Source organism: Rhinolophus hipposideros, assembly GCF_964194185.1.
Source record: "Rhinolophus hipposideros genome assembly, chromosome: 1".
Lineage (NCBI taxonomy): Eukaryota > Metazoa > Chordata > Mammalia > Chiroptera > Rhinolophidae > Rhinolophus > Rhinolophus hipposideros.
This window is the reverse complement of record NC_138047.1, coordinates 39,067,830-39,212,008: the sequence shown is the minus strand read 5'-3', so window position 1 is coordinate 39,212,008 and position 144,179 is coordinate 39,067,830. Positions and strand designations below refer to the sequence as shown.

The following is a 144,179-nucleotide window of genomic DNA, read 5'->3' as shown; positions in this document are numbered from 1 at the left end:
GCTCTCTTCCTCATGTTTTACAAGAAGCCCATAACTACCTGCTGTCTCTTCCTACTTCACTGTCTTTCTAAATTGTCAAGTGGCTCAGAGTGTCAGAGGCTTTTCATTGCTTACAGGATAAACCCTGTTAGCCTTGTGTAGCCTAGCTTCCTTCTTTCCATTGCTCATATCCTATTTACTCGGCACCCTGTGTACTCCTCCCCAAACACATCAAGTCTTCCCCCCACTCTGTATCTCCTACAGAGCAGGAACAATTTCCCCACCATCATTTTCTTTCCTATCACAGAAATAAACAATCACATCAATACTTACTGGGTAGTAAGTGCCAGAGACTGTGTTAAACACTTTACATGCATTTATATCCATAAAACAATCCTGTGAGGTATGTACTATGATTATTAATTCTGTTTTACAGAAGAGGAAACTGACCCTCAAAGATATCAAATAACTTGTCCAAGTTACACAGTTAGAAGCGATTCCAAAGCACCTGCTCTCTGCAGAGGCCAAACTCCCCCCATACACAGTAATTTGCTCATATTAGGGTCTCAATGAATTCCCATTAAACAATTGAAGTTTTGTTCTCTTATATCTGCATCTTTTGTTAAAACCTGCCAATAACATTTAGGAAGTGGATAAGGTTTACATAAATTCATTTAATTAATTTAATTACCAGGGATATCTTAGCACACTCTCTTTAGATCTCAAAATTACAATTCATGCAAGGTTGGTGTAAAGTTTTCTTTTCTTCTCTCTGTCTGTGGTTTTCTTAACTTTAGAGGATGCCTTGGAAGGTTGCAAAGGTCAGAAGTCAGAAAGAATAGAGATAAAAAGGGTAGAGGGCATCTCGGAGAGGTAAGATGATCCCATCTGAGGCCCCAAGAAAAACTGTATTCTTGCCTCACAGCCCACATTAATTTTTTAACCCTTGTATTGGCTTCTCTCCTCTTTCTAGTCTGGCTGGGGAGACAGTAACTATGGGCAAAGGAGACAAGGAAAAAATAAGAGCTCCTCCTGTCGTAGTTCTGGAAGCCTAGGTCCCACTGTTAATTCAGAAAGGCCCTCTGGGAAAGTAGACTTTCCAGGTCATAGATTTTCTGTGGTAATCTCAAATCTAAATATTTTGTTCTGTTTTTACTCACTGTAACCCAGGATTTTATTCAAACATTATGAAGTTTTCCATGGCCCCAGGAGCTAGTCGGAAGGCAAAGAGTTACCCTTTACCATTTCCTATGTGAGGGTTGATGGCAGTATGGGACAGAAAGGCTTGGGGTCAGGGTGGCTTCCAGTCCAAAACCCAAGCTAGATGCAGTCATTGGATTGTGTGTGTCCACACAGCTGGGACAGGGATGAGGGGCCACAGACCAAGGAGTGACTGTGACACAATCATTAGATACTGTGGCAGTTCCTGTGCTAATGCAAGGGTAAGGATGAGGGGACCAGTGTCTATTTCTCCCTCTTGGTCTAAACAATGTCCATGAACTAGGATGGAGCCTAAGAGAGGGGTCCCCCTCACTGTCCTCTGCTCCTGCGGGCTGGAAGCGAGGCTGCACCAATATGGAGGCACTGGCCCTAAGGGAGTGGCTTTATCCCTGCCTGCCGTCAGGAAGGAGAGGGAGGTACAGTCAGCCCTGGCCTGTGAACCAGGGGTCAGAGTGTCAGCCAGGCGGTGGGGTGATTGGTGTGAACTCTGATCGGTAGCACGCTTGAGCCACTCTGGAAACTGAAATTTGCATAAGTGACCTTACCAAGGACTCTGAGATACATTCCTTCTTTTCCTAAAATAGTCAGCCCCCAACATGGAAGGAATAAAATACTCACCCTACCTCACTAGCCCTCAGCCGCCCCCAACTCATTCCTACCCTGGCCAAGCCCACTCCCCCTGCTTGAAGAAGGAAAGGGGTGCCTTTTGGTTTTAGGGGAGAGTGTACAACAAAGGTGGTGGTAGTAAGGGCGCATGGAGGAATCATTCCCTCCAGGGGAACCTGGGAGTGTGCCCTAAGGCATACCACGCCTCCTTCCTTCCTATAGCCTCCTAGAGCAGCCGGTCCAGCCTTTCTGCGATTACACATAGGCCCCAATGGGTGCGAGTGTTTTCAGTCCAGGAACACTGGCCCCCAGAGCAGTGGATCTAAACCCAAAATCTACCCCACAGACATCTTTACTTCACAGAGGAGGAGAGCCAGGAGGTGTTAGAGAGGCAGCGAGCAGCCCTGAAAGACCCAGAAGAGGAGGTGGTGGGGACTGGAACAGAAATGTGTCAGCTCCACAGCTCTAGAAGGCAAGTGGGTCTCGGTGATCTCGAAAGGTAAGCAAAGTCCTTATTCTGTATTTTACAAACCTCATTTCATTCTTATGATGTTACCCTCATTTCATAGATTAGGGAATTGAGGCTATTTGAAGTTCAGTACTAATGTTTGACAAACCCTTGCAACCTTCCAGGCCCCAATTTCTTCTCCTGTCACTAAATAGGTCTCTAGTATGTTCAAGCTTTCAAATTCCATGAGGCCGAGATTTTCACAGGAACCACGTCATGCCATGGTGATTTGCACAATCCTGCAAATGTTGTGGGTTAAGTCATGCCACCTGCCTCTGCCAGTGACAGATGGGCCCCACAGTAGGTTTCCCAGAACCTCTTCTCAAGGTGGGTGTGTTCGGAGGTCAAGAAGGTCACCTCCATAAGGGAAGTTACCAACTCACTCAATGTCATTTATCACTTTACAAGACCTCTCTTAGGCCCAGGGACAAAAATTCAAACTGGCTTTAACGAAAGAGACAAACAGAGAAGGAAAGAGAGAAAGCCGGGTGATTGTGACAACAGGAGACATGGAAGGCAACTAATTAATGTCTGATTTTGAAGAAATGATGCAGGTGTGCCTGGGTAAAATAAATATCAGGGCTGTTAATGCTTAGATTTTGCAAGACCTGTTTTGGGCTGAGGTGGTGGGTGAAAAGCGTGTTCACAGAACAGTAAAAATGTTTGCTGTTTTTCTGATGATTCTTCGGTTTCCAAAGGATTGTTATATACAGCGTACGGTTTTAGGTACTCCTTGACTTTATTAAATAATGAGCTGATTGGGACACTCTTGTTACCCTGACATTCATGGGAGCCTCAGGTCAGGGTCGTCTTAGGTCCTGAGAGAATCAGACTCAACATTACATTTTTTCACTTCCATCTTTTTATGGACATCATGATGCTGATTTTTAATATAGATCTTTTTAGGATGAGTTTGAGGGTGGCAGAGTGACTTTTATGAAACCAAACCTGGTTACTATGTATGTAATTCATTGGGGCGTTTAAGATGTAGAAATATGATTGTCTGTCTAGTGTGGGACTTTTTTTATTTCACATCCAAGTTCGCTTATTAAATTCTCCAGCACCCAGTAATATTGCTATATGGTAAGACAGGGAGTGTTTATGTGACCTTGTGGTGATGGTGGTTGGGGTTTTAGGGTCGCTTCTCTGAGAGTTGGTGTGAAGATAAAATACAAGTGACCCTTAAGCAATACATGTTTGAACTGCATGGGTTTACTAATGCATGGATTTTTAAAAAATAAATACCTGTAGTATTTTCTGTCCATGGTTGAGAGTCACGGATGTGGAGAGCCAATTGTATTCATTGATCTACAGCATTTTAGATAAAGGACTTGAGCATCTGTGGAATTTGGTATCTGCAGGGTGTCCTGGAACCAATCCCCCATGATACTGAGGGACAATGTAAGTTTTTAGGGAGTCAAAAGTGTATATAAGGGTAAACAGTCTCCGTTCATTCACTACCACGATCCACAAATTCAAAAGCATGGTGGCCTACAAGATCCCTGTCAGTGACTGAAGGTGACGAGAGGACAGTGATGTGCTTCTTCAGTGTGCTTTCCTGAAACCAAGTCAACTGTAGTCCATGTCTTATTTCATTGGTTAATTTTTAGATGGGGAACTTCATACAGCTGTCCCGTTTTTTGGTACGTTTGACTTTGCATAGGGTAGACATAATTTTTTGTACACTATTCAAAAGGGAACCAGGAGATGACATCAGCACTGGAATGTCAGTTCCTTTGAAGGTGGTAACTGTAGATAGAAAACCTTTTCCTACAATGCTAAATGCTGTCCTAAATCAACTTGCTTGACTCAGAATGTAGGTAGGAAGATACTTAAATATGAAGCAGTAAAAGCAGTCTGAATATTCAGTCTTTGTTTAAGTGCTAACGTAACTGGTAATCCACAAATAAAACATTGCTAGGAGGTCAAAAAAAAAAGGGTAAAGAGGATCAAATATACGGTGATGGAAGGAGAACTGACTCTGGGTGGTGAGCACACAATGTGATATATAGATGATGTATTACAGAATTGTACACCTGGAATCTATGTAACTTTACTAACCACTTGTCACCCCATAATATTTAATTTAAAAAACCAAGTTATATGCAGATTTCACCTGTGCAGGAAGGTCAGTGCCCCTAACCTCCACATTGTTTAAGGGTCAACTGCATATTAATATATGTAAGGTGTCTCAGATAGGCCTTGATTTGAAATGGCTGGTGCTTCACAAATATTAGTTCACATTCTTGCAAAGAGCCTTCACTGTCCTGTAGACAAATTTGTCCCCAGAAACTACAATATCTTTCCCACCTCCCTTCTTTTCTGACTACCGCTCGTCTACACAAAGCCCCTCTTCTAGCGAAGCTCTACTTGGACGTTTCACTTTCCTTCCTAAAAGCCTTTGCACATGCTGTTTCCCGTGCCATCTCTTTTCTCCGCCAACCAAAACTTACCCCTGCTCAGGGTAATGGGAGACTGCTTCCTCCACGTTCCTGGACTTCTCTCCCAAGAGAGCTTTCTTTTTCTCCTCAGATGCTATAGAACCGGTTCGAATCCCTCATTTAGGCACTCGCAGCTACATATTTGAATTGTGATTTTTCCCCGGTATCTCTGTGTTATCACAAGCACCTTGAGGGCAGGGGCCCAGCTTCCACATGTTTCTCTGTTTCCCACACTGCCTTCCCTATCTTCTTGCACTGAATCGTGCCAATAACTGTGGTTGAAAGGCCCAAATCATGTGTGAGATGGACCCCATAGAGTGTGAGCATGTCCAGGTCTGCCTCCCTCCCCCTTTACTATGCTGGATCTGCCTATGGCTCCCCAGGTTCCAAACTTCCCCAAGGGTAAGCCCACGTCTGCTGCTTGCTTAGACCATCACACAGATAGGTGTTGAAATAAATGATGGGTTGATGATGACAGCCTTCACTAGACCTTAAAAAATGATAAGCTATCGCTACCCTGGTTGTCATCTCTCAAATAACATCTTTACAGTCTCTGCCAGACCCCTGGTAATGAATTTCTTCAGTGTCCAAAACAGTGCTGTAGGAATTAATCACTCTGCTCGTCCTGTAGGCTCAGTGGAATGCTGCTGGAAGCTCAGACGTAGTATCTGTTTTATTCTGCCTTTTGCTATCCCTTATCTCTCTTGTCATATTGTAGGTCACCTGAGGACAAAGGTCATAGTTTATGTATCATCTTATCTTCTACCAGGGCTAGCACAGTTATTTGCCTACAGTTGGTACCCTGTGCTTGTCCACTTAGTCACATACGGCCTTCCTGAAATTGCACTAGAATTCTCCCCTATCCTGGAATTGCACTGCCAGCTCCCTTGGGCATGGGTGGGGAAGGTGAGCGGTGTGCTCTGTGAGTGGCGGGCATAGTGATGAGTGCCACTTCCAGGCTGAAGCACTTATTTGATGATTCACATCCCAGGTGGAATGGAGTGGGACAGTGAGAGATTTCATCACACTATTCAGAATAGTGCAAAATTTAAAACATGAATTGTTTCTTTCTAAAGTTTTCCAATTAATATTTTCAGACCATGGTTGACCCTGAAACCACAGGTAACTGACACTGGGGAAAGTGAAGCTGCGGATAAGGGGCACTACTATAATAAAATAAGAATTGTCCTGTATTGAATGCTTACTATATACCAGGCACTGCACTAAAGGCTTTGCGTAATTGTCCCATTTAATTCTCACTATGATTTAGTAAGGCACTTATTTGAGCAACCAGCTCTCATTCTGCAGGTGATAAGATTAAGATAGGGAGAAACTAGGTAACTTGCTCAAGAACCCACAGGTAGTAAGTGACAGGACCCTGAGCTGAGTATTCACCAGAGATTATCTCCAGTCCTACTAAAACTGCCCAGAATTTCCCTCTGGCTATGTCTGAAGAACATCAAGTTGAGTAATGAGATTGATGCAAGGTAGAGAGCTTATCTGAATAATTCACCTCTAAATATAATGTCAATATGTTCATCTAGACGAACAATCTACTGTGAATCCCAACATCATTTCATTCCAAGAGCTCTGATTTCTATATGTGTGGGCTCCCCAGACAGAATTCTAAGCTAAGAATTTAAGGACAAATAAGTGTTAACCTTGGAACAGAATGAGACAAAAGGCAGAGTGGGATGGAGGGTAGGGTTCCAAGTGGAAGATATACAAGGAAGGCAGCAGAGTACACACAGCTGTTTATAGGCTGGTTTGTGTTTGAGGCACTCTGAGTGGGAGTTTAGAGCAAAAGCCCAATGTGAATTTCTCAGTTTTAAAATGAACTATAACTAACATGTGTTGAGCATGTAGATGCCAGGCATAATTCTAAGTGCTTCACATGTATTAATTTATTTATCTTTGCAAGAACCCTATGAGGTAGGCACTATTATTTATCTCCATTTTACAGATGAGGAAACTGAGACACAGAAAGGTTAAATAACTTCCCAAGGTCACACAGCTAGTAAGTGATGAAGCTAGGAACTGAATGTAGAGCCCACCTTAACCACTATGTTCTTAGTTCTAAAATATATGTTCCATGAAGCCAGGAATGTTTTTCTATTTTTACTTGCTGCTGATTCCCAGTGTCTAGAACACTGTAGCAGGCCTTAAATAAGCGATTGTTGAATTAATGAATAATACAAGTAAGATTCGACAGTTCATTTCTTCTTCAGAAATGAAGAAATGCTCCAACTGTGTCTTACCAGTCACATATTGATTTGGTATTTCATCTCTTCTTTAAAGGGTAATTCCATTTCATTCAATCTAGCAAATGTTCATTGAGCCCCTACTATGTGCCAGGATTTCAAAGAAGAACATGCTAAGATATTAAGACTGGAGCTCAAGGTCCAGCAAAGGAGCAGATGTGTGAACAAATAATAACAATCCCATCTGATAACGTTATAATAAAGGAATTGATAAAGACCTTTGGAACACAGATATGCAAGCACTAATTCTCCTGCCATGGGAGTTTCTCCTGGAGAGAGCTGGACACGAAGGATGAGTTGGAGGACACCAAGCACAGGATTGGTGGAATGGCCTCTCAGCAAATGAACAGCCCCAGCAAAGACACGCGGTGTTACGATGTATTAGAGTCCCCAGTAGTCAAATGGAATCCAAGCACAAATGAACAGCAAGGAGACCAGGAGAGTACGACGGCATCAGTTTGCAAGAGACTTGCATGCTAAGAAATGTGTGCTTTTTCCTGTGAGCCCAGGAACCATCAGATTTTAAGCAGTGATGATGATATGATCAGATCTGACTTCTTCAGCAGAAATGTATGTAGAAATAAAGATATTAAAAATGACTATTTCTATTCAACTACCCTTGTCTAATCTCCTCGCGAGTCCAAAAGGGACTGATAAGCACTGTCAGAAGATCTGAATGGGATAGGCCCGGTCCAATTACAGGACTTCCGGCCATTTCTGATAGTTTCTTAATCTTACAGGAAATCTGAACAGCCTTTGTCTCTGATATTGACCATATTTTCTAATCCCTACTTTGGTGCCTGATTCAGTGCCTCCGTTTAATCTTTTGAAAGATTTACGGTCCCAGCACTTCTGCATGTGATGAGCTCATCCAATGTCAGTTACCGTGTAAGGAGGCTGGTGGAGAGATAGTTGGTTACAGTTGGGGACGTGTGACCTGTCTGATTGAAATGTATTATGTGAGGGAAGCATTTCTCTGGGGAAATAGCTTGGTATTTCAGCTTCATACAAGGGCCCATTGGGGAGAAGAGAGCGTGAGATGCCAATTTGCTAATGGGAATCTACAACTTTGAGCCCCCTCTCCGCAGAGAGCTCCTATGCACATTGGCAAGGATTGTCTGCATTTAGTTACATCGCAGAGGCTTTGGTGGAAATACAGTCTCTAAATATTGAAGGCAACGCTGGAGACACAAAAATCGCTTTGCTTTTCTTCATCCCAAACCACATACACTCAAACAGATGAAATATGTATGAAGCAAGAACCATCTGTATAGCCTGCAGAGTGAGTCCCACTGAAGCATTTAAGGCCTCATTCTGAGGTTTGGAGACCTAGGTGACTGACGATGGAGGTGGAGAGAGTGACAACGGTACCTTTGATTTGGCTTTATCTGTTTCACATGCAATTTCTTCCCATGCAGTCTTAAAATTGCACTTTAAAAATGTACCTGCCCATGTTTTAATCTTGGCCCTCTCTGTCCACAGAATTCTCTGAGTATCTCTTTTGGACAAGGGACTCACAAAGTTAAAAATACTGACCCAGCTGGGAAGGATAGGGGGACAGGAAAAAGTGGTGATGAAGGTTGTTTACAGCGTGGCTGTAGAATGACTAGAGAACAGGTGTCTTTATCTATTTTGCACGAGGCACCTTATGGCTTAGCACTAGGTCTGGGGCTTTCACACTTTGTGGGGCATTTATATTTTCTGTTACTGTTTCTGCCAGTCTGGGATCAGAAGGTGAAGGCAGAACTGGTTATGGCTAATGGCTGGTACATTGTGTATGTGGGGGTGGGAGGGCACTGAGGCAGAGGGGTAACATGGCCGAGGACTTGTCAAATCTGGGTGGTGTTGCCCTCTGTCAGAACAGCTTCCCTCACCCCACCCCCAGTCCTCAGCACCCGACACACAGAAGCCCATCTTCTGTGTTGCTCTGTGGAACTCTCCAATCTCTCATGATTCCCCAACGTTCTCAGGCAGGTTTCTATGCTGTTTCTCAGCATCTACTACTGGCTCCAGAGAGACGGGAATGCCAGGTCCCCTTCTGGGCATTTATTGCTCTACACGAGTTCCCTACAGAGATGAGAATTACCTCTCAGGGCTCACCTCCCTGCCTCAGACCTACCTCAGAACATCTCCAGCGTCCTACCCATCAAATCCCTAACTGGTGTATGCCCCTCAGAGACAGCTGTATGGTGTCAGGGGCAGTGAGGAAGAGTGACAGGAAAAAAAAAAAGAAAACCAGCTTGCCCCTTTACAGCTCTGCCTGAGGACCAGGCATTGGAAAACCTGCCCACATGTATCTCCATGTCTTGCCCTGCCCTCAGGCCTCTGGGACCAAGCACTTCCCTGCAAAGTCACAGGTAAGATGGATAAGGGGAAAGGTGTTGGTCCCTCGACCCATCCACTCCACAAACTGTTTTTGGGCCTCAGCTAGGTACCAGGCACAGAGAACAAAAATACATAGTTTCTACCCTCGTGAGCTTACCCTCGTGAACTCTCTCTTTCTCTCTCTCTCTCTCTCTCTCTCTCTCTCTCTCTCTCTCTCTCTCTCAATCTCTCCCCCCCCCCCTTATCTACTGGAACACCTATCCATTCTTTAGCACTTGGTTTTAACACCACTTCCTTTAAGACACCCTCTGCTTCTGCCTGCACACGAGTTCCCTCCCATGTCTGTATTGCCCTGTAGTGTTGCCCATCTCACAGAATGAAGTTCTTTGCCTCCCAGAGTCTGAGTGTCAAGACCCTTCAGCATAGAGCACTCTGCTGAATCCCTGTTTGTTTCATGCTCAATGGCTAGAACTTGGCTCAAATCTTATTTGGAGGCCAGTGTTTCTGTCCCTCCAACAATTACATGCATATGGATATACATTTGGATTTTTTATTGGGATCTATTAATTTTTTTGTAGATGTGAGATGGTAACACGATTTTTCCTCATAAAGGGAACATAGATAACGTGAAATGTACTAAAATTGAAAAGGTGCAACCTACATTTCTCCTTCTCTGTGAAGTTTTGCCAGAGAGACTGCCACCGTGTCTCTGTCTGCTTGGGCTGCCAGAACAAAATACCAAAGACCAAGTGGCTTAAACAACAGACATTTACTTCCTACAGTTCTGGAGGCTGGGAAGTCCAAGATCAAGGTGCCTGCCAATTCAGTTTCTAGCTCTCTGGCTTGTAGTTGGCCATGTTTTTGACAGTGAGAACAAGCTCTCTCGTGTCTGCTCTTATGGGAACACTAATCCTATCAGATCAGGAATCCACCCTTGCGACCTCACTTAACCTTAATTCCGTCCTTACTCCAAATACCTCCACACTGGAGGTTAGGGTTTCAACATATGAATTTGTGGGGACACAATTCAGTCCCTAGCACCCTCCTTCCTTTGTATTCCTTCGAAGCCCCATCCGACTCCCTTTCCAAACAGGAAGGCCGGCCTCGCACGCCTGGTGACGTGTTTATGACTCTGACACTCACCTACCCTCAATTGTATTTTTAGGGAACTCTTAAAGAAATGACTCTCCCAAACTTGGAAAGTATTAAATGTAGCCCCCCCCCAAATCAAAAGTCATTAAGAAATCCAGTAACCCAGATGTAACATTTTGATATCCATCTTTCCAACTGATCTACATAACTATCTACTTGTCTATATTTGTAATAAAAACTATATCGTCCTGTAGAGGCAATCTTATAGCTGCAGAGCACTCATATGCTGATTACAATTCAGTCTGGGTTGACCAGAACCAAGTGACACACCCAAGGGTCTAATAAACCAAACACTGTCCTTAAAATTAGAATCTCAAAGAATTTTGGAGGTTCACTTTTTATCATGACACCTGTTACTAGAGGGTTGATGTGGATGTGAACACACACACACACACACACACACACACACACACCCCACACGCACGCACACCACGCTCCTTGCTTTAGGATAAAGACCAGGTATTTACCACGGCCTGGATGTCCTCGCTGGCTCTGTGTACCTTCCAGCTTCATCACACCAGCCTGCACCTCATCTCTCAGTCTTTCTTGTGTGCTGTGCTCCCTCTGAACTCACAGCGTTAGACGTATATGCCGGACCTGCTGTCTAGAACACTCATTCTTCGTGCCTTTGCTTGGTTAACTCCTACATACTTGTCTTCCAGATCACAGCATGAAGGGTCAGAAGCCTTCCCGGAAGCCCAGATGAGAGAAAATCTCCCTGTGATTCCATTATATAACACCAGGGATCTCCTTTCTTAGCATTTATCTAGGTTGTGATTTATCATTTATGCCTGTTTGCCCAGATGGGGAGCTCCATCTTCTTCACTATGTCCCCAGCACCCAGCACCCTGTCCCTGTCACACAGTAGGCACTCAATATTTGACAAAGGAATGACTGAAGAAGAATGCATACTTGATTTTTTTTTTAATTTGTGTTTTCTGATGAGATCTGCAAAACTGGGGCCCTGAGTTTATTTTCCCTCTGAGATCACACAGTCAATTAGACATAAAAGGGGTTGAGACCAGGGCCTACGGCACTTCCAGCTGTTGATTTGCCGTAGGATGAGGCTTTCTTTCATAAATCAATGACTCTGGGAGAGCTGAGTGGCAGGTTTCCCAAATCAAACTTTTTAAGCAAGGTCAGGAAATTGGGGGTTATTTTTCTGGGGAAATGTGGAAACTGCAACATTGTGATCAGGATAAAAAGTTATGATTCAGGTTTGAAGGAAATTGCTTTTCTCTATAGAAAATTACTGCATGCTTTCCATCACTAAACACAATTCCTTCTCTGATTATGAAATCATATTCTTTTCCGTATACCACTTTTTCCTTTGCGTCTCTCTACGATATTTTAAATAAAAGATATTTTATTTAAATAAATAGATATTTTATTTAAATAAAAGATACTTTACTTTTAAAAAAGAAGAAGAAGAAAAGAAATAAATAGATAAGGTGACCAAGCAAATGATTTCCCAGGGTTCACCATCTGTTCCTTTCAAAAATGCAATAGGCTTTTTTTCATATAACATTTACCAATATCCATTCTGGTTGTATTGAACAGAAAAACTCTGCAGGGGAGAAAAAAAGGCAGCAGTGGGTGATAAACATGTCCTAGAAAACATAACTGCTGGCGTGATCAATATCTGGCTTGTTGACAACCTGGGTAAAAAGAGAGGTAGAGACAATTCTGGGTGGGGAATGTCAGTCACAGGTGCAGTGGACATAAATCTTGGTTCACAGGCTTAAGTATACAAGAAATACATGCTTTTTACTATCTCTCACAATTTTTAATGGTAAACCTCATTTCCTTGTGAGGTAAGCACTATCCACAGTGTTTATGTGTCCGGTGTTTATGTCACTGTCCTAAATCTCCAGGGTGCCAACGCACATGGGGGTGTATGAAGAAGACACCTCATTCCACACAGATTGGTGTTAAGGTGGCACCGTTGACATGGTCACTTAGATCTTGTATGGCCTACAGCCTTTTCAACTGGATAACCCATCATATAGGTCTTATTTGCCATCTTTTCCACAATGCCAGGAAGCTGGTAAGTATGGGGGTGGAGTGCTGTAGAAAGTTCAGTGTTATAGGTCAAATTGTGTCCCCCCCAAAAAAGATATGTGGAAGTTCTAATACCAAGTACCTCAGAATGTCACCTAATTTGGAAATAGAATCCCGATAGAAGTGATCAAGTTAAAATGAGGTCACTAGGGTGGGTCTTAATCCAAAATGACTGATGTTCTTATAAAAAGGGGAAATTTTGGACAAAGAGATAGACAAGCACAAAGGGAACACCATGAGAAGACACATCGGGAGAAGACAGCCATGTGACTAGAATGACGCATCTAGAAGCTAAGGAATGCCAAGGAGCACCAGCAAACATGGAACCTGGAAGAGGCAGGGAGGATTTTCCCCGAGAGCCATCAGAAACAACATAGCCTAGCCAACACCTCGATTTTGGATTTCTAGCCTCCAGATTTGTCAGACAATAGGTTTCTGCTGTTTTAAGCCACTTGGGTTTTGGGACTTTGTTCTGGCAGCCCTAGGAAACTAACACATCGAGTTTTTCCCCTTCTTCTGGCCAAGACACTTTGTCTCTTCAGACCAATCCACTTCCCTCCATGGTATAGACTTTTGGAAACAAAGACAGAAAGACATGTTGGCTACCTGTTCTCCCACTAGAACACACTTGCCCTCTAGGGCAGTGAACGCAGGGCCTGCTACCTGCTTGACTAGAGAGAAAGATAAAGGAGACAGTAGAGTGAGAAACACCATCCCATGGATTAGTATCTCAGAATGTTACCCAAACCACGTAATAATAGTAACCGCACAGGGCGTCAAAGTTCAAAGTCTTGAGTGGCCCTAACACACACACATTATAGTGTTTTAGCTGCATGACCTATGGGGATATTTGAACAGTCAGCATAAATGTGGCTCTTATACCTCCATTTCCTAATCCAGCGCCTCTGGAGGCATTCCTAAATTATCACAGCACTCTTTTCCCTGCAGTCTGGTCTTGCTCTCCAAATGCTCAAAGCAAAGTTCTACCGTGTTCCCCCGAAAATAAGACCTAGCTGGACCATCAGCTCTAATGTATCTTTTGGAGCAAAAAGTAATATAGGACCCGGTCTTATTTTCCTATAACATAAGACCGGGTCTTATATGATATAATACAGACTGGGTCTTATATTAATTTTTGCTCCTAAAGACACATTAGAGCTGATGGTCCAGCTAGGTCTTATTTTCGGGGAAACACGATAGGCATCTACCACTGAAGCAGCAGAGGTGGTGATTAAAGTGAGTGAACCTAGTTACACAAGCATACAGCAAGTCGCTTGTTCACCCTCTCGGAGCCTATACAGGGTAGTTTGGGCTGTGCTGGAGAAAATTAAATGACTTCATGGATTTGGAACTTTACAAATTTATGGTCGTTGGTTTTAGCCAGGCCCTTGATGCTGCATATGTCTCTTTAGTCACTGTGTCTTTTTTTTTTTTTGTCACTGTGTCTTTTCAGTCAGCCTCTTATCCCACACCCAGCAAGAACTCTAAATTCTGCCATTCTCAAACTTTCCGCCCCACATTTCTCCCCTCTATGCAACAGACAGTTTCACCACCTACTTTACAAAAGAGAGCAGAGGCACCACCTGCTTCCTGCTCTTGTACAGACAAAGTTATCTGCATCCCTAGCCATCATTTCCTTCTTCCCTTCTGCCTCAATGAACTTGGAATTCCTACTCTTGTACAAGCCGCATATTTCCCCCATGTCCTCTGCCATCCACTACCCCACCTCTGTGACCTTGAGCTGCTAGCATGTAGGTGCTTCAAGGCCCTGTCTGCTGTATTCACTTAGTAAGTGCTCAATAATCATTTATAAATAAATATATCAATCATTCTGTTTCTCTTGCATCCTCAAACTCTACACAAATGTTAATCCCTCAGCACAAAAATATGCTGAAAGGGAATAAAAAAGGTTTTGTTTTCAACTTATGAATACCCTCATGGCCCCCATCTCTTTCCTTCCTTTGACAACCAAATTTCTTCGAGGAGCTGTTCACATTCACTTTTGCCACTATCGCACCCCGAGACCCCCCCCACACACTTGTTTATTCCTCAACTCATGACAATCTCATCCCCCAAATGGCTCAACCTTCTACTCTCCTTGAAAAAGGTTTCTCTCTCCAAGGTCACCAGTGGTCCTGTGACAGCCGCCGAAACTCTTCCACCCTTACCTGGTTTGCTCTCTTGCTGGTCTTGATACTTCTTAACATCACCTCCCCACTAACACCTCTATTTCTTGTTTTTACTCCTCCCTCTGGCCATTCCTTCTCAGTCTCATCTAATTTTTTCTCATTCTTCTCATTCTTGTTCTTCTCCCTCCTACTCCTCCCCTCCCTCTTCATTCTGGACAGTTTCACCAGTATCCAGAGTTACCCTACAGCCTAGACTGCTTTCCTCAACTGCTGCCCTGTATGTCACACTGGATTCCTTCTCAGAAAAAGTTCCAAAGCCCTCCTAAATTTACATGTGCAAAACTGAGTCCATCTTATTCACCTTTCAAACCTACCCTCCATCTGTGTCTTCTGTCCCTACAATAGACAGCACTGGTCATTCAGTCACCTCGGCAAGACACCTGGGAGTCACCCTCAAGTTAATGCTCAAGCCCACCTTTGAGCACAAATTGGTCACCAAAACCTGTCAACTTTACCTTCCAAAAAGTGCCATTGAATCTGGTCATTTCCCCATGGCTATACCCTTAGTCCAAGCATCATCATTTCTCATGGAGAATCCTGCACTGGCCTTCTAGTTTAATATCTCCCAAACCACATCCTCCTGCAGTCAGTTATTTTTTTAAAATCTGAATCGGGAGTTAGAATCGCTCTCATCAACAAGACCAATAATAACAAGTGGTGGAGAGACTGTGGAGAAAAAGGAACCCTAATACACTGTTGATGGGAATGCAGACTGGTGCAGCTGCTATGGAAGGCAGTGTGGAGGTTCCTTAAAAAATTACGAATAGAATTACCATATGACCCAGCAATCCTTCTCCTGGTGTATACCCCCAAATTCTGAAAACATTTATCCATAAAGACATGTGTGCTCTGATGTTCACTGCAGTTTTATTTACAGTGGCTAAGACATAGAAACTACCAAAGTGTCCTTCGATAGATGAATGGATAAAGAAGTTGTGGTATATATACACAATGGAATACTATTCGGCAGTAAGAAAAGATGATATAGGAACATTTGTGACAACATGGATGGATCTTGAGAGTATAATGCTAAGCGAAATAAGTCAGACAGAAAAAGTTGAGAACCATATGATTTCACTGATATGTGGTATATAAAACTGAAAACAACAAAGGAACAAGACAAACAAATGAAGAAACAAAAACTCATAGACACAGACAATAGTTTAGTGGTTACCCGAGGGGAAGAAGTGAAGGGGGTGGTAGATGAGGGTAAAAGGGATCAAATATATGGTGATGGAAGGAGAACTGACTCTGGGTGGTGAACACACAATGTGATATATAGATGATGTAATACAGAATTGTACACCTGAAATCTATGTAGCTTTACTAACAATGGTCATCCCAATAAACTTTAATTTTTAAAAAAATCTGACTCTGATCATCTCATTTCCCTGCTTAAATTACTTTAACACTCCGCCACCCTGGAGCTCTCATGCTGTGGCATGAAAGACCTTCTGTGACCTCGCTCTTGCTGCTCCTCTAGCCCCACACTCAGCCATTCTGAGTGTTCCATGCCTCTGCACTCTCAGAATGTGCTTTCCCTCCTTCCTTTATTGGCTGACTCCTACTTGTTTCTCAATACTATATTGATCAGGACTCCTTCGGTTGTAAGTGATAAAAGCCCATCTCAAAATAGCTTAGGATAAAACAGGAATTTATCATCAGGACAATCTGTTGTCTTCCAAGAACATGAATGTGCTTGGACTTTAGAAGTACTTGGATCAAGGACTGTATTCGTGTTCTAGGACTGCCATAGCAAAGTACCACTGATTTGGTGGCTTAAACAATAGAAATCTGTTTTCTTACAGTTCTAGAGGTTGGAAGTCTAAAATCAGGGTGGCAGCAGCATTAGTTTCTTCTGAGGGCCTTTTTGTTTGTTTTGTAGATGCCATCTTCTTTGTGTCTTCACATGGTCTTCCCTCTCTGTGTGCTGTGTCCTAATCTCTTCTTATAAAGACACCAGTCATATAGGATTAGTGCCACTCTAATGACCTCATTTAACATTAATTCATTTTCAAAGACCCTATCTCCAAAGACAGTCACATTCTGAGGCAGTGGGGATTAGGACTTCAACATATGAATTTGGAGGGGACCAAAGTCAGCCCATCCTGACCCTCCATCTCTAACCTCTGCTTCTCTATTCAATTCTATCCATTTGTAGACTAGCAGACAACATGGCAGCCAACCTCCCTGACTTTTCCATCTTATGGCTTTAGTAACTAGAGAGCCTGTCCCAGTTTTCTCATCCCCAAACCAGAAAGTGCTAGAGAAGAGACCCTTTGGCCCTTGTGATGACAGAGTTATCATGGTGGCATCCCCAGACTCTGAGTTTCCAGGGAAACACCATGGAATGGATCCCATTTCCACCCCCCAATTTTGCACAAAATACACGTGGAAAAAAACTGAATTCCTCATTTTCTAATTGTCTTACTAAGTCCACTTTTTGTGCCAATCTCAATTCTCCCTTTCAGCAAAATTGATTGAGAGAACATTCATTTCTTGGGTAGGCTGTCTTGCAGAATGTGTGTTCCCTCCGGCGCGGTTATTTTAATTTTGACTAAACTGAGATTGGAATCGGGGGAGGAGGGAGACATGCCTCCAGGTTCTCACTCCAAATAATTGTTCCTCACTTGTAAAGCTGGTAGAAAGTATGGTCTCTCCCCCAACATAGATACATGCGGCTCAGACCCTTCCTCCAATTCAGTCTCAGGGTCAGTGGGACATTTCAGTCAGGTCCTGAGAAAATGCCCTTTGTCGCATGTGCCACAGCACACTGTATGCTGTTTCTGTCTTGCTCTGTCAGAGGGTGATTGAGAAAGAAAAGCATTCCTGGACCCAGTATGTCCGGATGACTCACCGGTACTAGATCATTGCTACAGCTCAACTGTGTCCCCCAAAATTGATATGCTGGTGCCCTAATCCCCAAAGTGCTGATATTAGGAAACAGGGCCTTTGGGAGCTAATTAGGTTCTAATGAGGTTATGACGGTGAGCCCCCATGACGGGATCAGTGTCCCTATAAGAAGAAGAAACACCAGAGTTTTTTTGTCTTGTGTCGTCTCCAAGCCAGGAAGAGAGCTCTCACCAGAAACTGACTATGCTGGCACTCTGATCTCCAACCGCCAGCCTCCAGAACCGCAAAAAAGTATATTTTTATTGTTTAAGCTGCTCGATCTGTGGTATTAGTCTGAGCAGACTAATACAGTTGTTTTTCTCTCCCCATGCCCTTCTTTTTTAAAGGATTAAAGAGTTCTTTGCGGGATGGGAGAAAATGAATGTAATACTGAATGGACTTCAAGGTAGGCTGTGAGAATTCTTATTGTAACTGGTTTAGTTCTATTATAGATTTTGCGAAAGAAAAAAAATTTTAAAAGTAAAAGAACGCAAGTCTCAGGGGAAGGACATACCCTGTTTCCCTGAAAATAAGACCTAGCCAGACAATCAGCTCTAATGCATCTTTTGCAGCAAAAATTAATATAAGACCCAGTATTATATTATATTATATTATATTATATTATATTATATTATATTATATTATATTATATTAAAGACCGGGTCTTATATTAATTTTTGCTCCAAAAGACACATTAGAGCTGATTGTCCGGCTAGGTCTTATTTTCAGGGAAACACGGTAGCCTTTCCCAGAGGGCTCAATTTATGTTTTCTCCTTTCTTTAAAACAGGGATCAACTCTTAGGTGAGTCACCTGTGACCAGAGTATTATAGCTGAGAAACAGAAAACAGTGTTTGGCACTTGAGCCAGACTGCCTGAGTTTAAATCCTGACCTGGCCCCATACTGTATGACCTTGAGCAAGTCGCTTTCACACTGTGCCTCATTTTTTTTTTATCTGTACAGAAATATCATTAGTGGTATTTTAGGTGCCCCTTACATGTCGTGAGGAAAATGGTTTCCCAGGAGAAGAGAAGGGTAGTGGATCAGTTGTCCTTAGTTTTTCTCTATAAAGACTCAGGGCACCTATTGCCCACTCCAGGAAGCCTTCTAGGGTGCAGAGGAGAGCCTTGATAGCCAGACCATAAAAGCTCCACAAGGGTAGTTATCCAAAGATATAGATAAATTGTATGCATGTCTTCTGTTAGTTTAAACATGTGTAAATCACGCTTCTCAAAGGGTGTTCCAAAGACTGGCATCATCAGCGTCACCTGAAAGCTTGCCAGAAACGCCAAATCTCACATTCACTGGAATCAGAACCTGTCTTTTAACAAGTCCCCAGGTCATTTGCACATTAAAGTTTGAGTAACGCTGGTTTAGATGTTGCCTCTTAAGTTGAAGAGAGCCACTGGTACCACCACTCCTGGAAGGAAGGGCTTCGTGGAGGGAAACTGAAGGGGGCTTCTCAGCACAGGGAGCTGATGAGCGCTCCTGAGCTCTGCAATCACTGACCACTCTGTGTCTGAGAGAGACCAGGGAGGCCCCGGGAGCTGCTCTAAGAACATCTCCTCCGTGCAGGCTTTTGTCATATCTTAAGCAAATTCAACTATACGATATTGGGTCCTGAACATGGCGGTAAGCAGGAAATTGTGACATATGTGCAAATTGAATATGCAGGTGAAGCTTGATCATTGGCATACAATTTGACTAACTGGACCAGCTAGGGTCCATTACGTCCCCCCTGAATCTGATGAACACAGATTACAATCTCCATCCTACCACTTATTATCTAGTCTCTAATCCTTTTTTCTGCCTCTTTTCCTGGACCAAGCTCACTGACAATAAGACTTGTGACTTCCATTTCAGCACATCCAAGCTGACTTCCATTTCAGCATGGTACCAGAGACACTGAAATGTACACCGTCAGCATTCAAATAAATGTTTGTTGAAATGAAAGGCTTTCCACATTTTCACTTATAGAAATAGACTATTAGGAGACTATACCACACTTCATTAAAGGTGGCATATGTAGAACTATAAGAAAATTAATCTAGGCGTTGTCTATGTTTAATTCATAGCTCTATTAGGAATTTTAAAATGATACTTAGGGAGATTTATCAGGAAGAAAAATAACAGAGATGTATAATGGAGCTGGGACAGTCAAAGAAGAAATTCTGAATGAAAAGTTTGGAGAGGAGAATACAGTAGGAAATGAAAGAAAAGGGAATCACTCCCCAGCCTGCAGTGAGGCAGAGAGGAAAGTATACGCACATACGAGTACATGGATCATCCATACTATTCTGAGGTCAGGGAGCAAGAGTGGGCATGGGGAACCCTTCAGTGTTTCTCAGCTTCCCTGTGATGCATGTCTTATGCTTACAGGTTCATGGAATGACAGTCTTGGATTTCTTGTAGTCTTTAGGGTCATCTCTACTGCCACCAAGAACGGCTGAGCACTGCTCTGGCTACAACCTTGGGAAGGTCTCCCTTAATCTAATCTCCATGTTTCTCCCTTTATGATGAGCCAGAGCCAAACACACGAAGGTCGGTCCCACTACGATTTTTCTGTAGAAAAGAAAACTAAACGATAAACGCAAGTCAGACGTACAAAGTTTACTGATCAAAAGCTATGTTGGAGGGGCGGCCCGGTTAGCTCAGTTGGTTAGAGCGTGATGCTCTTAACACCAGGGTGGCCGGATCCCCGCATGGGCCACTGTGAGCTGCGCCCTCCACAACTGGATTGAAACAACTACTTGACTTGGAGCTGGTGGGTCCCAGAAAAACACACTTAAATAAATAAAAGGTTTTTTTTTTAAAAGCCATGTTGGAGAATGTGACCCCAGTGTCTGGCCAAATGAGCCTGCTAATTCTGCTCCTTAGAATCCACGAACCATAGGTAGTGCTAAGCCACTAGCAGTAGGTAGTGCTGGACCACACGGTGCCCCATGCCCTGTTACACTTAGTTTGTGGCTGGGTGTCCATTCCAGAATATGTCTTCTCTGCAGGCAGGCAGAGCCCAAGAGAGAGCACCTGGAGGTTGCTGAGCCTCCTTGCAAATTCACCACTCGGAGGGCAGAGAGGAGACAGGACTGTCACTCCAGTGGAAGTTCCCAATACAGATACATGGGAGGAGAAATGCAGCATCCTGCATTGTAGGAAGTCCTGTTTCCACTTCCACGAGGCCTCCCCGCAAACCAACCACCACTGCTCCTTTATAGGTAGACGTGTAGATTAAGTCACCACATGGGTCACAGATGAATCTAACCAGTACGTAAACCAAGAGTCAAATAGTGCATTAATCCAAGGCTGAAAATTCACTCTCTCTCCTATTTCCCATACCAAAATGTCCTCTCATCTGAAATTAGATGTATTGACGACATAAAGATATTCCAACGATACAAATAATTCTTTATCAAATTCTTGGGGAGAAATTTAAGTCCAAGGACTGAATCCTCTTGAATATTAAAGTCCAAAAGAACCAAACTTCTAAAGCAAAACTCTTATGAGTCCAAAGTCTAAAATTCTTAAATTGAAATCAGAGAGATCTTGTTGCAAAAAAGGGGGGGTATGGGAAGGACTTGGGCTCTTATTGCAGCTATTCCCTATCTTCCTCTCATTGGGACGTATATAATTTCTTCAGTTTTCAAAAATTGTGCAAATGCCATCTTTTTTGAGAATTTAAAGATTTAGTATGACACATGTAAGTGTTATCGTACAAGCTTCATATGTACCACATTTAAGAAACAAAAGCACTCTGGGCTATTGCAGGAAAAGTTAGGTTTCTAGAATTCATATGTGACGTTGCCAAACACCATAGCAGAGACTTGGTATCTGAGGAAAAACACAGAAAATGATGGAATCGGTCTTCCCAGGAGCTTCCCAGATACCTAGAGCTGGGATTTCAGTTCAGCTAGGAGACTCTTCCATGAAGGCTTAATTGTGACACAATTTATTCACCATGTCTAGGGGGCAAAGACCTCTGCCCTGAAAGAGGTCTTCTTAGAAATTGCAGTGGTGGTAATTTCAGGTGCTGGGTCTCATTGTTCATAACAATTGGACCTACTTCTGGGGCTGATCACCTTTCCTCTCCCCTGCAAAGACCTAACACAGTTGCAGGATTTAAGTGTCCTCCTTTCTTCCTTTTTCTCTCATGTAGCCCCTGCTCTATTTTCTACGATATTCCTCACATGTGATCTTCCACAGTGGGACAGACATAAAGTCTGTAAGTTGTAAGACTGACAAAAACAACGATTGTTCACATGTTGTCCACTGTCACTTCCTGAGTAGGATGATCCCCCCAGGAGACGTCTCCCATCAGACCGACATCTACCCAGGCCTGCCTGCCTCCCTTTGGTAGGTCGCATCTTGGCTAGGTCTTCTTTTAGTGTTGTCACTTATAAATTTATTGGTCAGGAATCCCCAGGTAACAGGCAAAACCTGCATGCTTCCTTGTGTACCCATTGGTGCACACCAATAACACTGCCACATCTTCTGTTGATCTTTCTAATGAGTCCATCTCAAGTCTACCCCCATATCATGTAATGACTTTGGACAGTTGTTTCAATCTGCAAGGGTGGCTCCCTGAGAGGTCTTACTGTGAACTCTATTAACATCTCTAACAGGCTGCTCCTCCCTGCTTTTCTGGGTGTTAGCTACTTTGGGGAAAGCCATGCTGGTTACTTCTCTTGCTTCTTTTCATCTGTAGATCCCATTGCTCCCAACCCAGGTTTTCAGATCTCATGACAACTAAACATCTCGCCTTTTCCTAACTCCCTTGTTAAGAGTCATTATACCTGTATGCACCTCCTTTTCCCATTTCTCTATCTTAGGGTTCTAAGTTTTCTTCCTATCTATATATAAAAGATATCAACCTTTTTCCCAAGGAAAACTTTCGTTTCTTCCAGTTTTATCAGCCTGCTGTCCTACATTTCACTTTCATTCTTTCCTGTCCTGATGGTAAGAATGAAGCATCTTTGTCATGCCATTCCAGTTCTTCCTTGATTTTCAGAGCAATATGATTTCTAGAGACAGAAATTTATAGGCATTGGCCCTTGTAATTGATCTCTTGGACTTTGAGTATACAATAGTGTTAATTATTTCTCTGTCTCATCTCAAGAAGATGACACATTCTCTTTATAACTTTATAATAAGGATTCTTATTCTTTTTTTGGAGGGGGGTCTGTTTATCAACAAAACCCACCACCCTTGTGTGGGTGAAGTCATGTAAAGCCATGGTCAGAGCTTATGTAATCAACAAATCCAGTCAATATAAAACCACATATTAGGAGCCAATAGATGAACCAGAGAATTGTGGGTAACATCTTCAGTACCATATATGAAATTTAGTTTTTCTATTTCTCTCTTTCTTTTCTTTTTTTTTTTTTCAGTTTGAAGTCTCTGCCTGCGGACACAGCTGAAAAACACAATAAAGACAGCAAATATTGTTCTGCCTACTCATGTCTAAAATGATCTAATCTCTGACACAGCCTCACCCATAAACCAGTGCTTATGCCAAGCAGTGCCTGTGAGGTTTCAAGTCAAGTGGCAGCACTCAGCACGTGTTCTGAGACTGAAGAGCATGTGTTCACTAAGACCCATTCCCAACACTCCCTGTGAACAGTTTCCATAGGACTGATGCCCCACCCAGATAGAAATCCCACATGCCCCATGCTTACTGAGCCTAAGGCTTACAACTACCCAAAAGCAAGATTACTTTAGAAGCCTCGCTTTCTCCCCATTATTTTGTTCTCCAAATGCTCCTCCTTGTCAGTATCTCATGGTTCTGGGTCCCTGTAACAGACAACAAGGGTTTAGGAAGCCCCTGAAATAACACCCATACTTTCCATCCATCTTCAAATGGAGATCCAAATATCATTCTTATCTACAATAAAGCTGTTTGAGAATGTGGCCTGGGTTTACAGACAAGTGGGCTCCTGATAAGTCACCCCGACGTCCAACACTTACTTGTGTGAACATGGGCTGACTTGGACAACCAGTGCGTCCCCTGCCCCGAGGATAGAGAACAACCAGAGTTGGGTCCTAGACCTAGGATTCCTGCCCCTGACACTTCTGGGACATGTTACCTCCAGACCTCAGGTTTAACCAGAAGATCTCTGAGAGGTCTTCAAGAACCAATGATTCTGTAGCTGCTGATCTTTCTGTTTTGCTCTCCAGGCCTGAATTAGTTCCACTCTCAACTTCTTACCAGGCAGGTCCCAAGCTCTGAAAGGCCCCTCTTACTGGCCTCCGTTCACAAAGCATCCCATTTTCACCTCTGACTCCTGGGGCACGTCATCCCATCCTACGCTAGCCTCATTCACCGTTTGCTGACTCCGCCTGCCTTTCTTCTCCTTGACTCCCCCAGACTCTCCGGATCCCTGGACCTGGTCCCCCCTTACACATCAGTCTCATCAATCTCTCAGTTCCTGCTGCCCCACTCCAGGAGCCCCTAACTCTTCCCTACCCCTCTTCAAATCCATGCAAACATCAGAGTATCCCAGGCCTCTGGACAGAAAAAGGGATTAACCAAAACAAACTTATCACATACACCACTCGTAGAAAGCCATTTCTCTTTACTCCATGAGCCTGACTAAGAGCGCTTTGTCCCTTCTCTGATTGTTTGCCCTGAGGATTAAAGTGTCTAGCTTCTCCAGTGGAGGCAGTTACACTTTCAAGACCCTCTCATCTGCCATGTCATTAGGACCCTGGGGGAAGCCATTATTATTTCACTCATATCAGGAGCCTTCAATCCATGATGCTTCCCACTGATCTCAGTCTCACTAGTTTCATGCTCTGTACATCCCCTGCTGGCTTTTCTGTATGGTGTCACTGCTATGTGAATGTTGATAAATGCTATATAAAAGTCTATTCAATTAATCTAATGGCTGCCGTGCTGGTACCCTAATGACATGGCAGATACGAGGGTCTTTAAAGTTGAAGGGCTTCCAGGCAAGCAGGGATTTATTCCTCTCAGTGAATGGTGCTTTAAATAAATAAATATAATAACCTTTAGCTATTAAGGGGATTTTCTCATAGCCTAAATGTTCTCTGCCCAAACTAGAGGCTCCATGTGGGGAATCACTTTGCTTGGGCTCTTAGAGACAAACTTTCAAAGAATTCAGATTTATTACTTTCATTTGCTCTTCTATGGTTTCTCATCTCTGTTTCCTGTAATTTTCTCTCCTGTTGTCATTTTCTTTTTTAGATTCTACATGTAAGTGAGAACATCTAGTACTTGTCTTTCTCTATCTGACTTATTTCAGAATTTGGCAGGACTTCCTTCGTTTTTATAGCTGAATAGTTATATATATATACATATATATATATATATATATCTCACATTTTCCTTATCCATTTATCCATCAATAAACACTTAGGTTGTTTCCATGTCTGGGCTATTATAAATAATGCGACAATGAACAATGGGATAAAGAGGTCTTTTTCAGATAGAGATTTCATTTCCTTAGGATATGTACCCAGAAATGGGATTGCTGGATGATATAGTAGTTCTATTTTTAATTTTTTTGAGGAGCCTCCATAATATTTTCCATAGTGGTTGGACCAATGTATCCACCTGCCAACACTACACAAGGGTTCCCTTTTCTCAACAACCTGGCCAACACTTGTTTTCACTTATCATTTTGATGATAGCTATTCTAACATGTGTGAGGTGATAGCTTATGGTAGTTGTGATTTGCATTTCCTTTATGAGTACTGATGTTGAGCACCTTTTCATATACTTGTGGCCCATTTATGTATCTTTGGAAAAATGTCTATTCAAGTTATCTGCCTATTTTGTAATTAGATTATTTGGAGAAGGGATTTAAAAGTACAAATTGGTAGTTACAAAATAGTCATAGAGATGTAAAGTACAGCATAAGGAATATAGTCACTAATATTATAATAACTACGGTGTCAGATGGGTACTAGATTCATCAGGGTGATCACTTTGTATGTTATATAAATGTCTAACAACTATGTTATACACCTGACATTAATGTAATATTAAAAAATTAATTAAAATTAATTAAATAAAATTAATTAAATAAAATTTAAAAAGTAAAATTAAAAATTAAACTGTAAAATTAAAAAATAAAACAATTATTTTTAAAAATCTACTATCTTAGAAACTTTTACTATATATAATACATATTATTAACTACAGTCACCATGAGAGGTTTTCACATGAAATGATGTCGAATTTTGCAAATACTTTTTCGGCATCTATTGAGATAATCATATGATTTTTATAATTCATTCTATTGATGTGGTGTTTCACATTTATTGATTTGCTCATGTTGAACCATCTTTGCATCCCGATGTGCTGAAACTTCTCCTCTGGACTCCTAGACTTCCACAAAAGCTCTCCTGCCTGTGATTGTTTAAATTAGTGTTCTTTGGGGAAACGATGGTAAAAAACTCTTATTTCACAATGGTAATAAAATAGCCCTATTTTATTTATCCATTCATCAGTTGATGGACACTTGGGTTATTACCACTTTTGGCTGTTGTGAATAATGTATTTATGAACATTTGTGTACAACTTTCTGTGTGGACATATGTTTTCATTTCTCTTAAGTACACACCTAGGAGTGATATTTCTGGGTGATATTGTAACTGTATATTAAACCTTTTGAGAAACTGCCAGACTGCTTTCCAAAGGCTGTGCCATTTTTACATTCTCATCACCAGTGTATGAGACTTCCAATTTCTTCATATGATTGTGAACACTTTTATTATCTCTCTGTTTTATTTTAGCATAGTGGTTGTGAAGTGGTATCTCATTGTAGTTTTGATTTGCATATCCTTGATGGCTAATAATGTTCAGAACTTTTGGGGTGTTTTAATGGCTATTTGCATATTTTCTTTGAAGAAAATTCTATTCAGATTATTTGACCATTTTCCAATTGAGTTGCCTTACTTTTTAGTGGAACTCTTATATCTATCTACTTCTCTCCATCTCCCTAATCCAAGACACCATCATATTTCACCTGGACCACTACATAAACATTCCAACTGATCTTCCAGTGTCTACTTTTGCTCCCTTTCTATCTCTTCTTCATACAGAAGCCAGAATAATATTTTCAAATTGTAAATCTGACCTCACTTCTTTATTTAATTACCTTCAATATTTTCCCATTGTTCTTAGGACAGATTCCCCAAATCCTTTACGTAGCCCACAGAGTCCAGAATGGCTTCCACATCCCGATTTTGAACCTCTCCATCTCTCACTCTATGCTCTACGGCACCAGCCTCCTTTCAGATTCTCAAGTGCTGCAAATTCTTTCTCATTTCTGAGCTTCTACACCTGTTATACCTCCACTAGGTTTTTACGGAATACCTGCTATGTGCCAGGCACTGGGCTGGACACTGAATTTGCTACAGTGGCCAAGACCAATACAACTCCCAAACTCCTGCAACAGACAGTCTAGATAGGGAGACAGACTTGTAAACAAGTAATTAAATAAAGGGCTACATAATGCCAGTTGTAAAAAAGGGGCCAGGAAGAAAGAGTACAGTACATTGTTTCCTTTGCTTAAAAAACATTTTTCTCCAACTTGGCCTGAACAACTAATCAACTAGCATGTCAACTCCTCAGAGAATCCTTCCATGATTCCCAGATTAGGTTAAATTCCTCTATAATGCACCTTGTAACTTTCATTCAGGGCTTACATCAAAAGTTTAAATCAATAATTTTATGTCCTTGTAATTATTTGTTCAACATATATCTCCACCAATCCATCCTAAGTCTTCTTCCCTGCTTGTCTCATGTCACTGGCATATGAAAGAATGAATAAATGAATGTACGACTAGAATGAATGAATGATGACTAAAACCTCAGGTGCCCAGCAAACCTTCAACAAGACATCTGTTGTCTTAGTTCTCCCTCCTCTTTCATCACCAATGTTCAAGTACTGGCTAGTGTCTTCTTTCACTTAGTCACAGGAACCCAGGTCTTTTTTTTTCATTCCCTCATTCTATAAATATTTGCCGAAGGCAGAACAGTTCCCTCATCCTCTTCAGAGATGACTCATCAGAAACGTCACACTCACATAGCCATTGGAATATAAGGAACAAGGACAGCACTAGAAGTCCTGAGGCACGGACTATATATACAGCTAATCACAGTTGGAGCCCACAGTACATTCCAGGGGCAATCACGAACATGACTCAGGCTTCCTTCTGGCTGGGTGGCCAACAAGTTTTTAGCCTTTATTTTATTTCCTGGCTATTCTGGGTCTACTGGAACACTCTCTTGGCAACTATATATGCAAAAGAGTCAAGGACCTTCCTGGCACATTTTCCAAGCATAAATCCGAGGCCAAGACAAGCTGTAACCCAGGCAGTCATGCCTCCCATCAGATCCTGCAATCTTCACACTCTGAAGCATTCCTGAACCTTTGGCCCTCTTCTCTTGCCTTCTCCATCCTCACTCATTGAAAATGACCACATCATACCTGTTGCTGGAGCCTCCGTTTCCTTGTCCCTCCCTGACTAACCCCCAGTTCCTTAGTTTCCATTTCTTTGTTTCTTCATGGCTTTTCTCACTCCACACACTTAGGAGCCCAAAGTCATTCATCTTTAATTTAGTTTTCTTAATAAATCTCACTGGGCTACTTTTGATGAATATTTTTATGAATATTCAACATGAAAAATAAGATTTAGCAAAAATGGATATGTATGAAATGGATATAGTTGGGGAAAAGAACCATATCTGCACACTCGTTGGGCCCTAAATGGTCTTTCTGTTCTTCCTACATCCTGGTACTGTCATTTCAACCTTTGTTAGTTCTTTGAGGGCAGAAGCATGTCTTTAATCTCTACACCTGGTACCAAGCACACAGCCTGCAATGTGGTAGGTACTCAGCACATGTTCAAGGAAGGAAGGTAGGATGTAAGTATGGAAGAAATGGACAGGAAGAGGGAAGGGATGGTCTTAAGTTTATACAGAATTCTATTTCCTTAGTACCTATGTCTAGAAGCTAAGTTGTCTGATCAGGTAACCACTAACCACATGTGGCTATTAAAATTAAAATTAATTGAAATTTAAAGGTCAGTTCATCGGCACTAGTCATATTTCAAATGCTCCAAAGCACATATGGCTAGTGGCTGCCATGTTGGACAAAGCAGATATACAACATTTCCATCATTGCAGAAAGTTCTGTTGGACAGATTCTAGAAGGCTCCTTAATGACCATAAACATTTTGTTTGTGAGGAATAGGAAAACATTTTGTAGTGGTTGTGCTGAGGATGTGGTGAGAAAGTGAAGACCCCAGCCTTTGACCATGAATATAATGTAGGCAATTCAACTTGTGTTTCTATGAGATGATCAGCTGAAAAAACAAAAACAGAGAGATGTTTAGTTTATCTGAATTTAAGAAGGTAAAATAATCTTATGATTTCATGGACATATAGTGTAAATCTGAAAAAAATAACAAAGTAATCCCTTTATGATTTTTTATTATTCTTAACCATAACTTAGGTTTAAACATCACCATCCTACCACAAAAATCACACCAGTCAGGCCAGAGGGCAAGTCCTATAATACCAAGGGAACATCATCATCTTTGCTTGTAACCCAATAACACAGACTTTGCGAAATTGCATTTTTTTAAACGTACCAGTTCAGTCAATGGAAATTCTTAAGGAAAGTCTTTTTCAGGTTCTTTTTATTAAGTACTTTAGCAATCATATGCACACATTATATATTTTTTACACTTGTTAACATACTTGTACATTCCAGCAGAACTTCTGCTTAAAGAATTTCTATTAACTTAGTTCTTGTTATTGTATTTACTTAAAAGAAATAGGTAAAAACAAACTTCTTTAGCTCAGAATTTTCATTAACTTAGAGTCAGAGCTTCTCCTGACCCATCTACGCTGTGACCTCCACTCTGAAACAGAGATTTTACCATCTTCCCAGACATTGCAAGCTCTACTCACTCAATTAGAAAACGGTGCCATTTTCTTTTAGGCAATTCCTTCAACAGTAAAATAAGAGGACCTTTTGCTAGAAGTTTAGGAAGAGAGGAGCAGCGGAAACCACACACCAATAGAAAGCAACACATCTCCTGCAGAATGGCAAGAAAATCTGTGACGAGGAAATCAAGAGAATGATCTTAGCAACACATTCCAAACTTCCTGAGGTTGTTTATATCTTCAGACAGATGAGGAGTTTCTATATATAGCTATGCTTTCACAAAATACTTTTCTGCTCAGGTTATAGCCAAGAGTTATAGGTAAAGCACAATAGAATTTTTACAACTGGAAAGAATTTCTTTTCAGTTTGATATATGAGATATGCAAGGTATTCAGGTGCCAGGTTATTCTCCAAACCATACCATCTCTTTGATAGGATAAAACCAAGCAGTAAATAATTAAAGTCAATCTACATTAATAAATAGTTTAATATTGAATCAAGGCTGTGGATCATAGGTTTAGTGCTAGCCCATTGCTTTGGTTCTCAAAGCCTGGAGATATCCTGGTGACCTCACCAAACAGAAAGAATCCAAAGCAACCACTAACCCTCATTCAGATAAGATGTATGTGACCCTAAATCTCAAATTGGGAACACATGACCTCCTAAAATAAATATGACCTCAAGTTCCTCAGATCCCTTGGCAATGCTTCCTTTCCTTATGGTCATTGTAACACCATTAATACCTCACTAATCTTAACCATTAAATCTTTTCTACCTCTTCTAAAATTATATAGCCAACTAGTAATACATATACTTCACTTCGGTCCAGACCTCTCATGTGAACTCCAGACAGCCCTGCCCTAAAACTTGTTTTACCAATGTTCTTCCCAAATTGTCAATGGCATTTCCATCCTTCCCATTGCTTAAATCAAACACCTTGGAGTCATAATGGGACTATATCAAACTAAAAAGTTCTTGCACGGTGAAGGAAACCATTAACAAAACAAAAAGACAACCTACTGAATGAGAGAAGATATTCACAAATGATACATTTGATAAGGGGTTAATATGCAAGGAAATAATATGCAAGGAAATAATACAAATATATGTATTTGTATTATGCATATGTAATATGCAAGGAAATAATACAACTTAACACTAAAACAAACAAACAAACAATCCAATTAAAAAAATGGGCAGAGGACTTGAATAGCATTACTACAGAGAACGTACAGATGGCCAACAGACATGGCAGAAGCTCAATGTCACTAATCATCAGGGAAATGTAAATCAAAATCACAATAAGCTATTACCTCATGCCTGTCAGAATGGCTAATTCTCAAAAAATCAACAAATAACAACTGCTGGCAAGGATATGGAGAAAAGGGAACCCTGTATACTATTGATGGGATTGCAAATTGGTACAACCACTGTGGAAAACAGTATGGAGACTCCTCAAAAAATGAAAAATAGAATTGACATTCGAAACAGGAATTCTACTTCTGGGTATTTATCTGAAGAAAACAAAAACACTAATTTGAAAAAATATATGCACCCCTATGTTCCCTGCAGCACTATTTACAATAACCAAGATGTGGAAGCAATTGTAGGAGACTGGCAGGAGTTCATAAGCTAAACAACTTACATTTGAGGCTTATCTTTTGTGCCAACTGAAAGATGAGTAGAGCTCCACACCTGCCCTCGAGAATCTTAAAAGTTTATGTGGAGAAAAAGGAACCCTCATACACTGTTCGCGGGAATGCAGACTGGTGCAGCTGCTATGAAAAACAGTATGGAGGTTCCTCAAAAAATTAAGAATATAATTACCATATGACGCAGCAATTTCTCTCCTGGGTATCTACCAAAAAAATCTGAAAACATTTATCCATAAAGACATATGTATTCCAGTGTCCATTGCAGCATTATTTATGGTGACCAAGACATGGAAACAACCTTCAATAGACATGGAAAGTGTCCTTCAATAGCTGATTGGATAAAGAAGATGTGGTGTATATACACAATGGAATACTACTCTACCGTAAAAAAAGATGAAATAGTGCCATTTGCGACAACATTGGTGGATCTATTATGCTAAGCAATATAAGTTGGACAGAAAAAGTCAAGAACCATATGACTTCACTGATATGAGGGATATAAAACCGAAAGCAACAAAGGAACAAGACAAACAAAGAAACAAAAACTCATAGACACTGACAACAGTTTAGTGGTTACCAGAGAGTAAAGGGGAAAGGGGGTAGAAAAAGAGGGTAAAGGGGGTCAAATATATGATGATGGAAGGAAAACTGACTCTGGGTGGTGAACACGTAATGCAATAGATAGATGATGTATTACAGAATTGTACACTTGAAACCTATGTAGTTTTGTTGACCATTGTCACCCCAATAAATATTAATTTTTTAAAAAGTTTATGTGGAGGCCTTAACCAAATTCAGTCACATATTTAGTCCAGATGGTCTCAACAACACCTTGCTCTCTCAAGGCTTTGTCCTTGAAAATGACTCCAACTGTGGGAACCAACAATGTGCAGAATATACATTCCAAGAGCAGGGGAGGAGTTGGAGAGCTAACGATTGCCCAGATCCAGCTCGGGGTCAATCAGGGGTCACGTCCTCTCAATGACCTCCAACAACTCTCTCCCCACTTCTCTGCATGGTCAACTCTTTCACTTCTTTCAAGTGTTTGCTCAAATATTACATTCTCAATGAGGCCAACACTGACCCACTCTATTTGAAATCACAATCACAACTCCCTTCCCTATGTCCCCTCCCTGCTTTATTTTTCCCATTGCACTTACAACATTCTAACTTGCTAGATATTTTATTTATTTGGTTAATTGCCTGCCTCCGCTCCATTAGTATATAAGTGTCATGAGAGCAAGGATTTCTGTTTGTTTTGTTCCCACTCTATTTCCAGGGCTAGAAAAGTACCTGGAATGCAGAAAGCTTTCCATAAATATCTGTTGAATAAATGAAGAAAAGAAAGAGGAAAAGAGAGGAAGGAAGAAAGGAAGGAAGAAAGGAAGAAAATAAAGAAGGAAGGAAGGAAGGAGGGAGGGAGGGAGGGAGGGAGGGAGGGAAGAAGGGAGGGAGGGAAGGAGGGAGGGAGGGAGGGAGAGAAGGAACGAAAGAAGAAAGGAATGAAGAAAGGAAGGAAGGGAGAGAATACCTATTCAGTGAAGATAAATTAGAATATACAAATAGACAAAAATAAGAAAACTCGGTCCGGCCCAATGTCTCAGTTGTTAGAGCTCCATGCTCCTAACTCCGAAGGCTGCCGGTTTGACTCCCACATGGGCCAGTGGGCTCTCAACCACAAGGTTGCCAGTTCAACTCCTCAACTCCCACAAGGGATGGTAGGCTGCGCCCTCTGCAACTAGCAATGGCAACTGGACTTGGAGCTGAGCTGCGCCCTCCACAACTAAGACTGAAAGGACAACAACTTGAAGCGGAACAGCACCCTCCACAAATAAGACTGAAAGGACAACAGCTTGACTTGGAAAAAAGTCCTGGAACTACACACTGTTCCCCAAAAAAGTCCTGTTCCCCTTCCCCAATAAAATCTTTTTAAAAAAAATAAGAAAACTAAAATCATCCGTGATCCCATCATCCTGAAGTAACCACCATAGCGTTATGTATCTTTTCAGATGTCCCTCTTGTCTCTTTGAGCATGTGAGCTTTTAAAGCAAAAAAAAAAAAAAAACAAAAAAAAACAGACTGTGGGAATCAGAGCTTGAATCCCAGGTTTGCATGTGACTTTGAGCAAGCAACTTAGTCCATTCAGACTGTTATAACAGAATACCACAAACTGGGTGGTTTGAACAACAGACATTTATTTCTCACAGTTTTTGAGGCTGGGAAGTCCAAGATCAAGGCTCAGACAGACTCAGTGTCTGGTGAGAGCCCCCTTCCTTGTTCATAGATGTCTTTTTGCTATGTCTTCACACGTTGGAAAGGACAAGAGAGTTCTCTGGGGCCTCTTACAAGGGCATTACAGACTTTTTTGTAAGGGTTCTGCCCTCATAATGTAATCGCCTCCCAAAGGCCCCGTCTCTAAATACCATCACACCGAGGATTAGGTTTCAACGTGTGAAATTTGGGGGACACAAACATTCAGTCTGTAGCAGCAACTAATTTAATTTCCTCAAGTTAAATTAGTTTGCTAATCTTGAAAATGAGAAATATGCCTCCTGCCTCATTAGAGTATTGTAAGGATTATTTAGGATAATGCTGGAAAAGCACACAGCACATTGCCTGGCACACAGTAAGCATTTGATAAATGGTGGCTTTTATTATCATATTATTCATGCTCTTTTGCATCTTGCTTTCTTTCACTTAGCATTTCTGAACAGATTTTTGTGTTCATGAATATAATCCCATGACTTTTTTTTTTTTTAATGGTGGGAAGAGCTCACAGTGGCCCATGTGGGGATCGAACCAGCAATCTTGGTGCTACCAGCACCATACTCTAACCAACTGAGCTGACCAGCCACTCCAATCCCATGACATTTTTAATGGCTTCACAATATTCCATCATATGGATACATCATAACTTATTTAACCAATCCCCTACTGATGGTTAACTAGGTTGACCCTGACTTTTTTCTGTATCAATGCTGAGATAAATAACTTAGTCATAATCTATTCCTACATCCTTGCTTATGTCCTTGAGGTAGAAAACTGGGTCAAATATTTAAGGCTTTTGCTACTCACTTAAGAAATTTTTTTTACAGCAAAGGAAACCATCAATAAAAGAAAAAGACATTCTACTGAATGGGAGAAGATATTTGTCAATGATATATCTGATGAGGGGTTAATATCCAAAATTTATTAAAAAAAACTCATTCAACTCAACACCAAAAAAACAAACAACCCAATTAAAAAATGGGCAGAGTACATGAGACATTTTTCTAAAGAAGACATACAGATGGCAAACAGACATAAGAAAAAATGCTCAACCTCACTAATCACTAGAGAAATGCAAATAAAAAACACAATGAGATACCACGTCACCCCAGTTAAAATGGCTATCATCAATAACTCACCAAACAGCAAGTGTTGGCATGAATGTGGAGAAAAGGGATCCCTTGTACACTGTTGGTGGGATTGCAGATTGGTGCAGCCGCAATGGAAATCAGTACAGAGGTATCTCAAAAAACTGGAAATGGAACTACTTTATGATCCAGCAGTTCCACTCCTAAGCATCTATCCAGAGAAATCCAAAACACTAATTCAAAAAAATGTATGCACCTCTGTGTTTATTGCAGCACTATTCGCAATAGCCAAGACATGGAAACAACCGAAATGCCCATCAGTAGATCAAGAAACGTGGTACATTTATACAATGGAGTATTACGCAGCCATAAAGAAGAAGGAAATCTTACCATCTGCAACCATATGGAGGGACCTAGAGAACATTATGCTAAGTGAAGTAAGTCAGACAGAGAAAGACAAATACCATACGATCTCACTTATATGTAGAATCTAAAAATTAGAATAAATCAGACACAGTCTCAGAGATATAGAGGGTTGCTAGATGGGAGGCAGCTGGGGATGAGGGAGAAGGTGAGGGGATTGGAAAGCACAATCAGTAACCACAAAATTACTACAGGGATACAAAAGACAGTTTGGGGAATATAATCAATAATGTTGCAAAGATTTTGTAGGGTATCCGATGGACACTTGTCTTATTAGGGAGACCACCTCAGGATGATGTAGATGCCTGATCACTGCACTGTACACCTGAAGCTGTCAACTATAATTTTATATACATATAGTCACAAGAAGTGGAATACAGCATAAGGAATAGACACAGAGGAAATGTAATGGCTGTATGCGATGTCAGAGGGATAGTAGATTGGGGGAGGGGGTTATCACTTTGTGAGGGGTATAAATATCTATTACATTGTTTTGTACACCTGAAACTAATTAAAAAAAGAAAAAGAAAAAAATAAAGTAAAGAAGCCCTTTTACCAAAAAAAATAAATAAAAAAAGAATATCTTTCTGATGGCCCTCATGGAAAACAGTTAAAAAACTACATGAGCTTTAAAGGTTTGGCATTCAAGAACGTAAACACATACTTCGCATAAATCATCTCCTGAAAGAGGTCGATAATGGCAGTCTGGGAATTTCATCATGATAAAAAAGGCTAGTTTAGGTAAGTGGCAGAAACAGTGCTGAGGTGCTTAAGGTTTCAACGTTATGCACCATCAGACTTGTTAGAGTCTCCCCCATCCAACCCCATCCCTATACTCCCACAGCCCCAGTCCCCAGACCCGAGGCATCTGGTTCTTGGAGTCAGCCACCCACCGTGCCTTGACCATCTTGCTCAAGAGAAGGGAAAAGTCAGATTGTCAGAGAAACTAAGGGGAATGAACAGGGGACCCCCTTTAATATTGCTCCATCCTGGATCACTGGGAACCACATGTGAGGCTCGAATGCCCTGGGAATGCACTAACAGAGGGGCGAGGGTACCCACTTTCCCCTTCACCCACTGCTCTTGGCACAGACATACGGAAGACACTCCGAAAGGTATGTACTGCCAGCACCGCTCTTTAGCTGTCTTCATGAATAATATAAAATGGAACATTTACATTTCCATAGCATCTATCTCTCCACCATTTGCACCCCCTCTAAGGATCATTATAGTTCTTTGAGATCCTTCAAAATGACAATAAAAGTCCTAGTGTGCATTTGGGAGCCATTGGGAAATTAGAAAGATTCCCTTCAATGTTGCCACCCTCAGGCAAGTTGTAAGAAACACCCAATAATAACTTTAAAGTGCTTAATAAAACTTTAAAATGCTTAATAACTCTCCCAACTGTTGCATTTTAAAATAACTTGGAAGGAAAAAAAAAGGATCCTATATAAGCTACTAAGGAGTTATCGACATCTTCCTCAGAGCCACTCCCTGAACAAGTTAACAACTGGGTAGAAAAGAGTGAGCTGAGGTAGATAACAGCAGCTTCTCAAACAGTAATTTCATTATAATGAGACTAGCCCATCAACAGAACTTTGAATGAACGAACAAACGAATCTGCATGGATGGCCCTCCCCTCAGGTTCGGGCAGCCCCGGACTTACTTACGGTTTGAGGTCTCTGGCCTGTATCCTTCTCTCCTTTTTCCCTCCAGGATCAAGAAATGGAAAAAGGGCAAGAAACTGAACTCCTCACTCCTCCTGGTCTTTCAGATGGCAGGGGTGTAGCATGCCTACCCCCAGCACTGAAATTCTTTTCAGGATTTGCTGCTGGAGGAGCCCACCCGCTGTCCGAGGCCACCCAGGACTCCACCCCGAGACCAGTTCCGAGCCTTCTCCCAGAGTAGCTGTCTGGGCCTCTCTGGATTGTGGTGTGACTGATCCCACAGGGCCCACTTCTTTTCTCCCAAGTCCCGCTTTGCCGTGTGCATTTCCACCCACCTCTCCTTCCCTCATCCAAAATACTATTTACCAAGGCCTGACATACTTAATTGTGTTCATATTTCTCAACTAGGTGTACTGAGGAATAGGGTTACTTACTATTATTATTACTACTAATAACAGCAATAGCTAACATTTTTGAGTTCTTACTAAGTGCCAGGCCCTACCCTAAAGATTCATTTAATCCTCATACCAACCATATGAAACTGAAACTATGGGGTAGGTTTTGAGGAGATAGCCAATATCCAACATCCCTGCTTCCCACTGGAGTTGAGAACTAATTGACAGATAGATGTGCGTATCTGGAAAATGGAGATCAAAATGTTCTTTATTATAATAAAGCCAATAAGGGAGAACATGGCTTAGGGCTTAGGCTTCCTAATGCTGCACCCCAGAATTAGACTCACCACCCAGTCCTAAGCAGCACCAGATCATTGCAGAATCATGTCCAGACGCCTGGCCCCACAAAACTCAGAGCACAGCTGTGTCCTCTCTGTGAGCAACTAGATATGGAGCAGGTGGGGGAAGGAGTAATAGGGAGCACAGAGTCCAGGATTAGCTGCTTCATGGAAACTTGAAGTCAGAGCAAAAGAGATCTCAACATTATTATCCCTAGGGTCGTGTAGCTGATACACTCAATACGATACACACTCTCTCCTTTCTGAGGCAGAGGGGAATCTGCACCCTGAATTGAGTAGGAGGGGAACTAGGGTTGCTGCACCCCCACTCTCACCCACCTGGTTGTCAAGAAGCCCCAGGAGACATACTTCTGTACTAGTCATCTATCTGTGCAATCCCACAAACACTAAATACCTACTGTGGGTCTGGAACTGTGTTGCTAGATATTTCAAGGTTATTTGAGTAAATTTATGAATGAATGAATGAATGAATGAATGAATGAATGAATGAATGAATGAACTTTATGGAACTCATAATTTCTATCCCTTCTTTTTTTTCTCTCATTTATTTCAGCATATTCTACACCAAATCTTGTTCTAATTCAGACAGCCTTGATCATGGAGTACATTGGGAATTCCAAGACCTGCTCAATATGAAAATGAAAGAAAAGCAACTGAGACAGTAGAGAGCAAACATTTCCAGAGAAATCCCAGCACCCAGCTCCAAGGCCAGGGCCATGTGAACTTGAGAGCAGGGTAGTGCTGGGACTCAAGGATGTGAGCCAAGCATGCAGGGCATGGAGTTAGCTTCTTGGCAAATACTTGAGTGTGTCATATCTGGTGTAGGTCAGAGAAGGATCAGGAAGCTGGATCCAATTCTAGGAAATGGAGATGGGAAAGTCAAAATCCCAGCTGACTGTGTCTCTGGGGCAGCCTCTAGTCCCAAAGAAATTTGGAATGGAACCTGGGAATGTCTAACTGAAGGTTAGACAAGTGAACAAACCAAACATACTTCAAGGGCTGCAGATCATTGAGAGGGAAGAGGGTGCCCTCTCCCAGTGCCCTGAGTATCCAGCTCTCCTGCGCCAAAGGGTCAGAGGGGAGTCCTGACACCACACTCATGGACAGTGTCCTGGACATTGGCTCAGGACAGAGGTGGACACAGAAACCCCATGCTCTTAGTGATGGTAGTGAGGTGGGGGTGGTCACAGCTATTTCCTAAGGATAGTATGACCTATTAATTGATTGTCCAAAGCAGGACTCTTTTTAAAGTGAAGATGTCATTCATATTTATTAAAACTAATGAGTACAAACACTGCCCCTTCTTGTAACCTTCCAAAAATATATTCTGAGCCTGCCTCAAAGAAGCAGACTGATATCACAAACAGGTATTTGTAAATGGGAACAAGTGACTTTGTGTGGCCTACCTCTCTCAATTCAAGAGTCTGGATGTGATGGTCCCCACTGCTGGCCCAGCACCCCTCCCACGTCACTTGTGTTCACCTGCAGCTGGGTGGACAGCTTCAGCCTGCTTACGGCTTCCCACCTCAGGTGCTGCCACTCTCTGCTGCTCCATCTGAGGGCTTTCTCACACCACAGAGCTTGATCTGATGCCAAAATCAACCCAGAAGGGTGGGCAAATTAACTCCCCTGGGGGGGCAACCTTCACCGAACAGGAAACAGGAGTTGGTGGATTCGCCCCTGCCTCCCTGTATTCTGGTGGATGGCCGTGATGGCTCCATGTGCGCTCTTAGGGACCCTCAGTAAGACTAAGCCCACTTGCCCACAGCAGTGGGCTTCTCTCTCTTCACTCTCTTGCCTTCTCTACTCCCTGGCTTCTGCTTCCTTGGATCATCCCCCCTCCCCAAATAACATATTATGTTGGTGCAAAAGTAATTGTGGTTTTTGCAATTATTTTTACCCTTTTAAACTGCAATTACTTTTGCATCAACTTAGTACCTGTGCCCAAGTCTTGTCTCTGGGTCTGCTTTGAGAAGAATCCAAGCTGTGTGGCAAAGGTAACCTCATTCAAACATACATTTATTGAGGTTCTATTTGTGCTGGACCCTACAGACAAAGAGGTAAATAAACCAAAGTCCCTGCTTTTGAGAGAAAAAGTAGGTAGTTGAAGCAACATAGGTAACAAGACCAAGTCACCAATAGATGTAGATGATATAGATATAGATATAAACATAGACATAGACATAGACATAGACATAGACATAGATATAGATATAGATATAGATATATCATGTTTCCCAGAAACTAAGACTTAGCCAGACCATCAGTTCTAATGCGTCTTTTGGAGCAAACATTAATATAAGACCCGATCTTATTTTAATATAAAACCCGATGTAATTTTAATATAGACTGGGTCTTATATAATATAATATAATATAAGATAAGATAAGATAACATAAGATAATATAAGATAATATAATATAATACCGGATCTTACATTAATTTTTGCTCCAAAAGACACATTAGAGCTGATGGTCCAACTAGGTCTTATTTTCGGGGAAACATGGTAGATATAGATATAGATATACAGATATAGATACAGATATAGGTTTATTATGAGGAATTGGCTTACACAATTATGGAGACTGAGAGTTCCCACGATCTGCCATCAGCAAGCTGCAGACCTAAGAAAGCCAGTGGTGTAATTTCAGTCCGAGTGAGAAGGCCTGAGAACCAGGGGAGCCCATGGTGTAAATCCCAGTACAAGGATAGGAGAAGACCAATCTGGCTTCTGAATGAGTTTGGCCAACCGGAGACACAGCAAGAGATTGGAGGACAGAAAGAGAGAGAGGTTGGGGTACTTATTTGCCTGTTTTTCCTTGCCTTTCCACAGTTCTGGCCACTGCTATGTTCTTTCTCTAGCTAAAGCCACAGCTCTGGACAGACAACACATTTTCTGTTTCAGTTTACATCAAAGTCTGGTATCACCACTCACACCCCTTGCCCTTTAAAGCCTGGGGTGACCATGGCTTCCTGCTGTTACCAGTCTCTGGGTGCCCGTATCCCTGTCCACATCACTCTTCAGTTAAAACCTTTGAGAGTGCCTTTGGCTCCTGATGGGACCCTGACTGATACAGGAGGCAATTGTTTCATCCACATGAGGCCTGATGAGGACTGACAAAGCAGAGCCATCGGAGTACAGAACAGAAGAGATTCAAGAGTTCTCAGGTCAGCAGCCTCATCTGAAAGTTTGACTAGAGAAAGATCCACTTCCAAGCTCACCTGGTTCTTGGCAGAATTCAACGGGATTAAGCTCCTCAATTCCTTGCTGGCTATGGGTCAGAAGCTCCCCTCAGCTCCTTGCCGTGGCTTTCCCCAACACAGCAGCTTGCTTTATCAAAGTCAATGAGAAAGTCTGCTAGCAAGTTAGAAGTCACAGTCTTATGTACCCTAATCACAACAGGGACATCCCATTACCTTTGCCACATTATATTGGTTAGAAGCAAATTACTGATCCTGCTCATACTCAACGGAGGGGGTTACCTCAGAGTGTGAAAACCAGGAGGTATGGATCACTGGGGATGATTTTACAGTCTACCTACCACAGGAGGAAGAGGATGGACACGAATCCTGGAATTTTTACTTATAAACGGTGCCATTTATCAAGAGAGGGACTTGAAGAACAAGAAGACTAAGTTTGAGGGCAAAAAGCGGGGCAGTGAATCTTAGGGTCAACAGGAATTAGAACAGGAGGTTGTCCCCAGAGAAGGTGAGAATTTACTTCAGTCCAACTGTGGAAAGAGGGACTTAGGTTTCAGGGACCAAAAGCAAGGTCAGGCCTTGGGGACCTTGAAGCAAGTTTTTCTGGTCCTGTTCATTTGTCAGAAAAAATCAAGTGATAAAATAGACCTGTGACCAAAATCTCTGTAGCAATTATGCAGGGGGAACAAAATACACTTGTATTTTCAAGAGCAGGAACGGTATTTTTTGAAAGATGCATTTCCATGTTTACTGAAAGAGCGCGAGGACCAGACCAATTGTCTTAAGTTCTGAATTTATTCTCTGAAGAAAAGACTTAGGCTTCTTCAAAGAGAAAAATGATACTTACATAGACCTTTGGAGTGCCTTTGAGTGAGCGCTCTGAATTCAGAGATAAGGTAGCTCAAGGACTGAGAAGAGTGTGGGATGATGCAAGAAACACTGGCGCAGGGAACATAGAAACCATTGCCGCACTTCACTGCACTGCTTCTTAGGTCTGTGACATGCAGCCTGTCACTGAACCTCCCGAACCTCAGTCTTCAGGCCTGTTCCGCAGGAAGATCATCTGTCCTGCTTACCCACATGAGCTGTCCTGAGGACCAAATAAGAGCATTTAACCCATAGAAATTCAGAATGCACCTACTATGTGCAAGACACGGCAGTGACTACAAAGGGAAAGTAGAGTCGGGTTTCATCCTTGGTTAGCTTACAGGCTTATTGATATGTGTGAACGTGCTTTATAAACTACATAGCAGCCAACAAATGTGAGAAGTTATCCAAAGAACACTGTTCCAGTGCCAAGGCATTGCTAGCTGCCTCTTCTATTACATCTCCTCCATTGCCTAGAGTAATGGTGGGCATACAAGAGACATTACAGTAATATGTCACTGCTGGTCCTGTCCTCCAATTAATAATCAGTTTTAGTTAAAAGACACCATTCTTCTGGCATGTATATTGATTCCTGTTGAACATCTCAGACCTTCGCTGCCTAGTTCAGGTCAAGGCAAGCTTTGAACAAGTATATATTAACTTTTCCATGAATATTTAATTTTATCTGCTATGAGCCCAGGTTACAGCAGTGAACAGGACAGCAAAATCTTTACCCTCTTAAAGGTTTCATTTTAGTAAAGGAGACAGTTAAGTAAAAGAGGAAGCCACTCTGGGGAATTCACTACATGAAATGACTCTGTTTTGGAAGTGGCAGAGGCAAAATTATCCAAATTGCCTGTCAACACTTCCCACATGCACCTGGCTATTTGCTCTGCTCTCTGGTTCATTTATTTTAGCCATGAAGCTTTACCTACATGCTCCAAATTTCCTCTTCCTTGAATATCCCTTTAATCAGATCCACTCTCCGCCTCACCCCCTTGATCTTGCCTCTCAAATATAGCTGCTAATGATGTGTGCATGTGCCAGACTTGAACAAATGTTGAGTGGCAAACTGCTCTGCGTCTGTTAATTTCATCCTCAGCTCGAGCTGGGGATCCTTGAGTTACAACAGATGCTGCTTCCCCAGGGCTTTAGCACCCATCCATCAGCTTTGTTGATGAGGGAGGAAAGGAAAGTTTCCTCCATGACTGCCATTTGAATATAATTGATTATGTTCTGAAAGAAAAGTGGAAAGAAGAAAAGGTACTGAGAGGCAATAACACAAATGAATGGTGACGAATGACACTCAGATTTGTTTCAAAGGAACATGCTTTTAAGCCAATAAATGATTGCAATGGTAAGGTGCAATCTCCACAGCTGTGCCAAATGGCTCCTTCTGAATGACCCAGGTGCCTATTAAAGTCCTATGGGGGGTCCAGATTAATAGTTATCATAAAGAAAATAATCAAATAATCTCATAGCGTTTAAGAGCAAGGATACCATAAACAGACGGCAGGAATTTGAATCCCAGCTCCATCTTTGGGCAAGTTACTCTTAACATTTCCTCCTGTGTAAATGAGGATAATAGTGACACCTGCCTCCCTGAGTTGCTGGGAAGTTTAAATGAGCTAATATAGAGAAAGTGATTAAAAGAGTGCCTGGCACTTACGGAGCTCCAGGTTGATATCTGCTCTATGTATTGTTATTAAGAGTGAATTTTGTTGTCCAGCAGGCTCTGACTTAAGCCTGTCTGTCTACAGCTTCACTGCTCTCACTACCACCATCCGATGATACCGTGAGGAAATGGCCATGCAGTTGTCCAAATCCACTTGAATTTCTGACTTTGCCTGTATCCTTTTGCAAGTTTTACATGAATGTTTTCTGTTCGCCAGTTTATTTGCATTTCCAACTACATATAGAAAAAATTTTTTTTAAGATTGGAAATAAATACTTTAAACTAAAGAATAGTGGTTATCTTTGGATGATAGGATTATGAGGATCTACTTTTCCTCCTTCTATTTATCTGTATTTTGCAATTAAAAAAAGTGTGTGTGTGTGTGTGTGTGTGTGTGTGTTTACAATAGAGCATAAAATGAATCTGTAAAAATGGAGGAATAGATTTAGTCCATTCTCCTCCTTCCTCGAATAACTTAATCAACCCTCTCATCAACGCATATTAATGAGAAATCAGGAACTTGATGCCATTTAAAGGACAAGACTAGCTGATGCTATTCTGCTGTTTGCTACAGGGCTGTTGCTCTGTCTGGAAACTCTCCTGACCCGTGAGCTTCCTGAGCCTGCCCCACAACATCATTTCATATGAAAAATCTGTCATCTACATGCTTTACTGAGAAATACTACATCTAAAATAAAGGTGTGTGTGTATCCTAAATCATTCAAAGTTCGAATAAAAATAAATAACAACAGCAGCACCTGCTCTACAAAAGGATGAATTGCTTAAATTTCCAGTGGTTTTGTTAGTTCCTTGTGAATTGGGCATTTTTTATTATCAGGATACTGGCCTGATTCTAAGGTTAATTAGATGTTACCTTGCAGCTATAGAGACCATTTCTCCTTTAACAATACCACTTGAACTTTCATTTATTTTTTCAAGTTTCCTGCTCACTTGAAAATCTATTGAAAAGAGATTATAGGCTCAATAGATTGGATAAAAGAGGAAAAAACTAAAATAAAGGCAGTTCCTACTTCACACTCACCCCACTGAAGAAAGCAGCATGAAAGCTTTAAGGTAGAAAGTCTGCTCAAGCATTCAACAGGGATTCATAGTACTCCTCAGTCCATCTACAATCTCCACAAATCTTTGGCCTTTCATGGAAAATGGGTGATGACAACGGGACTAAGGTTAGGTTTCCCCCACTCCAAATCTGCAGTGTATTATTATATATAGAAACTCAAGGGCAAAAACTAGAATTGTCCAAAGTGGCAAAAGATGATAGAACCTTATATCAGTGACATATTACCAAAATAATGCTGTACAATATATCACACACAACTTAGTCACTTAAAATCGCAGCCGTGTATGATTTCTCAGCTGGGTGGTTCTGCTCACCTGGGCCTGCTCAGCTCATCTTGACCGTGCTAACCTGTGCATGTGTGTTCAGCTGGTGGGTGACTGGGGGTGGGGCCTCTGTAGGCCTGACTTGGCCCAATCCACACAGTCTAGCCCACAACCTCCGAGTCCCGAGCTCAGAACGGACATGCCATCACTTCTGCTGCATTCCATTGGCCAAAGCATAGCAGGAGCCTAGCCCAGATTATGGGGGTGGAAGACCGATGCAAACTGTGGATGTAAATAGCTGCAGTCATGTTACAAAGGGTGTGGATACAAGGAGGGGTGAAAGATTGGGGCCACGTTTGCCATCAACCTACCACCAACTTGAAACATAATGGTATGTAGAATAAGAAACAGCAATTATGAAATATATTTCATTGTTGAAACTTCCCTGGGACAGTGTAAATCAGAATTTTCATCAAAATAGAAGCCAAAAAATACTCAAAATTTTAATCAAGGCCCATCTGAGAAGACATCAGCCACCACATCAGATCTTGTTCCTGACCCTCCACAAAGAGGGTTTTCTTGCCCGAAGGGTCTCCTGACCTTGAGGTTTTTCTAACACAATCAAGCTTTGGCAGAAAATAGAAACATAACTTGGGCAATTATTATGGAGCTGAAAAACATCTTCTTTTAAATGCAACTCCAAAAATTCATATTCAAAATTGTATATACACTATAATCACGACCATGCAAAGGACAAAGATCGACCTGGAATACACACGAGGAAAAGTAGTTATGTTCAGAGGATGAGATGGTTACATTTTTCTCAATTTTCAAAACGTTCTTTAACACTGGGGGTTATTCCATTCATACAATAAAAAGGAGGGGATGTAAATGAGTTCAAAGCAAAGCTTAATGAGCATTTATCTTCAATAGTATACACATTGTCCAAGTGAAAAAACTCAATATTGTCTTTTCATTTTATAATCCTCAAGGCTGACAATGAAATATTCAAATGCCAAGAAAGACAATAGCAGTTCAAAATTATATTTGAGGAAGAGTTATGTGAATCCACTATCATTATTTAATTCATACAAAGTGCCTTAAATAAGTGGTTTTATCTTCATCTTGTGATATTTTTTATTTAGTAGATTTCTATGACTGTCTCATGATCACAAGCCAACAGGGCCCATGTGCTGAAGCATATCTAACAATGCAATCACAGTAATTTGAAAAATAACAAAAGAATAATTATGGCTATATATTCTCTGGGTGGTTTAGAATACAAAGGCAAAAATTTGGGTAAATGTCACAACGAATTATCTGAAGCCAAAAGGAAAAACCTGGCTCAGTAGGAAACACTTTAACTTAGATTATCAAATAATAAAGTTAACTTCATGTAGCAGCAAAGGAAGCGTGTTTCATACTTTGGTTTCCAGAGTTGAGCACAAAGCTTTTAATCTTAGTCAGAAGCTTGATAAAAGGACACAGCACTATCTGAATCAGAAAAGTGGTTTTTGCTCTTAGGACTATTTAGTAGCTTGTGAGAAGTGAATTGATGATTTCAGCCTACTAGATTCCGCCCCTGCTTCATACTTCCCTACCAAAACCAGAGAAAAAACAATAAGGACATTTTATATCTATACCATGCTGATTCTTTTCAAATTATTTTTGCCACATTTTCTCATTTAATTCTTTTCCAACCCAGTAGGTTAAGCAGCACAGACATTAGCATCCCCGTTTTACTAATAAAGAAACCGAGATAAAGAGATGAAAGTAACTAGTTCAACGACATACGACTGGTAAGTGGCAGGACTGGTTTAGGATCACCTTTATAAGCAGCTGAAAAGGAGGGCACTTGGAGATGATACCTATTACTAAGGAGAAATATATAATATTACGGACATGTTAGAGAGAAATCAAAACTACAAAAGCAAAAAGAAGATAATTTAAAATACCCGTAATTCCACTTATCAAAGAGAAACACTTGTAGCATCTTGGAGTAGTTCCTTCCAAATATAATGATCTTGCTTTATATTTCACTGAGCAGGTTAAAGCAGTAAGAAGAGAATTTCTACATTCTTCCGCACCAAGTCTGCCAACCCCGCACCTGTGCCCGCATGGTCTGCTTTCTCTGATGCAAAGGAAGCCTGTCTATGTCGCTACCACCACTGCCTCCATTCTGCACACCAACCAGTTTCCTTTCACCTACTTGAAGATTCGCCCCGCAATTAGTTTCTCATCAATGGTTCCCCACATGCTAGCTCATTTCCATCAGTGAGCAAACATACTGTAATTTTCCCCATCTAGAACAAAGAAATAAATAATGAACCAATAATGAACAAACGTGCGTTGCCTCCACATCCCTCTCCACATCCCTCTCCCCCCTCTCGCCCCATTTCTCTCTCCCCCTTTATAGCCCACCATCTCCAAAGACCTGTTTAGACTCTCTGGCTCCTGCTGTCTCTTGAGCACATTCCAAGTGGGCTTGCATTCCTGCCATTCCCCCAAAACCGTTTTTGCCCACGCCAGTGGCCTCCACATTTCCAATCCAATGATCACTGAACCCTGCAGCATTTGACACCATTGCTGCCTCCTTGAAACACCTTCTTCTAGGACATCACTCTCTTTTGGTTTTACCCCACCTCAATGGCCACTTCTCATCTTCACAGGCTCTTTGTCTCCCCAACCTTGATGTTGGCTCAGTTCTCGACCCTTTCAAGACTTGTCTATCTCTACACCCACTGCCTTGCTGATCGCTTCAAGCCCATGGCCTTAAATGACCGTCTGTATCTGCATAATTCCACATCTCATCTCTAGCCCTGACTCACTCCTGAAATCCAGAATCACATATCTCCTCTTGGACGTCTAACAGGCAGAGCTGACACTCACCAGCGTGTTCCAATAGGGTCTTCACCACTTGTTTATAAGTGACATCGGCTCTGAATAGTTGAGAATTCTTTCTCCTTTGCCAGTGTCCGTTGTACACCAGTTGATACTTTTTAATATCTTGTCAGCTATGTAGGTATCTCAACTCTTAAATGGCCAATCTGTACTCTTGATTTTCAAGTCCTAGTACTCGGTCCCCTCAAGTACATCTCCACTTCAGTAAATATCTCTGTGTTTGCTGTTCCCTCTGCCCGGAATTCTTTTCCCCCAAACAGCTGTGTGGCTTGTTCCTTCAAGTCTCTGTTCAAGCATCAGCAGTGAAGTTCTCCCTCAACACCCTAATTAAACAGAAGACCCCACCTCTCCCTCATTGTTCTCTCTCCTTTTACCTCTTCTGTTTTTCTGCATTGACTGCTTTTCTCATTAAATGATTTATGAGATGATAAAATATTGAAGCACATGATATATAATATCGCATATCTGTTCATTTGTTTGTTTTCGTTCTCTGTCCACTAAAAATTAAGCCTCAGGCAGGTAGGGACAGATTTTAAATTTTGGTTCAGTGCATTCTTATACCTAGGGCTTAGAATTATGTTTCACACACAATAGATTTTTTGTCTTCTAGGGGGAGACAGAAATTAAACAAATGAATTGTGAAATTTATCATGTCATATATCATATAATTAAATGACTCCTCCCTTCGTCCTTTTCTGCTTCCCTCCCTCCCTTCCTTCCTATCTTCCTTCCTTTTTTCCCTTTCTTCCTCCCTTCCTCCTTTCCTTCCGCCCATCCTATATTCCTTCCTTCCTTTTTAACACTACAGTGTCCTCCTCATGAATAATTCTGGTCATCCCTGTTTCCCTGGAGAATTGCAGAGTCATAGGATAAGAAGATTGTTGAGGCTTTTGCTAGATTTTGTAAAATTGACATTCAGAAATACTATGCCAGTTTATTCTGCCACGGGTATCCCTGGAGTCTTGTAAGATTTGGAGGAATTGGTCCTATATCACACCCACATCAACAAGTAGAAGAATGTATGGTCCCTGTTAGGCCACCCTTGGCTCAGTGCTTGGCACACATGAGACCCCACAATAAAAGCTCACTGAGATCTGCAGATGGACCCTGCATGTTTGGCACAGTAGAAAATGTACAGGTTTGGGAACCACTGCGAGCAGGGAAGGAATCCTAACACTTCCACTTGTGAGCTGCGTCATCTTGGTCAAGGTACTTAACTTTTCGGTCTCCTCATCTTTCACATGGGGATGCCACCACCTACCTTACAGGACTGTGGCAAAGTTTAAATGAAATACTGTGTGAAGTACCTGGCAAAATGTTGTCCTTAATCAATACTAGTCCACTACCCAACACCCAGAAGTTCTCCTTCTCCAGGTTCCCCACGCCACCAGTGCCTTCACCTCACCCTCCAAAACTGCACCAATTTGTTCTCTAACAGTTTGGGATTCTCAGTTTAAATGAATTACTTTAATCCTTTTATGTGATTTGATGTCCAAAGTCTCTGATTGAGGGTGGGCAGTTTTAAAAATCAGGAAGAGGATTTCTTCTTTATGTGATATTGCCAGATCACGTCTGGCTGACAGTTATTACATCAGCCCTCTGAGTGATAACCAGGCTGTTTGGGCCAACAGTCTCTCAAACGAAACTTCCCTCTGGTTTAAAAAGAGCCTCGTTTGGAGAAATGCCTATTCAGTTCTGTGGTTTTCTGTGCTGAATATCTACCAACAACAGTGGAATCAATGCCAGGAAGTTTTCAGCCATTTACAAAGTCATCCCTGCAATGTGTGTTCCATTCCTTTCCGTTTGCAGTCATTTAACATATGTGTTCGAGACACACTCATGACCAAATACCATTTGAATTCATGGGGGTTTTTTGGAAGGGGGTGGAAGAGGAAGAATTTTATTCAGTATTCATTAGATTGTCTACTTGGCGAGTGTTCATTTAGCACTTGCTTCTTGTCAGATACCAAGAGAGGTGCTGCAGATCAGTAGTGAGTCAGGAAAACATAGTCCTGTCCTCAAGAAGCTTATAGTCTATGCCAGAAACAGACAATGAACAATAGACGGGAAACAAAACGCCACAGAAGTATTAGTATGATGTAAAATTGTAATAAGAGCCGCCGAGGAGGACAAGTGCTACCTTGACTGTTACCGGGGTGTCTCATCTAGGGAGGTGGGTGAAATTTAAACCAGAACCTCAAGGTGACTAGAAAAAAGAATAAATTGGGGTAGATGCATTTTCCTAAAATGGTCAGGATGGTATGTCTGCTCCACATGCTCTTCCAGAATCTGCCACTCCTCCATCAATCAGTCGAAGCCCTATCCCTTCCCTTTGCCCCGGACAGGTCAGCCCTAACTAATCAAGCACATTAGAAGGGATGCTGTGTGACTTGTGAGATAGATCATAAAAGGTGATGCAGCCTCCAATTAGCCTTCCCCTCTTGGGACCTGCCCTTGGAACGGAGACCTGTGGAGAGGCCCCGGGGAGAACTGAGGCCACAGTCTTCAGCCCTGGCTGGGGGGCAGCAGCAGATTGCCAGCGTGTGAGGGGAGTGCAGGTACACAGCGGTGTGCGGATTTGCATGGGGAGACACTGCCGTTCTTCCTCTTGGATAGTATCTATTTTCTCTGAGAAGTATAAAGCAAGGTTATTAGCCCAGAGTTCGGGGGGGGGGGGAACGAGGTGGGGGTGGAGTTGTGGGGAGGTCAGGCGTTTGTGGAGTGAGGGAGAGTAAGCTGATTAGAAAGATGCAATAAGATTACTGGGCAGTATTGAGATTATTGAACATCATTAAAGTAAACATATTTGAAATGATGCCAGTCTGTGAGATTTTTCTCCTGAGTCCCTCAATAGTTTGGGGTGCAGACACTGAGAAGGCAGGTGGTTGGGCTAGGTTTTCCCAGAATTGTAAAACAGGAAGGACAGAAGGAGTTGAGCATATTTGCAAAAGAAGAGCTAGGGTATTAAGATGGATCAAGGGAAAGACAGAGGAAATCTGAGGGATAAGAAAGGGGTTCATGGATTAGAGGGCACAGCTGGGGTCAAAGAACAGCTTTAATGCACAATGCATGAGTCCTAAAAAAAAAAGTTGACAAGAGGTTATGGCAGGAAAGTAGGATTTGAAATGGAGAATTTCAGGTGGGGATTGGAACCACTGCAATATCCATTGGCCCATGTTTGCAGTCTCATTCCTGCTTTAAACCCATACATTTCTGGTAATTCTAATTGTCTATATGACATAAAACATAAAGCAGTGAAAAGAACACTTCAGAGTCAGACAGACCTGATTTGGGAACAGGGCCACACGGCTCATCAACTATGTGACCAAGGCAAGGTATTTTACTTACCCACTTTCAGCCTCTATTTCCTTTTCTCCTTATCAGTACTAAAACAAAGCTGTTTAAAGTAAAATGAGAAATATTTGTAGACAGATATCAATATATTGATACATATTATATATACTCATGTATATATTTTGATATATATTTAGATATATATATCTGAATAGATATATATCCACTATTTATATATTGTATATATAAAATGGATAGACATAAAATTGATACATATCTATGTATAGACATAAATATACCTATATAGAGATCTATATCAATTTTATAGCAATATAAATATATCTATATAAGAATACATACCAATTTTTATATATATCCATTTTATATATACTAAACATATAAATATCAGATACATAATTATATATCTATTTCAGGTATCTATCTATATAGATATATAGATAACTATATTTCAGATATACTATATAGCTATGTATTAATTTTCATATATTACAGATACAAAGTTCTCACCACATAGCAGGTACTCCACAAATGCTACTCCATCATACAGACACATACACACACACTCCTAATCACCCGCTTTTTTTCATGCTTAAGAAAATAAGAACCAGCTGATTTAAATTATAATCCTCTGCCAATGATCACGCCTTAAGAATTGGTACTTTCAGACCCTGGGAAGCCTTCTCAGCCGGTGGGGGACAGACCCTGTAGTGTGAGGCTTTCCCAGGCACTTGGTTTGCATCAAGCAGATGCCCACAAACCTTTCATTCATTAAGTGCCTGAGCCTAGAGCTGGCGTAGCAGAGCGAACTGGAAATAACCACGTCTTTCATACACTTAGACACTGAATAGAATTTCTATGTGTTTTTTCCCCCACTCTTGGAAGGCTGCTTTTGATTTTGCAGTGATAAACAGATTTTTTTAAAGGTAGATATCAATTTAGGAAATTTATGGGACCAAGGTTTTACCAATGGATACCAAAATTGGTCTCACTGTCTCTGCAGTTTACAAGTGGCACTTCTCATGGTCACGTGGGCACAGCAGCTAGGAGGCCAGATTTTCTAGGACTGGCACCTCCATTTCAAATACTCTGTCCCATCAGACCCCCTATTTCAAATATCCTATCAGGCCATGTATGAGGTTATGAGTCCTGGTTTAGGCCTTTGAACATATGATTACCAGTTAGAGACAGAGGAAAAAGTAGGACATCCTTTTCTTCTCAAACTTAAAAGAAAATTATTTATTACAAAAACAACATCATAGGCCAGAAATTTTACTGAAAGAAAAATTCACCCCTGAACCAAACATACCAGGAAATCAAAATGTTTTCTTTTTTGATGTGCCCTTCGCCATTCCTAATTTGTGAAATATTTGTGATCATAGCATTAAAAAAATAGGCAACGCCAAGGCTGTGTGAGCTCCCAGACCTGCACTCTCCCACCCTCTTACTCAGCTCTTCTACCGGATATATAGAAGCAAACCATGGGACGCTTTCTATTCTTCCCCAGTCCACCTACAGATGCCCCAAATGAAACCCCCCAAACCCTCAATCAATCAATGTTTCAAACCATCACCTACTGCATGTTCAGTGCTCTTCTAGACACAAAGGAGGGGTGGGGAGGAGTAGTATAGCAAAGAAATAGAAGGCCTGGTCCTAACTCTCCAGGGCATTGCCATGACAACAGGAAGGGGGGTGGCAGAGCGGGTGGAAAAGGGGCACAATTGCAGTGAGAGGCCAGGGCCTATCTAGGGTTCTTGCCCCGTTTCGTGTGTGCAGGATGCAGCTGCCTTCTTTGTCCTTTGTGAATGAAGCCACTGATTGCAGTTTCTGGGGCAGTTTCCCAAAAGTGTGTCATGAGAAAGAGGCAAGATGTTAATGTGCTAAGCAGAAAAAAACAATTCCATGGCCAGATGAGTTGGGACATAAAGGTTATGGAAAAACAAACAGGTTTTTTTCTGCAGGAGATCTCAGAGTATTTCTCTTCTAAGGGACAGTGTGAATCTCAAGGGTGCCGGGCACGCTGATTTCCCAAGCTCGCATGGACACAGAGAAGAACATCTTGAGAAATCAGCATCTAAGGAACACACTTTGAAAAATGCAGCTTCAGAATATTCACTGTCATGCCTACCCGAAGACCATATACCAGATTGTCCCACGTATTTCTAGGTCAGAGAAAGCCATCCCCTTGCCTTCCTTCCCATGCCTGAAAAATGGCAGAATTGAAGGGAAATAAGATGGTAGGCTGAAGTACTAATGGGTAAACAAACAGGTAAACCCAGTGAAGACAGGTCAGAGGGGAGTGAGAAGGAAAAGGATCCAATAAGAGACATCATTTATGGAGCACTTCTCTGCGTCCTGCACTATACTTGCAAAGGAGTTACTGAGTCGCAGCTACAGTTGCCACGAAGACTGATGGCAGCCCCAAACAGAAGGTTCTACAACCCAGATCCACAGCCACCTTCCTGCAGTAACATAGAAATCCCAGCCTTTCCCTATTTCCTTCTCTTTCTGAATATCCTCTGTACAGTGTCCATGGAAGCCTGCTGAATGAGGTCATGGAAGGCCCTGCAGTTCAACCTTCTCGGCTATTCCAGATCATTCCTCTTTCCTCTAAGTTTCCTCCTATAACTTCCTAGCTCTCTCCATTCTTCTACCCTCTAGTCCAAGAGTCCCCAACAGTGGCTATACATTAATATCATCTAAAGTTTTTTTTTTTTAAAGTGTCAATGGCCAAGCCTCAGCCCAAACAAATGAAATCAAAACCTCTGGGGGTTGAGACTCGGGGAATCCTAACAGCTACTCAGGTGATTCAAATTTCCAACCAACGGTAAGAATCACTGACATAGTCCAAGGACAGACTCCTCTCTTTTAGTAAGCCTGGTCTCTCAAGAAGCAGGTTCCTTTTCATCTGAAACCCAGCCTTCCCTTTATTTTGAGCCCCAAGTGCTCTCTCTAGGGTACTCAAATCCTAATTTACTGGTGTCTCTCAATTACGACCAAAGAATTTTCAGGAACCATCATGTTCCCTGCTCTGGGGATCCAGCTTCACTTCAGTTCCTCGGAGCGTCTCTATAGTCTGATCAATACATTAGGGATCGCAGTTAGGCGGGCAGAGCACAGTGCCTGCTTCCAAGAGGCTAATCATTGCTTCTCAACAATTCTTGCCAATTCCCAAGTTCTATTACCAACCCCAGTTTTACCACCTTGGTGCCATTATTCCACATTCTTGCTAGGAGACACTCCCCCAGACACTCATCTCCCACCATTTCTCTTCTCAGAGAAGCCTAAGTGCAAAACATTAGCTCCCCTGCGAGATTTTAGTTCGTGCTTAGAAGGCTGCAGTAGGCTGCCTCCTGGAATTTTGGGAAATGAGCAGAAGATGCCACCTTAGCTAAAACTGAAAGTAATTAGAATCAATATAAAACAGATCAAGTAGCCCTTCTGATCTCATCTAAATAACCTACTTTAAAAGATTGGTTTGCACAGCTGGTAAACCCAAACGGGAATAAACCTAAATAAAAGATCAGATGATTTAAGTGTAACTTTCGATCTGGCATGGATTTAATGCAAAAACAAAAAAAATAAAATTCTAAAACAATATTCTTTAAAGGGGGAGGACAAGACAATTTGATGTATAAGAAAAAATATTAACATTCAATTTAGATTCAATTTAATTTAGAGAAATAAATCCTCATTTTAATATACAAAGTGATAGTGGTACATGTATATAATTTAAAAATAAACAAGGAAATTAGGACTCAAAAAGTATTAATCATAGGGGTGCACACCTTTAAAAAAAGTTTGGATATTAGTGTTCTAAGAAATTATATATAAAATCTCAGTGTACGTAGAAAGCCAGTGGTCAACTGGAATGAGAAGATGTGAAAACAGCAAGAGTTGGTCGGTGTTTATCCAGAACTACGTATTGAGAAACAGGGTGTCCTGACCAGAATAATGTTTATCTGACACATATCAAAGTGTGTCCAACTATGATGGCTTAAATGTCAATTCTTTATAAATGTCAATTATAACTTTATAAGTTAAAGTTATAAAGTCCCCTGTGCTTGTAGTAGTACTCATAAGGCAACCTTCCAATAATAATCTGACTTGTTATATAAACTTTCCTCCAGGGAGATCATGTATAAACCAGCCAATTCCTGACTCCAGGTTAGAGACACTGTAAATTCATAAATTAGCTTCCTAACTTAACAGACAATTTGGTGGTTTGAGACAGCATTTCTAATAAGTGGAGTAAATATGAATCGGGTGTCTTGAGCCTGATCACCTCTGAGAGCATGAGACCCTGGACCTCTCTGAAGTTCTGTGTTGGACACCATCTTGACCTGTCACTACAAGGACATCTTCAAGCGACTGGCCTCTCTCTCTGGCACCACCTCCCTGCATATAGAACTTGATTTGTCTGAATCCAAGATAGACCAGATTTTCTTATTCCTCCTGTGTTTTCAGGAAAGGGAAGTAGGTCTCGTTGTTAGGTACCTGGTAGTAGAACCCCACACACTACAGGACACACAAAATGAAGTATAGATGGAAACGATCCAAATGCCCATCATCTGACCAACAGACAAATAAGATGTGGCATATCAATACAATGGAATATTATTTGGTCATAAAAAGGAATGAAGTTCTGATAGATGCTACAATATAGATGAACCTTGAAAATGTTATTATAATAAGTGAAATGTTATAATAAGTGAACCTTGAAAATGTTATAATAAGTGAAAAATCAGTCACAAGAGACCACATATACGATTCCATAAATATAAAATATTCAGAACAAGGAAATCTATAGAGACAGAAAGCAAATCAGTGGCTGCTAGGATTGAGAAATGAAGGTTTTGGAGAGGAAGAAAAATGATAGCTAAGGCATAAGGGGCGGGGTGACAAAAATATTCTAAAATTGACTGTTGTGCACTGTACACCTGAAGCTGAAGCTGAACAATAATGAATGTCAACTACAATTTTATATATATATATATATATATATATATATATATATATATATATATATATATATACACATAGTTACAAGAAGTAGAGTACAGCATTGGGAATAGAGACAGTGGAAATGTAATGGCTGTGTGTGATGTCAGAGGGGTAGTACATGGGGGGAGGGTGGTTGTCACTGTGTGAGGAGTATAAATGATAAATGTCTAACTATTACATTGTTTTGTACACCTGAAACTAATAAAAAAATGTTTAAAAAATAAAATAAATAAAATAAAATTGACTGTTGTGATGACTACACATAATTGTGAATCTACTAACAACCACTGAATTGTATACTTTAAAATGGATGAATTATATGGTATGTAAAGTATGTCTCATCTCCTTTTTAAAAAATAAATGTATAGTATGAAGGGTTGATCAACAGTTCCTGTGGACCTCCTCACCGGGATTTTTTCCTCACTGGTCATTGTTTTGCTTCCTTTAATTACTCTCCAAGTCCAAAGAACAAAATCCAAAAATCTCTAAGTTCTCATAGAAGTCCACAGAGGTTGTCTTCTGAAGCTGACAACCCACACCTCAATTCATGATAGAAAATTCAATCAGAAGAAACTCAGAAAATCCCAGCAAAGCTGATAATCTGGATTTTTTAAATATCCACCCAATCTGCATAAGAAGATTTAGAATCACAGGATTTCAGACCTGAAAGAGCTCACAGAATTTAAACACTGAATTTAATCCTTTCATTGTATCTGCAATGGCTATTTGATGAGCTCTCTCTCCCCACAGGATATGGGGTGGAAACTTTCTCTGTCCTCTCACCCCAAAACCTGCCTAGAGAGTGTCCATTGCTCACCTTCTCCCAGGGGTCCATTCCTTTGTCTTGCTTTCTTCTTTCCTCTCCCCCCAAATTACTTCACCTAATTCAGAAACTTTGAAATTACCTTCCTGTGTGACAGGAAATTGAATTTGTCATAGCCTACATTCCTCTAACTCTTTATAGAAAAACATTTATGCTCAGTCTTCCAAGCGTTGGTACTGAATATTTAAAGTAAAGCTTTTGGAATTTGGAAAAATGTTATTTTTCTCTCAACTGCCTGGTTCTTGCAATTCAATGTGTGGTTTTCCTAACTAGTATTGCTGAAATGAACATTGAGAGTCTATTTTGGCCATGGAAACCTAACCTCAACTTTGACTCCTTATTTCTCTTTGCATTCCAACTATAAAAATCCTGATCCTCCCTGAGGGAATGTGCTTCGGTTGGAATATTTAGAATAATATAGTCCCCACCACAAAAAACAACACCAAAAAAAAAAAAAAAGAAAAACACCCCGCCATAGTACCATTTACACATTTAAAACCTGTCAATAACTAAAGCTTTCTATTGCAATGTTTTATGATTCTATGGCTTTAACCCAACCAGCCCTGGGTCTTCAGAGCTCCTTCCATGGCAGGGGACCCCACCATCATCAATCCTTCATTCTTCCTAGAAACTCCTAGGTAACTCCTCCTCCTCCTATCTCCCACCCCTTTCATTGACTCCAGGTAATTTGTCAACAGTCTTTTAAAACCATCTCCCAGTGGGTTGCCACTGGTAGAAGAGAATGGTCATGTGGCCCCTGAATTCTGCCTCGCAACCTAAAAAAAGCCTATAAATTCTTTGAAACCACTGGTTTTTATCTTGAAGATTCATGCACGTGTTCTATTCTCTTTCAAAACTGAAACTGATCAGTGTTTCCTTTAAATACTACAAATAAGTTTTAAATTACACATTCAAAACACTTACCTTATTCTCTCAATCTCTGAATAAAAGTGACCCTCCAGTATAAAGCACTGCTTTAATCTTGTGACTTTTAATAAACCCTGACACATCACTCAATGGCCCCTAGCAATGGGCACAAACCTCAAAAATATGGGTAGATGGTTTGCCAGCACTAAATCTGCATTGCCATCAGATACTTTAAGCCAAAATTGTACCAAACATATCAGGAAGTTGATATGGTGTTTGTGAAATAAATTAATTTGAAAGAGAAAATAAAGAAACAGACACTTTGAACAGGGTTGAAGACCTATTCAGAGAATAGTAAGGAGTCAAAACTGTTTTCCTCATTGTTCAGAAAAACCACCAGCTTTTCAGCATTTACTGTAGTCATATATAATATGTGTATCTTTATAGCATATAAAGGGGATAATATGGGGGAGATGGTAAACCACCATATTAATCCTTGGTTGTCATCAGTTCCAAATTGTTCTAGAACATTCAGAGCAGGAGTCATTTCATTTCTGGAGGTTTTGGATCAGATCTCCTCTGAACTGTAGAGAAGATAGTCCTACCCACCCCCAGTAAGGCCACAGGGCTGGCTGTAGGGGACGAAAAGCCTGCCCCCTCCAACTGTAAGAATCGGAAAGTGGAGAAAGGAGAAAAGGGTTGAGAAGAAAAGAAGATATAAGGCTGCTTTCCCTCCCGTTCTTAGGGCCCTCACCCTAAAGAAAGGCATTGTATTTGTTTTCTATGCCACGTAACAAATTACCACAAACTTAGTGGCTTAAAACAACACAAATTTATTATCTTACAGCTTTCAGGAGTCCCACATATTTTGGTCCTTGGCTCAGGGTCTCATGTGGCAGAAGTCAAGGCTGGCTATATGTCTACCTGGAGGATCAACTAGGGAAAGATCTGCTTCAAAGCTCATTTCCGTTGTTTGCAGAATTGGTTTCCTTGCAATTAGAGGAACTTGTCTTGCTAGCTGTCACCCAGGGATGACTCTCAGCAGCTGAAGTCTGTCCTCAGTTCCTTGCCAAGTGTCCCTCCCCAGCGGTCGTCTCACACTCTGATCGCACTGACTTCTCTGTCTCTGACCTCCAAGCCTTACTAAAGGGCTCAGGTGATTAGGTCTGGCCCACCCGGGTAATCTCCTTCTCTTCAGGTCAACTGATCTGCAAACTCCCTTCGCAGCAGCATCTAGATTCATGTTTTATTGACTACCAGGAGAAGGTGCAAGCACACCAAGGGCTGGGAGTCGTGCGGTCTGCCTAGCGCGGGCAGTCATAAACACCCAGATATGAATGAAGAAGACAGAAAACATCTGGGCTTGTGCACAGTTCCCCTGGCATCCTGTGGGAAAGTGTCAAACATCTGGGAAAAGCCCACGCCTGATGCTGCCACTTCTGATATGACAAGGGAAGAGGTGATGGTGTGTAGCGGTGGAAAATCAAATGACCCCAAGGCAGCACTGCCGTTTCCTCTCCATTCTCATGGTGAGTAGGTGACTCAGAAGTGCCCAAGCCTAGATGTCCTGCAGGGGCAAAAGGAAGGGCTGGTGGCTTCACCTGAAGGCAAAGCTAAGGGGATGGACTAGGTAGAGACTCTGAGATCAAAGGCCTAAAACTAGGGCAGGGATTCAGCAGTGGGCCCTAGGGTGGAGGCCCAGCAGTTTCCAAACCCGCCCAGTTTTCCTTGCCCCTTCTCCAAGGCTATCCCTCAAGAAAGGCAGACAGGAGCCAGAGAATTCCACAGGGATCCAAAGACCAGGGCTCCCCTTTACTGCAAAGTCAGGTGAGCGCACCTTTGCCCCGTAACACCAGTGCTTTTGTGGAGAAGACACGGAAAGAGGGGGAATTGGAAAGACTGAGCAATGGCCCCAAAGAGACTGAGGGACGTGAGAGACTGGGCACGTGACTTTCAGTTTTAAAACTGGGAAAGTCTTAGCAAACCAAGACAGTTGACACCCTAGCCTGAAGAGATGATGGTTTTACTCATTAAACTGAGCAGGATTTAAACTAAGTTGCACCAAATTGAGTCATACGCCACACACACACACACACACACACACACACACTCACACTCACACACACTGCCTACCTCAGAAGGATCAGTATAGAGAAATTACAAGTTGCATTTTCTTTGCTCACTCAGTTGCAGTGCGAGTAAATCTCTAATCCTGCTTTACCATTTTTCTAAGCACTTTCGCTCATATTCTCTGTCTTCATGCTCAGACCAGCCCCCTCGTACAGACAGAAGAGATTACAGGGACCATACGAAAGATGAGGCTAAGAGACTTGCCTAGAAACACCCAACTAGTGATGGCATTTCGGGACCAATATTGGAATCAGATTTTCTGATTCCCAGTGTTCAGCATATGATGACTCTTCTGAATCTAAGAATTTGACACCTATGCTTATCTATTTTAGTGATTTGCTTAATTTCGTTAGTAAATTAAATCCTGAATATTCATCAATGTGAATTACTATTCACTGAGTGTCCCTTGGCTGCAAGGCCACATTAAAACCACAGGCGGGCATGGTCACAGCTGAACAACAGTCGCCTGTGCTGGGTCTTACCTATCTTCCTTTTGTGGATGACAATAGAAAAGCCAGAACAAAGAGCAGGCCAGAGAACTAGCTCTGTGTGATGCTTCCCTCTTGTGGCCAACTTGCTGCTTTGGACAAGAAGTAAAGAATTCCCAAAGGTCTTCCTTGCTTGGGGATTACCTGCCTACTCAGGTAAATATCCCGGATGTGGGTCTGGATGGGCTCCCCCAGGACCCCTGCCTAAAGATTTCCCATGAAATCCTTACCTTGTGGATAAGGGAGGTGGAGCTTTTCCCTCAAAAAACCTGGGTGTCCAAAGATTAAGGCCCACAAAATGGAGTCTCTGACTTTCAAATTCCAACTGGGAACTTCATGGCTGACAGACTCTCTAAGACAGAGCAGTGCTTGGCTGCCAGCAAATGCTCAATGAACTCTAGGATGCCAGGGGGTTGTATGCAATAGCTGATGTCAAAGGCTGGCTGCTGGGGAGGAGAGTTAGGTGGTGGCTCAACACCCCACAATCTTCACCAGAGCTGCTCTCAAGCCCTCCGGGTGTTCTGATTGTTTTGTTATATATGTATTTCTTCAATTTTATATAAACTTGAATCAAAGCATTTTTAGAAACTGCTATTTTTATTTATGCTAACAAGAAAAGAGGGCTTTAAGATTAGTCCTCGAGGACCCTCTTCTAGCTTCCTTGCCATCTCCAAGTCCCCCTTGTTCATGATCCTGAGCCCATCATACGCTGCAGGCTCGTAAGGTCACAACCTCACTCATCCATGTTGACCCAATTTGGGAGCCTAGAGGATGGTGAATAGGGGATAGATTTAGCTTGATATATGGAGCCTTGCTCTACACAGGTCCTAACAAGAGCAGAACCAGCCTAAGATGGCAAAGAGAGTCTGGGGGTAGAAAACATGAGCAGAAAAATGTTGGAGGGAGAGGCAAAAGAATTGGTGGCAGACAAGTTCCTGGATTGTTTTTCTTAAATCAGAAGCTCCAAGAAGATAGAAAAATAGTAACTAATGGGTTTAAAAAGGTTTCAACTGAACTTGTCTCACACTGGGTTTATATTTGTTGATCCAGTGTTAGGCCAGGGGTAAGCGTACAAAGGAAAGTTAGAGTGGAGATGGCAAAAACATTCCTATTTGTGTCCTTGATAGGAAACTCACTTTCCATTCTTCTCCTCATCCCTCCAAGACAAGGTCAAATCCCTCTTTTACATACATTCATCACACCATATCTTTTTTTTTTTTTTTTTTAGACTTTATTGGGGAAGGGGAACAGGACTTTTCTGGGGAACAGTGTGTACTTCCAGGACTTTTTTCCAAGTCAAGTCATTGTCTTTTCAGTCTTAGTTGCAGGGGCGCAGCTCAGCTCCAAGTCCAGTTGCCCTTTTCTAGTTGCAGAGGGTGCAGCCCACCATCCCTTGCGGGAGTCGAACCGGCAACCCTGTGGTTGAGAGGACTCACTCCAACGAACTGAGCCATCCGGGAGCTCAGCGGCAGCTCAGCTCAAGGTGCGATGTTCAATCTTAGTTGCAGGGGGTGGAACCCACCATCCCTTGCGGGACTCGAGGAGTTGAACCGGCAACCTTGTGGTTGAGAGCCCACTGGCCCATGTGGGAATTGAACTGGCGGCCTTCGGAGTTAGGAGCATGGAGCTCCAACTGCCTGAGCCACCGGGTCGGCCCCACACCGTATCTTTTTACTTACAGCTTTGATTAGAACTCTTAGTAACTATTTGGGTAGTTATACTACTAAGACTTTCCCTAACACCGAACCATAAATGAGAACAGGGATGTCTACAAATGTTTTTGAATTAATGAGTGAATGAAGGCTTGTGTCACTGAATGAATACATACTTAGCTCTGTGCTAGCATGAGGGACACAGAAGGAAACAAGACAGACGGGTCTTACCTTCAAGGAAATTATAATTGAGCAAATATTTGAAAGCTGATGAATGCTTCAAAAGTCAAGTACAGAGAGCTACGGGAGCCAACAGCAATCTGGCATGGTTTGGGGTGCATGAACCTGATATCTTCAAGAACTCATGGCAATTCACTAATCAGAGAGGTGGGGATCCAAAGAAAGATCATTCCAGGCAGCAAGAACTGCACGTGCCAAGGCCTGAGACAGAAAAGAACTTAGCCTATAATGGCTGGGCTCGAATGAAGGGGAGAGTGATACAAAGTGATATGGGCGGGGGCCAGATCACTCAGTCCTTGTTATTGAGCTAGATTTTTCCCCTAGGGCAGTGAAAAGCCATTGATTGGTAGGAAGCTATGGAGCGCCATGGGTTTGTGTTTTTTAAAAAGTAATCATCTCTCTGGCTGCTATGTGGAGCATAGATTGAAAGGAGGGAAAAATGGGAAAGGTTAGACCAGTCAAGAGTCTGTGGTGGCTGTCCAGGTAAGAGGTGATGCAGGATTGACCTTGGTGATAGTCATAGAGATGGAATCGGGGGAGGAGTCAGACGTGACTTAGAGAGCAGAACTTGGCGAGTGTAAGGAGCCAGGAGAAAGAGTCAGGGATGACTTCCAGGTCTGAGGCTTACGCAGCTGGTGCATGGACACTACAGGAAGAGAGGTCTCTGGGCTCATTTGGGAACTCTTGAATTTGAGGGTCCTGTGTGTCCCCAGGAGCAGCTATCAAGTCAGTAATTGGCTATGTATGTCTAAAGCCCAGAAGAGAGGATAGCACTGGAAATAGAGAGCATATAGATGAAAAATGAAGCTAGATGAGTTTGATAAGAAAGGCTAAGGGACTCTACATTGCAGTCACTGAGTAGATAAGCATTCAGTGACTGTATGAAGACAGTGCAGCAACTTGGTGTGGTAGCTCCTCTTGCATTTTGTTTTTCAATCTCTGTATTCTCCTGGGCGCCAGACAGTTGAATTCTCATATGTGGTAGAGGCTGCTAGTTACACATATCCATTCTCCCTTCTGTCTTAATAACAGACTCCTGTATTATCAAGAGTCTCAGGGTACCCAGCTGGAAAACTACATTTCCCAGCATCCTTTTCAGATAAGGCTGGCTAATGGAATACAAATGAAAGTTGTTGAATGAGACTTCTGAAAAAGCCCTCCATAGAGGGCTGACTCAGCAAAGGGCCATGTACTCTTTTGCTCTTTCACCTTCCTTTATTTTCTGTCTGGAATTTGGGCCTGATGTCTGGGGCGCCAGTGGCCGTATTAGCACGAGGTAATCTTGAAGATAGAAGCCACACATAAAAGGTATGGGAATGGACAGAAAGACAGTTTCTGAGTCTCTGATGACCGTGGAGCTACCATACCAGCCTAGGTGACGTGCAGGCTACTTTGATGTAAAATAAAAAATATGTTATATAAGTTACTCATATTTAGATTTTGTGATTTATGCAGTCAAACGTAATCTAACTGATAGATCATTCAGTAATCAGACAAGTATGTGAATTCCAGAAAGAGACTGTACAGGAAAGGATAAAGCAGGTTAGGCTGATACATGAAGGAGCAAACTGCGTACTCTTTCATGTATCATCAGAGAAAATTTCCGTGTTTCTTGCAATGTCTTGAACTAGTAGTGCAGTCGCCAAAGTACATCATCTTAAATACCGCCTCTTGGGAGTCTATTAGCAATTGAGCATCTGAATCACAAGGCAATGTTAATTCCACATACTGAAAAAAATATATAAAAATAGTACTCATTGTGATTAAGATCTAACAACTGTAATTGAAAAATTGCAAAGTTTAGACTATTTCAGACAATTTAGAAAGCACAAGTGTTTTAGTTACATGGGGTGCACGCCCATTTTATACAGTCTCTCACAAAATGTCCTGAAAATAATAAAATACATATATAAACTTCATGTTATTCTCAGTTCCCTTCTGTTTACTAATTCTAGAATTCTGTCTTCAGGTTGCCTGACCCAGGGCATGAACGAGAACTGAAATCCAGCCTGAACGTAGCTCCCAAAGACTACCCTAGGAGCAGGCCAGGTAAGCCTGGAAACAAGGGCACTTTTTACAATTTGTTCATCTTTTAGCATTTGACACAAACATGCTTGATGTGCTAGCTGGTTCCCTGGTGGATACATGGACCCACCTTATTCTTTCCTCTGAAAGCCACATCGAGTTACATCGCATTCAAGAAGTTGAGGAATAGGGAAGCATATTAGTAGGTTCTCTCAAAACATCAGAGAGGACAGATGAAGCACTTTGAGGGAGTGGCGTAAAGAAAATTATTACAAGCAGGCAAATATGCGTAACCCACAGCAGAGCCATATCCACTAAGTAAATATAATCCCAAATGGAAGAAAACATCTTACTTCCTAATGAGAGTAAGAAAATGAGGATGTGGCTAAAAGGAGTAATTTTAAAGAAATTTCTTTTTCTTTAGAGTTTCTGTTGCTCTCTAGCAACCCCTTGTGGTACCTGAAACAATCTGCAGTCCAAGCCCCCTCTTACCTGCAAGTGATTTGAACTGTAAGAAAGTGGTATCTTGAATGTATTAGTGTCCCTGTCCTAGGCACAAGAATCTTATAGACCTTCCAAGAAAAAATAACAGTAACCAAAATAAAACCAGCAATGAGTCCAGTTCCAGCACACCAGTGAAACTCAGTTTTTTAAGATAATCAATTTGGTTAAGAATCTCTCTCTCTCTCTCTCTCTCTCTCTCTCTCTCTCTCTCTCTCTCTCTCCGCCCCCTTTTCCTCCCTCCCTCCTTCCCTCTCTCCCTCTCTCTCTATCTCTCTTCATTCCCCAAACATCTAACAGGATCCTATTATGTACCAGCCCTACGACTGTGGCTCAGGTAAATAGAAGGACAGTTATGATAGCTTTCTAGGACAGACAGCTAGGAGATAAGCAAGGATCAAATCATGAAAGACCCTTTATATTCTGCTGAGAAATCTGAAGGAGATAAGGAGGCATGAAAGATGTAAATCTGTCATTTACAAAAAACCATTCTGGAGACAGAATGAAGCTGGGTTGGGTGTGGTGTAGGGGAGAATGAGGGATTAGGAGACTGAGAAATCAAGTTAAGACCCCCTGACTCAAGGCAAAGGTGTAGGCATAAAGAAAAAAGGGGGTAAATGGGAAAGACATTTGAAAGTAGAATTGAAGGATGAAACAAATGGGTCAGGATCCCAACTAAGCAGCCAAGTGGTTGGTAGTGTCAATAACTGATGTTATTTCTTAATTAGTCCGCTTCCCTGAAGCCCACATAACTAGGAAGGCTTAGAGTATGGAGACTGGAAGAGGGAGAATTTGATGAGAAGGTTTAAATTGTTTCAGGGAAAGAGTTTTGCATCTGGAGTCAGGCTCCTGCCCTGATGCCACTTTGTTCCAACTATATTTTCTTAGACTGTATTTATCTATTTGACACCCAGCAATCATAGGGCCAACCTATGCCCAAAGTTGTTTACATCTCCCCAGCAATCCAGCTTTCTCAGGTGCAAAAAAGTCATATTACCATGTTTCCCCGAAAATAAGACCTCGCCGGACCATCACTCTAATGCATCTTTTGAAGCAAAAATTAATATAAGACCCAGTCTTATATTATGTTATATTATGTTATATTATGTTATATAAGACTGGGTGTATATTATATTACATTACACTATATTATATTACATTATATTATCATATTATATTATATTATATTATATTTATTATATTATATTATACCTGGTTTTATATTAAAATAAGACAAGATCTTATATTAATTTTTGCTCCAAAAGACACATTAGAGCTGATGGTCCGGCTAGGTCTTATTTGCGGGGAAACACAGTACAGACTTTCCCACCGATCTCAAGCCCATGCTCCCAACCACCTCCTTTATCTAACTGTCACACATCAAGTCAATACTTCCTCTGTCTAAATCAACCCAGGGCCAGATACCAGACAACTAGGGCCAGCCCTGAAGCCCCAAAGCCTGCTGGAATTCTTCAAACTAGCCAGTCCTAAGCTGCTTCCGTTACCCTGCCTTGCCTTTCTGACAGAAACCCCTATATAAGGCTATACCTATGCCGTCCCTGCTGCCTCCTGACTGAGTCTGGAGCTTCCTCGTGTGGCCCTGGTGTGTCCCACCCTCTCAGGAAATGTAAGTAATAAAAAATCTTCTCTCAATGGCATTAACCTCTTCGTGTGGTCACTCAGTCCCCTTTCTAAATTAAGACCTGGGCACAAATCGCACCTTCTCCTCCTTTATAATTTTAGATATGTTACTGCTTTCTTTGAACTTTCTTTTGCTCATATAAGAATAAGAGTTACTTTATGGGATTATCATAAAGCTTATTTAAAATATGTGATAACAGTCTTTGCACATCATAAGCATGTTTATTATTATTATTAGCCCTGAAGACTCTAATCTGCTAGTGCCTTTTCCCAACAAAATCAACTTCTCGTTTGTTTTAAATACAGTCAGTGAATCACATTGATGGAGCATCATCCCTGTTGTTATTGTAGCCCAAGTAAATTCATGTGATCGGACTGAAGCAGCAGATACAGAGCTATGAGGAGCCGCATAGGTTGGTGTTAACCTAATGCAATATCATATATAAAGGTCTGCAGTTGAAACAGAAAAAAAAATCAGTACAAAGGAATCTCCTAATGTATTGGAAAAAGACTGCATTTATGATCATTCTAGTTAGAACTTTTCAGGAGTTCCATTAAACAGAACTTGGCCATTAAGCCTTGGTTTAAGCCCAATCGCTAGTTGATAAAAACTTCCCACCAGATTCTTAATTATTATTGTTCTAAACACAATGATTTGGCAACAAAAATGGAATAAATGATGTTTTGGGAAGGAAAGGCCAACAATCTGGGGAGGGAGGGAGAATAGAAGAAAAATGGCCTTTTCCAGCAGCAAAATGGTATTTTCAAGAAATAACAGTTTCTACAGAGTCCTCCATAGTCTCAAGATGCTAACAAGAAAAGCCTTGCCCAAAACCAGTCAGAGAGTATCAGAATCAAGATGGTGACTCTATTTAAAGGAACTCGGCATAAGGGAATTCCAGATTTCCTAGAGCATGAGTGCTAAGTCTACTTGGTTCAGAATGAGAAGAGATTATTACAGCAGGACCACAATCAGTGTGAGGCAAGTGAGAGGCCTCGGGAGCAAAATTTAAGGAGGTGTTCAGGATTGCCAACTCTGTGAGTACCCCCTGGTCCCCAACATACATACAGCTCCAGGGGTAATTTCCACTCTAGTGTGATTAACATAGAGGAACTCTATCAAGTGGCTAGCGCCCAGCTGTAGCATAATCATAATGCAGGCTATTGTAAGCTGTACTCCACACTGAAGCATGCCTGGATGGATGGACTGGGTTCTTTGCCAAACAGCCCCAATCAAAACCTAACCAGAGTCCTGAATTTGAAGAGGAATTGAGACTAAACAATGTTTGCTTATTCATTCCAGAAGTGGAACAAATGCTCACTCTTAGTGAGGTAAAAGTCAGTATTTCTGAGAAATTCACCTCAAGTTCTATAAATACACATGTGTATTTCTTACAAAAACAGCCACCACCCAAGACCACCCATGTGCTTAATTCCAATAGTGCTCAGGATCAGATATTCCTCTGCCTCTGGCTCTTCTACCTTTTGCCTCACTCCAGTCTTGGACAGTTAACTAGCAAAACTCTGGGTTTTATTTAAAATAAGGAGTACAATTTTTCTCATAAGTCTAAAAGAGATGTTATGATGGCAACTTAGTACAATCAACAAAGTGATTTTATCTAGATTCGGGAGCTTTATTTGAACACTTTCAGCATTTTTCAGACAGGTCCCTCCTAAAAAGCTCTTGTAAATTCACTATTAGGATAGTTGTTCCTTTCGTCACTAGAGAAGAGCACAGCCATTATGTCGCAGTTGTTTTGGATTGACACATATGGGCAGGAGCTTGGGGTCAACATTGAGTCTGGCCTCCGGAGTTACCAGAGACTTACGGTAAATGTTGCTTTCTTAGTCTGCTTCCCTGAAGCCCACATAACTCCTCCCTCTATGGATGGGTGATTCATTTAATCCTGCAACAAATATTTACTGACCACTTACTCTGGACCAGGCACTGTTCTAGGCTCCAGGGATATATCAGTAAAGAAAACAAATGCAAATCCTGTCATCTTGTAGCATACGTTCTAGTAGAGGAATCGTTCCAGAATCATGTCACATGCCCAGATTCTAGATGCAAGAGAATTTGAGGATTTTGCTTTTCAATATTTGTATTAGAAAAAAAGCAATAAAATGATATCGAGAGAGGATGCTGAATAAGCATACGTTCTAGTAGAGGAGACAGAAAATAACGAGCACATTGATAAACTATACAGTAAGCTAGACGATTATAAGTAGGGGGAAAGAGAAAGTAGAGCAGGGCAAGTGGGAAGGAAGTGCTGGAGGTGGGGTCCAATGTGGGGATGGGGTGTGGATGGTACTAATATCAATATTAAATAGAGCAGTCAAGGTCGGCCTCATGGAAAAGGTGAAACTGAGCAGATACATGAAGGAAGTAAGAGCCTATCCAAACATAGCTGGGGAAGAGCATTCCAGGGAAAGGGCACAGCCAGGTCAATGGCCATAATTTGAGTGTGTCCTTGTTGTATTCCAGAAACAGCAATGAGGGCAGCAAGGTTGGAAGGAAGGAAGCAAAAGGGAGAACGGAGAAGAAGAAGATGTGACCGAGGCTTGAAGGACCTTGACAGCAATTTTAAACACTTGATGTTATACTCTAAGTAAAATGGGGAGACATTGCAGGGTTTTGGGCAAAGCGGTGACCACGATTTGACTTCACTTTATAAAGATTACTCTTGCTGCTGTATTGAAAATAGTCTGTGGCGGGAGGGGGATTAAAACAAAGCAATGTAGACTTTTTAGGACGATACTGCAGTAATCCAGGTGATGGGTGATCATGGTTTGGCCCAGGGTAGTGGCAATGGAGGCAGGAAGGAATGGTCAGTTTCTGGAATACATTTTGGTTATGTTTAAAGTAGAACCAAAGTCTGACATATTAGGTACAATGTGAAAAAGAGAAAGAATTGTCAAGGATGACTCCAAAATTTGGGGCATAAGCAGTTGGAAGATTTGAGTTGCCATCAGCTGAGATGAGGGTGACTGAGGATGGATCAAGTTTGAAGGAAGAAGTAGGAGTCGAGTTTTGAAGTTAAGAGGTCACTATTTGACATCCAGATGAAGATGCTGAGTAGGCAGCTAGACACACGAATTGGTAGTTCAGGAGAGAACACTGGGTTGGAAATATACGTTTAGGAGTTGCCAGCATATAGACAGTATTTGACACCATGAGGTCAGATGAGAACAAAAAAAAAAAATGAGGTTCAAAGACAGCCTTGGGACACTCCAACATAAATCGAAGCCAGGAGAAGAGAAGGATGAGCAAAAAGACAGAAAAAGTAACTAGTAGTGCAGGAGAAAAACCAAGAGAGGTTGATGTCTTAGAAGCTCAGTGAAGAAAGAATATGAAAAATTGGAATTACAGACATTCCTATACAACTTTTTAGTTGGTTGCAAAAAGGCTGCATCATTTATTAATGCATTTGTTGCAAGTGACCAAAAAAACCCATGAAAACAATCAGTTAGACACGTATTTTTTTTCCGTGCAAAAAAGAATGTGGAGGTAGACAGGTAAGGGCCAATGCATCTATGCAAGAATGGCATCAGTAGCCTGACTGTGTGTGGATGGTTCCTGTCTTTGTGTGGATGGTGCTTTTAGTGTGTGGTTTTTAATTTCACCCACTTTCACCCACTTCTCATTACACCCACTTTTAGTGTGTGTTTTTTAATTTCCTAGTTAAAGGATTACTGCTACTTCAGGCAGTGTCTTTTTTCAAGTTCCAGGTAGGAAGAAATGGAATGGACAAAATGAGAAAGGTAAAAGCTGTTTCTCAAACCTTTGCCTTTTTAATGCAGTAGGTAAGTCCTCCCCAGAAACTGCATCTACATCTTATTGGCCAGAATCATGTCACATGCCCAAATTCTAGATGCAAGAGAATTTGAGGATTTTGCTTTTCAACATTTATATACGAAAAAAAGCAATAAAATGATATTGAGAGAGGATGCTGAATAAGCCAACCTATAATATCTACTGCAGAGAGTAAGAACGTATAATGTCTACTGCAGAGAGTAAGAAATTACGCAGAGATAAAGATCTCATGGCTCTAGAAGTAAATGAGAAGTTGGAGCTTCCAAGGTAATATCTCTTTGATAAATGAATGTATCTTAATGACTTTGTACCCATATCTAAGAGTTATAACCAGGCCACTGCCTTATTGCTTCCATTTGAACCTCATTTTGTCATTATTCTGATCAATATCCTAGAATTTCACACAACAGTCCTTTTTTGACTCTCTATTGAACCAATATCATTCTCTTTTGAAATAGTATCAGCTAAGAGGATGACCTCAAGAGCCAAACAACCCATCATCACTTTTGGTTTATGGGAATGACTGGCTTTCAAAAAGATGTTCTATCTGTAGACCGTAGTTATTAAGTATTCATTAGCACACTTTATAAGAGAAAGATCAATTCATGAATCCTGGATTATTGTTCTTTTGGCTTAGAATGTTCCTGTCTTCTTCTCTGGATAGAAAAAAAAAAATCCTTCAAAGCCCAGTTCAATACTTCTCTCCAACACCCCCTAACTATTTTCTCTGCACTCTGATAATACTTTGAATTATATACCATAGGGCATTTTATCTACATGTGTAGAATGCAGCTAAAATAATGCTGAGAGGGAAATTTATAGCAATAAATTCTTATATTAGAGAGTATTAACGTCCCGAATAAATTATCTAAGCTTCTACCTTAAGAAATTAGAAAAAAATTAAACCTAAAGTAAGCAGAATAAAAGAATAAAAACAAGAGTAAAAATCAATGAAATAGAAATAAGAGAAACAATAGAGTAGAAAAACAATGAAACAAGAAGCCAATCCTATGAAACTATCGCTAAAATTGATAGACCTGTAGTCAAAATCATCAATAAAAAATAAAAAAGAACACACAAATTATCAATATCATGAATGAATGATGAGACGACACTATAGATCTTACAATATTAAACAATAAAGAATGTTATCAACAACTTTATGCTAATGAAGTTAATAACTTTATGCTAATAAATTCATAACTTATATGGACAAATGCCTTCAAAAACACAAATTACCGAACTTACTCAAGAATAAATAGATACCTTGAATAGTCCTACATTTATTAAGGAAGTTGAATTCACAATGTATAATCTTCCAACTAAGAGATTTCCAGGCCAGGTGGCTTCAATCAGGTGAATTATATCAAATATTTAAGGAAGAAATAATGCCCATTCTACCCAAACTCTTCCAGAAAATAGAAGAGGAGGAAACATCTCCCAACTAATTCTATGAGGCCATTATTGCCTTGATACCAAAAGGCAAAGACATGACAAGAATAACTAACTATAGCTCAATATTCATCATGAACATAGATTTCAAAATCTTTAACAAAAATTATTAATTTAATCCAGCAATATATACTAAAGGATAATAAATAATAACTAAGATTTTAACCCAGAAATGCAAGATTACTTAGCTTTTGGAAATAAGTCAATATAATTCACGATATTAACAAATAAGAAGGGTTGGCCTGGTGGCTCAGGTGGTTGGAACACCATGCTCCCAATGCTGAGGTCGCTGGTTTAATCCCCACATGGGCCAGTGAGCTGCGCCTTCTACAGCTAAGATTGTGAACAATAGCTCTCCCTGGAGCTGGGCTGCCGTGAGCAACCAGAGGCTGCCGTGAGCTGCTGTGAGTGGCCCACCGACCAACTGCCTTGCCTCAGCCAGGGGGAGCACAGGCTTATAATACCACCAGCATGGGCTAGGGAGCTGTATCCTACACAATTAAACTGCGAAACAATGGCTTGAACCAGAGGGGTGGAGGGAGGTGGAAGAAGGGGGGAAAATACAAGAAAAGAAAAACTGTATGATAATCTTAATAGATGCAGAAAAAGCTTTTTACAAAACCCAACATCCATTCCAATTAAAAATTCTTACCAAACTAGGAATAGAAGAAAACTTAACCTGATAAACGGTATCCATGAAAAACCTAGATCTAATATCATCCTTAATGGTGAAAGACTGAATACTTTCCAACTAAGATCAGGAACAAAGCAAGGATGTGACTGTCACTGTTTCTATTCAACTTTGTACTGGAAATCGTAGTCAATGCAGTAAAGTAATTAGAAGAAATAAAGGCATCCAAATTGGGAAGGAAGAAGTAAGATTGTCTTTATGTACATATAACATCGTTGTCTATGTGAAAAAAACAATCCTAAGGACTCTACAGGGTTGCAGTCTATAAGGTCAATTGCATTTTTATATACTAGCAACAAATATAAATAAAAAAAATGTAATTTACCATAGCATCAAAAAGTGAAATACGTAGAAATTAACAAAATTAACTCTAAAATCTATAAACTATTACTGAGCTAAAATAAAGAAGACTTAAGTAAATAGACATATATACCATGTTCATGGATTGGAAGACTCGATATTGTTAAGATATCAAGAGCATAAGTCCTTCAATACAAACAAATTTCAAGTACCTACTGTATCATGTTTTGTTAATATCCTTAGTTGAAGAGAGACACGGCCAAGTACAATGTCAATGAAGTGAGAATGTTTATTTCTCCTATGAAAGGAGGGAGAAGAGTTCTGAAGTATAATTCAATTTACCACAATGTTCACTGAATATTAGTGATATTAGTATCCTTAGAACTTAATAATTGGGAAATAGTTGTTGAATGATGACTAAATAAATGTCTTTTCAAAAAGTATGTCAAAATGTCACATTATGTTTCAGTTTGGAAGGATCTTTGTTTCAAAGTTATAACTGGAGTGTCACAACCTTACCTTGTGATAATGATGTTACCTCACTATCCACATCCCTTAGACTCTACCATCGCTAATTTCATGCTGGGAACAAAAGGAGTTATGATAGGAGTTGAGTGGCAGCACCAAAATACTCACATCTTCTTCCTAGGAGTGGGAAATTGCCATTTTTTCTTCCTATTTCTATACAGTTGAGATATAATGGTAGGTTGAACATGTATACAATACAAAATAATCTTAATTAATTATTGTCCCATAATCTTCTCTACTTACCTATTCTACTTACCTATTCTGTAGAGTTCATTCTTCCTATCCCTTTGGATGAAATTTAGAATACACCCATTGACATTCCTTGTTTTCTTAAATAATAAAATATCCACTATTTCCTCCAGTATAGTAACTACAAACTCTGAAACTTCATGTGAAGTTTAAATTTCTATTTCCCCACCTTTGATCTATTGAAGAAGAAAAGACTGCAGTGGTAAAGAGATGAATATGGTCACTTATTTCTCTATTTTCCCCTTATTCCACTAGTTTCCTACTTGCTTTGTTGCCAATGATCCCTCCAGGGTGAAGGGGAGTATCATTTGGGGAAGAAGTAAGGAAATAAGAAAAATTGTACACTTGGGGAAGAAGTAAGAGATAGGAAAGATTGTATTTGACTGGACTATGTTGAGTTAGTGTCAAGAACTCTGAAGGGCAGAGATGTTGTCCTACTTGTAAGGTAATGAGTTAGCCTGCCATAGGTTCATAGATCCTGTCAGAAGACACAAGACTCTTGGGTCAAAAAAAAAAGGACTGTACTTATGGTTCAGTAAAAGCATGAGCTTTAAGTTTATGTCAGTTCTCCTTGTCCCCCAAGCACTGCAAAGTGGCATGGGTGGTTGCTACATATGCAATGGGTTTGTGTCACAGCTGAAGAACCCTAAGCTTAGGGAGCCCCTATCTTTTATAATAGGCTACAAACAAACTTGACCAACCTTGGTCCCAGAAGGAGACATTGTCTTTATTATACTGGCCATCAACCAAATCTGCCCTCTGCTCTAGAGAGAGACTATCTCTATCTTCCATAATGTAAACATCTTGTCTGTGTATTAATTTTTGAATCCCAGGGCCTAAAACAGTGTGTAGCTCACTAACAGTGAAGAATAGAAAGGTAAAAGTCAAAGAGAATGGACATGAAGGGCGCCAAGGAAGTTTCTGGAATCAAGCAAGGACAGGGACGGCAGCAATCAAGGCCACCAGGTCAGGCTACCCTGGCTTTAGCTCCTCCGTTCTCAAATGTTTCAGTAATACTTTTTGTCCTCAGGTTACAAAAAGGTTTAGTTTTATCAAAAGGCTCCAGTTAGTTGTACTCTATGTCCCACTCCTCTGGCTTTTTGTTACTCCCAAGTAAAGACTGTGGCCTCCACCTACCACAGTTTTCTGCTCTGTGCTGTTCTGATTTGTGACATAATGTTCCCCTCAGGTAATTAGCTGATTGTAATCAACTCTGTCAGCTGCCTCATTTAGGCTTATGCATTCTACAGATCAAGTAAACAAAGAAGAGGCTGTTCTCTAATAAATATTTGTTGAAGGAATTAATTAAATAATTATTTTCTGAAGCAAGATCATTGCATCACTTTCTCCTGCATTTTCTCCACTTAGAAAACCAAACTCCAACCTTCAAGGGAGAAAGAAAGGATGTCTAATAATCTCAGACTAATGAAAGACACACCCACTCTGCAATTGTTTTTGGGCACCAAATATTACTTGCAACCCTGTGGGATAGAGAGCTAAAGAAAAGGAGAAATGTAATAGAATACTCTGGACAAAGAAGGAAAGGTTTTCTTCATTTCAAAGAGTTACTAATTCCTAATCCAGTCTCCAAATTTGACCAACCAAACAATCTGCAGCTCAACTACCCCACAGAAAATACTGGGTCCAATTCTGTTTGGAGCAGTCAGCATGAAATGTAATGAAATTCAAAATAGACAGGATACACATGCTCCAGAGGGAAGTCATTAATACCCATGAATAATGATAAAGCAAAATACCATCTGCCAGGATAATGTGGCAAATCTTTTCAAAATTCCAATTAGCCTATAAACCAGAAACAGCGAGCAAATATGCTCCCCCTGCCATGTGAGACCATGTGTCCTTGATGTCTCCATCGCTTTATATGTAGACTAAAATGTGAGTGATGGAAACACCCATGTATGCATATATTTTGGAGGATGCATTCATTGTTTTTTAGGACACGGGTGCTATTTATGTAACTGGGTGAAAAAGAATCTGCTAATTAAGGCCACATACGTATTTTCATATATATTTTAATTGTGAGGATGAAAAACTTGTGTCTGTTATAAAAACATGGTATATTAATTTTGCTGGAACAATGTGGTTGGGTTTAATCCTTATATGTATTTAGAGTCAGAGATAATGAAGCATTTCTATCACTCTATTATCCCAGGGAAAATTGCCTAATTTTTGATGGATTCAGATATTCTAAGCTGTTTTCCTGAACTGTATTTTATTAAGCACATAGCTATTAAGATTATAAGTCCATTATTAGAAGTGTTGTAGTATAGCCTGAAAAGAAATTGTTCTTATTACAAATGAGTAAAATAGTTCTAAAGCCAGCTAGTCCATCACTTATCTTTTGAAATATCTCAAGCAACCTACGAAGCAAAGCAACCTACTTCTGAACACTGAGATTTCCCACTATCTCTTGCTTTTCCATGATTTGTTGTAGTATAAACAGCACCACAATTCATATTTTTGGGATTTCTGATCCCACTTCTCTCATTACTCACTCCCATGCTTTTTAGAAGTCACTTGGTTTCCTCATCTATAAAATGTCTTCCCTGCCTCAAAGCACTATTGCAGGCTCAAAATAAGTAAATGTGAAAAGGATCTTCAAAAAGGTTTTAAAACCCTCCATTGGTAAAAACTCATTTTTTATTTTCATGATGAGATAAAGGAGGCAGAATTTTCTGCATTATATTAAGAGATAAAATTATACATTAAAAAGGAGAACAAAAAGATCTCTCCACAGGCTTGGAGCACAGATTTGATGCTAGATTAGGCAGCTATTCTTCAATCAGCAGGATTATTGTTCCTGATGGTCTGTCTCCTTCCTGGGGCTGGAACAGAGGCTGTGCCAATACCCAACCCCCACTGAGCTGTAACTCCAAGGAGGTGTATTTTAATCTGCAGGCTACTCGAACTTGGGTAACAAGGAGTTAGGTTGGAATGGGGTGCTACATTCTGATTATTAACAACATAACAAACTTCCATTCTCCAAGTGTTGAAAAGAAGGTAAGTTGTATCATTTTTTTTTTTTTTAATTTCTAAAGTCATTTGATTCGGCATGCTTCAGAATACAGAAACCCACATACTCCCGTGTGTCACATCACAGTGAGCAGTGTGAGTCAGAGGAAAGACTAGAAAACTGCAGAGAATCTGCAAAGCAAGTGATTCACATGCAGACATTTAAGAATTTACTGCGACAATTATATCTGAAGATTTGGGATCAACACCAACTTACTTCTGCACACCCTTTGGCCTAATGATTTTATTTTTAGGAATCTATCCTAATAAAACACTACACTGTGTGCCGGGGTATTTATGAAGTCATTTTAATAGCAAAGGATTGGAAACTCTAAATGCATCTATAGGAACGTGAGGGCATAAGTTACGGTACATTTACATAATGGGGTACTATGTGGCTGATAAATGAGAGAGGTCTATCTATATATACTTCTTACAGAGATCTCTAAAATATAGCATTAAAAAAAGCACTGTGGACTCTGGTGATAATGATGTGTCAACGTAGGTTCATCAGCTGAAACAAATGTACCACTCTGTGATGTATTGTGATAATGGGGGAGGCAGTGCATGTATGGGGGCAGGAGGTATATGGGATATCTCTGTACCTTCCTCTCAATTTTGCTGGGAACCTAAAACTGCTCTAAAAAATAAAGTCTATTTTAAAAAAGAAAAGAAAAAGAGAAAAGCACCTTACAAAGCATTACGTAAAGTACAATCCCATTTGGATAAACTATAAAGCAAATATAGAGATGTGTATATAGGCATACCTTGTATTATTGCACTTTGCTTCATTATGCTTCACAGATGTTGTGTTTTTCACAAATTGAGGGCAAGACCTTCCACCAACAAAAAGTACCACTCCCTTTATTGTGATACTCGCTTTATTGCAGTGGTTTGGAACTGAACCTACAATATCTCCAAGGTATGCCTGTATATGTATATAAGCAGAGGCACAGGAAGGGGGCTGAAAGAACAAAAGAACACACACTGAATGATGCAGTTCTGCCTCTAGGAAACAAGACAGGGACAGGGAAGAATATATGGTTAGAAAAAGACTTTAACCTTGTGCTTTATGCACTTCTATAATGTTTGGATGTTGTCCAGTGTAAATGCAGTCCCGTACTCCTTAGTAGAGGAGAAACACATACTATTATAACAAAGAGAGAGAGATCCAAGATGGCGGAATAAACTGTGCCTGCATCCTTCTGTGAACACATTAAAATTACAACTAAATTGTAGAACAATCAACCTGGAGAACCATCTGAAGTCTAGCTGAAAAGAAGTCCTTTAACTAAAATTAAAAGAAGCCACGTCAAGACTGGTAGAAAGGGTGGAAACGTGCAACAGTTTAGCCTCAAACCTCCATGTGGAGGTTGAGAACCAGGAGGGATATCTCAGCCTTGGAGGTTCCTCTCAGAGGAGTGAGGGACCCCAGCTGCAAACCAGTCTCCTCAGCCTGGAGTACTCGTGCAGGAAGAGGAGCCTCCACAACATCTGGCTGTGAAAAACAGTAGGGATTCTGACCAAGAGAAAGTGGTGGGAAACCCAGGCGTCCTCTTAAACGGCCCACACACAGACTCACTCGCTCGCAGGCACCCACCTTCAGCTCCAGTGGAGGCACAGTAACTCAGAGGGTTATATGAGGGGCAGATTGATTTGTATTGTTTCAGGTTGAGGGCTGGAGGACAGTCGTCATTTCCCAGTGAAGAGGTCCTTCTCGTGTGCAGCCGTGCAACCAGCAGGCAGCCGCCATCTTTTCTGTGTTGAGCCCGCCCCCACATGGCCAAATCTGAATCTGATTGGCCTGATGAGCTCCCCTGCTTCATCCTGCTGACTCACTGGGACCCTGCCTCACCCAAATCCCCCAACATGAAGGCACTTTCTCTAAGAGCAGCCAGCCCCACCTGCATTGCATTCTTTCTTGGAAAACTATCAGAATCCAACAGACCAGACCCCAGGTGGGTGATAACTCGCCTCACATGCTCTGAGATTTTACTGAGTAGTTTCAGGCTCAGTACTGGCACTGAACCAGAATTTATGTTAACCGGTTGACCACAGTTCTTCCCACTCTAGTGACTCCCTGAGACTCTTCTTCACCAAACTTGTGTAACCACACAAAAGCTTTACCAGTGGCTGAACCTTAAGGGAGCTGTCAGGTGGCAGCAGGTCTCAGGGTGTCCTGGCATTTTTTGGAGCTACCCTAGGCCTGGTACTGTGACAGACATCCTTGGTTCAGACACCTCTCCCACATGCCTCCAGGGTTAGCACAGTCAGCGAACAACTGTGCATCACTTACCAGGTAGTCACCAGCCGAACACAGGCATTAGGTAACCTGGGCTGGCACTGGAGGCCCTTGCAAGAGGCCCCAGAACCAATGTACTTGGAGGTTGGCTTCAGACCATAACAGAGCACTGCCCAAATAGCCCCATAAGTGGCACACCCAAAGGGCGGTCTCAACAGGCACCAGAGCCCATTGGGGTGAATACCACTGTGGGGACAAAGCCCCAAAAAACAGTTTCCAGGCTCTCGGCCTCACAATAGAAAGGTGCTGGCTCGGGTAGTAAATGGCCATCAACTGTGATCAGATGGCCAGCAGCTGTGGCTAGTTGGCCGTCAGCTGTAACCCGTAAGCCATTGGCCACTAATATAACGGCTGTGGCTACGCTAGCAGAAAGAATGGGGGCTAGCGAGAAGATGGTGGATGGCAAGCTCCAACTGCTGTTAGGACGGCGGGTTGCAGATTATGTAGATCCTGCTTTCTGTGTCTCCAGCCCAGCTGCCAGCGAGAATATATTGGTTTGAGTCCCCTACTTATGGCTCCATGGGTGTTCCTTTTTGGCCTTACCGTGTCCTGCGTTCTTGGGTGGGGAGTGGGAGCTGAGACCCTGCACGACAAATGGTGCAGCGAGCAGGGTCCCCCGCGTGACAACCACTCAGTGGGGTAAACCCCCACACAGCAGCCCATAAGCAGTGGATGTGGCCAAAACCTACAGTCAGTCAGCCTGAGGGTCAGTATCACCCACTGACATGTCAATAGCAATCAAGACTCAACTATAACAGGAGGGCACACACAACTCACACAAAGGGACACTCCTGAAACACCCAGTGCAGGTGACCAGGGAGACTATGCCACTGGACCCCACAGGGCACCTACTCCATAAGGCCACCCAGCCAAGATTGATGGACATAGCAAATCTACCTAATATATAGAAACAAAACAGAGTGGCATCCAAAATTAGGAAACAAAGATATACATCCCAAATGAAAGAACAGGAGAAAACTCCAGAAAAAGAACTAAACAAAATGGAGGCAAGCAACCTACCAGACACAGAGTTCAAAACAATGGTTAATAGAATGCTCAAGGAACTTAGTGAGAACTTCAACAAAAAGATAGCAAGCATTAAAAAGGGCATAGAAACCATAAAAAAACAACCAGTCAGAAGTGAAGAATACAATAAATGAAATGAAGAATGCACTAGAAAATATCACTAGCAGACAAGATGAAGCAGAGGATTGAATCAACAATTTGGAAGACAAGATAGCAGAAAATACCCAGTTGGAAAAGCAAAAAAAAAAAAAAAAGAATCCAAAAAAAATGAGGATAATTTAAGAGACCTCTGGGACAACATTAAGCATAACAACATTCACATCACAGGGGTACCAGAAGATGAAAAGAGAAAGCAAGGGATTGAGAACCTATTTGAAGAAATAATGACTGAAAACTTCCCTAACCTGGAGAAGGAAATAGACATACAAGTCCAGGAAGCACAGAGTCCCAAATAGGATGAAACCAAACAGGCCCAAACCAAGACACATTATAATTAAAATGACAACGGTTAAAGACAAAGAGAGAATCTTAAAAGCAGCAAGAGAAAAGCAGTTAATTACTTACATGGGAGCTCCCATAAGATTATCAGCTGATTTCTCAACAGAAACTTTGCAGGCCAGAAGGAATTGGCAAGAAATACTCAAAGTGATGAAATGCAAGGATCTATAACCACGATTACTCTACCCAGCAAAGCTATCATTTATAATCGAAGGTCAGATAAAGAGCTTCCCAGACAAGAAAAAGCTAAAGGTGTTCATCACCACCAAACCAGTATTACAAGGAATGTTAGAGGGACTTCTTTAAGATGAAAAAAAAAAATCAAAATTAAGAATAAAATTGCAGTAGCTACATATCTATCAACAATTATTTTCAATGTAAATGGATTAAATATATCAATCAAAAGACATAAGAGGACTAAATGGATAAGAAAACAAGACCTTTACATAAGCTGCCTAAAGGAGACTCATTTCAGATTGAAAGACACACACAGACTGAAAGTAAAGGGATGGAAAAAGATATTTCATGAAAATGGAAACAAAAAAACTGGGGTAGCAATACTTATAACAGACAAAATAGACTTTAGAACAAAGGCTATAACAAGAGACGAAGAAGGACCCAATAATCCCACTTCAGGGTATTTATCCAAAGAAACACAAAACACTATTTTGAGAGGACCTGTGCAACCATATGATCATTGCACCATTGTTTACAATGGCCAAGATGTGGAGGCAGCCAGATGTCCATTGCTGGAAGAATGGATAAAAAGGAGATGGTGCATATATACAATGGAATATTGCTTAGCCAGGGAAGGGAATGGGTTCTTGCCATCTGCAGTAGCACGGATGGACCTGGAGGGCATTGTGCTGAGTGGAGTATGTCAGACAGAGAAAGACAGATGCAATGTGATTTTGCTTATATGCAGAATCTAAAGAACAAAATCAACAAACAGAACAGAAACAAACTCATAGATATAGAGAATATTTTGATGGTTGCCAGATCGGAGATGGGTTGGGGGTGTTGGTGAAAAAAGTGAAAAGGATTAAAAAGTACAAATTGGTTGTTAAAAAGTAGTCATGGGGATATAGGGTATAGCATAAAAAATATAGTCAATCATATTGTAATGATTATGCATGATGTCAGATGGGTACTAGATTTGTTGGGGTGATAGATTGGAGGGGGTTGGAGTACAGGGTGAAAAAGGTGAAGTTATTAAGTACAAATTGATACAAAATAGTCATGGGGATGTAAAGCATAGGGAATATAGTCAATAATATGGTAATAACTATGTACAGTGCCATGTGGGTACTAGATTAGTCAGGGGGATCACTTCTTAAATTATACAAATGTCTAATCACTATGTTGTACACCTGAAATTAATACAAAATAATGAATGTCAAAAAAAATCAGTGTGAATGGAAGAGGGAGTTCTGGAGTCATGGTGCAAGACAAGGTGAAAAGATGAGCAGGAACCCAACCATGCTGGGCTCCAAGGGTCAGATTAAAGGTTTCGGTTCAAACACAATTGCAATACAATTTCAATGAGGATTAGGCAGAGCAGTGATATGATTGCATTTGATTTTTAAAAAGATCACATCAGCTACTGTGGAGCACATATCAGGGGTCAGGAGTTAGGAAGAAAAGAGTATGGATTTAATGAATTAAAAATAATTCAGTCTGGATTGGAAGTCAGTAATGGTGTGCATGGAGAATGGTGAAACGTGAGACAAGAGAGGTAAACAGGAGATCAGAGAGTATATTATAATCATATGGGAAAATATATAAACTCTGATTGACAATGATGTCAAAATTTTTGAGAGACCTTAACCAAGAGAGTCAGGAGAGCCTGTGGGAGGAGCCCTCACACCCTGTCAGTGGTGAAAGCCCTACAGGGAGAACTCTATGGTTATAAGTGCTTATTACAGCCCATTCCCTTAACTTCCTCTTTTTCCCTCTGACAAGAACTTCCTTCTTGCTGTCAGGGACTTGCATGTGGCTTCCCATGTCTGCACATACAAATTGCAATTCTTTCTTTTAACCAAATAAATCACTTTTGTTGATGGAAAAAAAAAAGATAGGCTCAACGATGAGCCAACTGCCAGTCATCGTTAAGTCAAATGCTGGGTCTAAGAACTAACCCTTTCAAATAATGTTTAAATCTTAAATTTTCTATTGATTTCATCAAAACCATACTACAGCTTCTTCAAATAAGAAGGCAGGGGCTGCTATGAGGTGCAAAGGGGTCTGCTGTGGCAATAGGATCCAAAGGTCCTCGCTCCTGTCTATTTCATTTGTTTTAGAAACTACCGGGAAAGGGCAAGGATGGTGAAAGCTTTCTGCACTACCTGGAAGCTGATGGACAGTCAGAACTTTGATGAGGACATAAAGGCTCTAGGTGTGGGCTTTGTCACTACGTGGGTGGGACATGTGACTAAACCCACAGTGATCATCAGTCAGGAGGGGGACAAAGTGGTGAGCAGGACTCAAAACACATTCAAGAACACAGAGATTAGTTTCCATCCGAGGGAAGAGTTTGATGAAACGACTGCAGATGACAGAAACTGTAAGTCTGTTGTCAGCCTGAATGGAGACAAACTCATTCATGAAACGGGATGGCAAAGAACCAAATTTCCTAAGAGCAATTAAGGATGGCAAAATGGTTATGACTCACTTTTGGTGATGTGGTTGCTGTTCACCACGATGAGAAGCCATAGAAAGGTTCCTGATCTGGAGGTGGAGAAGCTCTACAACTTTGGTTTTCTCAAGTCTCAGTGCTCTCCTACTGTTACAGCATGGCTGATCGCTAATTAGAAGGTTATCCTTGGTGTGGAAAACGGTGATTTAAAAACTTGTTTTAAAAACATGTTACCTTAAGCAACTAGCCCAATTTTGATCTGCAAACATCATGTTTCATAGTTTGCATTAAAATTTTAAGCTACATTTTTAAAATTAAGAAGTGAATACATTTTATAATTTCCATTTGGAATGTAAATCAAATTGGAACAAAAATCTTATACCCATGGGGGAAAAAAACCATAGTACAGAGTCCTACTGGAATGCTGCTAAGAAAGTAAATTGAACAGAATTGTTTTAATTCACATGATTAAACTAAAGACAAAACTGCTGGAACTTTAGCATAACTTTAAATTATATATATATATCTCATTTATTGAAATATAAAGATCTTCATTTACACGTTTAAAAACAAAAACATGAACAGGGGTATTTGTAATACATTTTGCATCGATAGACCCTTCCTATGAAGTTAGTTGTCTCACACATTCACCACACCACTGTTTTGGGACCACATACGTATTTTTCTCTTTATTATTTCTAAAATATAAATTTTGGACATTCAAAAGTGCAACAGTTAATGTGCCTGTGGGGAATATCACAGTTAAAAAAATATAAACAAAGGCAGTGATACAGCTTGTCATAAATGTTTTGGCAGTATTCTCCAAGTCTATATAGAAATACATATATACATATTGATGTATAACATCATTTTATCTTTCGTCCCTCTTCACAAAAATAGGACCATTTTGTTACAAATTGGCAGACCACATTTTAAGGACATCATTGATCATTTAAAAAGTCACAAATTGTGTTTCTCAAGCCAGCTTTGATTGTCTTCATAAAAACAGAAAGCAGAAAGAACTGGCACATTTTCATGTAGGGATTTTTGCAGGAGGCCAGAAAGGAAACAAATCTGTGAGACACTGAGAAAACTGTTTTGCAAAAAATGCAGTTGCACACAAGCTCAGGTGGGAATGCTTCTTAGGACTGGAAACTGCTGGTCTGCGACTTTTCATCCAGCCTCATGATGTCACGCCAGACTCAAAGGAACATCAAAACGTAAAGTACCAACAAAAGAAGGCTGTACAAGGGAAAGCGAGTGATAAACAGAATGCTTGAGCTGTGATTCTAGAAACACAAATGTATTTCAAGTCTAACTGGCTCTACAGAACTTAGTCAGGTTTTCTTTTCTAATTGGCCAATCTGGCTCAGTCTTCATACTATGAAAAAGGTGGAGAAGAAAGTTGGAGCTTGCATTGAGATTGCACCAGTAGGTAGTCAAGTACCTTCTTATTGCTTCTACATCTTCCAAAGCATTACCTGCCAGGAGCCCATACAGTGATTGCAGTAATCACAGCCCATGTTTCATTCATATGGTGTCAGCGATTAAACGGTACTGCCGAGAATGCCAATGAAGCCACACCAAGCAGTTTGACAGTTTGGATAGTTGTGACAATTTGTCTTCCTATCTAACCCCAAAATATCAGTGAAACCTTTTGATTTTTTTCACCAAAATACTGACCTGGTTATAGAGACCTGGCACACTGAATTGCATCATTTTTGTACATGCATTTTGGGGGGGCCAGAGGGAGGGAGTTCAGTGGGAAGCAGTGTCTGCCTTTGGAAGACCTGCCAAACCAAGATTTAGCTTGCTCAGCCTCAGTTAAGACTGGGAAGTTAAATTAAGGGTAGCAATTGCTAGTTATACGGCATTAAATGTCACTGACCCAAAGCCAAAGGTTTTAATAGTAGGCTTCCTGCATGGTTGACTTCTACCCCAGTTCCTAATTTCAAATTATTTTTTTCCCATGGCAGTTTCCTGAAACCTAAGCCAGTGTTTCACAAACCTAACTGATCAGAACAGCCAGGGTGTTTATAAAAAAAATAGGTTTCTGCTCCCCCCAGACTTACTAATTCAGAATCTCTGGGATGGGATCCTAGAATATGGTTGCCAGTTCCATTGGGGAAGCGAGGATCCAGGATAAGGCACACACAGCCTTCGCTAAAAAATGCCTTTATGGTCTCAGCGTTTCAAACTATTTCTCTTTGGGGTAAGAGATAAAGGAAGAGGGGTCATGTTCAGGGCATTCTTCTGGCTCTTTTAGGGGTCACAGAATTTTAAAAATATATATGTGGGGATGCACTAAAGTTGAGATCTACCGAAGTTACCACCAAGCATGAAAAAACCTCTGCAAATCCCATCTTTTTGCTGATGATCATAGTTTCCACTATGTAATAGCATGAGAAGTCATGTGAGGCAGAAGTTTATGCTTTTATACAACTGAGAACATTTAGAATTTAGGGGTTTTGCTCATTTCGAATCCCACTACTTCCGAGGGTTGTTAATTGTTTTTAGTACAATGGATTAGGGAACCTATTCAGTACACAATTAAAAACTCTGACTTCCTGGATGACACTACTTTTACGTTGTTCTCTACGCTCAACTAAATTGAATCCACTAAAGCTATTCCCATATTTTATAGAGAAACATATGTTATTTAATATACATGTTAAAAACTGTCAAACTTGTCACCTACTTAGTAAGGATTTTTTTTAAATTGTGCTTTCTCTGTAGGGAAAACGTGTTACGTATTACACATTTAACATTATTGATAACAGTAGTAGTATTATAAACATAGGTAACAATATAAAAACAAGTTGTTGGGCTTCTAAATGACCCAAATCTATTAAACAAGATTGGTTAATCATTAGCCTTTATCTCTTTAACATTAAAAAAAGTAAAATGCTATAGTACCAATACCTTTTAAGGTTCAAAAGTGGTTTTGCATGTACTTCATAAGAAAGTTCCACAGCAGCTGATACCAGGTTTCAGGCAGGAAGTACATGGATGGGTTAAGTGGTCGATCTCTTCAGAGGTCCAGAGAAGATAGTTAATACAAATCTAAACACATCCTTGGTTAGAGTTATTTACATAATTACAATGCTGGAATTTTGTTGCCACAAAAATTGTGTACGGTGGAATCTCACCAATGCCCTTGAAACACAAAGTTCGTCTTTCATGGCCCACAATTTCCTTGTCCATCTACCTCCAAACTTCACACGCTGAGATGCTTCGGCAGCACTGCAAGAGGCAATGCTGAAAAGGTTCTTTTCAAAATATCCCATTCACTCATATTTAGAAAGCTCCCTGAGGCCCTGGGCTGGGAACTTCTCTTTACACGTAATCCAAGTCCTCCTCTCAAACTTTGCATTGCAATAAAGTGGTTTTCTTAGAAGGATTCAAGGTGGCTCCAGGCGTGGAAGGTACCCCTCGAGTCTGCCAGTTACAGGAAGCTGTCCTCCACCAGATCTGAGGAGTCTATGCCAATGTCATCCATCATGTCGATGTCCTCAATGGTCTCGTCCTCTCTCTTGATGAAGGTAGAACTGCTGGAACCTGTCTCAATGGCACTCTCTTCAGAGGTCTGTGAGCTGGAGGAGGAAAAGAATAGGAAAAGTCACGGCCATGTACAGACCAACTAAACCATGGTGGTGTTCCTAGGGTGTCCTCCCCAAAGGCAAAGGAGGTCTTCCTGCAAGACCCTTGACATTCAAACTCAGGTTACCCATTTGGGCAAGATTCTGCCACCGAGCCACATAGCTAGTCATCACCCATCACACTGCAGGGGGCCACATGGAAAAGCAAGATCCACAGGTCATCTCCACACTTCAGCTTTCCTTCTCTTCTGCCAAACTTTCACCAAAGTTGCTAACAAGCTGCGACTATTTCTATTGTCCCTACTCCAGTTAGCCCGTAAAATTGAGAGGGGATCCTAGAGCTGGTATTCTCTGGGTCAAGCAGTCAGGAGTTGGCATGGTAGTCCTGCAAACCCTCTCCTCAGGCTCAGGATACTTGGCTCTGGGAGGAGAGAGGGCATGAGGAAGACAGGGCTAAATTGCACGCCTCCCCTCAGTTCATATGTTGAATTTGCAACCATGAGATGAGTATATTTGGGATAGGACCTTTTAAAAAAGGTAATGAAGGTTAAATGCAGTCATGATAGTGGGCCTTAATCCAATAGGACTAGTCTCCTTGTAAGAAGAGGGTGAGACAGCAGGAGTCCTGGCACATAGAAAGGCGCCATGTGAGGACACAGTGAGAAGGTGGCCATCTGCAAGCCAAGGAGAGCCCTCAGGAGAAACCAAACCTGTTAACACCTTGATCTTAAGTGTCCAGCCTCCAGAACTGTGAGACAATACATTTCTGCTGCTTAAGGCCCCTAGTGTGTGGTGTGGTGTTATGGCAGCCTGAGCTGACTAAGACACACAGCTTGCTCAGCGCCCGTCAGGGCCACAGTCTCCCCTCATGTAGTCATTGTGTGATTCGAAGACCAAATGTATCACCCTAAGTAGAAGTTCTATTTATCTGACACAACAACTACCTATCAACTAGCATGATGGAAGAATTCTGTGGAATATGTGTCCAATTCTGCAGTCCAGCCTCCTGTACCCCTAGAAAAGTTCTAGGCACCTTTCTGATGCTGTTTATCCCAACGTGACTTTCTAACTTTATTTAGAAGCAGAATCCTTTTTATAATTGAACTTATTATTCAGAGCCCACAAACACAAAGTAACCAGATAGATGACTTATCTGTGTTGGAGCGTGCTGCTCTGCTTTCCCCCAACCCCATGAAATTCTAACATAAATCCCCAGAACTTGGACAAACACTGTTTGTTAAAGAAACATAAACACGGGCTGGCCTGGTAGCTCAGGCGGTTAGAGCTCCATGCTCCTAACTCACACACACACACACACACACCCCACACCCCCCAGACTCATCATCCAGGCAATGGCTCCTCTCCTTCAAGTGTGCTGGGGGAGGCGCAGGGGTGCTCTGTGGGGAGCTGAGGTGTGCTCATGTCTACCTGTGTCTGTTCCTCTTGCCCAGGTCTTCCTCCTCAGGAACAGGGTCGATGTCCGGGAGAGGGATGATGTAGCCGCTGTCTGCGCTCAGCCTCTGCTCATCGAGGCCCCCCTCCCAGTCCTTCAGCTTGTCTTCCTCGTTTTTGTAGGTGACGCCAATGTAGGTGTTGTCAGCGTCCACGCGCATGCGTGCCACGGCGGGATGGTCGCTCTTCAGGAAGTCCAGGTGAATCTTTTCATAACTCTACAAACATTCATTTCAGACAGTTAATCACATAGTATTGACCGAACCGCAAAAACGAATACAGACACTCAAACTACCTCACCGATGTGGGATTTAGACAAATGAAGGAGAGTCATATGTAGACTGTCCCAGAGATGCGGGACATGACAAAAGGGTCTCCGATGGACAGATCTCCTAAGGTCTTAAGGTACCGAAAGCCCCTTCTCCAAATCAGTAGCAATGACTGCCCTCGCCCACAAACACCTCCTTCTCTGGGACTAGCATGGATGCTTCATCGCATAGTTTCTCCAGAGCTTGGATAGGTCCTGATAAGAGGTGACGAAGACTTCTACTGGCAGCACCATACCTGAAGCCTTCATGATCCTTAAACTTGGAGAAATCTAACTCAAAACTTAGGGACCTTGGGTCTGAAAAGACCCATTTCCAACTCCCATTGCAGTCTCTCCCTACCAACACATCTCCACCAACCTGAGTATCTTTGACTGACCCACAGTTAATTTCCTTTGGTCTCCTCACTACCTCACGTATGGAAGTTGTCATGGACAGTGAGATAATCAATAGACAAAAGTATTTAACTTCCAGTTCAGCGTGCAGCCTCCTAACACTGCTCCTCCTTGAGGAGAAGGAAAAGAAGTAACAAGTATGAAAAGTCTATGTGGTGACTGATCCAAATTTAAGAAATTGAGTTTATTATACATCTGGATTTCCTTCTCAGCATCTCAGCAGAAAGTCCTGTCGTTCATTAACATACCCTGTTTGGTTCCATGAAATTACATTTGTTCCTCTGAACAATGCTTCCTAGTCTACAAAAAAAAAACCAGCTGGAGCCACAGATAACAGCTGAGATTATTCCTTCCAGTCAGCTGATAAAAGCAAATTTTGCATGGATTTAAGTGCATTCAAACTAGCAATTTAATGGCTGTGGATGCCCTGAGACTTCTAACTGCACAGTAGCTGCAGACACTGAAACATCTGGAGAATAAAGTGCTTACAGGTGTCGTACGCTGAAGATGAAAGGGACCCCTGAGGGAAAGGAAGGGTTTTCATCCACCATTGCTACCAGGGCCTGGGGAGCACTCCATGAAGCCTGGCTACCGGATCACACAATCTTTTTCCTCCTTTGAAATGCTCCTTGAAAACAGTATTGAACAGTGCTGCTCGCTCACATAACAACCTTCCCATGGTCTTCTCTTAAGAGGCGCAAACAAACCTTTTTATATTGTCCAGGCAGCAGGTTCTCCACAATCTCACTCAGGTGGTAAAAGGAGGGTCTCTTCTCCGGCTCACTGTTCCAGCACTTCACCATGATCTCATAGCTGGAGGAGCAGAGAACTCAGAATGGGCACAGGGAGGAGTGGCAGGGCACCCCTCACCGCCCCCACAGACACCCTGGACACGAACACAAGGCCACGGGATGGGGAAAAGCTCACACTTCACTGGTAGCGTGGTCAGGCTTGGCCATCCGGTAACCACTCTTGATCTTATTGTAGAAAGTGGAATCCACCATCATACCAGGGTAGGGTGTGCCACCTGAAAGCAAAAAAGGACAGCAACCAGGATTAGCAAGTGTGGAGTATATTGTTGAAACACTTGGGGTGATACAGCACCTTTCAGAAATGTTTCGGGTCCCCCACCATGAAGTACTGATTCTTTCAAGGAAATGAAGTGTTACCATCTCCCTGCTCAAATCTTAAATTTAACTAAGACTTCTAGGTTGGTCAAGTCCAGACACCTTAAGCACAAAAATTCCACATCGCTAGAAAAAGTGCAAAAAAGTGTTTTTCAATGTTTCTGACTACTGGATCTATATACACAAAGCAAAACAGAAAAGCAAGAGACATTCTAAATCATTGAGGCCAAAACAGTAATTTTCACCAGAAATGTTCAAATAGTTAAAACAAAAGTCAAAGTTGGGGTTTGAAATGTCTAGATAATTCTCTGCTTTTAATGGACTATGAGACTCGGTTAAGCCACACACTGGGATGATCCAAAGGATATTCAAGGAAAAAGAACAGGGATGGAAAAAGGAGAGCAAGCAGGGGAGACACCCTTTACTATCATGTTAACATAACAGTAAATTCATGAAACACTTCACATGTTTACGACCAAGGCCAGGTCAAGTTTAATTTCCTTGCTAAAGCCTTCTAAAACCACTCCAGGACTCCTGTCTCCTTTCTCTGAACTTCCACTTCAATTTTACATCAGGACTACACAGTTTATCACTAAGTGGTGAGTCTTCTCTCCCCAGATGAAGGGCCTGGAGGTCGGGTCATGAATCACTCCTCTCTTAGGGCCCTCACTGGGCAGCATGGGGCACCTGTCTCGTTCAGTACCTGGTGACTGACTGAATGACTAGGGTGTTTCTCTCCTCCGGGATGATGACCAAGAAGGGGAGTCACGCCCTTTTCTTTGCCACACTACCTTTCACCTGAGCATTTGTCACCATGAGGTGAGAAGTGGCAACTCTCCACTGGTGCACCTGCTTAACCCAAAGTCCAAGGTGAAAAAGCAGCTGGTGAGTGGATGTCATCAGGAGCATTTCCAGTAAGAGAAGTCACTCTGTCATAGGCAAAGGAGAGGCAAAGGCCGGGGGTGAGGGCAAAAGTCAGGGGTGGGAGTGTAGCTCCGCAAGATCCCTGTCTCATTCTGAATGGGCGCACACCAGACATCATACGTGCACAAAGTATGATGTAAATCGGCTGCAGTGTGCTTGACTCACACCAGGTAACTTAACACTAACTACATCCTGGAGCATGGAAAAACACAGCATTTTCCTTCCAGTGTTGTTCCAGAACAACACAAACAAGCAGAGGTGTCAGGCCCGTACCAAGGGAAAAGATCTCCCAGAGCAGAATGCCATAAGACCAAACGTCACTCAGTGTGGTGTAGAGGTTGTCGAAGATGCTCTCGGGAGCCATCCACTTCACGGGGAGGAAGGTCTGCAGGGAAGGAGGCAGGAAATTAAAGTCAGAGTACGCACTGATAACCTACAGCAGCAGAAATAGAAAGGGGTACTTTGGGGCTAATAATAACTTGTACTAATAGTGTCTCTTGTGTGTGTCATTCATGAGTGTCTCTTGTGTGCGTCATTCACTGCTGTACTCTCGGCACTCAGAAGAGTGCCTGGCACCTAGTGGGTGCTCAATAAATATTTGGTGAATGATGAATGGTCATTGCCTCTTACGTCTTCCCAAGAAATAAGAACCAAAAATATTTAATCCTGGGTTTTTACGCAAAAAGTGTGAGCCCTGAATGGACCTGTCCCCAATTTTCAGGTATTCCTAGGAACGTAATTAAGAACAGAACCGGTGATTTGAAAGCCAATTACATTTTTGAACTTTAAGAAATAAATTGTCATTTCCTACTCCAAAGAGTCCTGACATAATGATAATTTTGCAGCCTCTTTTGTGAGGCTGTGCAACCTTCAGCGGAAATACTACACTGAGGCAGATAAATCCGACAGTCACATGAGCATCTTGTCGCCCTCTGAGATTGCTGGGGAGATAACAGGTGAGAAATCGGCTCCAAAGGGAGAAATCGGCTCCAAAGTCCATTGATTTATTCAAGGTCCCTAAAGCTCCAGGTCATTACCACAGAGTACATGAGACATACAGACATGGACGCAGCCCGGGGTCCTTCTCTAGGTGGATATAGCATCCCACAGCCAGTGCAGTGGCGTGACTGGAAAGTGTATATACAGGTGGCAGATGTATCCCTAGCTACTCCATCTGCTTAAAGGTAGAAGGGGTGGGGGGAAAGGGTCAAGTGTAAGATAGAATGACTATCTTTAAGAACACTGTGCCTCAAAGATATATGAATCAAATGGTTTTAACATTTTAGGCATCATAGACGCCATTTGAAATTTTGATAAAAGAGATGCTCTCCTTGGAAATAATGTACGCACACATGCGTGCACAATTTACACACTAACAGCTAACACTTGCTGGATGCTTATATGTGCCAGGCACTGCTAAACATTTTACATGAATTCACTGATTTAATCCCCTACGGTAATGCAAAAGTTAGGTACTATCATTACTTCTCTGCTACAGATAAACTGAGATACAGAATGGTCAAGTAACTTGCCCCAAATCTCACACTAGGAGCAGGGGGTTAACACCCAAGAATCTACTGCAGAACCTGTGCTTTTCATATTGACCCTCTGGAACCTGTTCGTGAGTCTCATGGACTCCACGTTGAAAATGCAGGCACATGAATGTCTAGAAGGAACACCTGATTTCAGAGATTCAGTGAGAGAGGGTGAGCATGCCAAATGAGCGGGGAGAGCACATACGCTGCCTTTTGACACGTAGTTTGAATCATGCATGATGTCTCTGGCCAGGCCAAAGTCACAGATCTTCACAATTTTCCCTTGTGCCAGGAGGACATTGCGGGCAGCCAGGTCCCGGTGGACACACTGCGCAGAAAGGGAAGAAACAATGTCAAGGTCAATCCATCTGCTGCTAGACAGTATCACCCCTACAAGACTGGACACTTACTTCATGGTGAAACGTGGAGCTACCTGGCACACCTCAGGGAGGCCATCTTGGCATAAAGAGCTCACCTTCCCCAGGCTTTCATCCCAACTACTCTTGGGATGTAGGGAAAAGTAGACACCTGATGGTGTCGGACACCCCACTCTGCTTTGGGGAAGAGGAAGTGAGAAGCAGCCATTGCTACTGGCCTCTCCAAGATCTATCTTCCACGCTCACCTCACTCAGATATGCAGCCTAGGTCTAAAGAGGTCTCTGTTTCTTGAACACACTTACATTTTTTGAAGCCAAAAACTCCATTCCTCGGGCAACTTGATAGGTAAAGCTCAACAAATCCAACAAAGTAAGGCCTTCCGAGTTATCATCCGAAAGGAGGTTTTTGACTTCTGAATCTGCAGAGAAGGAATTAAATGTGTTGGTGCTGGTGACAGCGTGAAGCGTCGCCCACTGTGCCACCCCCCCCTCCAGGGTAGGGCTGCTTGTCAGGCTGCAGAGGCTTGTCCAAAAAACATATCTAAAATGTTTTCTGATAGAGTTTCTAGACATCACAGGTGGTTATCTAAACTACACAAGTTCTAGACAAAATACCTTGGAATTTAGGAATGAGTTTTTCAGATAGAAGTGAAAATCTGTTAATAACTTGCCTTATTCAGGACTAGACTAAAAGATATGAATAAAGTCAGACTTGGTTAAAAATATACATGTTACATATTTACGGTTAATAGCTAAAATAATATAACTGTATGTTGTAAAACAAAAACTAAGTAAAAATTAAAAGATTAAAAAAATAAATACTATGCAAAGGCTCTATTTTTAAAAAGAAATTTTAACAGAAATGCATATCTAGGTAAAATATATATATATCATCATCAGAACCAATCTAATGGGTTCTCACATATTTTGTGGTTTTCTCCCAAATTTTTTTCAACCTTAGTTAGCAAATCACCTCAGCCACCATTAAACCACACACACACACGCTGAAGTCTTCCATGATGAATAAACATGTGGACCCTTTGAAAAAGTGGCTTCTAGGAATTGCTTTTATTTTTCTTTTTAAAGCCACCTTCATAGTACTTGGCTTCTTTGGTGAATAAAAGCAACCACCACTCAGACTAGAGGTAGTAATTTTAAAGATCAGCGCCCATGACTTTGCATTTAGTTCCCTTTGTTTGTAACTTGTCCACTTTCCCTGGTTAGCCCCATCTTGGAAGGGTCCCAGGGTTTTCGAGGAAGGAGGCAATCCAGGCCAGCAGTTCTCAGTTCTTTTTGAAATTTTTCAGGCAAGTGAAGAGTAGTTGCAGCCATTCACATTTTTCCAGCCAGCTAGGAGCAAGCCAGAAAGCAGCAGTCTGCCTGCCAACAGGGCCTGGGCTGAGCATGAATCAGGTTCCCTTGACATCTGGAGCCAGGTCCAGCCTGGGAAGCAATGTAAACTATTTTTAACAATACAAGAGGGAAGAGGAAGCACTGATTCCGACAACCCTCACTGGCTAATCTTTAAAAAGAGCTTGGAAGCTTACCCATTTGGCAACGGGAAATGAATGGATCTTGGAACTGCAGCAATGGAAAATATTATTGTGTACTGAGCTTTGCAAAATGAGCACATTCTTTGTATAATGGATTGTACCTTTCACTTAAGAACTCTGAAAGCATTCAGAGCACATTAGTGATTTTCAAAACCATTTCCATAGCAGCTCAACACTTTTTTGCATCAACCAATGGGAGGGCTCAGACCCAACAATACAGGATCACGGGGCAAGTCAACGTCAGACACATCTAGCAGCTTCCTCCCCACTCCAAGCCGGTGATTAGACAAGGACCCTGGAGGGGCCGCCCGCCAGCAGATGTGGGGTGGTCCATCTGGTATAAGCATAGGCTGGGCTCCCTGGAGTTTACACATCAGTTCAGCCCAGCCACATGCGCATCTCCTTGGAACACAGACAGACCTTCCTTCAAACAACATTCATTTGAAACACCCAACACCCTTGTCAGAAAATATAACCTCAAATTGTCCACTTCCCAGTTTCTATCACAAATTGGATATTAGCAAAGCTAAAAGCAAGGGCTACCGCACTCATAGATATCAGACTTATATAATTACGTTTTTAAAAATAATATTAGGACTCCATATAAGATTGCCAACTTTTAATTTTGCCAAGGGCATTGAGAAAAAACATCAATTATCACCACAAATGATAATTTTTAAAAAATATCATTTAAATAATTATCATTTTTTTAAAAAAAGACATGTTAACACCAAAAGGAAAGATCAATTCTTTAAAAACGATTACATTTAAAGACTGAAACATTCATTACATTAGGTCTGTCTGTATTCTTTTCCTTCTTTTCAATTCATAGGCCACAAAGCTATGAAAACACGCACGGACCGGATTGTACAGGTCTGCATTTAGGGACTGCGTGGCCTGGCAGCTCTCCTTACCGTGCCTGCTCACCTTCTTCTGAGTGTTTTTAAGTATCGCGTTACACCACTGGAAGACCACAAAACCCAAAGTGTGAGCATAGACAGTTTTACCTAACATAGATTTCTTCTTATACGAGGCTGGGCGATCATACAGCGATCTCTGGATGTCTGAATATTTAGAAACCTCTTTCCTTTCCAGCATGGGGACATACTGTGTGGTATCAGCTTGCTTCATGTCCATGTAGTCCCCATTGTTTTCAAAAGATAAAATAACATAACTGTAAAAACAGAAAAAGAGACCTTATCCCCGGTGCCCCGTCTGGAGTGATCAATTCAACATTCAGTCACTGGAGAGCAGGTACCTACAGTGTGCAAGGTAGTGGGGTGGGCACGGGGGTGTCGGGTGAGTAAAAGCAAAACCAATCTGTACCCTTCCCATGGGGTGGTCTAGTCGGGGAGCTGAGGATTAATCAATCATCACGCAGGGACACAGATCATCTCTGTGTGTGCCTGTGTTTATTCTGTTTCTCCATTCACAAGTCACAAACCTGTGTCATGTGGCCATGTGGCTTAGACAGACAATTCCTACTACGCACTAAATGTAGCAACAATTTGGTGTCCTCGAGTAATTCCACATGAAGTGAAGTCATTGTACTTTCTGATGTGACAGAACTTTGGATCTGCAGGGATCTTGACAGCCAGTGCAGGCTTCTGCAGCGGGGATCACTACCATTGGCTTGATTTGTAGGCCTGCGCTCAGCAAGGACCAGTATCTCAAGCTTGCAGATCCCGAGACAGTTTCTCTTAAGATCGAGCACTGAGGCATCCCTGGGCAGTGCTGTATTTGGTAGGTCTTAAGTGGACCATGTATAAACAGGAAAACGGCTCCCGGAACAATTCCAACTCTTGTGTCATTCAAACCTATCAGCAAGGCTCCCCCCATGATATCCTGGTCCAAAACACCTGCAGCTATCATGTATCAATCAGCACCATGTCATGGGATGAGAGGGCAGGGTAGCTGGACTCTAGGTCTTGCCTCCTCCTGGCATAGAATCTACAGACATGGCCTCTATCAGGACGTAGGTTCCCTCCATTGGTGAGGCTCATAAGACCATGATTCACAGCAACATCTCTCTCGGCACTCACCTCCGTGTGCTTTCGTCAGTGGGGTTCAATCCAAAGATGTCCAGCTCTTTCTTTGGCTTCTCTGGGTGGTGGCTTAGGAAGCTGTCCCTATTCTTATGCAAATAGTTGACCAAATCCCCATAGAAGCAGTACTCAGTGATGATGTAAATGGGGCCTGTGGGGAGAGAAGAGGTTAGGAGTATGAAAAGGAAAAACAGAGAAGCCATGAATTGCTATGTTTGCACTGGCAAGAGATGTTGCTCAAAAACAATGAGCTTTCGTCATTGCAACGCAATACAGTCAATCCCATTTAAGGGATTTATATTCGCTGGCACATTTGGAGGTACAGAGTAGGGAATGAAAAAACCTGGTATGACAGTTTTTACAAGGGTAGGTGTTCTATGAAAACCCTGCCTCCCAGGTCAGTAGCCCTAAGGTCAGTAGCCCCACCTGACTTGGTACAGGCTCCCAGTAAGTTTACAATGTTTAAATGCGGTCCCAGGTGAGTCATTATCTTCAGTTCAGACATGAGAGCTTGTTTTTCACTGGATCTGGCTGTGGCTGTTGAAGAAATAAATCACATATCAGTCCAACTGAGCTACCCACTTCCCTGAAAAAGCCAAAAACATGGCTGATCCTGTGATTGGATATTATTGTATTTACTAAAAGCTACGAGAGAAAAAGATAGTAACTTGGCCTAGACCCTAATAACAAATCCTTAATCTTTAGGGTTCAAAATAAGTCACTACAAATAACAACTCTTGATTTTCCAACATACAGGAAACAAAAATAATCTAAATAAATCTAATTGACCAAAGTGTCTAAATACACATAAAACCTGGAATTGAAAGAACTAAGATTTAGTCCTAAATTTGGCGTTTACTGACTTTGTGAGTTTGAGCAATTCATTTACTATCTCCATGTTCAAAAATCCCCAGGAAGGGACACTTACGTTTAAGCATCTTCACTGCGACTTTCATGACAGGTTGGGACCGGCTTAATCCATAGGCAGTTCCTTCAACGACTTTCCCAAATGCACCAGATCCCAGGATACGACCTGTGGGCAACCAGAACCATTAACACACGCAGACATCGGCATCTCATCAGCTTTATTTACCACGGCCAGTGCTTGTGGGTACGCAGCTGGGTGGTGTTTTTCCTGTCGGAGTAACCAAGTCATCATGTCAAAGCCAGAACTGAGCCCACAGGGAAGGAAATTAGTATAATTGCTTTTGTCAAATAACATTTGCAAGGGAAAGGAAAAGACAGACGGAGAAAGGAGGGTGCCACCCTCCAGGGTGGGAGCACTCTCTCTACCAGCTTGCATGCTGGGCCAGACCACGGACTCCATTGCACTTGCTTTCTGTGGCTCTCGCCCAAACCCCCTGGTTCTTTGCCCTCCTGTTATCCATATGCAAACAGGGGCATCTTTTGCATCAGTAAGTCCCCATCCACTGGAAACACTTCAGTATCCAAAATGTCCCTGACTCCAATGAATGATGAAGTAAACTTCGGGCTGGTCCCTTGGCTGTCTGTCAGGAAGACCAGGAACCACACAGACTAAAGCTGCCCAGGGAACACAACACTTTGCGGCATGTTGGGAGATATAAAAAAAAAATGCAAGCTGTCATCCCCACTCTTAAAGAGCTCATAGTCTGAAAGGGAATGCTCACCTGCTTCTGAGTATTTTAAGTATGCTCCTTGGCATATTAGGGCTGTTGCCCTTTGCCCCATATTTTAATACTTTTTAACTTCCCTCAGCTCCTTGTCCCTTTTTGTAAAACAGGGGATGGAAATATGTAATAAAGAAGCTTAGTTCCTGGGTAGAAGTATTTTAAATAGGAAGTACCTAGGGTGTATCTTTGATTTCAGGTTAAGTGACTCTCTAAGAAGACCTAAACTTGTATTTTGGAATCAGACAAGTGGATAATTAAAAACTACCTTTGGCATCCTTCAAATTATACATCATTAGAAAATTCATGGTGACACAACGTCTAGGTCTCACCTTCATTTCTTTGTCCTGTTTTCATTAATTCAGAATGTGATTTTTAAAAATTCCCCTGGGGGTGGCCAGATGGCTCAGTTGATAAGAGCACGAACTCTCAACAACAAGGTTGCCAGTTCAATTCCTGCGTGGGATGGTGGGCTGCGCCCCCTGCAACTAAGATTGAAAACAGCGACTGGACTTGGAGCTGAGCTGCGCCATCCACAGCTAGATTGAAGGACGATTTGGAGCTGAGGGGCCCTGGAGAAACACACTGTTCCCCAATATTCCCTAATAAAATTTTTTAAAAAAGAACTTAAAACAAAATCCCCTGGATTAAAGCTTCATGTATTTTGTCTCAGCCCAAGATTGCAGTATTTGAAAAGTTTGTGATAAACTAGCTTGATTATCTTACATGTTTTGCTTTAAAAATGTACCTCTACTTTTTGTATTCTATATTCTAAATATATATATATATATATATATATATATATATATATATATATATATATATTTATATTTATATATATTCTGAAGAAGTATCTAATACATCCTCAGAATATACTGGATCAAAATAGATTGTGTGGTTATCCTCATTCATTTCTCATCTGCTTCTTTCTAGTCACAGAAAATCATCTCATTTTCAATTTGTGTCATTTCCAAAGCAAAGCCATTTTGATGGGCATCTATGGCAGGTCTCCTCATATTCTCTTCTTTTATAAAATTTTCGTTAACCATAATTTTCTGTAAACTGAGATTTAAAAAAAAAATCATTGCACTGGTCCAATTAACTCATTTTCAAGACGAAAAAAAAATACGAAAGGCAATTTCTACTGCCTCGCTCTTATTAAGCACAAACTCAAATCCCTCATTCCTCCACGGGCCTGTAAAGAGTCAAGTTTGTATAAATCAGAAGGGTGTCTTGGGAGATCACCCCAATAGGTGCTTACCCAACACTAGTCCATCTCTTGGAAACTCCCATCTCGAGTCATAAGGCAGCTGCATCGGGTCCACATAAATATATTCATGTCCATCAGGGCTGATTGACTCGATGACCCTCCAGCGAATTTCATACCTCGGTTTCTATAAATGACCAGGACAGGTAACTGGTGAATTACCAGAGTCCGAATGCACCAAAGCTGAACTGGAGCAGCAAAGTCACCAGACATAGTGGGATTCAACACGTTCACTCAACACAGAGTTACTAAGCAACTTCTCTGTGCCAAGCACTGAATTAGGTTGCTATTCTTCTTGTTCTTGTTGGCGTCGAAGATTTTGAGTTCTTTGAGAAAAATACCTACCTGTTTCCAAATGACAACGAGGACAATCAGTGAGATGATCACAATGACCAACAGCACCAGAACTGCAGCCGCCACTGTGAGTTCAGAACGCAGAGCTGGAGGAGACACAGAGAGCCATGATGGAGGGTTTGCATGGACATGCAGAAGACCAGGAGGGCAGTGTGCCTGTGTCTGGGCCAGAAATCTCACTGCTGGTGGAGGAGCAGGAGGGGCCTGGATCATTTTAGGGATGGGCAATAGCATCTCTCAATTATCTACACACATGAGGCTCCCACTCTTCCCTTAGAAGAGAAAGGAACAAAATTCAATCAGGGGAATGCAATATTTTCTCTAAAGGTGCTCCAACATTAATCTTCTGGACAGAACGTGAGTTGGAATATAACGACTGATAAATGAGATTGACACTACTTTAGGTTCAGAAATTTAAGTTCAATGTATTTTGAAAGGATGCATTTTGTTTACATTGCCTTTCGCTCCATTAATTTTTTTCTAAAGAATTCAACCTGTCTCAACTGTTGTAAGGAGTAACAAAGCAGAAGATTCTTCTTCCCCCCTCCATTGCCACACTCAAAGAGACTGGGGAGTTACACTGTTAGACAAGCAAAATGCCAAGGGGCCTCTGCAAGGTGCAGTTTTGTATTTGAATCTGAAACAAAGGATTCCCATAAAGATGCCCTTTGAAGGGGACGTAGGAGCCTTCAGAGCAGAATTTCTGCCTTGGGACCTTCGTTCCCATAGTACCCTATTAGGGATATAAAGTTCCAGCTGAGGGAGAAAGGTTTGGCTGATAAGTTAGAGTTGTCTGACTTATGAACAACTCACTGGGAGCCACCAGCTTCAGTTCTCGGTTCTCGGTCCCAAGGAGATTCTTAGCCAGACATCGAACCGCAATGGTCTCCTCTACTTTAGCAAATGTCACCCGGCCCTCCACCGTACTCCTGTCTCGGGGGTGGACCTCTGTGATGATGTTTGAGATGTTGTTGGCCAAAACTGTCCATGAAGTCTCATTGTTACATCTGGAGAGAGAAAGGACATAAATACGGAGCCAATTATCGGGAGTAATGGAGGTGAATGGAGCAGTGAGAATAATCTAAGACGGGGCAAGCTGTTCTAACCTGGTCTTCAATTTGGAGGCGCTACGGGTTGATTTTCTTATTTTATGAGCATATTAACATTCACATATGTTGCACACACCCAATAGAAAATAACCTACATGTGCATAATTGAAAGTTAACTATTCATGACGGCAAGACAGAAATAAACAAGGTCAATCAAACGTAACTGCCAACGACAAGCCTTGAACCCAGCAGCAAACTGTACAGTTCAACTTCGAGAATGTTTATCCATATTTTGTATCCCTTCAAAAAAAGGGCCTGGCAGCCTCCTTTCTCTCCATCCACACTGTGAGAGTCCCTAAGGTGTCACTGGGGTGGGAGTGGTCCCATACCTGATTTATGGAACCTAGATTTAGCTCCAGTCAAGATCCAAATCTGGCCCCTTAACCCTAGGAGGGGGCAGGTCCAGGAGAGTCAGCCTCCAGGAGAAGCAGTCAAGGTTTCTGAACACGGCCCCTCGCCCTGAGTAGAAGTGTGAATGTGCCGCTCGTGTGCCCATTCGTAAAGGTTGAGGAATGGGACAGGAAGGAGGAACTGGTGAGTTAACTCCCACGAAAAGGCAGGTAGGCGAATAAAGTAGGGAGCAATCACAGGGGCAGTATTTTTATTTATGCTCACAGGCACGTCTAGCCACCAAATAAAGTCCGCCATGTAAGAAATGTGAGGTGAAAATGTGGGCTAAGGTAGTAAAAATCCCCTTATCGCAGTACTTCTTTAAACTCATCTTCTTTTCAGATTACAAACCCTTTGAGAATCTAATAAAAGCCACTGACCTCCTCCTCCCAGCTATTCATGAACACACAAATTCCATGCTCAGGACCCTAACTGGTAGTTTATGAGACTTAGGCCGAATAAGAATCTAAAGGGCCAGCAAAAGAAATAAAATGCATTGGCGGTCCTTTGAGTCAAGAAAGAAAAATTCTGACCACAAATGAAAAAGTAACACTTGGTTTCCATACTTCTTAATATCCTTGCAAATCATCCACTCAATATCAGGAAGAGGTGTCCCTTCAGCTGTACATCTCACAGTCTGTCCCCCTGTAGAGCCATGGTGGTCGTCGACCAAGTCCAGAATCGATGAGGGAACTGCAAGAAGTGGAAAGAAATCAGAATTGAATGGTTTGTGAGCCGGAACTTCTGGGAACTACAAAGTGAATACTATGAGTTTAGAACTTGCCCACAGGACATTCGAATGTACAAATCAAGTAATTGCCCAAGTGGAGGCTGGAATCAGTTGTGTACAAAATAACGTCCCAGTTTTCCACAGACCCACTTGGTTAAGAGCATTTTCACAGTTTCGGTGTCTTGGGATTTGTACCCTGTGGTGTTTTAAATCTGGAGTGAGGAAAGCAAAAAGCTCTTGTGGTTATTTGGCTTGAAAGGCAAAGAGGCTCTTAAAATTAATATAGCTTGGGATTCAACTAATGGATTCAGCTCAAGTATAATCTAAAGCAGAATTTACCAAAGTGCATCTGCGGGCTATTATTAGGTTTAAAAAAATTTTTTTTAATCTGTGATCAAACACTTTTAAAATATGCTAATGCTCGTATCATAGATTTATTGTGAGGTTCAAATGAGCCCACCTAACACAATACCTGGCACATGATAGGCACTCAGTGAAGAGGTGCTGAATCGGAATATAAATAGACTTGGGCACTCTTTTCGGGTAAGGGTCACGGTATGTCTATAAGGAGGCTAAGCAAAAAGGCCAAAACTCTCTGGAACCATCTAAGGTCATCTGGACCAAAAAGCATCATTTCACTCTTCCAAGAACGGTAGGTGCCAGATTGAGAAGTGGGTGATAAGAAAGCTGTTGGAGCTTCGGAATTCCCAGTCGGACTGTTCCAGAGCAGAGAAACCTCCCAGAATTGTGTGAATTCTCAAGTCCAATAAAGCTATCCCTGACATGTAACATCTGCAGTCCCTGCTTCTCCTGTAAAAGTGATGCTTTCCCCTCCACAACCTGGGAGAAAAGGACCAGGCTCTCCTCAGGAGACACTCATTCACTGAGTCAAGCGTTGTCTTTAGACTGCCCTTACATACCTTGAGTTAAGAGTTCAAAAGTATAGCTCTTCACGTCATCTTCATTTTGAACTACAATAGTGTAATGGCCACTGTCTTCTTCCTTAGCCCGGATCAGCTTTAGTTTGCTTCGATACCTTAAAAAAAAAGGACTTTGTTTCAGCAAGTAGCAGCCAAATAAAATGCCAATCGCTTCAGTAATTACTGTGTTCAATTTAAATTTTATTTTTGTAAAAAACAAAAACATCTTTTTTTCTTATCTGGGTCATTCCTTTTCTGGAATTTTTCCACACACTTCCTACATGTTGAAGGTCTGAGTTGCAGGCACTTATTTCATAAGCAGAGGGCCAGACATTTTGAGATGAGCAACGGCTTGTGTGGCTCCAAGAGGAATAAGCTCTGATAAGGCCTGACTTCTGAATGGAAATAAATGCATCTCACCAAATTTCCTTTTTTAAAACACACAAAAAACTTGATTTTTACCTTTTGAAAAATTACTTGCTTCCCCTAAATATCTATCCTTTAGGTAGTTCAGCTGAACAATGGAACACTGTTGGAAGAATGAGGCACTCTCCACATAATGACATGGAGAGGTCACCCGGATATAACATTCTTACTTGTATTTGTTTTAAAAAATGCTGGAAGGTTTCATAAGAACCTAATGAAACTAATAAAAATGTTTCCCTGTGGGTGGGGAGGAGGGGATTACTAGGCAGATGGGGACAAGAATGGAATGAGGCGTCTTAAAATGCACCTTCGTTATGTTTGAATGTTTTTAAAGCATAAGATTCTATCACCTATTCAAAAAAAATAAATTAAAAAATATATTTCTTCATATTTTATTAAAGGGAAGTTTCCTCCAAAGATTTCTTGCACATATTATAAATGACATTTGGCCCTGTGTGTGTGTGTGTGTGTGTGTGTGTGTACGTGAGTGTGTCTGTGTATGTGTACTTGTGTGTATGTGCACCAATATAGTATTTGCCCATTTGATTGTCCTTCTTTATAAATAAAAAAAAAAAATCAGAGGATGGAAAAGCAACTCGAGTGGAGAAAAGCACTGGCCATGGAGTGAGCAGACCTTGGGCATTACTGAAATTCTCCATGCCTCAATTGCCTTACATGTAGCATAGAATATTATATGACTAGAATAGAGTTATTTAGAGAATTAATTTAAATAAAATTGTATGTGTGAAAGCATTTCATAGGCTCCAAAGTAACCTGCAAATGTAGAGTCTTCTAGCCCCAGTTGCCAGTTACTAGGACCTGCGAGGAGAGCATGCGGGGCTGGTTTTCCCTCTGCTGCACCATACTGGACACGATCCAGCACTGGATTTCCTTAGACAGAGAGAACCCTTAGGCACATCTGACTGCTGATTATCAAACGATCTTCTGTCCTTCATTTTCTATACTTGGTCAGCCAAGAAAGCTGGTGGATCCACTACTTCCAAGCTCCAGGAAGCCAGAAACCCCATCCATCCTGTGCATCTGTGTGCTCTCTGGCCCTTAATGGGAACTAGAATATGTGCTGAAGGAACTCTCGACCCACTTTAACAGGAAGCTTTCCTGAACCACTCAGGTGGGGAGCTTTGTCTTGGATTATCGCTTGCAGATAGTGCTAGTGCAAGTGTTTGAAGTGTTGGCTGTGCCAGGATTTGCCTATTCCTCCTGGCCACAGCCTAGTGGAAAACTCAGCACTTCCCACTCTTCGTGCACTTTCATTTCGCTTCATGAGAAAGCCTTGCAGATTCAGTATTCCACTTCTTTTTCCATTGCCATCCACAGAGGTCGTAAAGGTTCATTTTCTCAGATGCTGCTTCTCAATTACACGTGGAATTTAAGTTCAGAAAGAAGAGAGCAAATTTTGAGGTTAAGTGAACTGATATAAGAGGTTCTGTCTCCTCTTCCCTGGTGGCTTGAAGGAGAGGACTGACTTTCGTCTCTCTGGGATGATTTCTGAGAAGGGTGTAGAGCTGAATTAGCTGGGCCCTCCAAGATATACCTTCTGCTCCTGGATTCTAGTCAGCTTAAAACTGCAAAAGACCTCAAATATCATCTGATCCAATTCCTTGTCTTGAAGGACATAGATATTATTTATCCTGCATTATAGATGAGGAAACTGAGGCTGAGGGGTGACTTACCCAAAACTCCACCGCCAGTTAAGACATGAGAACAGTCTACCATTCTCATCAGAGGACAGCTACCCAAACTCTTTATTGTGCGTTTTCTACTAACCAGACTCTACTCTGATTTCCTACGCAGACCTCACTGGGGCAAATGTGTTTCCAATTTAATCAATGATGATTTGCTTCATGTCACCTTATGTGATAATTGTCTTACATCTGAAGTCACCATACCTGTCTACTTGCAATATGAATGACGAACATCAAGGAATATATTCGATCCAAGTGGGTCCAATTTTATTTTTTCTTCCACCCCTCACTGGATTCAGGAACCTATCTTTTATTGGAGGCAGAGTTTTTTAGTTCTACCTTCTTCTTATTTTATCATTAAATACTTACCAAATACTATTAACACATTGTAATGTTATCATAAGGTACTTGATTTTAAGTATCTCCTAACTCAGATTGCTAAATTTTCTGGATTGATTCCTGGTTTGGATTGTAGGACATGCACAAACATCAGTCGATCTACAGACACACGGAAAAAGAACAGGCGTGCTTGGGAGGGCTGTTTCTTTACCTTATTTCCTGAATCTTTTCTATGTCGGTCGTAATCTCAGTGAGGTTTTCAATCAGAGTCAGGTTGTCTTTCAGCCAGGATATCCTGGGAGGGGGGTAGGCCTGCACATCCACCACGAAATGTTTCACTTCATGCAGGTTGACAGCTTCCAACTGGCTGAAGTTGGGTTTGATTTCAATGAACCCTTTCTCTGTACAGGGAAGAGTTTCCATTAAATAATGATTACCGCACAGTGGGTCCCGAGCAGCATGGATGACGGACATTTTAGAAAGCAGAATGTACCATGGACAGAAATGGTGACTTTCTTCATTTCTTTGACCTCCTTGGTGGCCTGGCGAGCAGCACATTCATAATCTCCACTATCTTTCACCGTGGCCTCAGGGACCATCAGAGTGTACACCAATTTGATGGACGGGACCTTGATTTCCTCCAGCATCGTGATGCCTTTGCCTTTCTACAGCAGAAGAGGAGGAAAACCAACCTTAAAAGCGAGCTCCTAGGAGTGAACTCATGGAAACTATGGACTGTGGGTGACAATGCTATGACAGTGTAAGTTCACCAACTGTGACAGATGTACCACCCTGCAGGGATGGTGATATTGGGGGAGGCTGTGTCTGTGTTGGGGCAGGGGGAGTATGGGAAATCTCCGTACCTTCCACTCAATTCTGCCGCGAACTGAAACTACTCTAAAATATAGAATCTGATAAAAAAAATTTTTTTAAGCTAGCTCCTTAGAAAATCACATTCTAAAAAGATATTTAATGACATGGTAAGGTGTTTGTGCTATATTGCCCAAGGAAAAAGGATATAACAAAATACTTTTTACATTATTAAAGGTACTTATTAATTATTAAATACTTATCTATATATACAAAGTATTTAAAGGATTTACCTCCCTAAAATATTAACAGTGATGCTCTGGGAAGTGGCTTTTCCTGTTTCTCTATATTTTATAAAGTTTCAACAATAAATCTGTATTACTTTTATTATCGGACAAAAAATTTATTATATACTTGTATTTTGGGGGGCCAAATTAGCATCTACTTTGGTTTGGGGGGCGGGAAATGTCTATCTCTAATAAATGAAAAAAACTTTTATGTTTTAAGGATTAAAGGCAAATAAGTATCAACAGAAAAACCAAATAGTTTCATATTTCAGGGAAAATATTCACATACTGGACTATGAATGAGGCTTATAAGGCAATATCTGAAAAGGCCCAACTTCTAATCAGATGCCCCAGAGAGAAAGGAAGAGCAGCAGCAAAACTATCAAATGCCAAAAAGAGCAGAAAGCAGGAATTTGTATATCAGGAGTGAAGGGGGGGAATATATATATATATGTATATATATATATATATATATACATATATATGTTTTTTGTATACGTATGTATATATACATATATGTATGTGTATATACGTATATATATATATGTTTTTATGCATACATATGTGTATATGTTTTTTGTTCTTCCGGAGGCTGTTGTGTTAAGCACTATTAATCATTTCTTCATTGTACTATTACAGCCTTTTACACTCAGTTCTCTGACACACTTACCACAATGCATTAGAATAAGTGAAACTGCGTGTCAGTCCCCAGTGACCAGAGATGGCACAGTGGTCCCCCTGCCCCACTTCCATCTCCACTCCTCCCTTCTTCCTCCTTCTGTGCATGGGTTGGCTTCTAGCAGACTGCTTGGGATTTAACAAACATCACTACATCTTTGCTGCATGATTCCAATGATGCCTGTTCACTGAAGGTAAGACATGCAAGGAAAAGGCCAGGCAGGTAGGAGACAGAACAGTGTCCCAGGTGGCAGACAACAAAGCAGAAATGGAAGGGGGGCAGACAATCAACATTATCAAATGCCTCAAAACCCAAAGGCACGGGAGCCAAAAACATAAGAAGCAATAAGTGTCTCAGCATTTAGCAAATTGTAAAATCCATTCATTTTTTTTGCTTTTCTAATGTGTTTGGCTATAGAACCTTTCTATTTCTTTCTCCTTATGAACAAGAAGGCTCAGTGTACAATCTTGATACACCCTGAACGTCCTGGTCCAGCTATTGTCATCTCAAAACTCTCCCACTGCTCAAAGAGAGCCGTAAAGTCATCCAGCCAAATGTGCTCATTGTAGAGATGGGAAGCTGAGGTCTAGAGAAACTGAGAGACAGGTCTTTGGAGCCCTGCTGTGCTCTACTCCCTGCCACCAGCAGCCTCGCGAGTACCTACCACTTCTCCGGGATAAGCCCACTGCAGATCAACCACCTCGTTGTTAAACACGGCACAGGTGACCGCAATTGTTTCCCCGGACTTATATACAGTTTGAGGAGCTTCCATTTCTAGATCAAGTTCTGATGTGGCTATTTGAAAAAAAAGAACAAACACAAGGACCTAAATATCCATACTATAATTAGGATCCTAATTATCGGTTTGGTGTTTTTTTTTTTCTTCAAGAAAACCTTGAAAAATAATTGGAAAACCACTTTGATCAAGACAAAATTTTGAAAATTTCAGAAGCCTGGATTTTGAGTTGGCAGACATAATTTGGCATGTAGTTATAAAACAAAAGAGCACATACACACACAGAATAACAATAGCAAAAATGTATTCCAATTAAACAGAGCGTCACATTTCTGAACATTTGGGTTCATTGCAATCGTCTTTTGCAATCACCTTTACTGATGTATTACTGAAATACATCTGACCCACAGATGTACTTATTCATTTAATCAATGAACCTTTACTGACCAGTACTCCTCTAGGCACTAAGCTCCTATCCCATCATTCATTTAATCAACTAACCTTTACTGACCAGTACTCCTCTAGGCACTAAGCTCCTATCCCATCATTCATTTAATCAACTAACCTTTACTGACCAGTACTCCTCTAGGCACTAAGCTCCTATCCCATCATTCATTTAATCAACTAACCTTTACTGACCAGTACTCCTCTAGGCACTAAGCTCCTATCCCATCATTCATTCTCCTCTTCTTTCCCACTCTGCTCCCCAATTTTATTCTCAGTACTTTCCCAGAACCTAGCACAGTGCCTGGCATAAAACAAGCCCTTGATAAGAATGAAATGGCATACTCTTGCTGCTGCCATACCTACAAGTAACTGCTCAATAGATCGTTGACCCGAACATGTATTATACTTGCCCACCCTCATTAACTACTCACATCAAAGGGATGAAGTCTGCAACTACAAGCCTTTCTCAAAATTCAAAATCACGTTTTTTTAGCTGCTAAAATTAATCTAGGCGTCCAACCCCTCTCCCCGTCCTCCCCCACCCTCCGCCAATATGTATTTGTTTTTAGGGCCTCTGTAGTCAGGAATGTGAGTAAAACAGTAAGAGGCTTATACAATCAAAGAATTCCTTACAGTATTTTGAACTAATGAAACACGAAATCTTACAGGGGTAAGAAAGCTTTTACCTTCCATAAGGCTAAGCTTCCTATTGTTATAGCCAGAGGTCAGCCTAACATGGTATGGGAAAGGTGGGGTCCTAAATCCCCAAATCAGAATTCAGGACCTCCATCCATCACCAGGGACTATGATTTTTTTTTTAAATTCTATATGCATCTGATTATTTTGACTATAACTCTTATTTAAAGGAGGGAGAAGGTCTATTACCTTTTAAGGCATAAACATTAAATGGAATGGTCTGGAACTTCTTCCCTCTGACAGTGGCCTCACAGATATAGGGCCCAACAGTGAAGGTTCCGTTAAAGCCCTGTCTGCTGTCATAGGAGGCAAGTACCACCCCATCACTGCTCAGTAGGGTCACCGGAGTATCGGGATCAGTCGTGCGACAAGGTATGATGGCAGAATCATCATCTTCCACGATGACTAAGTAATCTGTCATTCCTAGAGGTACGAAGGCTACATCTGGGTCTGTGGTTTAAAACAGAAAGGCAGGCTGATTAGGCATTTAGTTCACCTTTACACATATAAGCAAAAAAAAAGTATCCCATTGGCATTAATCTTATTAGGAATGAATTTTACCTTCCCACATATGTCCAGAAGCTGTCACACTATTGGCATTAGTCATCGTCATAGCTAGAAGGTGATTTTAAAGTATGAACAATGCCGAATTGCCTATGCCCTAATAAAAAATACTGATGATACATATACATAGTAGCCAGGAATTAAAATAAAAAATTAAACAACGACTAAAAACAAACAATGGACAGTAAAATAACCAAATTGGTTCAAAACAAGAACAAAATATAATGTTTAAATTAGGAAATGCTTTTGAAAATTCCTATCCCTGGTGATCAGCTCATGGCTAAGCCTAATCAATCAGGGTGGCTTCTCTGAAAAAGTCCAACATTCCTCTAACTGCAGGAGCCATGCAAGGCCACTCCCCCCAGGGCCCCTTTAAGAGCCAAGAACTGTGTTGCACTGGGTTTCTTTAGGCTGGAGGACTCCTGGGAGCTCCTTAGACGTGTGGGTCTCACCTACCCCACCTCCCTTCCGGCTCTCTCCTTCACTCAAGGTCCCACTTGGCACGCAGTCAGACAGCTCTCCCAGCCTCTGCTAGAGCCCTCCCCATGTTCTCTCATCGGCCTCTCCCCCAATAAAACCCTGGCATGATTAATCCCATCTTACTCCTATCTTGGCATCTGCTTCTCAGAGGACAAAAGACAACATCATTACTATGGGATGTGCCCCTGATTTTTAATTAAAAAGAAAAAAAATCCCTTCTGATTCATCAAGAGTAGATACGTGTTTTATTGAATTTGAAAAATAGCCTAGGTATTTGTAAACTATTGAACTATAAGCAACTAGGCCTACCTAATTAATGTGTGTCCCCAACACTTAGCACAACGCCTGACACACAGAAAATGCACAGTAAATATTTGTAGGACTTAACTGAACTGAATAGAAATGAGTGCATTTCAGGTTTTCTTGCATCACACCAAGAAAGGATATGCCACAATACAAATGATTTTCAAAACAGTGTAGTTCCAAAATATTAACAGTGAGTATTTCTTGATAATGACATTACAAATGATCTTGACTTACTTTTGTGTGTTCTCAATCTCTCTTAATTTTCTCCAATAAACATGTATTACTTTTCTATTTTTTAAAATCTCTAATACAATACACAGGAGAGTTACGACAACAACAATGTTGGTCCAGGGGACCCACTCAGCTCACCTGGCACGTAGATGTAAATACGCCTGCCTTCAATCTCGTTTTCTTCTGTCTGCGTGTGATTGTAATAGCAAGTGTACAGTCCCGTGTGGGCCGCCGAGGCATTGACCACTTCCAGCACCGTCACAAAAAAGCCACTGTTGTTCTCCTCATTTCTGATTTCCACATTGAGGTTCTCGTCAGGCATGGGGTACTGCCAGCTCACTTCACTCTCCCCAAAGCATCTCAGAGAAAAGGATGAATTCAGCTGCACAACCTTTTCATTTTCATTTGGGAGGATGGAGGGTAATGAAAGCTGGCAGAGGATTAGGCTCGGCCCTGTAAAAGGAAACAGGCTCTGAATAGGATGCAGCCAGAAGGGACAGTCTCACCCAGAGAACCGAGAGAAGCAACAGTAGCTGCTTATATGAACAATGACCATCTCTACACAAAAATCCGTTAGCCTGGGTGCCCATGAAAAGCCCCCCATTATAACAGCCACCGCATCTGCTGAGAGCAGAAAATGCTCCAAAGGCTTCAATAGCCACACCAAGCCCCCCTGACTCACCCCCCAAACACTCAGATGGATAAAGGACGTCTGATTCCAATTCCATATTTCAGACTCTTATGTGGGACCATAAACTATCCCAAGATGGCATAGGCTCAAGCACATATGGGTTCTTTATTGCCCACATTCCCTGCAGAGGTTTCCCTTAGTGAAAAAAAAGGCGAGGAGGACAGGGGCAGGGAGACTGACTAAACCAAGCACAAAGCAGATTTGTGCTCCAGAATTACACATCTCCTGTTTCTTACAACACTCTGACATGCCTTCTCTCTAATGACTTCCAGAAACCAAAGCAGGATGATGGGGAAGTTCATTCAAAAATAAGAACAAGTAAAGCCCAAAAGTGAAAAGTTTATCTTAGAACCTAAAATTTCCGTCTGGCATCCCCTGTCTATCCAACTGAGAGCAGATATATTATGACTCAATTAATTGATGATTAATGGTCTCTAATCTCCCCTGGAGTCCAGTGTTGGGATCCCAGCCATCTGCAATATGTGCCCACTATGATTCCTGCCGCTTGTTAAGATGAAGTCGTGAGGTGATACGTGATAGGTGATCTCAGGGTCACCTATCATCCTGAGACGCTGTATAATTAGTGGAGTTTAGAACTGCTAAATCACCAATCTTGCTCAAACCCACCGTATCCATATAGATAAGACCTAAAGACACTAATAGGCCTAAGTTCACTCCCAGACGAGAAAAACATCAGCTTCATGGTGAACACCTGCAATGCATCAACATCTGGACGATAACTAAGAAAAGTCCAATAAATATTTCAACAAATGGCTCCAATGGCATTCTCCCGGTAGAAAAGAGTAAGATTCCCAAGAGGCAAATCTTCTATTAGATTCCGAGAGAAAAGGTGGCTCTAAGAGTTTCCAGCAATTTAAACATCTTCCACTTAAGATAGATAATGATTTTCTGGACAAGAATTTTCCTTTTTTTGGAACATCCTTGAATGTCTCTTATCCAGCCCTATTGGAAACCCATGTCTAGGAAAAGGAAGAAGGTCGTGGGTAATTTAGACTATTCTGCCTAACACTTATGTTTCAATGCTATGTTTGACATACACTGAAATTTCCCCTGGAGAACAATCTTTTTGAAATGGAATTAGTGCAAAGGGAGCTGACGGTTTGTGGTCACTCTAGATAATGTCTATAATTTTCGACTTCCCTTCACCCCAGATAATGAGCTCGGAGAAGACGGGGATTCATACCTGCAAGGAGACAGCCTAAGCCCAGGAGTGCCAGACGGGAAGTCCCCATCGCTCTGGAAAACTGCAAAAGTCAACAGTCAAACAGAAACAGTGTCAGCCATTAGAAATAACCCATGACCCTAGTTTTCTTTATGCTTTGAGCTACGGAAAAAGTCAATAGCATCATTTTAGTCAAAAACATCCCAGTTGAAGAGTCACAATTAAAACAACAAGATGCCTAAGAAAAAATCAGATAACCTGACAGGGCTCCAAGCTATCTGAAGCTGAAACCCTTTTTGATTACATGCAGTTTTCAAATTCCAAAATGTCTCGCTTTATTGTCTTGGAATGTGTCCAAGAGCATGGGAGAATTGTTCCTTTTCAACCATTTCAATTAAGAACATGAAAAACAAAGACGTAAACATATGTATTTACTCAACTTCCAAACTTGAGCTGTTTTCACTCAGAATGGGTTGTCACTTGCTTTGTTTCACTCCAGAAAGTACATGAAGGGCATATCCTCGAAAACCTTTGGAAAAAATGCTTGGCTGGAACAAATAACCTCATTCTTTAAGAGCCATTCAGACCTAGGGTTTTTGAAAATCCCACTAACCAATGTCACTTAGAGAATAAAGTCACTTTGTGATACGAAGGCCAGAGGCTGTACTAGGCTCAAACCCAGCCTGCATTCTCCTACGACCTGTACCACTCACAGTCCAGATAAGCAAGGCTCGAAAGCCCTAGGCACAGGCATGTGGGGAAGGGCAGTAAAGAAAGTGAAGGGAGAGGAAATGGGAGGGAGAAGTGTGACCAAATTTCTGTTGTCTCAAGGGATGTAATAGACCACAGGATAAAATTCAATGGAGACTGATGATTCATTTTCTTATTTTTTTTAATTTTTTTAATTAAATTTATTGGGGTGACAGTTGTTAGTAAATTTACATAGATTTCAGGTGTACAATTCTGCATTACATCGTCTATAAATCCCATTGTGTGTTCACCACCCAGAGTCAGTTCTCCTTCCATCACCATATATTTGATCCCCCTTACCCTCATCTCCCATCCCCCCACCCCCTTACCCTCTGGTAACCACTAAATTATTGTCTGTGTCTATGAGTTTTTCTTTCTCATTTGTTTGTCTTGTTCTTTTGTTGTTTTTGGTTTATATACCACATATCAGTGAAATCATAGGGTTCTCTGCTTTTTCTGTCTGACTTATTTCACTTAGCATTATTCTCTCGAGATCCATCCATGTTGTCACAAATGCTCCTATATCATCTTTCCTTAACGCCGAATAGTATTCCATTGTGTTTATATACCACAACTTCTTTATCCATTCATCTATCGAAGGACATTTTGGTTGTTTCCATGTCTTGGCCACCGTAAAAAAAGCTGCAATGAACATTGGAGTACACGTGTCTTTATAGAGAAATGTTTTGATGATTCATTTTCATGTTAAGATAATAGTAGTACCTGCAGAAACCAAGTTCTGGACTCTGATTTCCTGCAACAAAATCTGGGGAATGTAAGAAGTGGAGAGAGAGATTGAAATTGAATATCCATAAGACACAAGCAGGGAAAGCAGTGGAAAGGCAGGCAGGCAGGCAGGCAGGAAGGAAGGAAGGAAGGGGAAAATTAAGGAACAGAAAAATTAAAGAGGGGCCCATGTTATGTTGCCCTGTGATAAAAGCATCGAAGAGTCTATTCTGGTCAACTCTCTGAAAAGACCCCTTTTCTTGATCTTTCTTTTCATGTATACCCCCACTCACTTTATCTCCCCCTGCACCTCCCACATGACGTGACCAATAAAGTGGTCTTCCTGAAAGCAATAAAAGAACTCTAAATGGGCTTGCAGGTGTTGGTGCCACTGAGCACCCAAGTTTCTACTGAAGATATCTGGGATACAGTAGATCCCTGAGTGGCTTGCAACCCAACTCACGCAATGGAATGACATCATGGGACTGAATTTGTTTCATCACTGACTTTGGAAACTGTGTGTACATGATTCCTGAATAAACTGTCTGAAAAATAAAACAAAAAAGAAAAACTTCAGTGTATGTTTGTTTACCTCTAGTTGTTTGTTTTGGATTTGTTGTGGAGGGTTTTTTTGTTTTTTGTTTGTTTGGACAGGATCCAGTAGATAACAGCCTAGTAGTTTTTGGTGGTGCCTGATCATGCATTTTTGCTTTAACGTGGCAAGATGATTTACTTGCAGAAAGCAGACTTCTGCTTCATTGAATTCTACCAGGAAAATGGAGAAGGAAAAAAGATGAAATGCTAGAAATGGAGACGGGGGTGAATTGGACAGAAAAAAATAATCATTGTTTTCTCCAAGGCAGGAATGAGAAACCAGTATTGACTAAACCAAAGTTTTCATGTGTGTGCTGTGTTTGTTAATAATAATCCTGTGACATATTCGATTTTAAGAAGTGGCAGTTGAGCCTCAGAATGGTTTGGTGACCAACCCAGCAATCTAACACAGTCTGTGTGATGCAAAAGCTGCGCTCTCTCCAATCCACCATATGGGTCTCTCTTAAGAGAAGGTCGCTGTTTCAGCCTTGTATGTCTCCCCCTGCCCCCCACCCCAACCCCAAATATTTCCTAATGTGAATCGGGGCCCTGCTTCTCCTCTCTGCTCACCACAGTGAGAGAAACACAATTGCGGTACTCTGAACCCAAATGCAATTTGCACAATGCTGGCTGGCTGCTGGCTTCTCAGGATCCTGGAATGCCCGGGGAAGCAGGGTTTCCACGCTGCTGCGATGGCGGGCACAGCGGGCCCCACGGCCATGATGGCCAGTCTGATTTACCTCAATTAGCAGTAAGGGCTCGTGTGTTTGTACATAGAAATATCAGCCTCCCACTGATAATCCACTTAGCGAACTTCAAAGGAGCCCTCCAGAGCCAGCTTGCTGTCTTGGGTTTTATCACATTTATATCCTGTATTTCTTTAGCAGAGCTTGCCAACGATGCATCTTTAAAGCATTCCCCAGCTTAAGAGAGAGGCTTGCTGAGTTTTTACAGGGCGGGCTCTGAGCAATAGTTTGCCCTGGTCAGGCCCCACCAGATTTCCTTCTGTGTGTCCAGATATGGTGGACCCTCTGGCAGGTAGGATACTTACTAACATACAAAGTGGGCAATGCCTCGGGAGTGAGCCATAATGATGTGAATACTGAGAACCAACATGTGTTGCTTAAGATTTCAAACTCCCTTCTCTGATCAGAGTGGTCCCCTGGCTAGAAATCCAGGCAGATTTGTGAAGTTTCATGTCATTACTAATCCATAACTCAGAAAATTTACTCGTGAGTAATTGCAGAGTTTGCCCTACCAGTAGGTGATAGAAAAAAACCGACTGGGGAGGATGGAGCCTTTCCTGCCTACTGTTCCTGCAGTGACACTCTCTAGGAGTCTTGCTATTTCCGGAACTTTTCTACTCTAGAAATAAGCACTCATCCTTAATCAGTAGCCCATCTCCTGAAGCTCGTCCAAAAATCAGATGTGTAAATATAAGTAATTGGCATTACAATTTCAGAGAAACATGGCACCTTATGAATCAACAAGAACAAATTACTATGCATGGAGGAACAATAAATTTCAACCAAAGCTCTTTTAAAAAAATCAGAATCATTTCTCTATGCCAATTATGTGTTGGACTTCAGTCTCAATCCTCTATAATCACAACTCTAAAACTTTTGCAACAAGTTAGAGAAACAAACAAGAAAAGAGATCTCTGCCACATTCAATTTCAAGTAAGTGGCCCGTGATCCTCCCTACACTTCCACCCCCACCCCACCCCCTCACCCCTGCCCATTCTCCTGTCCTTCTCATTTCTTCTCTCAGAAGATATGATGGAAATCCCAATGGACTAGGCTCCGATCCCGTCTGACACTTAGTTCATCTCTGAACCTCACTCTCTTCTATAAACCAGAGCTAATCACACCTGACTTGCCATGTAAAAATACATGTTTACTACATTATTGTAAAGATTAAATTGTATACTTTAATTGAAAGTGCTTTGAAAACGACAGCTATTGATTTCCATTTTAACTCTTTTTCTGCAGACTCCTCAAATGCTTTAGATAAGGGGGACATCAGAGCGGCTGCTTCAACTTCTCCTTCCTGAGGAAGTCAGGCCCCAGAGCACATGTGACTAGCCCGGCGCCATATGCCTGGTGCAGAAGCTGCTCTGAACTCAGAGTCAGCCCAGGCCTGGTGTAGCTATCAAGACTACTTTCAGTTGCACAAATACACAGTCCCATAAACAGAGAAACAAGTCTGTTTGCAATCATGATTCTTTCTCTTTTAACCGATTGCCATCTAGTCTCCGCAAACAGAAGTGAACAGCCATTGAGTGTGAGCCTATAACCAAAGACAACATGCTAAGCTAGAGAGTAAACAGAGAGCAAGCAATGCAAAAGCCCTATTTTCAGAAGTAAGCATTATTCTCATAAAGCCACAGAGCTAGCTTCCCGGTCACCAACTGCACAATGCACCCACTGCAGAGCCACCGAATATTGAATTTCACCCCACCCTGGCATGATTAAAGGCCACAGGAGACTCTCTCACAGTCCCAAAAGCCACTGACGACTTCAAGAGTCAGATTTCCGAGGTTTAGTTAATTTCAGCTCTCCTAAGTTAATTCTAACTGTGAAAATTCCATATCCTGTCCCCCCCCCTCCCCGTGACAAATGTTCTACTCAGTCTCATAACTTCAGCCCAGGCAATCCACCAGTCTACACTGGTGACAACTTCGCAGAGGGTGTGTTGACATGGATCTATACTCCACCAGAGCCTGTTTTGTTGTTTTGATCTCCCTGAGCTCCGTTAAACATTCCAGTGATGGGTGCGGGCTGGAGTATTTTTACATGGGAGCATTTTATGGGACAGTTTGAGCTCATAAACCTTTCTGCTCTCCCTGCACTAACCACAGGAGACTCACATGACACTTCCTTTTGATTGTCCCCACATTGGTGTAACCCTTAATGGGATTATCTTAGTTGCAGCAGCTTGTAGTAGTACACTAGAGCTTGAGATCACCGAGCCCCCGACACAAGGGCTTCACTCACAAAGGGAAACGCAAATTCTGCTGATAATCAGATATGGTAGGTCAGCACTTTGCTCATGACATAAGCGTCAAAGATTAACAACTAAGGCAAAAAACTAGGTAAAGGTCCACAAGATAAATGCTGTCTGCCCATTGATTCTTGCAGCTCTATAATAAGAAAAGAAAAGCAGTCATCATTTTTCGCTTGGTCCTACAAAGCCAAAAATGCATCTTCCTGATGCCACGACTTGCTCAAGCCCATTCCCTCAGAGGGTCACTGCAGTTCTTAAGTGTGACCAGCAGGTGGCAGTGTTGGTCAAGGACTTGGGTCAAGGGGTTCGTGGGGACGCCAGACAGCTCTGCAACTTCTGGGCTAAAATGTCCCAAATCTTAACTTCCAATCTCTTCCTTTTTGGGGTTGCACTGTGAGGTTTCGTGGTGACCTCAGTTCAAAGCCCGCAGCATAGAAGCAAGAATACAGAAACTGCTGTTGAAAATGTGTAAACTCTCCGCGGGGCCCCAGAATTCGGTGGGCAGACATCACCATCATCCCTGCGAGCGGGAGCAGCTGGGCCTCGGGAGCCAGGAAAACGACTCTGCCATCCCAGGCCGCTAAAGTTCAGCAGGAAAAGCCACTCGAGAGGCGGCTGGGAGGTTCAGGGTTTTGTTTAGCCAATGCTTTCTTTACCTCGGAGTTTCCGCCCACTGGGGGAGGGAGACCACCTGGGCCGCGCTGGGTGGGGGTCGCAACGCCATTGCCAGCCCGACCCTGCCCAATCTGTTCGCACGCCGCTGTCACCCCTCGTAAACCCGCCCGGTGGGGGCCGCGACGGCCGCGCAACCGAGAATCGCAGGCTGATTGGAAACGACTGTTCCCGTTACACAATAACGCGGGGTCGTAAAACAAACAGCCACAGGCCGCTCGCGCGGCAGGGGAACTAGCGAGGGAATGGAACACAAAAGTCGGCTACTACACCCCCAAGAGCGCCCAGGACCCTGTAACCTCCGCTTTTCCCACATTTAATTATTATGACGCCCCACCTTCATCCTCAAACCCAGGGACCTCTACGCCCTCCTACCCACCCAGCGCCTGCCGGACCCACCCAGTGGCTGTGAAGCGTCTATTCGAGTCCTCCAGAAAGGGGAGAGGTGACCCGATTAGTCTTTCTGGGCTCCTTTGGGTCTCCGCGGGGCGCTCCGACGCGGCGGCCGCAGCGCAGACCGCGGGAGGCTGGCGTAAAGCCGGACCGCCTCCGCGGGGCCACTAGAGGGCGCAGCAGCCCCGCGAATCTTACCCGCTGGCTTGCTCCCTCTCCTGTCGACCGTTCAAATTCCGGGTCCCCGACAGCGCAGCCGAGACCACTGCCGTGCCACTTTCGCCGGGGTGCTTCCGCACTGACACGGTCCAGCTCCCTGCCCCACCACACCCACACGCACACTGAGCAGGCCGCTTCCCTTCCCACCGCCTCTGCACCCTCCGCGGTTCGGGGTGGTGGCGACGACCCCGAGCTCAGGGATTCGGTGCCCCGGCCCGCCGCGCTCCTGGCTTCAGAGCTGCCGCGGCCGCTGAGCCCCAGTCACGAAGCTTGGCGTTTGCATTGTTTTCGATTGAGACCCGAGAGGGGGCCGGACCGAGTGGAGGGAGAGGGAAGGGGCGGGGTGGAGGGAGAGGGACCGGGGGTTTAGGATTACAGTCGCATGCCAGCGCCTCCTATGGGCCTGAAAGCGACACGGCCGCGGGCAGCGGCTCGCGGAGAAGACCGGGGCGAGCTGAGACTGCGCCCCCTCGTCTTTTAAAAGCCGGACCTTCCCAGCAACCCCCCTAGGCCGACACTTGCCTTTTGCCGACGCAGCCCAGCGCGCACTCGCGGCTGCCTGTGCTTCTTGCTCCCCTTTCTCGGGGGAAGGGGGACTACAGTAGGAAGGGAAGGAAATGCCCCAACTCAGGTGGTCTTTATCCCCTCCATTCTACTTTTTTAACCGATCCCTGGCTCACTGTTCAGTTTTAACCAAAGGAAACGCCGTGGAGCCACTTCAGCAAAAGATTAGCACCGGTTGAGCCCGAACTAGAGCGCAGTGGGCATAAACAATTTGCTCCTGACCCTGCATCCCGCTTGGGGGTCAAGCCCGCAAGACCTCCCCTGGTCACCCCCCGACGGCTGATGCGGCACGCGGACCACGCGAAAACCCCATGCGAGGGATGCTGAGAGCCGCACCTTTCGGCCGAGTAGTGTTTTAGCTCTTTGCCCAGAATTGTCACGTTTCCATCAGCGGCGTGTAACCTTGTCGCGGCTCCACGGAGGCCAGAGGGAGTCCCACCCGCTGGGGTTTGCGGGAAAGCGCTGGCCACCACGTCCCCAAGACGAGTCCCAGAGCTGCGCGCCGCCCACGGCCCGTCCCCAGGAGGCACAAAATGGGCCTGCCTCGGCGCCAGACACTTTTGCAGCTGGAAAGCCCTGCCTGATGCCCCTCCCCCTCACCCCTCCCAAGCCCGCGCCCTGGGAGGAAAGTGGACCTGGGGCGGAGAGCGGGGAGCCGGGGCTCTGTTTCAGGTCCTCCTCGGTCTAAGGCTTGTGCAAGGGCCGAGAGTCAGCTACGGGTCTCAGCCTCACCTCCTGTCTCCCCCCCAACCCCGCTCTTAGGACTCCAACCCTGGAGTCCAGCTACATTGAGTCAAACCAAAAGCAAGACTATGCAAGAGCCCCGAAGCAGAGAGGGCGTCAAAGTGAGACTGGTCGTGCCCTCGCCTATCGGGGAACGAAGGAAGGGCCCCCTTTATCGTGAGGACTGAGGAAAAGAGGAAGGGGGGGCGAGGGGAGAGAGAAAGAGGGAAGGGGTGCAAAGCAGCAGCACCAGAATGCGGGTGGGTCAGATGGCGGGGTGGGGGGTTGCTGTAAAAACCACAGCCTGCGCGGCAGCAGAGGAGGTGCGCAGCCCCGGGCGCCCACTTCCTCCGCTCCAGCAGCCCTGCGGCCCACTGAGCTCCGAGGTGTTAGTGCGCGGAGCAGTGCGACTGTCTTGCCTGTTTGCCCTGGATGCCTCTCCCTGTTCTGAAAAGCTGCCTAGCTCTGGTTGGGAGCGAGTATGGCGAGGCGAGACGGTCCAAAGGTTGAGCAATTCGGCTGCAGAGCCAAAAAACCATTTCCCACACCGCCCAGCCCCGGGCTTTTCCAGGCAGCTCAGCCAGTCGCGGGGCAAACCGGACCTGATAATGGCCATCCACCCTCTCTCTCCAACCCTTGTTTGCCTTTCACGGAGATGAGTAGCACGTTCTTCCAGGCACCTTCTGTACATCCTGAGGTCTTAGCAGGGTAGGAGAGCAAAGGACGGGACCCGCGCTCTGGCTGCGGGAGAAACGGACAGGGGATAGACAGCCCAGCACTTCCTCCCCGGCCAAGACGCTCGGCCAGGCCCCTGGCGGCTCCTGCACACCTGGCCAGGTTGCCGGGGTTCCAGGCCCCCTCCGGCAGCCGTACTCAGATCTGGCCGCATTCCCTCTCGCTCTGAGCTGGCCGCGACCACCCTTTCCTAAAAGAACCGCTGATCCCAGTTGTTTCCGAGCCAAGAGGACGCCGCCCGCTCCCTTTGCGCTGCGGGGAGAAGTTAATCTCACGGGTAAAAGCCGATTTCCTTGGAGATAGACCTCGGAGGAAGGAGGGGCGCTAGGAGACCGCTCTGCAGGGGGCAAAGAGGCCGGCGCGGGGAGCGGAATAGAGACTGGAGTCACTGGAGAGGCTGGAGCAGCGCAGGGCTAGTGCAGGGGGCGAGTGCCACGCATCCCAGGTCGTAAAGGGGCATGCAAGGGAGGTCTTGGGCTCAAGGCCCGGAAGGAGGCGGTGAGAGTGGTCGGCCTCGCGCTTGTCTTACCTGGAACCAAGTTTCTCCGTTCCGAGTCATCCCTCACTTCCCCACAAGAAGTTCAGCGCTTTTGCTGGCGACCTTCCTTCTTTCCTTTCAGCGCCGGGACTGGGCAGCAGCAGAGCCCCGGGCTTTGCAAGAACAAGTCCACGGAGGAAGGGGGCGCACAGCTACGGGTGGGGGTGGGGAGTATGGCGCACAATGAGGGCCCCTTGGAGCGCAGTTCTAAATTCCTCAAATCCGGGTTGCTGGAATGCGAGGCGACGACGACTTCTTCACTCGGGGCCAAATGTGTTTGTCATTACTCCAGACCGCCCGCCCGCGCCGCCGTCGCCCCGGCGCTAGGGCGCGCAACCCGAGCGCACTGCGGGACCGGCGCCCGTTCTCCCTCGCACTTCGCTAATCCCACAAACCGCTGGGGAGCTCCCCAAACCCGGGCCCCCTCTGCTCGCCTTGGAGCCGCCACGGTAGATCTGAGTCCGGCCCCGGCTCGCACCCGGCGCAGAGCCGTCCAGGAATTGCGTGCCCTGAGCCGGCGCTGTGTGCACCCAGCGGGCACCCAAGGTCCGGCCTCCTCCAGCCGAACCCTTCACTCCTCCCCTCGCTGCAACCCCTCCTGCGCCCCACTCGACGCTCTTCTCACTCTCCTCCCCCGATGCTCCCGCCGCACTCCACGCCACGGGTTTGCAGCGTTGTCCCGCCAAACCGCGAGCGAGAAATGAAAATACTCATTAAAAACCTGTCGCCTTCCAGGACCCACTGCCAAAAAGCAGGCAAACACCTCTGCCCCCACTCTCAGCACTACTTTGGTGCTTGTCCCAGGCTACACTACGAGTACCACCCCCGACCCAAAAAGAAACCTCAAAAATGTAAGCCTAAACAATTTCTTTGGGAGGCCATAGAGTTGTTAGAAAAACACTGCTTTTAAAAATAGATCTGGAAAATGTGTGTGTGTTTTTTTTTAATCCCTAGACTTTCGAACTCTATGGCTATCTTCCCTCCAAGTGAAGTTTATTCAAAATAAGTTATTATCTGGACACACGACTGGAATTCAATTCCAATTTTGTTTTGTTTTGTTTTCTCATCGCCCAAAGTTTGAGTGAAGCTACTTCACTTCCAGCCCAAAGGGCCTGACAGGGACTTCTCTTAGAAACAAAAATCATTTTTTTTCTTCTCCCTTACCTTCTCGTCCTATGTCAATTCGCAATGAAAATCCTACATATGCAGTAAAAATTGTGTCCACGGCCTCCAGTCCTCCCCTGGAGTTCCCTCCTCTGTTTCTCTCTCTCTCTAGTTCCAACTGTAATGGGCTCAAAAACCGCGTTTTGTAATTGATTCAATGTTATAGTCCATCCTTCTAAAACTAATCATTTGCTCTAAGTAAATAGCTGTCAGGAAATGAAGCCCCCCCCCCCGGGCCTCTTCAAAATAAAAGTTTCCTCGAACTGTGTGCTCTGAAATCTCCCAAGCCTTCAGATTGCGCCCTCGCGTTTTGCTCTTATGCAATCAGGGGGTCCAGCCCCAACCCCCAGACTTCGACAACTGGGGAGGGGGGCGGGGAGAAGTAGACCAGATGGGGTGGGGGTGGTGGAAGGGGGAGGTGTTGATGCTTTGCTGGGAGAGAGGTTCAGGAAAATACAAACTGCCCATCATTTCTAGAATGAGTTTGCCTCCTGATTTGGGGGTATTTCCCTACTCTGCTATATTGCTTAGTATTCTCTTCGAAAGGAAGAAAAAGAACACGTAAACTCGCATTTAATGCCCAGAGAGAATATAAATCTGACATCGAAAAGTGGTCTCTTCTGTAGAAATTCCAAGCCGAGGTAGAAATAGGGCCCTCGGCAGAGGTCTCCTAGCGGTTGCGTCGTTTTGAACCTCGGGTCTTTTAGGGAAAGGGCCAGGTAGTTGCTAATCTTTTAATGGGATTAGACAAACTGTTGAGTCCAATATGATGATGCTGGATTTTTTGTTTTGCTTTGTTTTTGAAAGTGGGTTTGAACGAGGGTACAAAGAATCGAGCGTCTCTGCTCGATTTGGACGTTAGGAACGTTCTCGGACAGAACGACCTTTACTCCCTTGGAGCCACTTATCTTGTCTTGCCTTTGTTTTCGGGGTTATCTGGGCGAGGCTGCCCTGGCTTCTATCACGTACACAAAAAGGTTTAGGCTTCGGCGTTTAGGGAATCATCTGTGACAAGCCCTCCACCTCCGCGTTCAGGGGAGGGGTGCATTTTGACCATCTCCTCGCGCCATCCCGCCGCCTGGGTCGTACCCTTCCAATGCCCTGGGGTTGAGAGCGGAGCCCCAAACCCTATTCCCAAGGCACCAGGCAAGAGTGAGGGTGAGAACGATCCTGCTCGCTAAGGAAAGGGGGCGCTGACGCTCTAGGAACCAGACCTGGGCGGAGTGGCGCTTCCGAGAGAGGGCGGGGGAGGGGAGCGCATTCATCTCTTCGCCTTCTCTAATTTTGAATTCTCTGGTTGGGTGTAGTGGGGGAGGTAGTCATCCTTTACACCCACCCACCACACACACTCTTCAGAATGGCCTGGGCGGCCAGGTTGAGACTGGAACGTCGGACTGCCATCACCTTTCTCCTTCATCAGGAGCGTGGACACGGGACAGCTGGCAGGGGAGGGTCACCGAGAAGTACTGCAAGGGTTGCTGTGCTTAACTGGGACGGGCTCCTGGGGTGTCAGGATCGGGAAGACGCCTGGGGCTGAGCTAGGGGCCCTATTTCCCAGCCCCTCTGAGTGCCGGCCTCTCGTGCATCTTCAGTTTGGGTGACTGCACTGCTCACTATTACTTCCACATGTTCTTTCAGGAAATCATTGAAGGCAAATATATGAACAGTCCCTTGTTCGGAATGCTAACAGGATACCGTAATGTTTGTAGATAACGAACGAGAACCAACGACCCCAAAAATATCAGAGTGCGGAAAAATAGGAAAAAGCGGGTACTGGCTTTCAAGCGATTGATAAAGACAAGTTGATATCTCGGTTTTTATACCAAATACCCAGGAGGGTAGGAGGCGAGGCAGGGAGCTACCCAGGAAGGCCTGCTCTGCTGCCGGGAAAGTGCTAACCCGGTCTCAACAGGGTCTCCTGCAAGCAGGACCCCAGCCCTCCCCGCGCACAAATAGTAACTTCACAGTTCCTTTCAGAGACTCTTAAGGGGGCCTGAAAAGGGGGCTGGGCCGGGGTGTCTTCGGGCCGTAACTCCTCGCGAGTTTAAAGCCCAGCGAATGGATGAGCAAGTGAGCACCCAGTTGTCCTTCTGGTAGTAATTACCTGCCTAATTTGAATGATGCCTTTGTTATGATCATTAACAAACATTTGCTAAAGGTTTCCATGTGTGACATTCCAGAAGGTTTAAAGGCTTGGGGAGCCGACTCCCCGGACAGCGCTCTGGCGGGGGGTGGCGCAGGGAAACAAATGGTTGGGGGAGGATTTCGCCGAGTCTGGGGCGAGCAAAGATGGAGAAGAGGTCAACATCTGCCTTCCCTGCCGAAGCAAAATAAACCCAGTGGTCAGGAGCAACCTCGGGGCTGGAGGCCCACGGAGAGAGAGAGGCGGTTCTTTCCTGAAAACGAGTCCTGCCCGCAGCCCCCAGCCGCCCGCCCCTCCCATTGCTAATAGGCGAGTTTGAATTTTGCCACCCGCCCTCCGCCGCTGCTTGGAGACTTGGGGAGAGGTCGGGTCTGCGCGCTGCAGCCTGCCGGGGCGTCGGGGGAAGGTGGGGCCGGCCAGGCCGCGTTCTGCTCGTGTTGTTCTAAGATCCTTCCAGATTGCTCCCCTGTCGCCCGGGGTCCTGGGTGGTCCTGGAGCCGCAGCGGGCAAGAAGCGGCCCGGGGCCAAGACAGTCTGCGGGGTCTTTTCTCCTCTTCCTCGGCTTCTGCCCAGGCCACGGGGGGGCGGGGGGGGGACCAGGCCCAGCTGTGCTCCGCAAAGAGTGACCTTCGCCCGACTGGGCAGCCGTGAGAAGGTCCCAGTTCGCACCAGGATTTTGGTTTTCAACCTCTTGTGTGTTTTCCTTAAGGGATCATCATGGGGTTAAGAATGAGGGTTTTCTCCCCAAAACGGGAGCCTGAGCTGCTGCGACCCTCTAAAAAGGAGGAGGCCCAACTCCGGAGCTCAGCTGGGCAGGAACATTGGGGGAAAGCGGCGGTGCTGGTGCGGCTTCGTGCGTCTAGGCCCGCAGGCAACACGAAATTGGCTGCGAGGGTATAAAGAGATGTAGTGGAGCCAGCCATCCAAAAAAAAAAAAAAAAAAAGGCCCCACAAACTTTTTACAACCAAATCAAAATGGTCACTGAAAACAAAAACAATCTCCCCCTGCCCTGCCTCCCAGACTTGCGCTTTCGGCCCCCGCCCCTCGGTAACCGCGGCTGCAGCTCTGGGCGTCACACCTACGGCTTTCGTGGGCGTTTCCCACTGAGTTGGCTTTTTGTTTCTTCTCTACTCCTCCTTCGCTGTCAGCTCCTCCCCCCAATTCTACTTCCCTCGGAGAATTCAGAAGGTCTTTTGCCTTAGAAGACCTGTAGCAGTTATCAAAGCCGTTAGTTGTGAAAATCACATGTAAACAAACGTGATTTTTTTTGACGGGGTAGGGGCAGAGTTCTAGCTTCCTGATTTGAAAACGAAGGGCCGTTTGGTGGTTGGCCAAAGAAAACGGCGCTAACTGCCCCTTCCCCCACACCCTTCACTTCTTGATTGCGAGCCGCATCCCCGGGCCCAGGGAAGGGACCTTCGTGGGCAAGACTCGGAAAAGGTTTCTGGATGTGACACACAGATGTGGGTCTCCCTGGGGAGCCAGGCGAGGCCACCGCCTTTGCCTCGGGTCTGAACCAGCTGAGGCTTGAAAGCTCGCTCCGAACCTCTGTACGCTCAGAATTCAGAGAGCCCCAAGTTGTGGACCAGGAGTTCGAAGATTTCTCCAAAAGGGTCCCCACTGGCGTGTGTAACTTTGGGTGACAGTTCTCTCCCCAGGGCTCACTCACCTCCTCTTCTCACGTTTGCTGGCTGGATCTAAGGGCGTGGCGTCCCTTCAGGGTTCCTGGGGGCTCTCGCTCTAGAGACGTGTCTCCAGAGAGTAGAAGGCAATTCCCTGCGGTTGGGGAGCAGCTGCACCCTCTCCTAGGGTTCCTAACACCCCGGCCTGCTTAGTGACCTCAGTATGGACCAGAGATTGTGAGCCCAGGTGGGCCTGCACTCCTCAGAGGTGGAAAAGAGGTGGGTATGCATCTGGAGTTTTGATACCATTTTCCCAGGAGAGAGCCCCACTTCCTCAATAGTTTTGTGTCTCCTACTCCCCTCTGCCTCTCTTTCGGCCTTAGCTTTTAGTTACTTTTAATTTGAAAACCCCTGTAAGGGGAAGAGGAGGGACTGAAGAGATTGGGAGGTCTGCTCTCTATTAGGGGCCTCAGCCATCCAGTTTTCCAACACACAGCTGTGGCTTGGGAGGAGAAGGAGGGCTGGCTCTGTTTAGGTCAGCCTGACTGAAGAAAGGGCCTTGTCCTCTAGAAGTCCCAGGAGTACAGCAGAGCTCTGTGATGTGAAAAAAAAAAAAAAAAAAAAAAAAACCTTCCAGCAGAGCAGTGTTGTGAAGTAGAAAGTCAGTGGCACCTGGATTCCACAATTACTATAGTACATAAGTTTGAATATGAGCCACATTAGTTAATCAGGGTGTTATTTGATTTACTATCTCAGACAACTGCCTGGATTGTATGTGATTATTCCTATTTAATAGATGAGTAAACAAAGTCAGAGTTGAGCAATTTGCATACAGCCGTGTCAAGGTCTGCCTAACCATGTCTTGGTTCGTTACTGTGTGATCTGGTCAAGATAATCATGTCTGTGAGCCACAGTTTCCTCATCTGTATGAAAGGGCGTAATGTCCTTATTGTGTCCCTGGATTGTTGTGAAGATTAAATGAGTTATATACGAAGCCCTGGAGGAAGCTAATCAATTGTATCTGTCGCTTCCGTTTTCAGGCTTTTCCACAGGGACAGTCACTATCACTCTCATCTCCACTTCTCTTGGATTGGCCTCAAGAGCTGCGTGAAGGCCAGTCTGGTTTTCTATTTCATATTCTCAACTAAGGGTGGGGTGAGGGGCAACTTGGTTCCCAGCTATTACGCCCCAATGTTTCAGATCCTTTCAAAAATGGGCCCCAGGCAGGAAGAAAACCAGGTTATCTGTAAGAAAACCAGGAAGAAGGAATGCTGAGGCCTCAGCCTGTGGAAACTTGGGGTGAAGATCAGTGAGGGAACCCCTTTGGGTGTCTTGAGGGGTTGTGTACCAGTTGCCCTGGTTTTAAAAGGATGCACTTGGTAGGGCAAGGTGTCCCATGCATGCATCTCATATACGTCCACCCTCCCCAACCAGACTTCCCCTAACCTTGGTTTTGGAAGAGTTACTTTCTCCATTTTTTAATTCATCAAAAACACATGGCATGTGCCAAGCAGTTTCTTAGCTTTGGAGAGTGATTCATTGATTCAAGAAACGTTCACTGAGAATCTGCCTTGTGTCTGGCTCTATACTAGGCATTAGGGGTATAGAAGTAGGCAGAATGGCTATGGTCCTTGCCTGCAGGGAATTTGCTAGAATACTCTCTTCCAGCCACCAGGGTTTCCCCCATTTACAGTCCCATTGCTGAATATTGAGAGAGCATCCATTGGGATAACACTCATTTCTGTGTGAAACTTATGAAGAAGATGGCTAAAGAAAGCAGACCAGGCAGTCTTGAATCTTGGGCCACAGAACCTCCCCAAACTCTCCAGAATGTGTATAACTGGGATCTCCAGCCTGTGCAGGGAGGAGCTTGTCTTAGTCCAATTCAATGCAATAAAAACTTAGCCTAAGATGTCCAAGATTCTGTGCCAAGTGCTAAGGATATGGCCCTGCCTGCATACAGTTTATAGACTAGTTACGTAAACAAGCAATTAAAAATAAAGTTGCAATATAGGGCTGTGAGCAAATATTAGAGGGGCACAGTGATGTGGGAGCACATAGGAGCCTAACCCCAACTTGGGGGTGGAGAGGACAACCTAGAGGGAAGGGACATCTTTTCTGTGAACCTAAGAGGAATAAGAATCTAGTTGGAGAGGAATCTCGTGGGTGTGGGTTTGAAGGTGAAAGAGAGCACGAGGTCATCAGGAGTAAAAGAAGTTTGGAGTGGCTGGAACTTGTAAAGGTCCAGATGGGGAGGAGCACGAAGGAGGCCAGATCATGGAGGCTTCCAGGTCACGTGAAGAGCCTGGATTTAATTCCATGGAAGTACCAAAGTTGATTTAAGGAGGGGCAGGATTGCCGCAGAGTTAATTTTAGGCAAGATCTGCATGAATGATGCCAGGAGGCAGGGCGGCTCCCGCTGTAATCTAGCAAGATAGGCCCTCCCCGCTCAGGGGCTGATGGCAGAGGGTTTGGAGAAAGTGAATCAGAGAGAAGGAAATAGCACGCATGGCACTCTTGATTGAACGTGAGCTATGAGAGTGAGTTGAGGCCCTGGCTTAGTAGGCCATAGCTGGTGCTGTTTACTCAGTTGGGGAACAAAAAGAGCACAAATTTGGGAAGGCAAAGGATAAGTCCACTTTTAAACATGATACATTTGGAAAAGCTCAGGATGGAAAGGATTACAATGAGGAGAAAATCCAAAACAGAATCTTGAGTAACTCCAGCATTTTCTCATGGGCAGAGGAGACACTGAAAAGGAACAACCAGGAATCTTTATCTCCTGAGTATGCAGCTATTGTCTCTGAATTCATACAATTTAAGGAGATATCTATACTTACCATCTAAGTCCAACATTATAAATCATGGCCAAACATATCTGGTGATTTTGTATTTATGAGTAATTATGAACATTATTTGAAAATGTGAGTGCTTTAATTATTATATGACTGACAATACTAGATTGTTTTTTTTTCCCTCATTCATACCCTTAAATATATGTTTGTATCAATATTTGGATTTCAGATCACCCAAAAACCGAAGAGGGGGTTGAAGCCAGATCCTTCTCCTGAGGATATTCAGTACTCTCTCTCTATCTCCAACTCCCAGCCCTCACCTTACACTGGAGAGACTGAAGCAGGGCTCATTTTCAGGGAATACACAGAGGGGGCCCCAAAAATGTACACACATTTTAAGAAAGGAAAAGACTGTGTTCAAATGGTAATAATCAATATATACCGATAACAAAAGATGAATACAAGTCATGTGTATATATATTTTTGGCACCCCCACTATATATATATATTTACATATATATATATATATGTTTATATATATATATGTTTTTATATATATAAACATATATATATATATTTGATTACAGTGACAAAGATTGCATATTATCCTCCAGTAGGCCCTCTCCTCTCCTCAGTAATTGAGCCTCTGATTTTTTTTTTTTTTTTTTTTGCTTCCTGGAACAAAATCTTTCTTTCATAGTCTCTCTTGCAGCTAGATGTGGTCATGAAGAAAAGTTCTGGCCACTAGGATGTAAGCAGAAAAGTGAGTGCAACTGCCAAGTAGTGTCCCAAATCGTAAAGGGCACATCCCCCTCAATCCGTTGGGTCTTTTTGCTGGATGGAAAGCAGATGTATGACTGGCGCTTCAGCAGCCATATTCAACTATGAGGTAACCTTGCAAATGGAAACCATGCACCATGGTGCAATAAACTGGAAAGCCCCTGACCAGTGAATCTCCAAACAAACTCTGATAAACTACCTACTGTCTTCTTAAAATGAAGGAGAAGTAAAATTCTATCTTGTTAAACCTCTTATTTTGAATTTTTCTGTTACTTGCAACCAAGCTTGATCCTAACTAATAAAGTCAGAAAGGGCTTGCTCGTTCTAACTACAAACACAACCACCCTCGCTCAAAAATGAAAATTGTCTGGGAATAGAAGGACTGAAAACACACAGCTGCGGGATATATATCCCCAGTTAGCCTACCAACACTTGGATGTCTCCCTGCCAAAGTGCTTACATTTACAATGTTCCTGTGGGATGCTAAGTGTGTGTGTGTGTGTGTGTGTGTGTGTGTGTGTGTGTGTGTGTTTTACAACTTGACTCAGACACGCTGCTTGTTCAATTCAATGTGTCTTTGCATACTTAGTGACACAAAAAGGAATCTGAAGGAGACCCCAAAAAAACAACACAGTTCTTTTTCTTGGTCTCATATTTTCAATCTTCGGTATAGTCTTATTCTAACGCTTCATTATTTTCTTACAGTCTGCACACTTCCAGCCTTCTCTCTTTGCCGCTTTCAGATCCTCAACAGTATTTACATTCTTGTTTCATTTTCAGTGCTTTAAAAATATGCCCTCAGTAGGTAAACTGTGCTCACATGTTGAGGTAAGGAAACAATCTGCAGGTCAATCATCCACAGCATTTAGGCCAACTTCCACCAGGCCCTTGGCAGAGAAATGCAGCCCCACGCGCAAGGCAGGGGGATGATAATTCCCGCCTGGTTCAGGAATTGAATGAGAGAACTTTCAGTTCCCTGTACTAACGCAGCTGCAGATGCTGGTCGGCCTTTTGCTAATCTCAACCCTCCCACCCAGCTATCACCGGGTCTTTAATCATATACTCCTTCTGCTCATAATTTGAATGAAAGCGTCCCTCATAGCCGTAAAATAAAAATCAATATCAGCTTTCCTCTGTGGGCTTTGTCCTCAGCGTGTAACCCGCTGGATTGTATCAGGCAGTAGACAAATGTTTATTCAGCATCCCCCATACCAAGCATTGTGCTAGACTCTGGGGTGCTGTGGTAGAGAAGCAAACAAGACCTCTGCACTATGGGGCTTCATTTCTGGTGGGGGAAACAGACAACAGACAGGGGGAAAAAACAGGCCCTGATTAAACAGCAGGTGTGACAAGTGCTCTGCTGTCATCTGGGGCTGTGGGAGGCTATCACGAGAAGCCAGAGCTGGTCTGGTACCTCAAGGAGTCTCCCCTGAGGAGGTGATATTTAAAGCTATGTGCAATTCTGAGGAAAGTAACTATAACTATATGCTGCTATTATTTTTAAGTGACTCAGAAAGGTCTCACCAGAACTGTATGTTTGGATCAGTTACAAAGATAGCGAAGTGTACTCTCCTGTTTCTGAAATGACAGTTTTTAGTACCCCAAAGGAACTGTAAATTTTCTGATATTGAATCACAAAATGATTGAATACACTCAATTAAGAAACTGACCTTAAAAAATAAAAAAAAGAAACTGACCTTGTTCAAAAGAGACAATGGGGGGGAGACAGTTTCACTATCATAAAATTTGAATGTAACCAAGACGTGACATCCCCAAATCTCATTCCTTTGTCATCCTGGGGGTGGAGTTGTCTTGAGGAGATAAGAGGAACACGTGCTGTCATCCAGCTCCCTGAGCTAATGTTTCACAGGCTGACAATGACAGCGTGGTTGCCTTTGATTAAGCACATTTTCAATTATCCACTGGGTACATACAGCCTGTTAGAGTTTACACTACAAAATAAAGAACCCAAGGCCCTTCATGGATCCCACAAGATAGTCCAAGTTTCTTATTGTATGTGCATTTGTTTAATTATTTTATTGCTCCCTGGTGTATTTTTGAAATGACTTCATTGCGTGTTAGATGTCACAATGCTTAACGCAAATTCCTCTTTGGAGAAAACCAGACTCATCTGTTGAGTTCTGGCTCTGCCCGGCTGTGATTTTATACCACTAGAGGGCGCGCGAGGCCAGCTCAGAATCTAGGTCCACTCTGGGCGAGTCCACAATTAGTGCCTGAAACGAAGCCAAGTCTTCCAAAATGTTCTGGAGAAAAACCCTTAGGGAAGGGCCTCTCCCTTCCCTAAGACTTCCCAGGCACCGCTAGAAACTAGTTCAGTTCCAGTGCAGCCCCCAATAAGCCTGAGGTTCCAGCTGCAGGTCTGACCCTGTCTGGAGTCGTCCTCAGAATGCTAAGGTTTATGTGTCAGTGCAAGGGGGAGGGGAGGAGGGTGCGTGATGCAATGAAAACTACAGCCAGTTTCCATCCCCTACTATCAGGCTCTGTGCTAGGTCAACAGGCAACTTCCACATAAAAAGGTCGGTGATAACAGGGGTACAAATATAAAGCCATGAAAGCACAGAATTGGCATGCCTTACTGAACTTCAGAGGTTGGGGAAGGCTTCCTGGGACAGCATCTGAGCTAAGGCTGGAAGAGTGAGTACAAATAACCAGGAAGAAAGGTGAGAGAGGTGTTTCTTGTAGAGGGAACAGCTTGAGCAAAGACTAGCCCGAGTCAGGAGAGGAGAGGCCATCATGACCTGAGGCAGGGAATGGCAGCTTGTAGGCAACTCTAGAGCAGATTTGAAATCCAAAAGGCCCCCAGGGACTTCAAAGAGCTAACTCAGGACCTGAACTGAGTTCAATTCAAATTAAAATGTCCAAAATTGGCTCCTGCAACAAATATCAGGGCCTTATAATGTTCAGTCTGCATCGATTGCTGGGATTCTCAAACATTTAAAACAAAACTCTCAGCAGCTGGTAAGGAATAACACAGCAAACTTTGCATTTATTACACCAAAACAGTATTTTGAGAGACTGTCCTGCATTGTGGAACTAAAAGACCTAACTTTCTGAAGCTCGCCCATGGAACTAGCAGTCTAAAGTCAACAGGCCTTGTGGGAAATATTTCTTATGAAATAATTTTCCATGGCAGCCCTGTGAAAAACCTGATGTTATTACTGTGGGTTAAGTCCCATTATGTCTATTTGAGAACATTAAGGCCAGTTGAACTAAAGTGATTTATCCAACTGAAAGACATGTTTTTATGGTTAAGTCATGTTATTACAGAAACAAATAACATTTGACAGATACATGCTACATCTTTAAGAAGAATATTGATAATTCCAATCCAATACCTATTTCCATTGTGGTTCAATTCAAGCATAACTGTGATGACTTCCAACCTTCGCATTTCATTCTCTACCACTAACTTATCTTTTAAGGATGCAATGACATGATTTTATTTGTACACACACGAAAGTAAATTTGATTTATGATATATTTCAATACTCCTTGAGATAATTAGAGACACACCAGACTATCACACATGCAAAAGTAAGAACTGTCTAATATAAATTCTGTCAAAGATTTCTGTGGGTCACCTGAATTTGCCAGTGACAATGAGATTTGACAACTCTGGCATATGTAACTGCTGTTTCTGTAGGTCCCAAACCGGTTGAACATCAGTAATTCATATGCTTTAACCTAATACCTAGCCTACTAAACTAGTCTACTGAAGGAAGAAATTCACATTACATATCTACTCTGCACACTTAATAAATGAATTGTCTATAGCGATGTACTTGAATATTTAAGTTTTGGCCTGGCATTTAAATGAGATTGAATGTATTTCCAAACAGAAAATAATTTAAACCTGCAGATTTACACTTCAGATAGTGGTTATCTTATCTGCCTGAGTACTGTTTGTTTTCCCTGGAGCCATCAATAAAACTTGAGAAAGTGGAATTGGCCATTCAAGAGTTCCCTACCTCCACCCACACCTGGATTACAGGAAGAGCTTGTCTGCAGGGTCTTTGACTTGCCAAGATGATCAGTTACAACACACAGCCCTCTCCACGATTGTTACAAGTTTGTTTCTAAAGCTGTGTGACAAAAAGCTCATCCTTATATCACAATCATACATACATACCATGCAGAGGATAAATGCCAGCTGCGTCTGCATATTACCTGAAGGATGGATGAAAAATAAATATTTCAGTTATCCTGGTACTTTCAAACCCAGAGATACCACTGAAAGTACCGGTCACTTTTCTTTAATTTCAGTTTTTCTATTCCATTTTTTTTAAAGATTTTATTGGGGAAGGGGAACAGGACTTTATTGGGGAACAGTGTGTACTTCCAGGACTTTTTCCAAGTCAAGTTGTTGTCCTTTCAATCTTAGTTATGGAGGGTGCCGTTCAGCTCCAGGTCCAGTTGCCATTGTTAGTTGCAGGGGGAGCAGCCCACCATCCCTTGTGGGAGTCGAACCGGCAACCTTCCGTGTTAGGAGCACGGAGCTCCAACCGCCTGAGCCACCAGGCTGGCCCCTCTATTCCATTTTAGATGACCCCATACTCCTATGTCATTTTCTGAATATGCTAGCCTATCTGATGGCCTCACAGCCATCTGCCGGAAGGTAAGCGATTCATCACCACTTGACTACACAGAAGCTGAATGGAAGAGGTTGATGACTTATCCAAACTGTCATTCTCAGGAAGGAAAAGAATGGGGGACACCCCCCCACACCCCGGCTTCTAGCAATGGTCTCCCCACAGCCATCATCGTGCTCTTTGCAGTTAGAAATAATTTTTATGGACATAAAGGGAATAGACTTATTAATCAAGAAGCTAATCAAGAAGTACAATGCATTTTTCCTCCTCTAATTTGAGCGAGGGAAGTTCTCCTGTTCATGTGCCTTTTTTCTAGTATTATGGTTCCCATTATATTAAATGCCACTATATGAAATTCCCACTGTATTAAATTAATTCAAAAGGCACACTGAATACCTCCTCTGAGTAAGGCTGGGTGCTAGGTGACCAGGAAGCCACACCGTGGAAATTCCAAGAACTAGAGAGCTATTTCCCAAAAGTGTAAAATCCAGTCATTAAGAAACAAACCATTAGCAGATGAACAAATTCAGGCAGTCAGTGCCTAGGGAGAGGGCAGTATGCGACCTGAACAGGAAGATGTTTATGGGAAGCATGATGTGGCCTCTCCCCAGGTCAGGAGTCAACTGATCCAATTCAGGCTATCTTCCTCTAAACCTACTCCCAGTGCTGCCGTCTCTCAGTTAATAATATCACAGTGCCAAGGGCCCCTTCAACCCCAGCACTGTTCTGGACTGGCCCTTCTCCCTCCCCACCTGAACCCGTTCAGTCCCCAAGGACTCCAGATTTACCTCCCAAATCTTTCTTAGCCTCATAGTTTCCTTTCCTTTCCTCTTGTCTCCTCTTTTCAAATCCTCAGCATCACTTCTCCAGACTGATCATAGCCTCCTACTCTAATCTTCACAGGACGGCCAGAAGGACACATCTAAAATGCAAATGTGACTGTGCTCCTCCAAGCTCTTCAGTGGTCCCCCAATGACTGCCTCAAGTTAGAGAGGCAGTATTAATTTTACTGGAAGGTAAAATTAATAAAAGTCACTAATGGCCTGAAGATGGGGAGTAAGGGAGGAAGAAGAACAAAGTCAATGCCCAGATTTGGCATTTGAGCAACTGGGAGGGTGGTGGTGATGTCATTACCTGTGATGGGAAACACTAGAAAGAATCAAGGTTGGGTGAAAATCTACAGTTTATGAATCAGGACTTTCTACCACCTATCGGTGTGAGGCTGGTCCCAGGTGAAATGGAGAAGGTCAAAATGACTCTAAACTCTTACAGACTTGCAATCTTGAAATGGACTCTGGACAGAAACAAGGGGAACATTCCCATTTAAAAAGAGATATTGTCTTCCTAGGATTCCACAGTCTCTCCTCCAATTCCTCCCCACTCCCTTCCCTCTGGATCTAACAAGCAAACTCCCACCAACAGGAAGGCACAAGATATCCTTACATTCCTCCCTCTTGGCCAGTAAGTAGAAAATCCCCATTTCTTTCTCTTAGATCATAGAGTTGCACTTACAAATGACTTTTTCTAGGAAAAAAAGGGAAAGGAACCCAAATACCAAGCAGAGACACAGGGGAAGGAAAATGAAAATGTTTTCTGAGTTGTCTAGGTTCTGACTCAACAACAGGGTGCTGACAGAGCTGCAATGCCGGAGCTGCTGGGTGCAGGCAGAGGTGTCCAGGCCCAGGCTGGAGAGGCGGTCAGGGGCCCTTTACGGTGTGCTTTGTAGGCTGTGCCAAGGGTTGGAGTTTGGAGTCATTTTGACTTTCTCCATTTCACCTGGGATCAGCCTCTCACCAATAGAGATGGTAGGAAGTCTTGATTCACAAACTGTAGATTTTCACCCAAACTTGATGTTAGTGTTTCTCATCACAGGTAATGACATCATCACCATCCTCTCGGTTGCCCATGTCCCAAACCTAGGAGTTTACTTTGTTCTTCCTTCTCCCTTACTCCCCATATTCAGGCCATTAGTGAGTTTTATTGATCTTACTTTCCAATAGTATGTCAAATCTGTCCCTTCCTCTCTATCTCCATTGCACCCACCTGGTCTCAAGAGACTCCTCTCACCAGAAATCACCTTTCAATTGCTTTCTACACTTGCTCTGCAGTCAATCCATTCTCCATACAGTAGTCAGGATGCTCTTTTTAAACATAAACTCTTATTTTTTATGTAAGTTAAATACATATTGTTGAAATATCACATATATACAAAAGAACACAAATTATATTGTATAACTCATCGATTTTACGTAAAATATATAACTCAGTGGTTTTACATAAAATGAACACACTCAAGAGCAGTTTATCATAAATCCCATCATGTCCCTCCCACACGACCCCCTTCCAGGGTTACCCACTGTTCTAACTGCCAACACCATGGACGGGTTTTGCCTGCTTTCAAACTTTGTGTAAGTAGAATCATGTAGTTGTGTATGTGTACTCTTCTGTGTCTGGCTCCTTTCACTCAACATTTTGTTAATGAAATCCATCCATGTTGTTGCCTGTAGTTGTAGTTTGTTTATTCTCATTTCTGGGAAGTATTCCATTGTATGAATTCACCACAGTGTACTCACCCATTTTACTGTTGATGAATACTTGAGTAGTTTCCAGTTTTTAGCTATCCAGAGTAATGCTGCTATGAACGTTCTCATGCCTGACTTTTGGTGGGCCTACGTATGCATTTCTGTTGGGAATCTACCTAAGAGTGGAATGACTGGGTCGTGGGGTATTCATACTGTAGTAGAAACTGCCCGTTTTCCAAGTAATTGTACCAATTTATGCTCTCATTAGCAATGTGTGAGTGTTCCATTTGCTTTGTGTCCTTGCCAACTCTTGATGTTTATCTGTCTGTTTAATTTTAGCCATTCTTACGGGCAGCGTGCTTGTTCATAAATCTGACCAATGTCACTTCCTACTTACTGGCTTTCTATGGCTTCTCGCTGAATTTAAAACAAAACCTAGACTCCTGTATGTGGCTCTGCATACTCTTCCAATGTCTGCCATATCACTTTCCTTTCTTTTCTTCTTTCTACACTGGTAGTTTCCTTCTATCAAGTTCTTTCCTACCTCTGGACCTATGCACAGCTCTTCCTCAGGCTGGAAATCTTCACTCCATCCCACCCTCCTTACAAGCCTTCCTTCCCACCCCTCGCTCGTATCTCAGATTTAAAGTTTGTCCTTAGGAGGTCCCTGAACACTCCCTCCTGTTCTTCCCTTCACAGAACTAACCACATAGTGCTGTGATAAGTTACAGAACTTATCACAGTTTGTAGTTACATAGTTATCTGTTTCCTTTATTTATTTATTTATTTATTTATTTATTTATTTTATTTATTTTTTTTTTTTGGTCTTTCCCATGCGGCTGAAACTCCTCGAACACTGGGAGAATGCCTGCTTCACAACCCACCCTAGGCCCTGTGCCTGGCAGACAGTACTTGGCATATGCTGGGTACTCATTGAATCCAGTCTATTTCAGATGATGAGTACAACAATGTTTCATATCATCTTTGAGTGTGGAGATTTGACATCCACTGAAGGAAGAGTCTTCGCATGGGTACATGGAAAACAACGTGGCCAGAAGTGGACATGAAGAGGGCCTGAGGAATGAACCAGCAACACTTAGACAAGCAGCCCTGAACCTGCCCACGAGTGAGGAAGCTGCAGGAAAAAAAAAACAGAGTTGGGGTTAATCCTAAAGATAGGGAAAATGACTGAATCCTGGGGGAAGACTTGGGTATTCTGGGAAATGAATCTTAAGAAAAAGAAAAAAGAAAAATCCAATAGCCCTCCATATCTCTAGGAAACACCCTAATGTCTTCTAAGAGAGAATGGCCTTTTCTAACGGTTAATTATTCCTAGGGAGTGGGGTAGGCGTTAGGGATCATCTGGCCCAGATCCTAAAGCCAGCAACTTTCCTATAAGAAAGAATATGCTTCAAATATCCTACCATTTCCAAAAAAAAAAAAAAAAAAAATTCTACTATTTCTATAACAATAAGCCCAGAATTTGATAACGTGAAAAATTGTGTTCCTGACAAGAATTCTGAGAATACATTAATTATTATAAGTTGGTAATTTTGTGCGTTTCTTAAATTTGTTCAGCCTCTCTTGTGTAACCTGATTTCCCTCTATTGTCTATGCCATCAATAGCATCCATCTGACGACATCCATCGATTTCCTACTGGACTAGAGGCGAAGCATTCTCGGTATGTGAGCAGAATAGAAAAGCACAGCATATTGAAATGAGAACAAGAACAGGAGTTATTGTCATTTTCACTTAAAATGCCATATTAACTTTCCAGATAATTGGAAGGCATTCATCCTCCATGGCATATGCATTTAAAAGGTTTACTTTGGCTCCAATAATCCTCCTGATTTAGCCACAGAAGTATGTTTCAAATAATGAGCTGCGTGTTCAACATATCTTAGCGCTATATAAATGTGCATTTCTGTAAGGCATGTGGTATTTTAAATTAAATGTAGTCATTTTGTTGTGTAAAAGATCTAATTTCAGAAATAAAAGAAAGGGTGGTAGATCCTATCAGTAAACCCTTGAGGGTTTCTTAGTTGCTCAGGATACAGAGATGTCCAGGCAGGTATCTGTTCTTAAAGGGCTTATATTTACCGGGAAGAGACAGAAAAACAGGCAATTACAGTAAATGTAATAAGGGAACAACAAGGGGCTAGTGTTGATGTAGGAGCCCAGAGGAGGAATTTACCCAGAATTGTGGCGGGGGTTTGTCAAAAGTCTAGGAGTCAGTTCTCTCTTGCTTGACATTTCCTTCCCCAGTTTTCCAAATTCAGCTCAAATGCAAGTCTTCCAAGAAGCCTTCCCAATGTCTTGACTGGAATGTTCCCACAGCCTTTTTCTTATGCCTCTCTGAAGATTATACTTGTATTACTGCTATTTGCACATCCTTCAGGGGGCAATGTAATGTAGGGGTCAGGACCTGGACTCTGGGGTCAGAGAGCGTACATCAGAATCCTATCTGCTGCTTGCTGGCTGTGACACCTTACTTAGCTTTCCTGTGCCTAGTTTCCTCGTCTGTGGAAAGATTAAATGAGTTAGTATGAGCAAGCATTAGAACAGTGCCTGGCACAAAGTCAGTCTCAGTAAGAATTATTTGGTTTCATGAGTGTCTTGTCTCTTTCATTTCGTGGTAAGTTCCTTAGAAGCAAGTATTATGGGATTCATCTTTGTATCTTACCCATACACCCCAACCATTCTCCACCGCTCCAATCTCTAAAATGGTCCCTTGTGCGTTTCAAGTGCAAAAAATAACATTTTCTGTGATTCATAAGGGTCCACCAGGCACCATGTGGATCAAATTTGCATTCCTTGTGAAGGTCATTTTAAAAAGTCATACAGCACATCATTTCCATCAAACGCTTACTTAGATCTATATGCTGTTACATCTAGAATTGTTTGCATATATGCCAAATGATGACATCTAATACTTACTGAGTATTTACTACATGCCGGGCACTTGGCTATGCATGTTACACAAATTATGTCACTTTAATCACATGTATGTCTCCAAGGCACTTTCATACACTACAAGGAAGCCTGAAAATTTGCCATTGCCTATTTTTCCTGGCACCAAAAATAATGCATTGTCAATAAAATTAGATTTTATATTATCTAAAAACAATACACTTAGATTATATACTATTTCAAAGCCGTTTCTTCCTGCAAACTTGCTATAATTACAGTGGTATTGTACGTCTCCATGTTATAATTCGAAAATTACCACGTGCATAGAAGGGAGAGTCCTTCCCTCATAATAGATTTCCCCACCACTCTCAAGAGTGCACATACACAAATGCACAGTCAGCTATGTTGTTAGAATATACTGTATGGGTCAAACCGTAATTAAAATAATTGCTATTTACATAACACTGTAAATGTATCCACTACTTGAGTCATAATCACAGTAGAGACAGAAAACAGCAATTAAATAATCCAGTCAACCCCAGCAAATGCATGTCAGCCGAGATCCCAGCAGAGAAGATTTGAGAATTAATTTCAAGAAGAAAAAAAAAGGCTTATGACATCACTCTTCGTTCTCAGATTTCTGTTCTCTTCACTTTAGTGTGGTTTTCATTCACTCATACATTCAACATAGTTTACCATTTACCATAGGCCATCTACATTGTGTGCCATGTACCAGGCCCTTTGCGAGGAGCGCTATCTAGAAGAATAATAAAAGGTTCCTACCTTTAAGGAGCTCTCAGTACCTGAAAAAAGACAAAGATGAATGCACTCAGAGTTTGCTCCCAAGGGATTTACAATGAAATGGGAGTCACTTGCCTATATGAAAACAATTCTAGTGTTAAGTATCATGTGAAACAATTATAACCAGCATTTCTGGAACTCTTACTACATGAAACACTGTGCTAGATGTTTTAAACATGTTATTTTATTTAACCCCCCCAAACAGATTATTAGGTAGAAATGACCATTATTATTTTATTTTATAAATGATGAAAATGAGGCCCGGAAAGACTAGGTAACCTAGTCTCAGACGGCCCTCCACCTTCCCAGCCCCCTGCCCCTTACCATTAAGTGTCTCCTGAAGCTATAAGTGTGTGTCTCGGGGTGCATCTGGGTTGCCTTGAAGAAACTAATCCCTCAAAAATAGATGGGGGCCCAACCTACAATGGCATCTTGCTTAAGGGAGGGGCCCCGACACTTTGTCCTGGACAGGATTTCAGCTACTGCCCTGGGCACTGTCTCCACTGCAGCACTTTCTTTTCTCTATGATCCTCGCTGCAGAATGATCCCAGAGCTTGGTGGCAGTGTAGACTCAAACAATTGCATCTTCATAGAATGCACCCTTCCCCAAGAAACATTCCCCCCTCCACTCTCTTACCTTCCATAGCTCACTTTAAGTCCACACTCTCAAACAATTGTCTCTAACAAACTCTCTTCCAAAGGTCAAAGTATCTCCCCAAAATTGCAGAGTGGGTTTCTGCAGTTCTCCATAGACTAGGAACACACACACACACAAGCTCAGTCTCCATCCGGGCTTCTGCTCCAGAGTATTGCGTTTCGTGACAGTGAGCAGACTTGAACATTGGCATGGTTCCTAAGCATGAGGCTCCCTTCTCTGGTGACCTTTGGTGCCACACCCCCTTGCTGAGAAGGCACTGGGGAAGGTGACTGGTTAAATCTCCCTTGAGCCTGACAGTTCTCAGCAATCTGCATGCTGGTGGATTTTGCCTATGGCTCTTCTGCCAAGGCTGTTCTGTTTCTTTATTCCCTGGGGATGAGGAGCAGGAATGGTGATGGCTAGACCAGTGGATGAGCTCTCGGCCCCACTGCCTTCATACCTTCGGATGGGATCCAGTGGTGGTATCCATGGGAGGTAATGGAGGAGGAGAACATGAGGTGGCAAGGCACTTCTCTCCTTGTTTCAGCCATTCTCTGACCTCTTCATTTACCCTAATTAATCCTTAATTTATCCTAAGCCTTCCATTTCTGGCTCCAAAAGTAAGAGCATTCAGGATGCTATCATGGTGTACCTTTAAAATTCTCCAAAAGATACTTTGAGCTTCCTTGGAAAACTTCTTCTGGGGCAACCTGGTAATTGTTTCTGCTGCCTGCCAATAAAGCGCTCTGATGGCTCTCAACAGCATGGAATAGAATATGGATGACTTAACACTGTTGGTCTTTATTTGACCAACTGGTAGGAAAGTTGTGGAAAAATGGTTGGTTTAGGCGTTGTTTAAACAACTTCCCCAGTAGGAGACATGCTATTAAACTCATTGCCATTAGTCACAAGCATGCACTCAGTACTCACTGCAATGGTACAAATCCACGAGAGTGGAAAGATTATGAGTACTTCAAGCCCATGAGAGAGAAATTTATTTAGGAATGTATCGCAGAAAAGAGGGCCTTCACTTGGTGTCCTTCTGCTATCCTTGATCCAGATGGTCAAAACCCTCTTCTAGAAGCTCTTACATATCTTAAAAGAGCAAACAAAAGTGTTTGTATGCTGCCCTGTTTCGAACAAGAAGCTTCTGATGCAGAATATGATAAAATGAATAACAAAGTATTTCATCACTATCCTCTCCCACCACCTTCTCTCTTTCAAATTATATCATATCCTGATCTTTCACTCACCAAAGCCTTGGTTAATACAAATAGCCTGTGAAGTAGTCAAGGCAGGTAGAATTAGCTTCATGTAACAGACGGAAAAATTGAGGTCAGAGAAGTGGAATGATCTGCCCTAGTCACATAGTCTGTGACAGTATTAGGCTGAAACACAGATCTTCAATTCCCCAAGTATTCACCTCCTCTCTAGATCTGGTGATTTCTGACCCTTGACCTCTGCATTCTGGGATCCAAAGGTGTTGAACTCCTGTCTACCTGTATGTTAATGGTTACTCAAGCACTCTTAGAGGGTTACTCAACCCTCTAAAGGACCATCAAAGATATGGCTAATACCAAATACTATGACTATCATAGTTAATCAAATCTGAATGAAGAGGAAATTGGCTACCAAACGTCCTAAAAACAAGCAAAAACACACAATAATGTTTGAGCTCTATTTTTATCGAATCTTGAACTTAAGTTTATTCTCTCATGGAGCCATCAATCTTCCAACAGTTGGTCAATCCAAAAGTATTTATTAACCATCTCTACTATGCTAGTAGAGAGTGAAGTATAAGACGTTATCCCTGACTACAAGGAATTTGAATCTAATTGAGGGGTGACAAACACAGAGGAGCAATTAGTAAGTGATGTTAACAGCTCTTGAATGTTGACTGTGATGGTGTGTAATGGGAAAACTGAGCCCAGAGCATAGATGAGCAAACCTTCAGCCTGATGTGCCAGTTAGGGCTGGCCTGAGTGAGCATGTCAAAGCAAAGAACTCAGCCCTCTATTATTGTTTGTAGTCTGTGCCTCACTGTCCCAATGGATTGAAATCTCCTTAAGGGAGGAGATTATTTGTTGATACATCTCTTTATTCTCACAGCTCCTATTTAATCAGAGTTGTCAAAAGAATGTGGCCTCTGGAGCTAGACTTTCTGGGTTCAAATCCTGGCTCTATCACTTATTGGTCCTATAACCTTGGACAAATTACTTACACTCGCCATGGCCCAGTTTCCTCATCCGTAAACAAGTACCTATTGAATAGGGTTATTATGAGACGTAAATGAATTACTACGTGTCAAGGGGCTAGAAAAATGCCTGACACACATTAAATATTCCATATGTATTCACTATTATCACAGTGGTTTGCATTTGGTCAAGGTTTATCTGTTCAAATAGAGCATAAAGACATAAGAGTACAGTTTTAATGGCTAAACCCGTGTGAGCATACTCATCCAGCAGTTTTTATTGAGCACCTAGTATGTGTCATGGTATATAGTGGTGAACAAAGCAGATAAGGGCCCTTAAAAAGCCAGTACAAGCTGGCTCAGTGGCTCATAACACGAGGGCCGATTAGATTCCCACATGGGCCAGTGAGCTGTGCCCTCTACCTCTAAGATTGTGAACAAGAAGTGGTGGGGGGGAAGCCAGCACAGAAAACAAGATGTAGTAGAAGACAAGAGTTTTTCTTTGTGATGAAAACTGACTGTTTTGAGTCACATTCTTTAAAAATTGATAAACTTTACTTTTTGAACAGTTTGAGATTTACAGAAATATTGAGCAGAGAATACAGAGCTTTCCTGTATACCCCCTTGCCTCCCAAACACACACAGTTTCCCTTCTCATTAACATCTTTAATTACTGTAGTACATTTGATGAACCAATATTGATATATTATTACTAATAGAAGTTATAGTTTATATTAGGATTCATTCTTTGTGTCAGATAGTTCTATGGGTTTTAACAAATGCACAGTCATGGATCCACCATTACAGTATAGAATAGTTTCACCACAATAAAAATCCTCTGTGCTTCATCTAGTCATTCCTCCCATACCCCTATTCCAATCCCTGGCAACCACTGATCTTTTTAGTGTCTCTATAGCTTTGCCTTTTCCAGAATGTCATGTAGTTGAAATCATAAAGTACGTAACATTTATAGCTTGGCTTTCACTTAGAAATTCACGTTTAAGTTTTCCCCATGTTTTTTAATGAGTTGATAGCTCATTTGTTTTTATCGCTGAGTGTACTCTATTGTGTGATATACCACTGTTTTATCCATTCACCTATCAAAAGACATCTTCCCGGTTTGGGGCAATTATGAATAA

At 42.5% G+C, this 144,179-nt stretch overlaps 1 protein-coding gene and 1 pseudogene across 6 annotated transcripts; one reads left to right on the top strand and one right to left on the bottom strand.

Moving 5' to 3' along the window:
• Positions 1–82,294: 82,294 nt before the first annotated feature.
• Positions 82,295–82,686, top strand: LOC308499167 (fatty acid-binding protein, brain-like; annotated as a pseudogene). The gene has a single exon. The product of its transcript is annotated as a fatty acid-binding protein, brain-like (transcript).
• A 356-nt stretch (positions 82,687–83,042) lies between these two features.
• PDGFRA (platelet derived growth factor receptor alpha) lies at positions 83,043–122,379 on the bottom strand. 5 transcript variants are annotated; one of them, XR_013994677.1, is made up of 24 exons: positions 122,025–122,346; positions 111,962–112,022; positions 110,205–110,519; positions 108,675–108,935; positions 107,271–107,401; positions 105,324–105,495; positions 105,042–105,231; positions 102,360–102,475; positions 101,276–101,402; positions 100,024–100,217; positions 99,202–99,296; positions 98,851–98,983; positions 96,869–96,973; positions 96,367–96,477; positions 95,938–96,091; positions 94,903–95,069; positions 92,646–92,761; positions 92,171–92,293; positions 90,704–90,815; positions 89,307–89,406; positions 89,087–89,192; positions 87,635–87,876; positions 85,530–86,200; positions 83,112–83,849 (listed from the first exon to the last, which is right to left on the bottom strand). XR_013994677.1 is itself a non-coding variant. In XM_081069615.1 (23 exons), exons 2-23 carry the CDS (start codon positions 112,008–112,010, stop codon positions 86,053–86,055), a joined length of 3,267 nt encoding a protein of 1,088 aa, XP_080925741.1. In that variant the 5' UTR covers positions 112,011–112,022; positions 122,025–122,379; the 3' UTR covers positions 83,043–86,052. The 5 variants fall into 5 exon arrangements, 4 of the variants coding, with proteins under 4 accessions (XP_080925741.1, XP_080925740.1, XP_080925743.1 ...); XM_081069615.1 differs by having other exon boundaries at positions 83,043–86,200; positions 122,025–122,379; XM_081069614.1 differs by lacking the exon at positions 122,025–122,346 and adding an exon at positions 120,852–121,420 and having other exon boundaries at positions 83,045–86,200.
• Between the last annotated feature and the right edge of the window lie 21,800 nt (positions 122,380–144,179).

Bases quoted from the DNA above. Each gene is read 5' to 3' on its own strand.
- PDGFRA (XM_081069614.1), bottom strand. From the start codon at position 120,881: ATGACTCGGAACGGAGAAACTTGGTTCCAG. The intron at 105,232-105,323 runs GTACATTCTGCT...TTCCCTGTACAG, and splicing joins AGTCACCATTTCTGTCCATG to AGAAAGGGTTCATTGAAATC. The intron at 95,070-95,937 runs GTGAGTGCCGAG...CTGTTTTTACAG, and splicing joins ACTGACGAAAGCACACGGAG to TTATGTTATTTTATCTTTTG.